This window comes from Chiloscyllium punctatum, chromosome 10, assembly GCF_047496795.1.
Source record: "Chiloscyllium punctatum isolate Juve2018m chromosome 10, sChiPun1.3, whole genome shotgun sequence".
Taxonomy (NCBI): domain Eukaryota; kingdom Metazoa; phylum Chordata; class Chondrichthyes; order Orectolobiformes; family Hemiscylliidae; genus Chiloscyllium; species Chiloscyllium punctatum.
The window spans coordinates 2,916,580-3,055,822 of record NC_092748.1 but is presented as its reverse complement, the minus strand read 5'-3'; positions in this window follow the sequence as shown (position 1 = coordinate 3,055,822).

Genomic DNA, 139,243 nt, shown 5'->3' with positions numbered 1-139,243 from the left:
CAGTGGGGCTGAAACAGGGGGCGAGAAACAGAGGGCGAGAAACAGAGGGGCTGAAACAGAGGGGCTGAAACAGAGGGCTAGAAACAGAGGGGCTGAAACAGAGGGGCTGAAACAGAGGGGCTGGAACAGAGGGGCTGAAACAGAGGGGCTGAAACAGAGGGCGAGAAACAGAGGGCGAGAAACAGAGGGGCTGAAACAGAGGGCGAGAAACAGAGGGGCTGAAACAGAGGGGCTGAAACAGTGGGCGAGAAACAGATTGGCTGAAACAGAGGGGCTGAAACAGAGGGTGAGAAACAGAGGGGCTGAAACAGTGGGCGAGAAACAGAGGGGCTGAAACAGTGGGGCTGAAACAGAGGGCGAGAAACAGAGGGGCTGAAACAGAGGGGCTGAAACAGAGGGGCTGAAACAGAAGGCGAGAAACCGAGGGGCTGAAACAGAGGGCGAGAAACCGAGGGGCTGAACAGAGGGGCTGAAACAGAGTGGCTGAAACAGAGGGGCTGAAACAGAGGGCTAGAAACCGAGGGGCTGAAACAGAGGGGCTGAAACAGAGGGGCTGAAACAGAGGGCGAGAAACAGAGGGGCTGAAACAGAGGGGCTGAAACAGAGGGGCTGAAACAGAGGGGCTGAAACAGCGGGCGTGAAACAGAGGGGCTGAAACAGACGGCTAGAAACCGAGGATCTGAAACAGAGGGGCTGAAACAGAGGGGCTGAAACAGAGGGCGAGAAACAGAGGGGCTGAAACGGAGGGGCTGAAACAGAGGGGCTGAAACAGAGGGGCTGAAACAGCGGGCGAGAAACAGAGGGGCTGAAACAGAGGGCGAGAAACAGAGGGGCTGAAACAGAGGGGCTGAAACAAAGGGGCTGAAACAGAGGGGCTGAAACAGAGGGCGAGAAACCGAGGGCCTGAAACAGTGGGGCTGAAACAGGGGGCGAGAAACAGAGGGCGAGAAACAGAGGGGCTGAAACAGAGGTGCTGAAACAGAGGGGCTGAAACAGAGGGGCTGAAACAGAGGGGCTGAAACAGAGGGGCTGAAACAGAGGGCGAGAAACCGAGGGGCTGAAACAGAGGGTGAGAAATAGAGGGGCTGAAACAGAGGGGCTGAAACAGAGGGGCTAAAACAGAGGGCGAGAAACCGAGGGGTTGAAACAGAGGGCGAGAAACAGAGGGGCTGAAACAGAGGGGCTGAAACAGAGGGGCTGAAACAGAGGGCGAGAAACAGAGGGGCTGAAACAGAGGGCGAGAAACAGAGGGGCTGAAACAGAGGGGCTGAAACAGGGGGCGAGAAACAGGGGCGCTGAAACAGAGGGGCTGAAACAGGGGGCGAGAAACAGGGGGCGAGAAACAGGGGGGGCTGAAACAGAGGGGCTGAAACAGAGGGGCTGAAACAGAGGTGCTGAAACAGAGGGGCTGAAACAGAGGGCGAGAAACAGAGGTGCTGAAACAGAGGGCGAGAAACAGAGGAGCTGAAACAGAGGGGCTGAAACAGAGGGGCTGAAACAGAAGGCGAGAAACCGAGGTGCTGAAACAGTGGGGCTGAAACAGGGGGCTGAAACAGAGGGCGAGAAACAGAGGGGCCGAAACAGAAGGCGAGAAACCGAGGTGCTGAAACAGTGGGGCTGAAACAGGGGGCTGAAACAGAGGGTGACAAACAGAGGGGCTGAAACAGAGGGCGAGAAACAGAGGGGCTGAAACAGAGGGCGAGAAACAGAGGGGTTGAAACAGAGGGGCTGAAACAGAGGGCGAGAAACAGAGGGGCTGAAACAGAGGGGATGAAACAGAGGGCGAGAAACCGAGGGGCTGAACAGAGGGGCTGAAACAGAGGGGCTGAAACAGAGGGGCTGAAACAGAGGGCGAGAAACAGAGGTGCTGAAACAGAGGGCGAGAAACAGAGGAGCTGAAACAGAGGGGCTGAAACAGAGGGGCTGAAACAGAGGGGCTGAAACTGAAGGCGAGAAACCGAGGTGCTGAAACAGTGGGGCTGAAACAGGGGGCTGAAACAGAGGGCGAGAAACAGAGGGGCCGAAACAGATTGGCTGAAACAGAGGGGCTGAAACAGAGGGGCTGGAACAGAGGGGCTGAAACAGAGGGGCTGAAACAGAGGGGCTGAAACAGAGGGCGAGAAACAGAGGGCGAGAAACAGAGGGGCTGAAACAGAGGGCGAGAAACAGAGGGGCTGAAACAGAGGGGCTGAAACAGAAGGGCTGAAACAGAGGGGCTGAAACAGAATGCGAGAAACAGAGTGGCTGAAACAGAGGGCGAGAAACCGAAGGGCTGAAACAGAGGGGCTGAAACAGAGGGGCTGAAACTGAGGGGCTGAAACAGAGGGCGAGAAACAGAGGGGCTGAAACAGAGGGGCTGAAACACAGGGGCTGAAACAGAGGGGCTGAAACAGGGGGCGAGAAACAGAGGGGCTGAAACAGAGGGGCTGAAACAGAGGGGCTGAAACAGAGGGCGAGAAACAGAAGGGCTGAAACAGTGGGGCTGAAACAGAGGGCAAGAAACCGAGGGCGAGAAACAGAGGGGCTGAAACAGTGGGGCTGAAACAGAAGGGCTGAAACAGAGGGCGAGAAACAGAGGGGCTGAAACAGAGGGCGAGAAACCGAGGGGCTGAAACAGAGTGACTGAAACAGAGGGGCTGAAACAGAGGGGCTGAAACAGAGGGGCTGAAACAGCGGGCGAGAAACAGAGGGGCTGAAACAGAGGGCGAGAAACAGAGGGGCTGAAACAGAGGGGCTGAAACAAAGGGGCTGAAACAGAGGGGCTGAAACAGAGGGCGAGAAACCGAGGGCCTGAAACAGTGGGGCTGAAACAGGGGGCGAGAAACAGAGGGCGAGAAACAGAGGGGCTGAAACAGAGGTGCTGAAACAGAGGGGCTGAAACAGAGGGGCTGAAACAGAGGGGCTGAAACAGAGGGGCTGAAACAGAGGGCGAGAAACCGAGGGGCTGAAACAGAGGGTGAGAAATAGAGGGGCTGAAACAGAGGGGCTGAAACAGAGGGGCTGAAACAGAGGGGTTAAAACAGAGGGCGAGAAACCGAGGGGTTGAAACAGAGGGCGAGAAACAGAGGGGCTGAAACAGAGGGGCTGAAACAGAGGGCGAGAAACAGAGGGGCTGAAACAGATGGCGAGAAACAGAGGGGCTGAAACAGAGGGGCTGAAACAGGGGGCGAGAAACAGGGGGGCTGAAACAGAGGGGCTGAAACAGGGGGCGAGAAACAGGGGGCGAGAAACAGGGGGGGCTGAAACAGAGGGGCTGAAACAGAGGGGCTGAAACAGAGGTGCTGAAACAGAGGGGCTGAAACAGAGGGCGAGAAACAGAGGTGCTGAAACAGAGGGCGAGAAACAGAGGAGCTGAAACAGAGGGGCTGAAACAGAGGGGCTGAAACAGAAGGTGAGAAACCGAGGTGCTGAAACAGTGGGGCTGAAACAGGGGGCTGAAACAGAGGGCGAGAAACAGAGGGGCCGAAACAGAAGGCGAGAAACCGAGGTGCTGAAACAGTGGGGCTGAAACAGGGGGCTGAAACAGAGGGTGACAAACAGAGGGGCTGAAACAGAGGGCGAGAAACAGAGGGGCTGAAACAGAGGGCGAGAAACAGAGGGGTTGAAACAGAGGGGCTGAAACAGAGGGCGAGAAACAGAGGGGCTGAAACAGAGGGGATGAAACAGAGGGCGAGAAACCGAGGGGCTGAAACAGAGGGGCTGAAACAGAGGGGCTGAAACAGAGGGGCTGAAACAGAGGGCGAGAAACAGAGGTGCTGAAACAGAGGGCGAGAAACAGAGGAGCTGAAACAGAGGGGCTGAAACAGAGGGGCTGAAACAGAGGGGCTGAAACTGAAGGCGAGAAACCGAGGTGCTGAAACAGTGGGGCTGAAACAGGGGGCTGAAACAGAGGGCGAGAAACAGAGGGGCCGAAACAGATTGGCTGAAACAGAGGGGCTGAAACAGGGGGCGAGAAACAGAGGGGCTGAAACAGAGGGGCTGAAACAGAGGGGCTGAAACAGAGGGCGAGAAACAGAAGGGCTGAAACAGTGGGGCTGAAACAGAGGGCAAGAAACCGAGGGCGAGAAACAGAGGGGCTGAAACAGTGGGGCTGAAACAGAAGGGCTGAAACAGAGGGCGAGAAACAGAGGGGCTGAAACAGAGGGCGAGAAACCGAGGGGCTGAAACAGAGTGACTGAAACAGAGGGGCTGAAACAGAGGGGCTGAAACAGAGGGGCTGAAACAGCGGGCGAGAAACAGAGGGGCTGAAACAGAGGGCGAGAAACAGAGGGGCTGAAACAGAGGGGCTGAAACAAAGGGGCTGAAACAGAGGGGCTGAAACAGAGGGCGAGAAACCGAGGGCCTGAAACAGTGGGGCTGAAACAGGGGGCGAGAAACAGAGGGCGAGAAACAGAGGGGCTGAAACAGAGGTGCTGAAACAGAGGGGCTGAAACAGAGGGGCTGAAACAGAGGGGCTGAAACAGAGGGGCTGAAACAGAGGGCGAGAAACCGAGGGGCTGAAACAGAGGGTGAGAAATAGAGGGGCTGAAACAGAGGGGCTGAAACAGAGGGGCTGAAACAGAGGGGCTAAAACAGAGGGCGAGAAACCGAGGGGTTGAAACAGAGGGCGAGAAACAGAGGGGCTGAAACAGAGGGGCTGAAACAGAGGGCGAGAAACAGAGGGGCTGAAACAGATGGCGAGAAACAGAGGGGCTGAAACAGAGGGGCTGAAACAGGGGGCGAGAAACAGGGGGGCTGAAACAGAGGGGCTGAAACAGGGGGCGAGAAACAGGGGGCGAGAAACAGGGGGGGCTGAAACAGAGGGGCTGAAACAGAGGGGCTGAAACAGAGGTGCTGAAACAGAGGGGCTGAAACAGAGGGCGAGAAACAGAGGTGCTGAAACAGAGGGCGAGAAACAGAGGAGCTGAAACAGAGGGGCTGAAACAGAGGGGCTGAAACAGAAGGTGAGAAACCGAGGTGCTGAAACAGTGGGGCTGAAACAGGGGGCTGAAACAGAGGGCGAGAAACAGAGGGGCCGAAACAGAAGGCGAGAAACCGAGGTGCTGAAACAGTGGGGCTGAAACAGGGGGCTGAAACAGAGGGTGACAAACAGAGGGGCTGAAACAGAGGGCGAGAAACAGAGGGGCTGAAACAGAGGGCGAGAAACAGAGGGGTTGAAACAGAGGGGCTGAAACAGAGGGCGAGAAACAGAGGGGCTGAAACAGAGGGGATGAAACAGAGGGCGAGAAACCGAGGGGCTGAAACAGAGGGGCTGAAACAGAGGGGCTGAAACAGAGGGGCTGAAACAGAGGGCGAGAAACAGAGGTGCTGAAACAGAGGGCGAGAAACAGAGGAGCTGAAACAGAGGGGCTGAAACAGAGGGGCTGAAACAGAGGGGCTGAAACTGAAGGCGAGAAACCGAGGTGCTGAAACAGTGGGGCTGAAACAGGGGGCTGAAACAGAGGGCGAGAAACAGAGGGGCCGAAACAGATTGGCTGAAACAGAGGGGCTGAAACAGAGGGCTAGAAACAGAGGGGCTGAAACAGAGGGGCTGAAACAGAGGGGCTGGAACAGAGGGGCTGAAACAGAGGGGCTGAAACAGAGGGGCTGAAACAGAGGGCGAGAAACAGAGGGCGAGAAACAGAGGGGCTGAAACAGAGGGCGAGAAACAGAGGGGCTGAAACAGAGGGGCTGAAACAGAAGGGCTGAAACAGAGGGGCTGAAACAGAATGCGAGAAACAGAGGGGCTGAAACAGAGGGCGAGAAACCGAAGGGCTGAAACAGAGGGGCTGAAACAGAGGGGCTGAAACAGAGGGGCTGAAACAGAGGGCGAGAAACAGAGGGGCTGAAACAGAGGGGCTGAAACACAGGGGCTGAAACAGAGGGGCTGAAACAGGGGGCGAGAAACAGAGGGGCTGAAACAGAGGGGCTGAAACAGAGGGGCTGAAACAGAGGGCGAGAAACAGAAGGGCTGAAACAGTGGGACTGAAACAGAGGGCAAGAAACCGAGGGCGAGAAACAGAGGGGCTGAAACAGTGGGGCTGAAACAGAAGGGCTGAAACAGAGGGCGAGAAACAGAGGGGCTGAAACAGAGGGCGAGAAACCGAGGGGCTGAAACAGAGTGACTGAAACAGAGGGGCTGAAACAGAGGGGCTGAAACAGAGGGCGAGAAACAGAGAGCGAGAAACAGAGGGGCTGAAATAGGGGGCGAGAAACAGGGGCTGAAACAGAGGGCGAGAAACAGAGGGGCTGAAACAGAGGGCGAGAAACAGAGGGGCTGAAAGAGAGGGGGTGAAACAGAGGGCGAGAAACAGAAGGGCTGAAACAGAGGGGCTGAAACAGAGGGGCTGAAACAGAGGGGCTGAAACAGGGGGCGAGAAACAGAGGGGCTGAAACAGAGGGGCTGAAACAGAGGGGCTGAAACAGAGGGCGAGAAACCGAGGGGCTGAAACAGAGGGTGAGAAACAGAGGGGCTGAAACAGAGGGGCTGAAACAGAGGGGCTGAAACAGAGGGGCTGAAACAGAGGGGCTAAAACAGAGGGCGAGAAACCGAGGGGTTGAAACAGAGGGCGAGAAACAGAAGGGCTGAAACAGAGGGGCTGAAACAGGGGGCGAGAAACCGAGGGGCTGAATCAGAGGGGCTGAACCAGGGGGCGAGAAACAGAGGGGCTGAAACAGAGGGGCTGAAACAGAGGGGCTGAAACAGAGGGTGAGAAACCGAGGTGCTGAAACAGAGGGTGAGAAACAGAGGGTTGAAACAGAGGGGCTGAAACAGAGGGGCTGAAACAGAGGGGCTAAAACAGAGGGCGAGAAACCGAGGGGTTGAAACAGAGGTCGAGAAACAGAGGGGCTGAAACAGAGGGGCTGAAACAGGGGGCGAGAAACAGAGGGGCTGAATCAGAGGGGCTGAAACAGAGGGCGAGAAACAGAGGGGCTGAAACAGAGGGCGAGAGACAGAGGGGCTGAAACAGAGGGGCTGAAACACAGGCGCTGAAACAGAGGGCGAGAAACAGAGGGGCTGAAACAGAGGGGCTGAAACAGAGGGGCTGAAACAGAGGGCGAGAAACAGAGGGCGAGAAAAAGAGGGGCTGAAACAGAGGGGCTGAAACAGAGGGCGAGAAACAGAGGGGCTGAAACAGTGGGGCTGAAACAGAGGGGGAGAAACCGAGGTGCTGAAACAGTGGGGCTGAAACAGGGGGCTGAAACAGAGGGCGAGAAACAGAGGGGCCGAAACAGATTGGCTGAAACAGAGGGGCTGAAACAGGGGGCGAGAAACAGAGGGGCTGAAACAGAGGGGCTGAAACAGAGGGGCTGAAACAGAGGGCGAGAAACAGAAGGGCTGAAACAGTGGGGCTGAAACAGAGGGCAAGAAACCGAGGGCGAGAAACAGAGGGGCTGAAACAGTGGGGCTGAAACAGAAGGGCTGAAACAGAGGGCGAGAAACAGAGGGGCTGAAACAGAGGGCGAGAAACCGAGGGGCTGAAACAGAGTGACTGAAACAGAGGGGCTGAAACAGAGGGGCTGAAACAGAGGGGCTGAAACAGCGGGCGAGAAACAGAGGGGCTGAAACAGAGGGCGAGAAACAGAGGGGCTGAAACAGAGGGGCTGAAACAAAGGGGCTGAAACAGAGGGGCTGAAACAGAGGGCGAGAAACCGAGGGCCTGAAACAGTGGGGCTGAAACAGGGGGCGAGAAACAGAGGGCGAGAAACAGAGGGGCTGAAACAGAGGTGCTGAAACAGAGGGGCTGAAACAGAGGGGCTGAAACAGAGGGGCTGAAACAGAGGGGCTGAAACAGAGGGCGAGAAACCGAGGGGCTGAAACAGAGGGTGAGAAATAGAGGGGCTGAAACAGAGGGGCTGAAACAGAGGGGCTGAAACAGAGGGGCTAAAACAGAGGGCGAGAAACCGAGGGGTTGAAACAGAGGGCGAGAAACAGAGGGGCTGAAACAGAGGGGCTGAAACAGAGGGCGAGAAACAGAGGGGCTGAAACAGATGGCGAGAAACAGAGGGGCTGAAACAGAGGGGCTGAAACAGGGGGCGAGAAACAGGGGGGCTGAAACAGAGGGGCTGAAACAGGGGGCGAGAAACAGGGGGCGAGAAACAGGGGGGGCTGAAACAGAGGGGCTGAAACAGAGGGGCTGAAACAGAGGTGCTGAAACAGAGGGGCTGAAACAGAGGGCGAGAAACAGAGGTGCTGAAACAGAGGGCGAGAAACAGAGGAGCTGAAACAGAGGGGCTGAAACAGAGGGGCTGAAACAGAAGGTGAGAAACCGAGGTGCTGAAACAGTGGGGCTGAAACAGGGGGCTGAAACAGAGGGCGAGAAACAGAGGGGCCGAAACAGAAGGCGAGAAACCGAGGTGCTGAAACAGTGGGGCTGAAACAGGGGGCTGAAACAGAGGGTGACAAACAGAGGGGCTGAAACAGAGGGCGAGAAACAGAGGGGCTGAAACAGAGGGCGAGAAACAGAGGGGTTGAAACAGAGGGGCTGAAACAGAGGGCGAGAAACAGAGGGGCTGAAACAGAGGGGATGAAACAGAGGGCGAGAAACCGAGGGGCTGAAACAGAGGGGCTGAAACAGAGGGGCTGAAACAGAGGGGCTGAAACAGAGGGCGAGAAACAGAGGTGCTGAAACAGAGGGCGAGAAACAGAGGAGCTGAAACAGAGGGGCTGAAACAGAGGGGCTGAAACAGAGGGGCTGAAACTGAAGGCGAGAAACCGAGGTGCTGAAACAGTGGGGCTGAAACAGGGGGCTGAAACAGAGGGCGAGAAACAGAGGGGCCGAAACAGATTGGCTGAAACAGAGGGGCTGAAACAGAGGGCTAGAAACAGAGGGGCTGAAACAGAGGGGCTGAAACAGAGGGGCTGGAACAGAGGGGCTGAAACAGAGGGGCTGAAACAGAGGGGCTGAAACAGAGGGCGAGAAACAGAGGGCGAGAAACAGAGGGGCTGAAACAGAGGGCGAGAAACAGAGGGGCTGAAACAGAGGGGCTGAAACAGAAGGGCTGAAACAGAGGGGCTGAAACAGAATGCGAGAAACAGAGGGGCTGAAACAGAGGGCGAGAAACCGAAGGGCTGAAACAGAGGGGCTGAAACAGAGGGGCTGAAACAGAGGGGCTGAAACAGAGGGCGAGAAACAGAGGGGCTGAAACAGAGGGGCTGAAACACAGGGGCTGAAACAGAGGGGCTGAAACAGGGGGCGAGAAACAGAGGGGCTGAAACAGAGGGGCTGAAACAGAGGGGCTGAAACAGAGGGCGAGAAACAGAAGGGCTGAAACAGTGGGACTGAAACAGAGGGCAAGAAACCGAGGGCGAGAAACAGAGGGGCTGAAACAGTGGGGCTGAAACAGAAGGGCTGAAACAGAGGGCGAGAAACAGAGGGGCTGAAACAGAGGGCGAGAAACCGAGGGGCTGAAACAGAGTGACTGAAACAGAGGGGCTGAAACAGAGGGGCTGAAACAGAGGGCGAGAAACAGAGAGCGAGAAACAGAGGGGCTGAAATAGGGGGCGAGAAACAGGGGCTGAAACAGAGGGCGAGAAACAGAGGGGCTGAAACAGAGGGCGAGAAACAGAGGGGCTGAAAGAGAGGGGGTGAAACAGAGGGCGAGAAACAGAAGGGCTGAAACAGAGGGGCTGAAACAGAGGGGCTGAAACAGAGGGGCTGAAACAGGGGGCGAGAAACAGAGGGGCTGAAACAGAGGGGCTGAAACAGAGGGGCTGAAACAGAGGGCGAGAAACCGAGGGGCTGAAACAGAGGGTGAGAAACAGAGGGGCTGAAACAGAGGGGCTGAAACAGAGGGGCTGAAACAGAGGGGCTGAAACAGAGGGGCTAAAACAGAGGGCGAGAAACCGAGGGGTTGAAACAGAGGGCGAGAAACAGAAGGGCTGAAACAGAGGGGCTGAAACAGGGGGCGAGAAACCGAGGGGCTGAATCAGAGGGGCTGAACCAGGGGGCGAGAAACAGAGGGGCTGAAACAGAGGGGCTGAAACAGAGGGGCTGAAACAGAGGGTGAGAAACCGAGGTGCTGAAACAGAGGGTGAGAAACAGAGGGTTGAAACAGAGGGGCTGAAACAGAGGGGCTGAAACAGAGGGGCTAAAACAGAGGGCGAGAAACCGAGGGGTTGAAACAGAGGTCGAGAAACAGAGGGGCTGAAACAGAGGGGCTGAAACAGGGGGCGAGAAACAGAGGGGCTGAATCAGAGGGGCTGAAACAGAGGGCGAGAAACAGAGGGGCTGAAACAGAGGGCGAGAGACAGAGGGGCTGAAACAGAGGGGCTGAAACACAGGCGCTGAAACAGAGGGCGAGAAACAGAGGGGCTGAAACAGAGGGGCTGAAACAGAGGGGCTGAAACAGAGGGCGAGAAACAGAGGGCGAGAAAAAGAGGGGCTGAAACAGAGGGGCTGAAACAGAGGGCGAGAAACAGAGGGGCTGAAACAGTGGGGCTGAAACAGAGGGGGAGAAAAAGAGGGGCTGAAACAGAGGGGCTGAAACAGAGGGGCTGAAACAGAGGGCGAGAAACAGAGGGGCTGAAACAGAGGGGCTGAAACAGAGGGCGAGAAACAGAGGGGCTGAAACAGAGGGGCTGAAACAGAGGGCTAGAAACAGAGGGGCTGAAACAGAGGGGCTGAAACAGAGGGCGAGAAACAGAGGGGCTGAAACAGAGGGCGAGAAACAGAGGGGCTGAAACAGAGGGGCTGAAACAGAGGGGATGAAACAGAGGGTGAGAAACAGAGGGGCTGAAACAGAGGGTGAGAAACAGAGGGGCTGAAACAGAGGGCGAGAAACAGAGGGGCTGAAACAGAGGGGCTGAAACAGAGGGCGTGAAACCGAGGGGCTGAAACAGAGGGCAAGAAACCGAGGGGCTGAACAGAGGGGCTGAAACAGAGGGGCTGAAACAGAGGGGCTGAAACAGAGGGCGAGAAACAGAGGGGCTGAAACAGAGGGCGAGAAACAGAGGGGCTGAAACAGAGGGGCTGAAACAAAGGGGCTGAAACAGAGGGGCTGAAACAGAGGGCGAGAAACCGAGGGCCTGAAACAGTGGGGCTGAAACAGGGGGCGAGAAACAGAGGGCGAGAAACAGAGGGGCTGAAACAGAGGGGCTGAAACAGAGGTGCTGAAACAGAGGGGCTGAAACAGAGGGGCTGAAACAGAGGGCGAGAAACCGTGGGGCTGAAACAGAGGGTGAGAAATAGAGGGGCTGAAACAGAGGGGCTGAAACAGAGGGGCTGAAACAGAGGGGCTAAAACAGAGGGCGAGAAACCGAGGGGTTGAAACAGAGGGCGAGAAACAGAGGGGCTGAAACAGAGGGGCTGAAACAGGGGTCGAGAAACAGAGGGGCTGAATCAGAGGGGCTGAAACAGGGGGCGAGAAACAGAGGGGCTGAAACAGAGGGGCTGAAACAGAGGGGCTGAAACAGAGGGCGAGAAACCGAGGGGCTGAAACAGAGGGTGAGAAACAGAGGGGCTGAAACAGAGGGGCTGAAACAGAGGGGCTAAAACAGAGGGCGAGAAACCGAGGGGTTGAAACAGAGGGCGAGAAACAGAGGGGCTGAAACAGAGGGGCTGAAACAGAGGGCGAGAAACAGAGGGGCTGAAACAGAGGGGCTGAAACAGAGGGGATGAAACAGAGGGCGAGAGACAGAGGGGCTGAATCAGAGGGGCTGAAACAGAGGGGCTGAAACAGAGGGGCTGAAACAGAGGGGCTGAAACAGAGGGGCTGAAACAGAGGGCGAGAAACCGAGGGGCTGAAACAGAGGGCGAGAAACAGAGGAGCTGAAACAGAGGGGCTGAAACAGAGGGCGAGAAAAAGAGGGGCTGAAACAGAGGGGCTGAAACAGAGGGCGAGAAACAGAGGGGCTGAAACAGTGGGGCTGAAACAGAGGGGGAGAAAAAGAGGGGCTGAAACTGAGGGGCTGAAACAGAGGGGCTGAAACAGAGGGCGAGAAACACAGGGGCTGAAACAGAGGGGCTGAAACAGAGGGCGAGAAACAGAGGGGCTGAAACAGAGGGGCTGAAACAGAGGGCGAGAAACAGAGGGGCTGAAACAGAGGGGCTGAGACAGAGGGCGAGAATCCGAGGGGCTGAAACAGAGGGCGAGAAACAGAGGGGCTGAAACAGAGGGGCTGAAACAGAGGGGATGAAACAGAGGGTGAGAAACAGAGGGGCTGAAACAGAGGGCGAGAAACAGAGGGGCTGAAACAGAGGGCGAGAAACAGAGGGGCTGAAACAGAGCGGCTGAAACAGAGGGCGAGAAACCGAGGGGCTGAAACAGAGGGCAAGAAACCGAGGGGCTGAACAGAGGGGCTGAAACAGAGGGGCTGAAACAGAGGGGCTGAAACAGAGGGCGAGAAACAGAGGGGCTGAAACAGAGGGCGAGAAACAGAGGTGCTGAAACAGAGGGGCTGAAACAAAGGGTCTGAAACAGAGGGGCTGAAACAGAGGGCGAGAAACCGAGGGCCTGAAACAGTGGGGCTGAAACAGGGGGCGAGAAACAGAGGGCGAGAAACAGAGGGGCTGAAACAGAGGGGCTGAAACAGAGGGCTAGAAACAGAGGGGCTGAAACAGAGGGGCTGAAACAGAGGGGCTGAAACAGAGGGCGAGAAACAGAGGGCGAGAAACAGAGGGGCTAAAACAGAGGGCGAGAAACAGAGGGGCTGAAACAGAGGGGCTGAAACAGTGGGCGAGAAACAGATTGGCTGAAACAGAGGGGCTGAAACAGAGGGTGAGAAACTGAGGGGCTGAAACAGAGGGCGAGAAACAGTGGGGCTGAAACAGTGGGGCTGAAACAGGGGGCGAGAAACAGAGGGGCTGAATCAGAGGGGCTGGAACAGGGGGCGAGAAACAGAGGGGCTGAAACAGAGGGGCTGAAACAGAGGGGCTGAAACAGAGGGCGAGAAACCGAGGTGCTGAAACAGAGGGTGAGAAACAGAGGGGCTGAAACAGAGGGGCTGAAACAGAGGGGCTGAAACAGAGGGGCTAAAACAGAGGGCGAGAAACCGAGGGGTTGAAACAGAGGGCGAGAAACAGAGGGGCTGAAACAGAGGGGCTGAAACAGGGGGCGAGAAACAGAGGGGCTGAATCAGAGGGGCTGAAACAGAGGGCGAGAAACAGAGGGGCTGAAACAGAGGGGCTGAAACAGAGGGGCTGAAACAGAGGGCGAGAAACCGAGGTGCTGAAACAGAGGGTGAGAAACAGAGGGGCTGAAACAGAGGGGCTGAAACAGCGGGGCTGAAACAGAGGGGCTGAAACAGAGGGCGAGAAACCGAGGGGCTGAAACAGAGGGCGAGAAACAGAGGGGCTGAAACAGAGGGGCTGAAACAGAGGGCGAGAAACAGAGGGGCTGAAACAGTGGGGCTGAAACAGAGGGGGAGAAAAAGAGGGGCTGAAACAGAGGGGCTGAAACAGAGGGGCTGAAACAGAGGGCGAGAAACACAGGGGCTGAAACAGAGGGGCTGAAACAGAGGGGCTGAAACAGAGGGGCTGAAACAGAGGGCGAGAAACACAGGGGCTGAAACAGAGGGGCTGAAACAGAGGGCGAGAAACAGAGGGGCTGAAACAGAGGGGCTGAAACAGAGGGCGAGAAACAGAGGGGCTGAAACAGAGGGGCTGAAACAGAGGGCGAGAATCCGAGGGGCTGAAACAGAGGGCGAGAAACAGAGGGGCTGAAACAGAGGGGCTGAAACAGAGGGGATGAAACAGAGGGTGAGAAACAGAGGGGCTGAAACAGAGGGCGAGAAACAGAGGGGCTGAAACAGAGGGCGAGAAACCGAGGGGCTGAAACAGAGGGCAAGAAACCGAGGGGCTGAACAGAGGGGCTGAAACAGAGGGGCTGAAACAGAGGGGCTGAAACAGAGGGCGAGAAACAGAGGGGCTGAAACAGAGGGCGAGAAACAGAGGTGCTGAAACAGAGGGGCTGAAACAAAGGGGCTGAAACAGAGGGGCTGAAACAGAGGGCGAGAAACCGAGGGCCTGAAACAGTGGGGCTGAAACAGGGGGCGAGAAACAGAGGGCGAGAAACAGAGGGGCTGAAACAGAGGGGCTGAAACAGAGGGCTAGAAACAGAGGGGCTGAAACAGAGGGGCTGAAACAGAGGGGCTGAAACAGAGGGCGAGAAACAGAGGGCGAGAAACAGAGGGGCTGAAACAGAGGGCGAGAAACAGAGGGGCTGAAACAGAGGGGCTGAAACAGTGGGCGAGAAACAGATTGGCTGAAACAGAGGGTCTGAAACAGAGGGTGAGAAACAGAGGGGCTGAAACAGAGGGCGAGAAACAGTGGGGCTGAAACAGTGGGGCTGAAACAGGGGGCGAGAAACAGAGGGGCTGAATCAGAGGGGCTGGAACAGGGGGCGAGAAACAGAGGGGCTGAAACAGAGGGGCTGAAACAGAGGGGCTGAAACAGAGGGCGAGAAACCGAGGTGCTGAAACAGAGGGTGAGAAACAGAGGGGCTGAAACAGAGGGGCTGAAACAGAGGGGCTGAAACAGAGGGGTTAAAACAGAGGGCGAGAAACCGAGGGGTTGAAACAGAGGGCGAGAAACAGAGGGGCTGAAACAGAGGGGCTGAAACAGGGGGCGAGAAACAGAGGGGCGGAATCAGAGGGGCTGAAACAGAGGGCGAGAAACAGAGGGGCTGAAACAGAGGGGCTGAAACAGAGGGGCTGAAACAGAGGGCGAGAAACCGAGGTGCTGAAACAGAGGGTGAGAAACAGAGGGGCTGAAACAGAGGGGCTGAAACAGCGGGGCTGAAACAGAGGGGCTGAAACAGAGGGCGAGAAACCGAGGGGCTGAAACAGAGGGCGAGAAACAGAGGGGCTGAAACAGAGGGGCTGAAACAGAGGGCGAGAAAAAGAGGGGCTGAAACAGAGGGGCTGAAACAGAGGGTGAGAAACAGAGGGGCTGAAACAGTGGGGCTGAAACAGAGGGGGAGAAAAAGAGGGGCTGAAACAGAGGGGCTGAAACAGAGGGGCTGAAACAGAGGGTGAGAAACACAGGGGCTGAAACAGAGGGGCTGAAACACAGGGCGAGAAACAGAGGGGCTGAAACAGAGGGACTGAAACAGAGGGCGAGAAACAGAGGGGCTGAAACAGAGGGGCTGAAACAGAGGGCGAGAATCCGAGGGGCTGAAACAGAGGGCGAGAAACAGAGGGGCTGAAACAGAGGGGCTGAAACAGAGGGGATGAAACAGAGGGCGAGAGACAGAGGGGCTGAATCAGAGGGGCTGAAACAGAGGGGCTGAAACAGAGGGGCTGAAACAGAGGGGCTGAAACAGAGGGGCTGAAACAGAGGGCGAGAAACCGAGGGGCTGAAACAGAGGGCGAGAAACAGAGGGGCTGAAACAGAGGGGCTGAAACAGAGGGCGAGAAAAAGAGGGGCTGAAACAGAGGGGCTGAAACAGAGGGCGAGAAACAGAGGGGCTGAAACAGTGGGGCTGAAACAGAGGGGGAGAAAAAGAGGGGCTGAAACTGAGGGGCTGAAACAGAGGGGCTGAAACAGAGGGCGAGAAACACAGGGGCTGAAACAGAGGGGCTGAAACAGAGGGCGAGAAACAGAGGGGCTGAAACAGAGGGGCTGAAACAGAGGGCGAGAAACAGAGGGGCTGAAACAGAGGGGCTGAAACAGAGGGCGAGAATCCGATGGGCTGAAACAGAGGGCGAGAAACAGAGGGGCTGAAACAGAGGGGCTGAAACAGAGGGGATGAAACAGAGGGTGAGAAACAGAGGGGCTGAAACAGAGGGCGAGAAACAGAGGGGCTGAAACAGAGGGCGAGAAACAGAGGGGCTGAAACAGAGCGGCTGAAACAGAGGGCGAGAAACCGAGGGGCTGAAACAGAGGGCAAGAAACCGAGGGGCTGAACAGAGGGGCTGAAACAGAGGGGCTGAAACAGAGGGGCTGAAACAGAGGGCGAGAAACAGAGGGGCTGAAACAGAGGGCGAGAAACAGAGGTGCTGAAACAGAGGGGCTGAAACAAAGGGGCTGAAACAGAGGGGCTGAAACAGAGGGCGAGAAACCGAGGGCCTGAAACAGTGGGGCTGAAACAGGGGGCGAGAAACAGAGGGCGAGAAACAGAGGGGCTGAAACAGAGGGGCTGAAACAGAGGGCTAGAAACAGAGGGCGAGAAACAGAGGGGCTGAAACAGAGGGCGAGAAACAGAGGGGCTGAAACAGAGGGGCTGAAACAGTGGGCGAGAAACAGATTGGCTGAAACAGAGGGGCTGAAACAGAGGGTGAGAAACTGAGGGGCTGAAACAGAGGGCGAGAAACAGTGGGGCTGAAACAGTGGGGCTGAAACAGGGGGCGAGAAACAGAGGGGCTGAATCAGAGGGGCTGGAACAGGGGGCGAGAAACAGAGGGGCTGAAACAGAGGGGCTGAAACAGAGGGGCTGAAACAGAGGGCGAGAAACCGAGGTGCTGAAACAGAGGGTGAGAAACAGAGGGGCTGAAACAGAGGGGCTGAAACAGAGGGGCTGAAACAGAGGGGCTAAAACAGAGGGCGAGAAACCGAGGGGTTGAAACAGAGGGCGAGAAACAGAGGGGCTGAAACAGAGGGGCTGAAACAGGGGGCGAGAAACAGAGGGGCTGAATCAGAGGGGCTGAAACAGAGGGCGAGAAACAGAGGGGCTGAAACAGAGGGGCTGAAACAGAGGGGCTGAAACAGAGGGCGAGAAACCGAGGTGCTGAAACAGAGGGTGAGAAACAGAGGGGCTGAAACAGAGGGGCTGAAACAGCGGGGCTGAAACAGAGGGGCTGAAACAGAGGGCGAGAAACCGAGGGGCTGAAACAGAGGGCGAGAAACAGAGGGGCTGAAACAGAGGGGCTGAAACAGAGGGCGAGAAACAGAGGGGCTGAAACAGTGGGGCTGAAACAGAGGGGGAGAAAAAGAGGGGCTGAAACAGAGGGGCTGAAACAGAGGGGCTGAAACAGAGGGCGAGAAACACAGGGGCTGAAACAGAGGGGCTGAAACACAGGGCGAGAAACAGAGGGGCTGAAACAGAGGGACTGAAACAGAGGGCGAGAAACAGAGGGGCTGAAACAGAGGGGCTGAAACAGAGGGCGAGAATCCGAGGGGCTGAAACAGAGGGCGAGAAACAGAGGGGCTGAAACAGAGGGGCTGAAACAGAGGGGATGAAACAGAGGGTGAGAAACAGAGGGGCTGAAACAGAGGGCGAGAAACAGAGGGGCTGAAACAGAGGGCGAGAAACAGAGGGGCTGAAACAGAGGGGCTGAAACAGAGGGCGAGAAACCGAGGGGCTGAAACAGAGGGGCTGAAACAGAGGGGCTGAAACAGAGGGGCTGAAACAGAGGGGCTGAAACAGAGGGCGAGAAACAGAGGGGCTGAAACAGAGGGGCTGAAACAGAGGGCGAGAAACAGAGGGGCTGAAACAGAGGGGCTGAAACCGAGGGCTAGAAACAGAGGGGCTGAAACAGAGGGGCTGAAACAGAGGGCGAGAAACAGAGGGGCTGAAACAGAGGGGCTGAAACAGTGGGCGAGAAACAGATTGGCTGAAACAGAGGGGCTGAAACAGAGGGTGAGAAACAGAGGGGCTGAAACAGAGGGCGAGAAGCAGTGGGGCTGAAACAGTGGGGCTGAACCAGGGGGCGAGAAACAGAGGGGCTGAATCAGAGGGGCTGGAACAGGGGGCGAGAAACAGAGGGGCTGAAACAGAGGGGCTGAAACAGAGGGGCTGAAACAGAGGGCGAGAAACCGAGGTGCTGAAACAGAGGGTGTGAAACAGAGGGGCTGAAACAGAGGGGCTGAAACAGAGGGGCTGAAACAGAGGGGCTAAAACAGAGGGCGAGAAACCGAGGGGTTGAAACAGAGGGCGAGAAACAGAGGGGCTGAAACAGAGGGGCTGAAACAGGGGGCGAGAAACAGAGGGGCTGAATCAGAGGGGCTGAAACAGAGGGCGAGAAACAGAGGGGCTGAAACAGAGGGGCTGAAACAGAGGGGCTGAAACAGAGGGCGAGAAACCGAGGTGCTGAAACAGAGGGTGAGAAACAGAGGGGCTGAAACAGAGGGGCTGAAACAGCGGGGCTGAAACAGAGGCGCTGAAACAGAGGGCGAGAAACCGAGGGGCTGAAACAGAGGGCGAGAAACAGAGGGGCTGAAACAGAGGGGCTGAAACAGAGGGCGAGAAAAAGAGGGGCTGAAACAGAGGGGCTGAAACAGAGGGCGAGAAACAGAGGGGCTGAAACAGTGGGGCTGAAACAGAGGGGGAGAAAAAGAGGGGCTGAAACAGAGGGGCTGAAACAGAGGGGCTGAAACAGAGGGCGAGAAACACAGGGGCTGAAACAGAGGGGCTGAAACACAGGGCGAGAAACAGAGCGGCTGAAACAGAGGGACTGAAACAGAGGGCGAGAAACAGAGGGGCTGAAACAGAGGGGCTGAAACAGAGGGCGAGAATCCGAGGGGCTGAAACAGAGGGCGAGAAACAGAGGGGCTGAAACAGAGGGGCTGAAACAGAGGGGATGAAACAGAGGGTGAGAAACAGAGGGGCTGAAACAGAGGGCGAGAAACAGAGGGGCTGAAACAGAGGGCGAGAAACAGAGGGGTTGAAACAGAGGGGCTGAAACAGAGGGCGAGAAACAGAGGGGCTGAAACAGAGGGGATGAAACAGAGGGCGAGAAACCGAGGGGCTGAACAGAGGGGCTGAAACAGAGGGGCTGAAACAGAGGGGCTGAAACAGAGGGCGAGAAACAGAGGTGCTGAAACAGAGGGCGAGAAACAGAGGAGCTGAAACAGAGGGGCTGAAACAGAGGGGCTGAAACAGAGGGGCTGAAACTGAAGGCGAGAAACCGAGGTGCTGAAACAGTGGGGCTGAAACAGGGGGCTGAAACAGAGGGCGAGAAACAGAGGGGCCGAAACAGATTGGCTGAAACAGAGGGGCTGAAACAGAGGGCTAGAAACAGAGGGGCTGAAACAGAGGGGCTGAAACAGAGGGGCTGGAACAGAGGGGCTGAAACAGAGGGGCTGAAACAGAGGGGCTGAAACAGAGGGCGAGAAACAGAGGGCGAGAAACAGAGGGGCTGAAACAGAGGGTGAGAAACAGAGGGGCTGAAACAGAGGGGCTGAAACAGAAGGGCTGAAACAGAGGGGCTGAAACAGAATGCGAGAAACAGAGGGGCTGAAACAGAGGGCAAGAAACCGAAGGGCTGAAACAGAGGGGCTGAAACAGAGGGGCTGAAACAGAGGGGCTGAAACAGAGGGCGAGAAACAGAGGGGCTGAAACAGAGGGGCTGAAACACAGGGGCTTAAACAGAGGGGCTGAAACAGGGGGCGAGAAACAGAGGGGCTGAAACAGAGGGGCTGAAACAGAGGGGCTGAAACAGAGGGCGAGAAACAGAAGGGCTGAAACAGTGGGGCTGAAACAGAGGGCAAGAAACCGAGGGCGAGAAACAGAGGGGCTGAAACAGTGGGGCTGAAACAGAAGGGCTGAAACAGAGGGCGAGAAACAGAGGGGCTGAAACAGAGGGCGAGAAACCGAGGGGCTGAAACAGAGTGACTGAAACAGAGGGGCTGAAACAGAGGGGCTGAAACAGAGGGCGAGAAACAGAGAGCGAGAAACAGAGGGGCTGAAATAGGGGGCGAGAAACAGAGGGGCTGAAACAGAGGGCGAGAAACAGAGGGGCTGAAACAGAGGGCGAGAAACAGAGGGGCTGAAAGAGAGGGGGTGAAACAGAGGGCGAGAAACAGAAGGGCTGAAACAGAGGGGCTGAAACAGAGGGGCTGAAACAGAGGGGCTGAAACAGGGGGCGAGAAACAGAGGGGCTGAAACAGAGGGGCTGAAACAGAGGGGCTGAAACAGAGGGCGAGAAACCGAGGGGCTGAAACAGAGGGTGAGAAACAGAGGGGCTGAAACAGAGGGGCTGAAACAGAGCGGCTGAAAGAGAGGGGCTGAAACAGAGGGGCTAAAACAGAGGGCGAGAAACCGAGGGGTTGAAACAGAGGGCGAGAAACAGAAGGGCTGAAACAGAGGGGCTGAAACAGGGGGCGAGAAACCGAGGGGCTGAATCAGAGGGGCTGAAACAGGGGGCGAGAAACAGAGGGGCTGAAACAGAGGGGCTGAAACAGAGGGGCTGAAACAGAGGGTGAGAAACCGAGGTGCTGAAACAGAGGGTGAGAAACAGAGGGTTGAAACAGAGGGGCTGAAACAGAGGGGCTGAAACAGAGGGGCTAAAACAGAGGGCGAGAAACCGAGGGGTTGAAACAGAGGTCGAGAAACAGAGGGGCTGAAACAGAGGGGCTGAAACAGGGGGCGAGAAACAGAGGGGCTGAATCAGAGGGGCTGAAACAGAGGGCGAGAAACAGAGGGGCTGAAACAGAGGGCGAGAGACAGAGGGGCTGAAACAGAGGGGCTGAAACAGAGGGGCTGAAACACAGGCGCTGAAACAGAGGGCGAGAAACAGAGGGGTTGAAACAGAGGGGCTGAAACAGAGGGGCTGAAACAGAGGGCGAGAAACAGAGGGCGAGAAAAAGAGGGGCTGAAACAGAGGGGCTGAAACAGAGGGCGAGAAACAGAGGGGCTGAAACAGTGGGGCTGAAACAGAGGGGGAGAAAAAGAGGGGCTGAAACAGAGGGGCTGAAACAGAGGGGCTGAAACAGAGGGCGAGAAACAGAGGGGCTGAAACAGAGGGGCTGAAACAGAGGGCGAGAAACAGAGGGGCTGAAACAGAGGGGCTGAAACAGAGGGCTAGAAACAGAGGGGCTGAAACAGAGGGGCTGAAACAGAGGGCGAGAAACAGAGGGGCTGAAACAGAGGGCGAGAAACAGAGGGGCTGAAACAGAGGGGCTGAAACAGAGGGGATGAAAAAGAGGGTGAGAAACAGAGGGGCTGAAACAGAGGGTGAGAAACAGAGGGGCTGAAACAGAGGGCGAGAAACAGAGGGGCTGAAACAGAGGGGCTGAAACAGAGGGCGTGAAACCGAGGGGCTGAAACAGAGGGCAAGAAACCGAGGGGCTGAACAGAGGGGCTGAAACAGAGGGGCTGAAACAGAGGGGCTGAAACAGAGGGCGAGAAACAGAGGGGCTGAAACAGAGGGCGAGAAACAGAGGGGCTGAAACAGAGGGGCTGAAACAAAGGGGCTGAAACAGAGGGGCTGAAACAGAGGGCGAGAAACCGAGGGCCTGAAACAGTGGGGCTGAAACAGGGGGCGAGAAACAGAGGGCGAGAAACAGAGGGGCTGAAACAGAGGGGCTGAAACAGAGGGGCTGACACAGAGGGGCTGAAACAGAGGGGCTGAAACAGAGGGCGAGAAACCGAGGGGCTGAAACAGAGGGTGAGAAATAGAGGGGCTGAAACAGAGGGGCTGAAACAGAGGGGCTGAAACAGAGGGGCTAAAACAGAGGGCGAGAAACCGAGGGGTTGAAACAGAGGGCGAGAAACAGAGGGGCTGAAACAGAGGGGCTGAAACAGGGGTCGAGAAACAGAGGGGCTGAATCAGAGGGGCTGAAACAGGGGGCGAGAAACAGAGGGGCTGAAACAGAGGGGCTGAAACAGAGGGGCTGAAACAGAGGGCGAGAAACCGAGGGGCTGAAACAGAGGGTGAGAAACAGAGGGGCTGAAACAGAGGGGCTGAAACAGAGGGGCTAAAACAGAGGGCGAGAAACCGAGGGGTTGAAACAGAGGGCGAGAAACAGAGGGGCTGAAACAGAGGGGCTGAAACAGGGGGCGAGAAACAGAGGGGCTGAATCAGAGGGGCTGAAACAGAGGGCGAGAAACAGAGGGGCTGAAACAGAGGGCGAGAGACAGAGGGGCTGAAACAGAGGGGCTGAAACAGAGGGGCTGAAACAGAGGGGCTGAAACAGAGGGCGAGAAACCGAGGGGCTGAAACAGAGGGCGAGAAACAGAGGGGCTGAAACAGAGGGGCTGAAACAGAGGGCGAGAAAAAGAGGGGCTGAAACAGAGGGGCTGAAACAGAGGGCGAGAAACAGAGGGGCTGAAACAGTGGGGCTGAAACAGAGGGGGAGAAAAAGAGGGGCTGAAACTGAGGGGCTGAAACAGAGGGGCTGAAACAGAGGGCGAGAAACACAGGGGCTGAAACAGAGGGGCTGAAACAGAGGGGCTGAAACAGAGGGGCTGAAACAGAGGGGTTGAAACAGAGGGCGAGAAACAGAGGGGCTGAAACAGAGGGGCTGAAACAGAGGGCGAGAATCCGAGGGGCTGAAACAGAGGGCGAGAAACAGAGGGGCTGAAACAGAGGGGCTGAAACAGAGGGGATGAAACAGAGGGTGAGAAACAGAGGGGCTGAAACCAGAGGGCGAGAAACAGAGGGGCTGAAACAGAGGGCGAGAAACAGAGGGGCTGAAACAGAGCGGCTGAAACAGAGGGCGAGAAACCGAGGGGCTGAAACAGAGGGCAAGAAACCGAGGGGCTGAACAGAGGGGCTGAAACAGAGGGGCTGAAACAGAGGGGCTGAAACAGAGGGCGAGAAACAGAGGGGCTGAAACAGAGGGCGAGAAACAGAGGTGCTGAAACAGAGGGGCTGAAACAAAGGGGCTGAAACAGAGGGGCTGAAACAGAGGGCGAGAAAACCGAGGGCCTGAAACAGTGGGGCTGAAACAGGGGGCGAGAAACAGAGGGCGAGAAACAGAGGGGCTGAAACAGAGGGGCTGAAACAGAGGGCTAGAAACAGAGGGGCTGAAACAGAGGGGCTGAAACAGAGGGGCTGAAACAGAGGGCGAGAAACAGAGGGCGAGAAACAGAGGGGCTGAAACAGAGGGCGAGAAACAGAGGGGCTGAAACAGAGGGGCTGAAACAGTGGGCGAGAAACAGATTGGCTGAAACAGAGGGTCTGAAACAGAGGGTGAGAAACAGAGGGGCTGAAACAGAGGGCGAGAAACAGTGGGGCTGAAACAGTGGGGCTGAAACAGGGGGCGAGAAACAGAGGGGCTGAATCAGAGGGGCTGGAACAGGGGGCGAGAAACAGAGGGGCTGAAACAGAGGGGCTGAAACAGAGGGGCTGAAACAGAGGGCGAGAAACCGAGGTGCTGAAACAGAGGGTGAGAAACAGAGGGGCTGAAACAGAGGGGCTGAAACAGAGGGGCTGAAACAGAGGGGCTAAAACAGAGGGCGAGAAAACCGAGGGGTTGAAACAGAGGGCGAGAAACAGAGGGGCTGAAACAGAGGGGCTGAAACAGGGGGCGAGAAACAGAGGGGCGGAATCAGAGGGGCTGAAACAGAGGGCGAGAAACAGAGGGGCTGAAACAGAGGGGCTGAAACAGAGGGGCTGAAACAGAGGGCGAGAAACCGAGGTGCTGAAACAGAGGGTGAGAAACAGAGGGGCTGAAACAGAGGGGCTGAAACAGCGGGGCTGAAACAGAGGGGGCTGAAACAGAGGGCGAGAAACCGAGGGGCTGAAACAGAGGGCGAGAAACAGAGGGGGCTGAAACAGAGGGGGCTGAAACAGAGGGCGAGAAAAAGAGGGGCTGAAACAGAGGGGCTGAAACAGAGGGCGAGAAACAGAGGGGCTGAAACAGTGGGGCTGAAACAGAGGGGGAGAAAAAGAGGGGCTGAAACAGAGGGGCTGAAACAGAGGGGCTGAAACAGAGGGCGAGAAACACAGGGGCTGAAACAGAGGGGCTGAAACACAGGGCGAGAAACAGAGGGGCTGAAACAGAGGGACTGAAACAGAGGGCGAGAAACAGAGGGGCTGAAACAGAGGGGCTGAAACAGAGGGCGAGAATCCGAGGGGCTGAAACAGAGGGCGAGAAACAGAGGGGCTGAAACAGAGGGGATGAAACAGAGGGTGAGAAACAGAGGGGCTGAAACAGAGGGCGAGAAACAGAGGGGCTGAAACAGAGGGCGAGAAACAGAGGGGCTGAAACAGAGGGGCTGAAACAGAGGGCGAGAAACCGAGGGGCTGAAACAGAGGGGCTGAAACAGAGGGGCTGAAACAGAGGGGCTGAAACAGAGGGCGAGAAACAGAGGGGCTGAAACAGAGGGCGAGAAACAGAGGGGCTGAAACAGAGGGGCTGAAACAAAGGGGCTGAAACAGAGGGGCTGAAACAGAGGGCGAGAAACCGAGGGCCTGAAACAGTGGGGCTGAAACAGGGGGGGTAGAAACAGAGGGCGAGAAACAGAGGGGCTGAAACAGAGGGGCTGAAACAGAGGGCTAGAAACAGAGGGGCTGAAACAGAGGGGCTGAAACAGAGGGGCTGGAACAGAGGGGCTGAAACAGAGGGGCTGAAACAGAGGGCGAGAAACAGAGGGCGAGAAACAGAGGGGCTGAAACAGAGGGCGAGAAACAGAGGGGCTGAAACAGAGGGGCTGAAACAGTGGGCGAGAAACAGATTGGCTGAAAACAGAGGGGCTGAAACAGAGGGTGAGAAACAGAGGGGCTGAAACAGTGGGCGAGAAACAGAGGGGCTGAAACAGTGGGGCTGAAAACAGAGGGCGAGAAACAGAGGGGCTGAAACAGAGGGGCTGAAACAGAGGGGCTGAAACAGAAGGCGAGAAACCGAGGGGCTGAAACAGAGGGCGAGAAACCGAGGGGCTGAACAGAGGGGCTGAAACAGAGTGGCTGAAACAGAGGGGCTGAAACAGAGGGCTAGAAACCGAGGGGCTGAAACAGAGGGGCTGAAACAGAGGGGCTGAAACAGAGGGCGAGAAACAGAGGGGCTGAAACAGATTGGCTGAAACAGAGGGGCTGAAACAGAGGGGCTGAAACAGCGGGCGTGAAACAGAGGGGCTGAAACAGAGGGCTAGAAACCGAGGGGCTGAAACAGAGGGGCTGAAACAGAGGGGCTGAAACAGAGGGCGAGAAACAGAGGGGCTGAAACAGAGGGGCTGAAACAGAGGGGCTGAAACAGAGGGGCTGAAACAGCGGGCGAGAAAACAGAGGGGCTGAAACAGAGGGCGAGAAACAGAGGGGCTGAAACAGTGGGGCTGAAACAAAGGGGCTGAAACAGAGGGGCTGAAACAGAGGGCGAGAAACCGAGGGCCTGAAACAGTGGGGCTGAAACAGGGGGCGAGAAACAGAGGGCGAGAAACAGAGGGGCTGAAACAGAGGTGCTGAAACAGAGGGGCTGAAACAGAGGGGCTGAAACAGAGGGGCTGAAACAGAGGGGCTGAAACAGAGGGCGAGAAACCGAGGGGCTGAAACAGAGGGTGAGAAATAGAGGGGCTGAAACAGAGGGGCTGAAACAGAGGGGCTGAAACAGAGGGGCTAAAACAGAGGGCGAGAAACCGAGGGGTTGAAACAGAGGGCGAGAAACAGAGGGGCTGAAACAGAGGGGCTGAAACAGGGGGCGAGAAACAGAGGGGCTGAATCAGAGCGGCTGAAACAGGGGGCGAGAAACAGAGGGGCTGAAACAGAGGGGCTGAAACAGAGGGGCTGAAACAGAGGGCGAGAAACCGAGGGGCTGAAACAGAGGGTGAGAAACAGAGGGGCTGAAACAGAGGGGCTGAAACAGAGGGGCTAAAACAGAGGGCGAGAAACCGAGGGGTTGAAACAGAGGGCGAGAAACAGAGGGGCTGAAACAGAGGGGCTGAAACAGGGGGCGAGAAACAGAGGGGCTGAATCAGAGGGGCTGAAACAGAGGGCGAGAAACAGAGGGGCTGAAACAGAGGGCGAGAGACAGAGGGGCTGAAACAGAGGGGCTGAAACAGAGGGGCTGAAACAGAGGGGCTGAAACAGAGGGCGAGAAACCGAGGGGCTGAAACAGAGGGCGAGAAACAGAGGGGCTGAAACAGAGGGGCTGAAACAGAGGGCGAGAAAAAGAGGGGCTGAAACAGAGGGGCTGAAACAGAGGGCGAGAAACAGAGGGGCTGAAACAGTGGGGCTGAAACAGAGGGGGAGAAAAAGAGGGGCTGAAACTGAGGGGCTGAAACAGAGGGGCTGAAACAGAGGGCGAGAAACACAAGGGCTGAAACAGAGGGGCTGAAACAGAGGGCGAGAAACAGAGGGGCTGAAACAGAGGGGCTGAAACAGAGGGCGAGAATCCGATGGGCTGAAACAGAGGGCGAGAAACAGAGGGGCTGAAACAGAGGGGCTGAAACAGAGGGGATGAAACAGAGGGTGAGAAACAGAGGGGCTGAAACAGAGGGCGAGAAACAGAGGGGCTGAAACAGAGGGCGAGAAACAGAGGGGCTGAAAAAGAGCGGCTGAAACAGAGGGCGAGAAACCGAGGGGCTGAAACAGAGGGCAAGAAACCGAGGGGCTGAACAGAGGGGCTGAAACAGAGGGGCTGAAACAGAGGGGCTGAAACAGAGGGCGAGAAACAGTGGGGCTGAAACAGAGGGCGAGAAACAGAGGTGCTGAAACAGAGGGGCTGAAACAAAGGGGCTGAAACAGAGGGGCTGAAACAGAGGGCGAGAAACCGAGGGCCTGAAACAGTGGGGCTGAAACAGGGGGCAGAAACAGAGGGCGAGAAACAGAGGGGCTGAAACAGAGGGGCTGAAACAGAGGGCTAGAAACAGAGGGGCTGAAACAGAGGGGCTGAAACAGAGGGGCTGAAACAGAGGGCGAGAAACAGAGGGCGAGAAACAGAGGGGCTGAAACAGAGGGCGAGAAACAGAGGGGCTGAAACAGAGGGGCTGAAACAGTGGGCGAGAAACAGATTGGCTGAAACAGCGGGGCTGAAACAGAGGGTGAGAAACAGAGGGGCTGAAACAGAGGGCGAGAAACAGTGGGGCTGAAACAGTGGGGCTGAAACAGGGGGCGAGAAACAGAGGGGCTGAATCAGAGGGGCTGGAACAGGGGGCGAGAAACAGAGGGGCTGAAACAGAGGGGCTGAAACAGAGGGGCTGAAACAGAGGGCGAGAAACTGAGGTGCTGAAACAGAGGGTGAGAAACAGAGGGGCTGAAACAGAGGGCGAGAAACCGAGGGGTTGAAACAGAGGGCGAGAAACAGAGGGGCTGAAACAGAGGGGCTGAAACAGGGGGCGAGAAATAGAGGGGCTGAATCAGAGGGGCTGAAACAGAGGGCGAGAAACAGAGGGGCTGAAACAGCGGGGCTGAAACAGAGGCGCTGAAACAGAGGGCGAGAAACCGAGGGGCTGAAACAGAGGGCGAGAAACAGAGGGGCTGAAACAGAGGGGCTGAAACAGAGGGCGAGAAAAAGAGGGGCTGAAACAGAGGGGCTGAAACAGAGGGCGACAAACAGAGGGGCTGAAACAGTGGGGCTGAAACAGAGGGGGAGAAAAAGAGGGGCTGAAACAGAGGGGCTGAAACAGAGGGGCTGAAACAGAGGGCGAGAAACACAGGGGCTGAAACAGAGGGGCTGAAACAGAGGGCGAGAAACAGAGGGGCTGAAAGAGAGGGACTGAAACAGAGGGCGAGAAACAGAGGGGCTGAAACAGAGGGGCTGAAACAGAGGGCGAGAATCCGAGGGGCTGAAACAGAGGGCGAGAAACAGAGGGGCTGAAACAGAGGGGATGAAACAGAGGGTGAGAAACAGAGGGGCTGAAACAGAGGGCGAGAAACAGAGGGGCTGAAACAGAGGGCGAGAAACAGAGGGGCTGAAACAGAGGGGCTGAAACAGAGGGCGAGAAACCGAGGGGCTGAAACAGAGGGCAAGAAACCGAGGGGCTGAACAGAAGGGCTGAAACAGAGGGCGAGAAACAGAGGGGCTGAAACAGAGGGCGAGAAACAGAGGGGCTGAAACAGAGGGCGAGAAACAGAGGGGCTGAAACAGAGGGGCTGAAACAAAGGGGCTGAAACAGAGGGGCTGAAACAGAGGGCGAGAAACCGAGGGCCTGAAACAGTGGGGCTGAAACAGGGGGCGAGAAACAGAGGGCGAGAAACAGAGGGGCTGAAACAGAGGGGCTGAAACAGAGGGTTAGAAACAGAGGGGCTGAAACAGAGGGGCTGAAACAGAGGGGCTGGTACAGAGGGGCTGAAACAGAGGGGCTGAAACAGAGGGCGAGAAACAGAGGGCGAGAAACAGAGGGGCTGAAACAGAGGGCGAGAAACAGAGGGGCTGAAACAGAGGGGCTGAAACAGTGGGCGAGAAACAGATTGGCTGAAACAGAGGGGCTGAAACAGAGGGTGAGAAACAGAGGGGCTGAAACAGTGGGCGAGAAACAGAGGGGCTGAAACAGTGGGGCTGAAACAGAGGGCGAGAAACAGAGGGGCTGAAACAGAGGGGCTGAAACAGAGGGGCTGAAACAGAAGGCGAGAAACCGAGGGGCTGAAACAGAGGGCGAGAAACCGAGGGGCTGAACAGAGGGGCTGAAACAGAGTGGCTGAAACAGAGGGGCTGAAACAGAGGGCTAGAAACCGAGGGGCTGAAACAGAGGGGCTGAAACAGAGGGGCTGAAACAGAGGGCGAGAAACAGAGGGGCTGAAACAGAGGGGCTGAACAGAGGGGCTGAAACAGAGGGGCTGAAACAGCGGGCCGAGAAACAGAGGGGCTGAAACAGAGGGCGAGAAACAGAGGGGCTGAAACAGAGGGGCTGAAACAGGGGGGCGATAAACAGAGGGGGCTGAAACAGAGGGGCTGAAACAGGGGGCGAGAAACAGAGGGGCTGAAACAGAGGGGCTGAAACAGGGGGCGAGAAACAGGGGGCGAGAAACAGGGGGGCTGAAACAGAGGGGCTGAAACAGAGGGCGAGAAACAGAGGGGCTGAAACAGAGGACGAGAAACAGAGGGGCTGAAACAGAGGGGCTGAAACAGAGGGGCTGAAACAGAGGGCGAGAAACCGAGTGGCTGAAACAGAGGGCGAGAAACAGAGGGGCTGAAACAGAGGGCGAGAAACAGAGGGGCTGAAACAGAGGGGCTGAAACAGAGTCGAGAAACCGAGGGGCTGAAACAGAGGGGCGGAAACAGGGGGCGTGAAACAGAGGGGCTGAAACAGAGGGGCTGAAACAGAGGGGCTGAAACAGAGGGCTAGAAACAGAGGGGCTGAAACAGAGGGGCTGAAACAGAGGGGCTGAAACAGAGGGGCTGAAACAGCGGGCGAGAAACAGAGGTCGAGAAACAGAAGGGCTGAAACACAGGGCGAGAAACAGAGGGGCTGAAACAGAGGGGCTGAAACAGGGGGCGACAAAAAGAGTGGCTGAAACAGAGGGGCTGAAACAGGGGGCGAGAAACAGAGGGGCTGAAACAGTGGGGCTGAAACAGGGGGCGAGAAAAAGAGGGGCTGAAACAGAGGGGCTGAAACAGAGGGGCTGAAACAGAGGGGCTGAAAGATAGGGCGAGAAAAAGAGGGGCTGAAACAGAGGGGCTGAAACAGAAGGGCTGAAACAGAGGGCGAGAAACAGAGGGGCTGAAGCAGAGGGACTGAAACAGAGGGCGACAAACCGAGGGGCTGAAACAGAGAAAGAGAAACAGAGGGGCTGAAACAGAGGGGCTGAAACAGAGGGGCTGAAACAGAGGGGCTGAAACAGAGGGTGAGAAACAGAGGGGCTGAAACAGAGGGTGACAAACAGAGGGGCTGAAACAGAGGGCGAGAAACAGAGGGGCTGAAACAGAGGGCGAGAAACAGAGGGGTTGAAACAGAGGGGCTGAAACAGAGGGCGAGAAACAGAGGGGCTGAAACAGAGGGGCTGAAACAGAGGGCGAGAAACCGAGGGGCTGAACAGAGGGGCTGAAACAGAGGGGCTGAAACAGAGGGGCTGAAACAGAGGGCGAGAAACAGAGGGGCTGAAACAGAGGGCGAGAAAAAGAGGGGCTGAAACAGAGGGGATGAAACAGAGGGCGAGAAACAGAGGGGCTGAAACAGTGGGGCTGAAACAGAGGGCGAGAAAAAGAGGGGCTGAAACAGAGGGGCTGAAACAGAGGGGCTGAAACAGAGGGGCTGAAAGAGAGGGCGAGAAAAAGAGGGGCTGAAACAGAGGGGCTGGAACAGAGGGGCTGAAACAGAGGGCGAGAAACAGACGGGTTGAAGCAGAGTGGCTGAAACAGAGGGCGACAAACCGAGGGGCTGAAACAGAGGAAGAGAAACAGAGGGGCTGAAACAGAGGGGCTGAAACAGAGGGGCTGAAACAGAGGGTGACAAACAGAGGGGCTGAAACAGAGGGCGAGAAACAGAGGGGCTGAAACAGAGGGCGAGAAACAGAGGGGTTGAAACAGAGGGGCTGAAACAGAGGGCGAGAAACAGAGGGGCTGAAACAGAGGGGATGAAACAGAGGGCGAGAAACCGAGGGGCTGAACAGAGGGGCTGAAACAGAGGGGCTGAAACAGAGGGGCTGAAACAGAGGGCGAGAAACAGAGGGGCTGAAACAGAGGGCGAGAAACAGAGGAGCTGAAACAGAGGGTCTGAAACAGAGGGGCTGAAACAGAGGGGCTGAAACAGAAGGCGAGAAACAGAGGTGCTGAAACAGTGGGGCTGAAACAGGGGGCTGAAACAGAGGGCGAGAAACAGAGGGGCCGAAACAGATTGGCTGAAACAGAGGGGCTGAAACAGAGGGCTAGAAACAGTGGGGCTGAAACAGAGGGGCTGAAACAGAGGGGCTGGAACAGAGGGGCTGAAACAGAGGGGCTGAAACAAAGGGGATGAAACAGAGGGCGAGAAACAGAGGGCGAGAAACAGAGGGGCTGAAACAGAGGGCGAGAAACAGAGGGGCTGAAACAGAGGGGCTGAAACAGAAGGGCTGAAACAGAGGGGCTGAAACAGAGGGCGAGAAACAGAGGGGCTGAAACAGAGGGCGAGAAACCGAAGGGCTGAAACAGAGGGGCTGAAACAGAGGGGCTGAAACAGAGGGGCTGAAACAGAGGGCGAGAAACAGAGGGGCTGAAACAGAGGGGCTGAAACACAGGGGCTGAAACAGAGGGGCTGAAACAGGGGGCGAGAAACAGAGGGGCTGAAACAGAGGGGCTGAAACAGAGGGGCTGAAACAGAGGGCGAGAAACAGAAGAGCTGAAACAGTGGGGCTGAAACAGAGGGCAAGAAACCGAGGGCGAGAAACAGAGAGGCTGAAACAGAGGGGCTGAAACAGAAGGGCTGAAACAGAGGGCGAGAAACAGAGGGGCTGAAACAGAGGGCGAGAAACCGAGGGGCTGAAACAGAGTGACTGAAACAGAGGGGCTGAAACAGAGGGGCTGAAATAGGTGGCGAGAAACAGAGGGGCTGAAACAGAGGGCGAGAAACAGAGGGGCTGAAACAGAGGGCGAGAAAAAGAGGGGCTGAAACAGAGGGGCTGAAACAGAGGGCGACAAACAGAGGGGCTGAAACAGTGGGGCTGAAACAGAGGGGGAGAAAAAGAGGGGCTGAAACAGAGGGGCTGAAACAGAGGGGCTGAAACAGAGGGCGAGAAACACAGGGGCTGAAACAGAGGGGCTGAAACAGAGGGCGAGAAACAGAGGGGCTGAAACAGAGGGACTGAAACAGAGGGCGAGAAACAGAGGGGCTGAAACAGAGGGGCTGAAACAGAGGGCGAGAATCCGAGGGGCTGAAACAGAGGGCGAGAAACAGAGGGGCTGAAACAGAGGGGCTGAAACAGAGGGGATGAAACAGAGGGTGAGAAACAGAGGGGCTGAAACAGAGGGCGAGAAACAGAGGGGCTGAAACAGAGGGGCTGAAACAGAGGGCGAGAAACCGAGGGGCTGAAACAGAGGGCAAGAAACCGAGGGGCTGAACAGAGGGGCTGAAACAGAGGGGCTGAAACAGAGGGGCTGAAACAGAGGGCGAGAAACAGAGGGGCTGAAACAGAGGGCGAGAAACAGAGGGGCTGAAACAGAGGGGCTGAAACAAAGGGGCTGAAACAGAGGGGCTGAAACAGAGGGCGAGAAACCGAGGGCCTGAAACAGTGGGGCTGAAACAGGGGGCGAGAAACAGAGGGCGAGAAACAGAGGGGCTGAAACAGAGGGGCTGAAACAGAGGGCTAGAAACAGAGGGGCTGAAACAGAGGGGCTGAAACAGAGGGGCTGGAACAGAGGGGCTGAAACAGAGGGGCTGAAACAGAGGGCGAGAAACAGAGGGCGAGAAACAGAGGGGCTGAAACAGAGGGCGAGAAACAGAGGGGCTGAAACAGAGGGGCTGAAACAGTGGGCGAGAAACAGATTGGCTGAAACAGAGGGGCTGAAACAGAGGGTGAGAAACAGAGGGGCTGAAACAGTGGGCGAGAAACAGAGGGGCTGAAACAGTGGGGCTGAAACAGAGGGCGAGAAACAGAGGGGCTGAAACAGAGGGGCTGAAACAGAGGGGCTGAAACAGAAGGCGAGAAACCGAGGGGCTGAAACAGAGGGCGAGAAACCGAGGGGCTGAACAGAGGGGCTGAAACAGAGTGGCTGAAATAGAGGGGCTGAAACAGAGGGCTAGAAACCGAGGGGCTGAAACAGAGGGGCTGAAACAGAGGGCGAGAAACAGAGGGGCTGAAACAGAGGGGCTGAAACAGAGGGGCTGGAACAGAGGGGCTGAAACAGCGGGCGAGAAACAGAGGGGCTGAAACAGAGGGCGAGAAACAGAGGGGCTGAAACAGAGGGGCTGAAACAGGGGGCGATAAACAGAGGGGCTGAAACAGAGGGGCTGAAACAGGGGGCGAGAAACAGAGGGGCTGAAACAGAGGGGCTGAAACAGGGGGCGAGAAACAGGGGGCGAGAAACAGGGGGGCTGAAACAGAGGGGCTGAAACAGAGGGGCTGAAACAGAGGGGCTGAAACAGAGGGCGAGAAACAGAGGGGCTGAAACAGAGGACGAGAAACAGAGGGGCTGAAACAGAGGGGCTGAAACAGAGGGGCTGAAACAGAGGGCGAGAAACCGAGTGGCTGAAACAGAGGGCGAGAAACAGAGGGGCTGAAACAGAGGGCGAGAAACAGAGGGGCTGAAACAGAGGGGCTGAAACAGAGGGCGAGAAACCGAGGGGCTGAAACAGAGGGGCGGAAACAGGGGGCGTGAAACAGAGGGGCTGAAACAGAGGGGCTGAAACAGAGGGGCCGAAACAGAGGGCTAGAAACAGAGGGGCTTAAACAGAGGGGCTGAAACAGAGGGGCTGAAACAGAGGGGCTGAAACAGCGGGCGAGAAACAGAGGGCGAGAAACAGAGGGGCTGAAACAGAGGGCGAGAAACAGAGGGGCTGAAACAGAGGGGCTGAAACAGGGGGCGAGAAAAAGAGTGGCTGAAACAGAGGGGCTGAAACAGGGGGCGAGAAACAGAGGGGCTGAAACAGTGGGGCTGAAACAGGGGGCGAGAAAAAGAGGGGCTGAAACAGAGGGGCTGAAACAGAGGGGCTGAAACAGAGGGGCTGAAAGAGAGGGCGAGAAAAAGAGGGGCTGAAACAGAGGGGCTGAAACAGAAGGGCTGAAACAGAGGGCGAGAAACAGAGGGGCTGAAGCAGAGGGGCTGAAACAGAGGGCGACAAACCGAGGGGCTGAAACAGAGGAAGAGAAACAGAGGCGCTGAAACAGAGGGGCTGAAACAGAGGGGCTGAAACAGAGGGGCCGAAACAGAGGGTGAGAAACAGAGGGGCTGAAACAGAGGGTGACAAACAGAGGGGCTGAAACAGAGGGCGAGAAACAGAGGGGCTGAAACAGAGGGCGAGAAACAGAGGGGTTGAAACAGAGGGGCTGAAACAGAGGGGCTGAAAGAGAGGGACTGAAACAGAGGGCGAGAAACAGAGGGGCTGAAACAGAGGGGCTGAAACAGAGGGCGAGAATCCGAGGGGCTGAAACAGAGGGCGAGAAACAGAGGGGCTGAAACAGAGGGGATGAAACAGAGGGTGAGAAACAGAGGGGCTGAAACAGAGGGCGAGAAACAGAGGGGCTGAAACAGAGGGCGAGAAACAGAGGGGCTGAAACAGAGGGGCTGAAACAGAGGGCGAGAAACCGAGGGGCTGAAACAGAGGGCAAGAAACCGAGGGGCTGAACAGAAGGGCTGAAACAGAGGGCGAGAAACAGAGGGGCTGAAACAGAGGGCGAGAAACAGAGGGGCTGAAACAGAGGGCGAGAAACAGAGGGGCTGAAACAGAGGGGCTGAAACAAAGGGGCTGAAACAGAGGGGCTGAAACAGAGGGCGAGAAACCGAGGGCCTGAAACAGTGGGGCTGAAACAGGGGGCGAGAAACAGAGGGCGAGAAACAGAGGGGCTGAAACAGAGGGGCTGAAACAGAGGGTTAGAAACAGAGGGGCTGAAACAGAGGGGCTGAAACAGAGGGGCTGGTACAGAGGGGCTGAAACAGAGGGGCTGAAACAGAGGGCGAGAAACAGAGGGCGAGAAACAGAGGGGCTGAAACAGAGGGCGAGAAACAGAGGGGCTGAAACAGAGGGGCTGAAACAGTGGGCGAGAAACAGATTGGCTGAAACAGAGGGGCTGAAACAGAGGGTGAGAAACAGAGGGGCTGAAACAGTGGGCGAGAAACAGAGGGGCTGAAACAGTGGGGCTGAAACAGAGGGCGAGAAACAGAGGGGCTGAAACAGAGGGGCTGAAACAGAGGGGCTGAAACAGAAGGCGAGAAACCGAGGGGCTGAAACAGAGGGCGAGAAACCGAGGGGCTGAACAGAGGGGCTGAAACAGAGTGGCTGAAACAGAGGGGCTGAAACAGAGGGCTAGAAACCGAGGGGCTGAAACAGAGGGGCTGAAACAGAGGGGCTGAAACAGAGGGCGAGAAACAGAGGGGCTGAAACAGAGGGGCTGAAACAGAGGGGCTGAAACAGAGGGGCTGAAACAGCGGGCGAGAAACAGAGGGGCTGAAACAGAGGGCGAGAAACAGAGGGGCTGAAACAGAGGGGCTGAAACAGGGGGCGATAAACAGAGGGGCTGAAACAGAGGGGCTGAAACAGGGGGCGAGAAACAGAGGGGCTGAAACAGAGGGGCTGAAACAGGGGGCGAGAAACAGGGGGCGAGAAACAGGGGGGCTGAAACAGAGGGGCTGAAACAGAGGGCGAGAAACAGAGGGGCTGAAACAGAGGACGAGAAACAGAGGGGCTGAAACAGAGGGGCTGAAACAGAGGGGCTGAAACAGAGGGCGAGAAACCGAGTGGCTGAAACAGAGGGCGAGAAACAGAGGGGCTGAAACAGAGGGCGAGAAACAGAGGGGCTGAAACAGAGGGGCTGAAACAGAGTCGAGAAACCGAGGGGCTGAAACAGAGGGGCGGAAACAGGGGGCGTGAAACAGAGGGGCTGAAACAGAGGGGCTGAAACAGAGGGGCTGAAACAGAGGGCTAGAAACAGAGGGGCTGAAACAGAGGGGCTGAAACAGAGGGGCTGAAACAGAGGGGCTGAAACAGCGGGCGAGAAACAGAGGTCGAGAAACAGAAGGGCTGAAACACAGGGCGAGAAACAGAGGGGCTGAAACAGAGGGGCTGAAACAGGGGGCGACAAAAAGAGTGGCTGAAACAGAGGGGCTGAAACAGGGGGCGAGAAACAGAGGGGCTGAAACAGTGGGGCTGAAACAGGGGGCGAGAAAAAGAGGGGCTGAAACAGAGGGGCTGAAACAGAGGGGCTGAAACAGAGGGGCTGAAAGATAGGGCGAGAAAAAGAGGGGCTGAAACAGAGGGGCTGAAACAGAAGGGCTGAAACAGAGGGCGAGAAACAGAGGGGCTGAAGCAGAGGGACTGAAACAGAGGGCGACAAACCGAGGGGCTGAAACAGAGAAAGAGAAACAGAGGGGCTGAAACAGAGGGGCTGAAACAGAGGGGCTGAAACAGAGGGGCTGAAACAGAGGGTGAGAAACAGAGGGGCTGAAACAGAGGGTGACAAACAGAGGGGCTGAAACAGAGGGCGAGAAACAGAGGGGCTGAAACAGAGGGCGAGAAACAGAGGGGTTGAAACAGAGGGGCTGAAACAGAGGGCGAGAAACAGAGGGGCTGAAACAGAGGGGCTGAAACAGAGGGCGAGAAACCGAGGGGCTGAACAGAGGGGCTGAAACAGAGGGGCTGAAACAGAGGGGCTGAAACAGAGGGCGAGAAACAGAGGGGCTGAAACAGAGGGCGAGAAAAAGAGGGGCTGAAACAGAGGGGATGAAACAGAGGGCGAGAAACAGAGGGGCTGAAACAGTGGGGCTGAAACAGAGGGCGAGAAAAAGAGGGGCTGAAACAGAGGGGCTGAAACAGAGGGGCTGAAACAGAGGGGCTGAAAGAGAGGGCGAGAAAAAGAGGGGCTGAAACAGAGGGGCTGGAACAGAGGGGCTGAAACAGAGGGCGAGAAACAGACGGGTTGAAGCAGAGTGGCTGAAACAGAGGGCGACAAACCGAGGGGCTGAAACAGAGGAAGAGAAACAGAGGGGCTGAAACAGAGGGGCTGAAACAGAGGGGCTGAAACAGAGGGTGACAAACAGAGGGGCTGAAACAGAGGGCGAGAAACAGAGGGGCTGAAACAGAGGGCGAGAAACAGAGGGGTTGAAACAGAGGGGCTGAAACAGAGGGCGAGAAACAGAGGGGCTGAAACAGAGGGGATGAAACAGAGGGCGAGAAACCGAGGGGCTGAACAGAGGGGCTGAAACAGAGGGGCTGAAACAGAGGGGCTGAAACAGAGGGCGAGAAACAGAGGGGCTGAAACAGAGGGCGAGAAACAGAGGAGCTGAAACAGAGGGTCTGAAACAGAGGGGCTGAAACAGAGGGGCTGAAACAGAAGGCGAGAAACAGAGGTGCTGAAACAGTGGGGCTGAAACAGGGGGCTGAAACAGAGGGCGAGAAACAGAGGGGCCGAAACAGATTGGCTGAAACAGAGGGGCTGAAACAGAGGGCTAGAAACAGTGGGGCTGAAACAGAGGGGCTGAAACAGAGGGGCTGGAACAGAGGGGCTGAAACAGAGGGGCTGAAACAAAGGGGATGAAACAGAGGGCGAGAAACAGAGGGCGAGAAACAGAGGGGCTGAAACAGAGGGCGAGAAACAGAGGGGCTGAAACAGAGGGGCTGAAACAGAAGGGCTGAAACAGAGGGGCTGAAACAGAGGGCGAGAAACAGAGGGGCTGAAACAGAGGGCGAGAAACCGAAGGGCTGAAACAGAGGGGCTGAAACAGAGGGGCTGAAACAGAGGGGCTGAAACAGAGGGCGAGAAACAGAGGGGCTGAAACAGAGGGGCTGAAACACAGGGGCTGAAACAGAGGGGCTGAAACAGGGGGCGAGAAACAGAGGGGCTGAAACAGAGGGGCTGAAACAGAGGGGCTGAAACAGAGGGCGAGAAACAGAAGAGCTGAAACAGTGGGGCTGAAACAGAGGGCAAGAAACCGAGGGCGAGAAACAGAGAGGCTGAAACAGAGGGGCTGAAACAGAAGGGCTGAAACAGAGGGCGAGAAACAGAGGGGCTGAAACAGAGGGCGAGAAACCGAGGGGCTGAAACAGAGTGACTGAAACAGAGGGGCTGAAACAGAGGGGCTGAAATAGGTGGCGAGAAACAGAGGGGCTGAAACAGAGGGCGAGAAACAGAGGGGCTGAAACAGAGGGCGAGAAAAAGAGGGGCTGAAACAGAGGGGCTGAAACAGAGGGCGACAAACAGAGGGGCTGAAACAGTGGGGCTGAAACAGAGGGGGAGAAAAAGAGGGGCTGAAACAGAGGGGCTGAAACAGAGGGGCTGAAACAGAGGGCGAGAAACACAGGGGCTGAAACAGAGGGGCTGAAACAGAGGGCGAGAAACAGAGGGGCTGAAACAGAGGGACTGAAACAGAGGGCGAGAAACAGAGGGGCTGAAACAGAGGGGCTGAAACAGAGGGCGAGAATCCGAGGGGCTGAAACAGAGGGCGAGAAACAGAGGGGCTGAAACAGAGGGGCTGAAACAGAGGGGATGAAACAGAGGGTGAGAAACAGAGGGGCTGAAACAGAGGGCGAGAAACAGAGGGGCTGAAACAGAGGGGCTGAAACAGAGGGCGAGAAACCGAGGGGCTGAAACAGAGGGCAAGAAACCGAGGGGCTGAACAGAGGGGCTGAAACAGAGGGGCTGAAACAGAGGGGCTGAAACAGAGGGCGAGAAACAGAGGGGCTGAAACAGAGGGCGAGAAACAGAGGGGCTGAAACAGAGGGGCTGAAACAAAGGGGCTGAAACAGAGGGGCTGAAACAGAGGGCGAGAAACCGAGGGCCTGAAACAGTGGGGCTGAAACAGGGGGCGAGAAACAGAGGGCGAGAAACAGAGGGGCTGAAACAGAGGGGCTGAAACAGAGGGCTAGAAACAGAGGGGCTGAAACAGAGGGGCTGAAACAGAGGGGCTGGAACAGAGGGGCTGAAACAGAGGGGCTGAAACAGAGGGCGAGAAACAGAGGGCGAGAAACAGAGGGGCTGAAACAGAGGGCGAGAAACAGAGGGGCTGAAACAGAGGGGCTGAAACAGTGGGCGAGAAACAGATTGGCTGAAACAGAGGGGCTGAAACAGAGGGTGAGAAACAGAGGGGCTGAAACAGTGGGCGAGAAACAGAGGGGCTGAAACAGTGGGGCTGAAACAGAGGGCGAGAAACAGAGGGGCTGAAACAGAGGGGCTGAAACAGAGGGGCTGAAACAGAAGGCGAGAAACCGAGGGGCTGAAACAGAGGGCGAGAAACCGAGGGGCTGAACAGAGGGGCTGAAACAGAGTGGCTGAAATAGAGGGGCTGAAACAGAGGGCTAGAAACCGAGGGGCTGAAACAGAGGGGCTGAAACAGAGGGCGAGAAACAGAGGGGCTGAAACAGAGGGGCTGAAACAGAGGGGCTGGAACAGAGGGGCTGAAACAGCGGGCGAGAAACAGAGGGGCTGAAACAGAGGGCGAGAAACAGAGGGGCTGAAACAGAGGGGCTGAAACAGGGGGCGATAAACAGAGGGGCTGAAACAGAGGGGCTGAAACAGGGGGCGAGAAACAGAGGGGCTGAAACAGAGGGGCTGAAACAGGGGGCGAGAAACAGGGGGCGAGAAACAGGGGGGCTGAAACAGAGGGGCTGAAACAGAGGGGCTGAAACAGAGGGGCTGAAACAGAGGGCGAGAAACAGAGGGGCTGAAACAGAGGACGAGAAACAGAGGGGCTGAAACAGAGGGGCTGAAACAGAGGGGCTGAAACAGAGGGCGAGAAACCGAGTGGCTGAAACAGAGGGCGAGAAACAGAGGGGCTGAAACAGAGGGCGAGAAACAGAGGGGCTGAAACAGAGGGGCTGAAACAGAGGGCGAGAAACCGAGGGGCTGAAACAGAGGGGCGGAAACAGGGGGCGTGAAACAGAGGGGCTGAAACAGAGGGGCTGAAACAGAGGGGCCGAAACAGAGGGCTAGAAACAGAGGGGCTTAAACAGAGGGGCTGAAACAGAGGGGCTGAAACAGAGGGGCTGAAACAGCGGGCGAGAAACAGAGGGCGAGAAACAGAGGGGCTGAAACAGAGGGCGAGAAACAGAGGGGCTGAAACAGAGGGGCTGAAACAGGGGGCGAGAAAAAGAGTGGCTGAAACAGAGGGGCTGAAACAGGGGGCGAGAAACAGAGGGGCTGAAACAGTGGGGCTGAAACAGGGGGCGAGAAAAAGAGGGGCTGAAACAGAGGGGCTGAAACAGAGGGGCTGAAACAGAGGGGCTGAAAGAGAGGGCGAGAAAAAGAGGGGCTGAAACAGAGGGGCTGAAACAGAAGGGCTGAAACAGAGGGCGAGAAACAGAGGGGCTGAAGCAGAGGGGCTGAAACAGAGGGCGACAAACCGAGGGGCTGAAACAGAGGAAGAGAAACAGAGGCGCTGAAACAGAGGGGCTGAAACAGAGGGGCTGAAACAGAGGGGCCGAAACAGAGGGTGAGAAACAGAGGGGCTGAAACAGAGGGTGACAAACAGAGGGGCTGAAACAGAGGGCGAGAAACAGAGGGGCTGAAACAGAGGGCGAGAAACAGAGGGGTTGAAACAGAGGGGCTGAAACAGAGGGCGAGAAACAGAGGGGCTGAAACAGAGGGGCTGAAAAAGAGGGCTAGAAACCGAGGGGCTGAACAGAGGGGCTGAAACAGAGGGGCTGAAACAGAGGGGCTGAAACAGAGGGCGAGAAACAGAGGGGCTGAAACAGAGGGCGAGAAACAGAGGGGCTGAAACAGAGGGGCTGAAACAGAGGGCGAGAAAACGAGGGGCTGAAACAGAGGGGATGAAACAGAGGGGCTGAAACAGAGGGGCTGAAAGAGAGGGCGAGAAAAAGAGGGGCTGAAACAGAGGGGCTGGAACAGAGGGGCTGAAACAGAGGGCGAGAAACAGACGTGCTGAAGCAGAGGGGCTGAAACAGAGGGCGACAAACCGAGGGGCTGAAACAGAGGAAGAGAAACAGAGGGGCTGAAACAGAGGGGCTGAAACAGAGGGGCTGAAACAGAGGGTGACAAACAGAGGGGCTGAAACAGAGGGCGAGAAACAGAGGGGCTGAAACAGAGGGCGAGAAACGGAGGGGTTGAAACAGAGGGGCTGAAACAGAGGGCGAGAAACAGAGGGGCTGAAACAGAGGGGATGAAACAGAGGGCGAGAAACCGAGGGGCTGAACAGAGGGGCTGAAACAGAGGGGCTGAAACAGAGGGGCTGAAACAGAGGGCGAGAAACAGAGGGGCTGAAACAGAGGGGCTGAAACAGAGGGGCTGAAACAGAGGGGCTGAAACAGAAGGCGAGAAACCGAGGTGCTGAAACAGTGGGGCTGAAACAGGGGGCTGAAACAGAGGGCGAGAAACAGAGGGGCTGAAACAGAGGGGCTGAAACAGAGGGGCTGAAACAGAAGGCGAGAAACCGAGGGGCTGAAACAGGGGGCTGAAACAGAGGGCGAGAAACAGAGGGGCTGAAACAGAGTGGCTGAAACAGAGGGGCTGAAACAGAGGGCTAGAAACCGAGGGGCTGAAACAGAGGGGCTGAAACAGAGGGGCTGAAACAGAGGGCAAGAAACAGAGGGGCTGAAACAGAGGGGCTGAAACAGAGGGGCTGAAACAGAGGGGCTGAAACAGCGGGCGTGAAACAGAGGGGCTGAAACAGAGGGCTAGAAACCGAGGGGCTGAAACAGAGGGGCTGAAACAGAGGGGCTGAAACAGAGGGCGAGAAACAGAGGGGCTGAAACAGAGGGGCTGAAACAGAGGGCGAGAAACAGAGGGGCTGAAACAGAGGGCGAGAAACAGAGGGGCTGAAACAGAGGGGCTGAAACAGAAGGGCTGAAACAGAGGGGCTGAAACAGAGGGCGAGAAACAGAGGGGCTGAAACAGAGGGCGAGAAACCGAAGGGCTGAAACAGAGGGGCTGAAACAGAGGGGCTGAAACAGAGGGGCTGAAACAGAGGGCGAGAAACAGAGGGGCTGAAACAGAGGGGCTGAAACACAGGGGCTGAAACAGAGGGGCTGAAATAGGGGGCGAGAAACAGAGGGGCTGAAACAGAGGGGCTGAAACAGAGGGGCTGAAACAGAGGGCGAGAAACAGAAGGGCTGAAACAGTGGGGCTGAAACAGAGGGCGAGAAACCGAGGGGCTGAAACAGAGTGACTGAAACAGAGGGGCTGAAACAGAGGGGCTGAAACAGAGGGCGAGAAACCGAGGGCGAGAAACAGAGGGTGAGAAATAGAGGGGCGAGAAACAGAGGGGCTGAAACAGAGGGGCTGAAACAGAGGGGCTGAAACAGAGGGCGAGAAACAGAGGGGCTGAAAGAGAGGGGGTGAAACAGAGGGCGAGAAACAGAAGGGCTGAAACAGAGGGGCTGAAACAGAGGGGCTGAAACAGAGGGGCTGAAACAGGGGGCGAGAAACAGAGGGGCTGAAACAGAGGGGCTGAAACAGAGGGGCTGAAACAGAGGGCGAGAAACCGAGGGGCTGAAACAGAGGGTGAGAAACAGAGGGGCTGAAACAGAGGGGCTGAAACAGAGGGTCTGAAACAGAGGGGCTGAAAGAGAGGGGCTAAAACAGAGGGCGAGAAACCGAGGGGTTGAAACAGAGGGCGAGAAACAGAAGGGCTGAAACAGAGGGGCTGAAACAGGGGGCGAGAAACCGAGGGGCTGAATCAGAGGGGCTGAAACAGGGGGCGAGAAACAGAGGGGCTGAAACAGAGGGGATGAAACAGAGGGTGAGAAACAGAGGGGCTGAAACAGAGGGCGAGAAACAGAGGGGCTGAAACAGAGGGCGAGAAACAGAGGGGCTGAAACAGAGCGGCTGAAACAGAGGGCGAGAAACCGAGGGGCTGAAACAGAGGGCAAGAAACCGAGGGGCTGAACAGAGGGGCTGAAACAGAGGGGCTGAAACAGAGGGGCTGAAACAGAGGGCGAGAAACAGAGGGGCTGAAACAGAGGGCGAGAAACAGAGGTGCTGAAACAGAGGGGCTGAAACAAAGGGGCTGAAACAGAGGGGCTGAAACAGAGGGCGAGAAACCGAGGGCCTGAAACAGTGGGGCTGAAACAGGGGGCGAGAAACAGAGGGCGAGAAACAGAGGGGCTGAAACAGAGGGGCTGAAACAGAGGGCTAGAAACAGAGGGGCTGAAACAGAGGGGCTGAAACAGAGGGGCTGAAACAGAGGGGCTGAAACAGAGGGGCTGAAACAGAGGGGCTGAAACAGAGGGCGAGAAACAGAGGGGCTGAAACAGAGGGGCTGAAACAGTGGGCGAGAAACAGATTGGCTGAAACAGAGGGGCTGAAACAGAGGGTGAGAAACTGAGGGGCTGAAACAGAGGGCGAGAAACAGTGGGGCTGAAACAGTGGGGCTGAAACAGGGGGCGAGAAACAGAGGGGCTGAATCAGAGGGGCTGGAACAGGGGGCGAGAAACAGAGGGGCTGAAACAGAGGGGCTGAAACAGAGGGGCTGAAACAGAGGGCGAGAAACCGAGGTGCTGAAACAGAGGGTGAGAAACAGAGGGGCTGAAACAGAGGGGCTGAAACAGAGGGGCTGAAACAGAGGGGCTAAAACAGAGGGCGAGAAACCGAGGGGTTGAAACAGAGGGCGAGAAACAGAGGGGCTGAAACAGAGGGGCTGAAACAGGGGGCGAGAAACAGAGGGGCTGAATCAGAGGGGCTGAAACAGAGGGCGAGAAACAGAGGGGCTGAAACAGAGGGGCTGAAACAGAGGGGCTGAAACAGAGGGCGAGAAACCGAGGTGCTGAAACAGAGGGTGAGAAACAGAGGGGCTGAAACAGAGGGGCTGAAACAGCGGGGCTGAAACAGAGGGGCTGAAACAGAGGGCGAGAAACCGAGGGGCTGAAACAGAGGGCGAGAAACAGAGGGGCTGAAACAGAGGGGCTGAAACAGAGGGCGAGAAACAGAGGGGCTGAAACAGTGGGGCTGAAACAGAGGGGGAGAAAAAGAGGGGCTGAAACAGAGGGGCTGAAACAGAGGGGCTGAAACAGAGGGCGAGAAACACAGGGGCTGAAACAGAGGGGCTGAAACAGAGGGGCTGAAACAGAGGGGCTGAAACAGAGGGCGAGAAACACAGGGGCTGAAACAGAGGGGCTGAAACAGAGGGCGAGAAACAGAGGGGCTGAAACAGAGGGGCTGAAACAGAGGGCGAGAAGCAGAGGGGCTGAAACAGAGGGGCTGAAACAGAGGGCGAGAATCCGAGGGGCTGAAACAGAGGGCGAGAAACAGAGGGGCTGAAACAGAGGGGCTGAAACAGAGGGGATGAAACAGAGGGTGAGAAACAGAGGGGCTGAAACAGAGGGCGAGAAACAGAGGGGCTGAAACAGAGGGCGAGAAACAGAGGGGCTGAAACAGAGCGGCTGAAACAGAGGGCGAGTAACCGAGGGGCTGAAACAGAGGGCAAGAAACCGAGGGGCTGAACAGAGGGGCTGAAACAGAGGGGCTGAAACAGAGGGGCTGAAACAGAGGGCGAGAAACAGAGGGGCTGAAACAGAGGGCGAGAAACAGAGGTGCTGAAACAGAGGGGCTGAAACAAAGGGGCTGAAACAGAGGGGCTGAAACAGAGGGCGAGAAACCGAGGGCCTGAAACAGTGGGGCTGAAACAGGGGGCGAGAAACAGAGGGCGAGAAACAGAGGGGCTGAAACAGAGGGGCTGAAACAGAGGGCTAGAAACAGAGGGGCTGAAACAGAGGGGCTGAAACAGAGGGGCTGAAACAGAGGGCGAGAAACAGAGGGCGAGAAACAGAGGGGCTGAAACAGAGGGCGAGAAACAGAGGGGCTGAAACAGAGGGGCTGAAACAGTGGGCGAGAAACAGATTGGCTGAAACAGAGGGTCTGAAACAGAGGGTGAGAAACAGAGGGGCTGAAACAGAGGGCGAGAAACAGTGGGGCTGAAACAGTGGGGCTGAAACAGGGGGCGAGAAACAGAGGGGCTGAATCAGAGGGGCTGGAACAGGGGGCGAGAAACAGAGGGGCTGAAACAGAGGGGCTGAAACAGAGGGGCTGAAACAGAGGGCGAGAAACCGAGGTGCTGAAACAGAGGGTGAGAAACAGAGGGGCTGAAACAGAGGGGCTGAAACAGAGGGGCTAAAACAGAGGGCGAGAAACCGAGGGGTTGAAACAGAGGGCGAGAAACAGAGGGGCTGAAACAGAGGGGCTGAAACAGGGGGCGAGAAACAGAGGGGCGGAATCAGAGGGGCTGAAACAGAGGGCGAGAAACAGAGGGGCTGAAACAGAGGGGCTGAAACAGAGGGGCTGAAACAGAGGGCGAGAAACCGAGGTGCTGAAACAGAGGGTGAGAAACAGAGGGGCTGAAACAGAGGGGCTGAAACAGCGGGGCTGAAACAGAGGGGCTGAAACAGAGGGCGAGAAACCGAGGGGCTGAAACAGAGGGCGAGAAACAGAGGGGCTGAAACAGAGGGGCTGAAACAGAGGGCGAGAAAAAGAGGGGCTGAAACAGAGGGGCTGAAACAGAGGGCGAGAAACAGAGGGGCTGAAACAGTGGGGCTGAAACAGAGGGGGAGAAAAAGAGGGGCTGAAACAGAGGGGCTGAAACAGAGGGGCTGAAACAGAGGGCGAGAAACACAGGGGCTGAAACAGAGGGGCTGAAACACAGGGCGAGAAACAGAGGGGCTGAAACAGAGGGACTGAAACAGAGGGCGAGAAACAGAGGGGCTGAAACAGAGGGGCTGAAACAGAGGGCGAGAATCCGAGGGGCTGAAACAGAGGGCGAGAAACAGAGGGGCTGAAACAGAGGGGCTGAAACAGAGGGGATGAAACAGAGGGCGAGAGACAGAGGGGCTGAATCAGAGGGGCTGAAACAGAGGGGCTGAAACAGAGGGGCTGAAACAGAGGGGCTGAAACAGAGGGGCTGAAACAGAGGGCGAGAAACCGAGGGGCTGAAACAGAGGGCGAGAAACAGAGGGGCTGAAACAGAGGGGCTGAAACAGAGGGCGAGAAAAAGAGGGGCTGAAACAGAGGGGCTGAAACAGAGGGCGAGAAACAGAGGGGCTGAAACAGTGGGGCTGAAACAGAGGGGGAGAAAAAGAGGGGCTGAAACTGAGGGGCTGAAACAGAGGGGCTGAAACAGAGGGCGAGAAACACAGGGGCTGAAACAGAGGGGCTGAAACAGAGGGCGAGAAACAGAGGGGCTGAAACAGAGGGGCTGAAACAGAGGGCGAGAAACAGAGGGGCTGAAACAGAGGGGCTGAAACAGAGGGCGAGAATCCGAGGGGCTGAAACAGAGGGCGAGAAACAGAGGGGCTGAAACAGAGGGGCTGAAACAGAGGGGATGAAACAGAGGGTGAGAAACAGAGGGGCTGAAACAGAGGGCGAGAAACAGAGGGGCTGAAACAGAGGGCGAGAAACAGAGGGGCTGAAACAGAGCGGCTGAAACAGAGGGCGAGAAACCGAGGGGCTGAAACAGAGGGCAAGAAACCGAGGGGCTGAACAGAGGGGCTGAAACAGAGGGGCTGAAACAGAGGGGCTGAAACAGAGGGCGAGAAACAGAGGGGCTGAAACAGAGGGCGAGAAACAGAGGTGCTGAAACAGAGGGGCTGAAACAAAGGGGCTGAAACAGAGGGGCTGAAACAGAGGGCGAGAAACCGAGGGCCTGAAACAGTGGGGCTGAAACAGGGGGCGAGAAACAGAGGGCGAGAAACAGAGGGGCTGAAACAGAGGGGCTGAAACAGAGGGCTAGAAACAGAGGGGCTGAAACAGAGGGGCTGAAACAGAGGGGCTGAAACAGAGGGCGAGAAACAGAGGGCGAGAAACAGAGGGGCTGAAACAGAGGGCGAGAAACAGAGGGGCTGAAACAGAGGGGCTGAAACAGTGGGCGAGAAACAGATTGGCTGAAACAGAGGGGCTGAAACAGAGGGTGAGAAACTGAGGGGCTGAAACAGAGGGCGAGAAACAGTGGGGCTGAAACAGTGGGGCTGAAACAGGGGGCGAGAAACAGAGGGGCTGAATCAGAGGGGCTGGAACAGGGGGCGAGAAACAGAGGGGCTGAAACAGAGGGGCTGAAACAGAGGGGCTGAAACAGAGGGCGAGAAACCGAGGTGCTGAAACAGAGGGTGAGAAACAGAGGGGCTGAAACAGAGGGGCTGAAACAGAGGGGCTGAAACAGAGGGGCTAAAACAGAGGGCGAGAAACCGAGGGGTTGAAACAGAGGGCGAGAAACAGAGGGGCTGAAACAGAGGGGCTGAAACAGGGGGCGAGAAACAGAGGGGCTGAATCAGAGGGGCTGAAACAGAGGGCGAGAAACAGAGGGGCTGAAACAGAGGGGCTGAAACAGAGGGGCTGAAACAGAGGGCGAGAAACCGAGGTGCTGAAACAGAGGGTGAGAAACAGAGGGGCTGAAACAGAGGGGCTGAAACAGCGGGGCTGAAACAGAGGGGCTGAAACAGAGGGCGAGAAACCGAGGGGCTGAAACAGAGGGCGAGAAACAGAGGGGCTGAAACAGAGGGGCTGAAACAGAGGGCGAGAAACAGAGGGGCTGAAACAGTGGGGCTGAAACAGAGGGGGAGAAAAAGAGGGGCTGAAACAGAGGGGCTGAAACAGAGGGGCTGAAACAGAGGGCGAGAAACACAGGGGCTGAAACAGAGGGGCTGAAACACAGGGCGAGAAACAGAGGGGCTGAAACAGAGGGACTGAAACAGAGGGCGAGAAACAGAGGGGCTGAAACAGAGGGGCTGAAACAGAGGGCGAGAATCCGAGGGGCTGAAACAGAGGGCGAGAAACAGAGGGGCTGAAACAGAGGGGCTGAAACAGAGGGGATGAAACAGAGGGTGAGAAACAGAGGGGCTGAAACAGAGGGCGAGAAACAGAGGGGCTGAAACAGAGGGCGAGAAACAGAGGGGCTGAAACAGAGGGGCTGAAACAGAGGGCGAGAAACCGAGGGGCTGAAACAGAGGGGCTGAAACAGAGGGGCTGAAACAGAGGGGCTGAAACAGAGGGGCTGAAACAGAGGGCGAGAAACAGAGGGGCTGAAACAGAGGGGCTGAAACAGAGGGCGAGAAACAGAGGGGCTGAAACAGAGGGGCTGAAACAGAGGGCTAGAAACAGAGGGGCTGAAACAGAGGGGCTGAAACAGAGGGCGAGAAACAGAGGGGCTGAAACAGAGGGGCTGAAACAGTGGGCGAGAAACAGATTGGCTGAAACAGAGGGGCTGAAACAGAGGGTGAGAAACAGAGGGGCTGAAACAGAGGGCGAGAAACAGTGGGGCTGAAACAGTGGGGCTGAACCAGGGGGCGAGAAACAGAGGGGCTGAATCAGAGGGGCTGGAACAGGGGGCGAGAAACAGAGGGGCTGAAACAGAGGGGCTGAAACAGAGGGTCTGAAACAGAGGGCGAGAAACCGAGGTGCTGAAACAGAGGGTGTGAAACAGAGGGGCTGAAACAGAGGGGCTGAAACAGAGGGGCTGAAACAGAGGGGCTAAAACAGAGGGCGAGAAACCGAGGGGTTGAAACAGAGGGCGAGAAACAGAGGGGCTGAAACAGAGGGGCTGAAACAGGGGGCGAGAAACAGAGGGGCTGAATCAGAGGGGCTGAAACAGAGGGCGAGAAACAGAGGGGCTGAAACAGAGGGGCTGAAACAGAGGGGCTGAAACAGAGGGCGAGAAACCGAGGTGCTGAAACAGAGGGTGAGAAACAGAGGGGCTGAAACAGAGGGGCTGAAACAGCGGGGCTGAAACAGAGGCGCTGAAACAGAGGGCGAGAAACCGAGGGGCTGAAACAGAGGGCGAGAAACAGAGGGGCTGAAACAGAGGGGCTGAAACAGAGGGCGAGAAAAAGAGGGGCTGAAACAGAGGGGCTGAAACAGAGGGCGAGAAACAGAGGGGCTGAAACAGTGGGGCTGAAACAGAGGGGGAGAAAAAGAGGGGCTGAAACAGAGGGGCTGAAACAGAGGGGCTGAAACAGAGGGCGAGAAACACAGGGGCTGAAACAGAGGGGCTGAAACACAGGGCGAGAAACAGAGCGGCTGAAACAGAGGGACTGAAACAGAGGGCGAGAAACAGAGGGGCTGAAACAGAGGGGCTGAAACAGAGGGCGAGAATCCGAGGGGCTGAAACAGAGGGCGAGAAACAGAGGGGCTGAAACAGAGGGGCTGAAACAGAGGGGATGAAACAGAGGGTGAGAAACAGAGGGGCTGAAACAGAGGGCGAGAAACAGAGGGGCTGAAACAGAGGGGCTGAAACAGAGGGGTTGAAACAGAGGGGCTGAAACAGAGGGCGAGAAACAGAGGGGCTGAAACAGAGGGGATGAAACAGAGGGCGAGAAACCGAGGGGCTGAACAGAGGGGCTGAAACAGAGGGGCTGAAACAGAGGGGCTGAAACAGAGGGCGAGAAACAGAGGTGCTGAAACAGAGGGCGAGAAACAGAGGAGCTGAAACAGAGGGGCTGAAACAGAGGGGCTGAAACAGAGGGGCTGAAACTGAAGGCGAGAAACCGAGGTGCTGAAACAGTGGGGCTGAAACAGGGGGCTGAAACAGAGGGCGAGAAACAGAGGGGCCGAAACAGAGGGGCTGAAACAGAGGGGCTGAAACAGAGGGCTAGAAACAGAGGGGCTGAAACAGAGGGGCTGAAACAGAGGGGCTGGAACAGAGGGGCTGAAACAGAGGGGCTGAAACAGAGGGGCTGAAACAGAGGGCGAGAAACAGAGGGCGAGAAACAGAGGGGCTGAAACAGAGGGTGAGAAACAGAGGGGCTGAAACAGAGGGGCTGAAACAGAAGGGCTGAAACAGAGGGGCTGAAACAGAATGCGAGAAACAGAGGGGCTGAAACAGAGGGCGAGAAACCGAAGGGCTGAAACAGAGGGGCTGAAACAGAGGGGCTGAAACAGAGGGGCTGAAACAGAGGGCGAGAAACAGAGGGGCTGAAACACAGGGGCTGAAACAGAGGGGCTGAAACAGAGGGGCTGAAACAGGGGGCGAGAAACAGAGGGGCTGAAACAGAGGGGCTGAAACAGAGGGGCTGAAACAGAGGGCGAGAAACAGAAGGGCTGAAACAGTGGGGCTGAAACAGAGGGCAAGAAACCGAGGGCGAGAAACAGAGGGGCTGAAACAGTGGGGCTGAAACAGAAGGGCTGAAACAGAGGGCGAGAAACAGAGGGGCTGAAACAGAGGGCGAGAAACCGAGGGGCTGAAACAGAGTGACTGAAACAGAGGGGCTGAAACAGAGGGGCTGAAACAGAGGGCGAGAAACAGAGAGCGAGAAACAGAGGGGCTGAAATAGGGGGCGAGAAACAGAGGGGCTGAAACAGAGGGCGAGAAACAGAGGGGCTGAAACAGAGGGCGAGAAACAGAGGGGCTGAAAGAGAGGGGGTGAAACAGAGGGCGAGAAACAGAAGGGCTGAAACAGAGGGGCTGAAACAGAGGGGCTGAAACAGAGGGGCTGAAACAGGGGGCGAGAAACAGAGGGGCTGAAACAGAGGGGCTGAAACAGAGGGGCTGAAACAGAGGGCGAGAAACCGAGGGGCTGAAACAGAGGGTGAGAAACAGAGGGGCTGAAACAGAGGGGCTGAAACAGAGGGGCTGAAAGAGAGGGGCTGAAACAGAGGGGCTAAAACAGAGGGCGAGAAACCGAGGGGTTGAAACAGAGGGCGAGAAACAGAAGGGCTGAAACAGAGGGGCTGAAACAGGGGGCGAGAAACCGAGGGGCTGAATCAGAGGGGCTGAAACAGGGGGCGAGAAACAGAGGGGCTGAAACAGAGGGGCTGAAACAGAGGGGCTGAAACAGATGGTGAGAAACTGAGGTGCTGAAACAGAGGGTGAGAAACAGAGGGTTGAAACAGAGGGGCTGAAACAGAGGGGCTGAAACAGAGGGGCTAAAACAGAGGGCGAGAAACCGAGGGGTTGAAACAGAGGTCGAGAAACAGAGGGGCTGAAACAGAGGGGCTGAAACAGGGGGCGAGAAACAGAGGGGCTGAATCAGAGGGGCTGAAACAGAGGGCGAGAAACAGAGGGGCTGAAACAGAGGGCGAGAGACAGAGGGGCTGAAACAGAGGGGCTGAAACAGAGGGGCTGAAACACAGGCGCTGAAACAGAGGGCGAGAAACAGAGGGGCTGAAACAGAGGGGCTGAAACAGAGGGGCTGAAACAGAGGGCGAGAAACAGAGGGCGAGAAAAAGAGGGGCTGAAACAGAGGGGCTGAAACAGAGGGCGAGAAACAGAGGGGCTGAAACAGTGGGGCTGAAACAGAGGGGGAGAAAAAGAGGGGCTGAAACAGAGGGGCTGAAACAGAGGGGCTGAAACAGAGGGCGAGAAACAGAGGGGCTGAAACAGAGGGGCTGAAACAGAGGGCGAGAAACAGAGGGGCTGAAACAGAGGGGCTGAAACAGAGGGCTAGAAACAGAGGGGCTGAAACAGAGGGGCTGAAACAGAGGGCGAGAAACAGAGGGGCTGAAACAGAGGGCGAGAAACAGAGGGGCTGAAACAGAGGGGCTGAAACAGAGGGGATGAAACAGAGGGTGAGAAACAGAGGGGCTGAAACAGAGGGTGAGAAACAGAGGGGCTGAAACAGAGGGCGAGAAACAGAGGGGCTGAAACAGAGGGGCTGAAACAGAGGGCGTGAAACCGAGGGGCTGAAACAGAGGGCAAGAAACCGAGGGGCTGAACAGAGGGGCTGAAACAGAGGGGCTGAAACAGAGGGGCTGAAACAGAGGGCGAGAAACAGAGGGGCTGAAACAGAGGGCGAGAAACAGAGGGGCTGAAACAGAGGGGCTGAAACAAAGGGGCTGAAACAGAGGGGCTGAAACAGAGGGCGAGAAACCGAGGGCCTGAAACAGTGGGGCTGAAACAGGGGGCGAGAAACAGAGGGCGAGAAACAGAGGGGCTGAAACAGAGGGGCTGAAACAGAGGGGCTGAAACAGAGGGGCTGAAACAGAGGGGCTGAAACAGAGGGCGAGAAACCGAGGGGCTGAAACAGAGGGTGAGAAATAGAGGGGCTGAAACAGAGGGGCTGAAACAGAGGGGCTGAAACAGAGGGGCTAAAACAGAGGGCGAGAAACCGAGGGGTTGAAACAGAGGGCGAGAAACAGAGGGGCTGAAACAGAGGGGCTGAAACAGGGGTCGAGAAACAGAGGGGCTGAATCAGAGGGGCTGAAACAGGGGGCGAGAAACAGAGGGGCTGAAACAGAGGGGCTGAAACAGAGGGGCTGAAACAGAGGGCGAGAAACCGAGGGGCTGAAACAGAGGGTGAGAAACAGAGGGGCTGAAACAGAGGGGCTGAAACAGAGGGGCTAAAACAGAGGGCGAGAAACCGAGGGGTTGAAACAGAGGGCGAGAAACAGAGGGGCTGAAACAGAGGGGCTGAAACAGGGGGCGAGAAACAGAGGGGCTGAATCAGAGGGGCTGAAACAGAGGGCGAGAAACAGAGGGGCTGAAACAGAGGGCGAGAGACAGAGGGGCTGAAACAGAGGGGCTGAAACAGAGGGGCTGAAACAGAGGGGCTGAAACAGAGGGGCTGAAACAGAGGGCGAGAAACCGAGGGGCTGAAACAGAGGGCGAGAAACAGAGGGGCTGAAACAGAGGGGCTGAAACAGAGGGCGAGAAAAAGAGGGGTGAAACAGAGGGGCTGAAACAGAGGGCGAGAAACAGAGGGGCTGAAACAGTGGGGCTGAAACAGAGGGGGAGAAAAAGAGGGGCTGAAACTGAGGGGCTGAAACAGAGGGGCTGAAACAGAGGGCGAGAAACACAGGGGCTGAAACAGAGGGGCTGAAACAGAGGGCGAGAAACAGAGGGGCTGAAACAGAGGGGCTGAAACAGAGGGCGAGAAACAGAGGGGCTGAAACAGAGGGGCTGAAACAGAGGGCGAGAATCCGAGGGGCTGAAACAGAGGGCGAGAAACAGAGGGGCTGAAACAGAGGGGCTGAAACAGAGGGGATGAAACAGAGGGTGAGAAACAGAGGGGCTGAAACAGAGGGCGAGAAACAGAGGGGCTGAAACAGAGGGCGAGAAACAGAGGGGCTGAAACAGAGCGGCTGAAACAGAGGGCGAGAAACCGAGGGGCTGAAACAGAGGGCAAGAAACCGAGGGGCTGAACAGAGGGGCTGAAACAGAGGGGCTGAAACAGAGGGGCTGAAACAGAGGGCGAGAAACAGAGGGGCTGAAACAGAGGGCGAGAAACAGAGGTGCTGAAACAGAGGGGCTGAAACAAAGGGGCTGAAACAGAGGGGCTGAAACAGAGGGCGAGAAACCGAGGGCCTGAAACAGTGGGGCTGAAACAGGGGGCGAGAAACAGAGGGCGAGAAACAGAGGGGCTGAAACAGAGGGGCTGAAACAGAGGGCTAGAAACAGAGGGGCTGAAACAGAGGGGCTGAAACAGAGGGGCTGAAACAGAGGGCGAGAAACAGAGGGCGAGAAACAGAGGGGCTGAAACAGAGGGCGAGAAACAGAGGGGCTGAAACAGAGGGGCTGAAACAGTGGGCGAGAAACAGATTGGCTGAAACAGAGGGTCTGAAACAGAGGGTGAGAAACAGAGGGGCTGAAACAGAGGGCGAGAAACAGTGGGTCTGAAACAGTGGGGCTCAAACAGGGGGCGAGAAACAGAGGGGCTGAATCAGAGGGGCTGGAACAGGGGGCGAGAAACAGAGGGGCTGAAACAGAGGGGCTGAAACAGAGGGGCTGAAACAGAGGGCGAGAAACCGAGGTGCTGAAACAGAGGGTGAGAAACAGAGGGGCTGAAACAGAGGGGCTGAAACAGAGGGGCTGAAACAGATGGGCTAAAACAGAGGGCGAGAAACCGAGGGGTTGAAACAGAGGGCGAGAAACAGAGGGGCTGAAACAGAGGGGCTGAAACAGGGGGCGAGAAACAGAGGGGCGGAATCAGTGGGGCTGAAACAGAGGGCGAGAAACAGAGGGGCTGAAACAGAGGGGCTGAAACAGAGGGGCTGAAACAGAGGGCGAGAAACCGAGGTGCTGAAACAGAGGGTGAGAAACAGAGGGGCTGAAACAGAGGGGCTGAAACAGCGGGGCTGAAACAGAGGGGCTGAAACAGAGGGCGAGAAACCGAGGGGCAAAAAAAGAGGGCGAGAAACAGAGGGGCTGAAACAGAGGGGCTGAAACAGAGGGCGAGAAAAAGAGGGGCTGAAACAGAGGGGCTGAAACAGTGGGCGAGAAACAGAGGGGCTGAAACAGTGGGGCTGAAACAGAGGGGGAGAAAAAGAGGGGCTGAAACAGAGGGGCTGAAACAGAGGGGCTGAAACAGAGGGCGAGAAACACAGGGGCTGAAACAGAGGGGCTGAAACACAGGGCGAGAAACAGAGGGGCTGAAACAGAGGGACTGAAACAGAGGGCGAGAAACAGAGGGGCTGAAACAGAGGGGCTGAAACAGAGGGCGAGAATCCGAGGGGCTGAAACAGAGGGCGAGAAACAGAGGGGCTGAAACAGAGGGGCTGAAACAGAGGGGATGAAACAGAGGGTGAGAAACAGAGGGGCTGAAACAGAGGGCGAGAAACAGAGGGGCTGAAACAGAGGGCGAGAAACAGAGGGGCTGAAACAGAGGGGCTGAAACAGAGGGCGAGAAACCGAGGGGCTGAAACAGAGGGGCTGAAACAGAGGGGCTGAAACAGAGGGGCTGAAACAGAGGGCGAGAAACAGAGGGGCTGAAACAGAGGGCGAGAAACAGAGGGGCTGAAACAGAGGGGCTGAAACAAAGGGGCTGAAACAGAGGGGCTGAAACAGAGGGCGAGAAACCGAGGGCCTGAAACAGTGGGGCTGAAACAGGGGGCGAGAAACAGAGGGCGAGAAACAGAGGGGCTGAAACAGAGGGGCTGAAACAGAGGGCTAGAAACAGAGGGGCTGAAACAGAGGGGCTGAAACAGAGGGGCTGGAACAGAGGGGCTGAAACAGAGGGGCTGAAACAGAGGGCGAGAAACAGAGGGCGAGAAACAGAGGGGCTGAAACAGAGGGCGAGAAACAGAGGGGCTGAAACAGAGGGGCTGAAACAGTGGTCGAGAAACAGATTGGCTGAAACAGAGGGGCTGAAACAGAGGGTGAGAAACAGAGGGGCTGAAACAGTGGGCGAGAAACAGAGGGGCTGAAACAGTGGGGCTGAAACAGAGGGCGAGAAACAGAGGGGCTGAAACAGAGGGGCTGAAACAGAGGGGCTGAAACAGAAGGCGAGAAACCGAGGGGCTGAAACAGAGGGCGAGAAACCGAGGGGCTGAACAGAGGGGCTGAAACAGAGTGGCTGAAACAGAGGGGCTGAAACAGAGGGCTAGAAACCGAGGGGCTGAAACAGAGGGGCTGAAACAGAGGGGCTGAAACAGAGGGCGAGAAACAGAGGGGCTGAAACAGAGGGGCTGAAACAGAGGGGCTGAAACAGAGGGGCTGAAACAGCGGGCGTGAAACAGAGGGGCTGAAACAGAGGGCTAGAAACCGAGGGGCTGAAACAGAGGGGCTGAAACAGAGGGGCTGAAACAGAGGGCGAGAAACAGAGGGGCTGAAACGGAGGGGCTGAAACAGAGGGGCTGAAACAGAGGGGCTGAAACAGCGGGCGAGAAACAGAGGGGCTGAAACAGAGGGCGAGAAACAGAGGGGCTGAAACAGAGGGGCTGAAACAAAGGGGCTGAAACAGAGGGGCTGAAACAGAGGGCGAGAAACCGAGGGCCTGAAACAGTGGGGCTGAAACAGGGGGCGAGAAACAGAGGGCGAGAAACAGAGGGGCTGAAACAGAGGTGCTGAAACAGAGGGGCTGAAACAGAGGGGCTGAAACAGAGGGGCTGAAACAGAGGGGCTGAAACAGAGGGCGAGAAACCGAGGGGCTGAAACAGAGGGTGAGAAATAGAGGGGCTGAAACAGAGGGGCTGAAACAGAGGGGCTGAAACAGAGGGGCTAAAACAGAGGGCGAGAAACCGAGGGGTTGAAACAGAGGGCGAGAAACAGAGGGGCTGAAACAGAGGGGCTGAAACAGGGGGCGAGAAACAGAGGGGCTGAATCAGAGGGGCTGAAACAGGGGGCGAGAAACAGAGGGGCTGAAACAGAGGGGCTGAAACAGAGGGGCTGAAACAGAGGGCGAGAAACCGAGGGGCTGAAACAGAGGGTGAGAAACAGAGGGGCTGAAACAGAGGGGCTGAAACAGAGGGGCTAAAACAGAGGGCGAGAAACCGAGGGGTTGAAACAGAGGGCGAGAAACAGAGGGGCTGAAACAGAGGGGCTGAAACAGGGGGCGAGAAACAGAGGGGCTGAATCAGAGGGGCTGAAACAGAGGGCGAGAAACAGAGGGGCTGAAACAGAGGGCGAGAGACAGAGGGGCTGAAACAGAGGGGCTGAAACAGAGGGGCTGAAACAGAGGGGCTGAAACAGAGGGCGAGAAACCGAGGGGCTGAAACAGAGGGCGAGAAACAGAGGGGCTGAAACAGAGGGGCTGAAACAGAGGGCGAGAAAAAGAGGGGCTGAAACAGAGGGGCTGAAACAGAGGGCGAGAAACAGAGGGGCTGAAACAGTGGGGCTGAAACAGAGGGGGAGAAAAAGAGGGGCTGAAACTGAGGGGCTGAAACAGAGGGGCTGAAACAGAGGGCGAGAAACACAAGGGCTGAAACAGAGGGGCTGAAACAGAGGGCGAGAAACAGAGGGGCTGAAACAGAGGGGCTGAAACAGAGGGCGAGAATCCGATGGGCTGAAACAGAGGGCGAGAAACAGAGGGGCTGAAACAGAGGGGCTGAAACAGAGGGGATGAAACAGAGGGTGAGAAACAGAGGGGCTGAAACAGAGGGCGAGAAACAGAGGGGCTGAAACAGAGGGCGAGAAACAGAGGGGCTGAAAAAGAGCGGCTGAAACAGAGGGCGAGAAACCGAGGGGCTGAAACAGAGGGCAAGAAACCGAGGGGCTGAACAGAGGGGCTGAAACAGAGGGGCTGAAACAGAGGGGCTGAAACAGAGGGCGAGAAACAGTGGGGCTGAAACAGAGGGCGAGAAACAGAGGTGCTGAAACAGAGGGGCTGAAACAAAGGGGCTGAAACAGAGGGGCTGAAACAGAGGGCGAGAAACCGAGGGCCTGAAACAGTGGGGCTGAAACAGGGGGCAGAAACAGAGGGCGAGAAACAGAGGGGCTGAAACAGAGGGGCTGAAACAGAGGGCTAGAAACAGAGGGGCTGAAACAGAGGGGCTGAAACAGAGGGGCTGAAACAGAGGGCGAGAAACAGAGGGCGAGAAACAGAGGGGCTGAAACAGAGGGCGAGAAACAGAGGGGCTGAAACAGAGGGGCTGAAACAGTGGGCGAGAAACAGATTGGCTGAAACAGCGGGGCTGAAACAGAGGGTGAGAAACAGAGGGGCTGAAACAGAGGGCGAGAAACAGTGGGGCTGAAACAGTGGGGCTGAAACAGGGGGCGAGAAACAGAGGGGCTGAATCAGAGGAGCTGGAACAGGGGGCGAGAAACAGAGGGGCTGAAACAGAGGGGCTGAAACAGAGGGGCTGAAACAGAGGGCGAGAAACTGAGGTGCTGAAACAGAGGGTGAGAAACAGAGGGGCTGAAACAGAGGGCGAGAAACCGAGGGGTTGAAACAGAGGGCGAGAAACAGAGGGGCTGAAACAGAGGGGCTGAAACAGGGGGCGAGAAATAGAGGGGCTGAATCAGAGGGGCTGAAACAGAGGGCGAGAAACAGAGGGGCTGAAACAGCGGGGCTGAAACAGAGGCGCTGAAACAGAGGGCGAGAAACCGAGGGGCTGAAACAGAGGGCGAGAAACAGAGGGGCTGAAACAGAGGGGCTGAAACAGAGGGCGAGAAAAAGAGGGGCTGAAACAGAGGGGCTGAAACAGAGGGCGACAAACAGAGGGGCTGAAACAGTGGGGCTGAAACAGAGGGGGAGAAAAAGAGGGGCTGAAACAGAGGGGCTGAAACAGAGGGGCTGAAACAGAGGGCGAGAAACACAGGGGCTGAAACAGAGGGGCTGAAACAGAGGGCGAGAAACAGAGTGGCTGAAAGAGAGGGACTGAAACAGAGGGCGAGAAACAGAGGGGCTGAAACAGAGGGGCTGAAACAGAGGGCGAGAATCCGAGGGGCTGAAACAGAGGGCGAGAAACAGAGGGGCTGAAACAGAGGGGCTGAAACAGAGGGGATGAAACAGAGGGTGAGAAACAGAGGGGCTGAAACAGAGGGCGAGAAACAGAGGGGCTGAAACAGAGGGCGAGAAACAGAGGGGCTGAAACAGAGGGGCTGAAACAGAGGGCGAGAAACCGAGGGGCTGAAACAGAGGGCAAGAAACCGAGGGGCTGAACAGAAGGGCTGAAACAGAGGGGCTGAAACAGAGGGGCTGAAACAGAGGGCGAGAAACAGAGGGGCTGAAACAGAGGGCGAGAAACAGAGGGGCTGAAACAGAGGGGCTGAAACAAAGGGGCTGAAACAGAGGGGCTGAAACAGAGGGCGAGAAACCGAGGGCCTGAAACAGTGGGGCTGAAACAGGGGGCGAGAAACAGAGGGCGAGAAACAGAGGGGCTGAAACAGAGGGGCTGAAACAGAGGGTTAGAAACAGAGGGGCTGAAACAGAGGGGCTGAAACAGAGGGGCTGGTACAGAGGGGCTGAAACAGAGGGGCTGAAACAGAGGGCGAGAAACAGAGGGCGAGAAACAGAGGGGCTGAAACAGAGGGCGAGAAACAGAGGGGCTGAAACAGAGGGGCTGAAACAGTGGGCGAGAAACAGATTGGCTGAAACAGAGGGGCTGAAACAGAGGGTGAGAAACAGAGGGGCTGAAACAGTGGGCGAGAAACAGAGGGGCTGAAACAGTGGGGCTGAAACAGAGGGCGAGAAACAGAGGGGCTGAAACAGAGGGGCTGAAACAGAGGGGCTGAAACAGAAGGCGAGAAACCGAGGGGCTGAAACAGAGGGCGAGAAACCGAGGGGCTGAACAGAGGGGCTGAAACAGATTGGCTGAAACAGAGGGGCTGAAACAGAGGGCTAGAAACCGAGGGGCTGAAACAGAGGGGCTGAAACAAAGGGGCTGAAACAGAGGGCGAGAAACAGAGGGGCTGAAACAGAGGGGCTGAAACAGAGGGGCTGAAACAGAGGGGCTGAAACAGCGGGCGAGAAACAGAGGGGCTGAAACAGAGGGCGAGAAACAGAGGGGCTGAAACAGAGGGGCTGAAACAGGGGGCGATAAACAGAGGGGCTGAAACAGAGGGGCTGAAACAGGGGGCGAGAAACAGAGGGGCTGAAACAGAGGGGCTGAAACAGGGGGCGAGAAACAGGGGGCGTGAAACAGGGGGGCTGAAACAGAGGGGCTGAAACAGAGGGCGAGAAACAGAGGGGCTGAAACAGAGGACGAGAAACAGAGGGGCTGAAACAGAGGGGCTGAAACAGAGGGGCTGAAACAGAGGGCGAGAAACCGAGTGGCTGAAACAGAGGGCGAGAAACAGAGGGGCTGAAACAGAGGGCGAGAAACAGAGGGGCTGAAACAGAGGGGCTGAAACAGAGTCGAGAAACCGAGGGGCTGAAACAGAGGGGCGGAAACAGGGGGCGTGAAACAGAGGGGCTGAAACAGAGGGGCTGAAACAGAGGGGCTGAAACAGAGGGGATGAAACAGAGGGGCTGAAACAGAGGGGCTGAAACAGAGGGGCTGAAACAGAGGGGCTGAAACAGCGGGCGAGAAACAGAGGTCGAGAAACAGAAGGGCTGAAACAGAGGGCGAGAAACAGAGGGGCTGAAACAGAGGGGCTGAAACAGGGGGCGAGAAAAAGAGTGGCTGAAACAGAGGGGCTGAAACAGGGGGCGAGAAACAGAGGGGCTGAAACAGTGGGGCTGAAACAGGGGGCGAGAAAAAGAGGGGCTGAAACAGAGGGGCTGAAACAGAGGGGCTGAAACAGAGGGGCTGAAACAGGGGGCGAGAAAAAGAGGGGCTGAAACAGAGGGGCTGAAACAGAAGGGCTGAAACAGAGGGCGAGAAACAGAGGGGCTGAAGCAGAGGGGCTGAAACAGAGGGCGACAAACCGAGGGGCTGAAACAGAGGAAGAGAAACAGAGGGGCTGAAACAGAGGGGCTGAAACAGAGGGGCTGAAACAGAGAGGCTGAAACAGAGGGTGAGAAACAGAGGGGCTGAAACAGAGGGTGACAAACAGAGGGGCTGAAACAGAGGGCGAGAAACAGAGGGGCTGAAACAGAGGGCGAGAAACAGAGGGGTTGAAACAGAGGGGCTGAAACAGAGGGCGAGAAACAGAGGGGCTGAAACAGAGGGGCTGAAACAGAGGGCGAGAAACCGAGGGGCTGAACAGAGGGGCTGAAACAGAGGGGCTGAAACAGAGGGGCTGAAACAGAGGGCGAGAAACAGAGGGGCTGAAACAGAGGGCGAGAAACAGAGGGGCTGAAACAGAGGGGCTGAAACAGAGGGCGAGAAAAAGAGGGGCTGAAACAGAGGGGATGAAACAGAGGGCGAGAAACAGAGGGGCTGAAACAGTGGGGCTGAAACAGAGGGCGAGAAAAAGAGGGGCTGAAACAGAGGGGCTGAAACAGAGGGGCTGAAACAGAGGGGCTGAAAGAGAGGGCGAGAAAAAGAGGGGCTGAAACAGAGGGGCTGGAACAGAGGGGCTGAAACAGAGGGCGAGAAACAGACGGGCTGAAGCAGAGTGGCTGAAACAGAGGGCGACAAACCGAGGGGCTGAAACAGAGGAAGAGAAACAGAGGGGCTGAAACAGAGGGGCTGAAACAGAGGGGCTGAAACAGAGGGTGACAAACAGAGGGGCTGAAACAGAGGGCGAGAAACAGAGGGGCTGAAACAGAGGGCGAGAAACAGAGGGGTTGAAACAGAGGGGCTGAAACAGAGGGCGAGAAACAGAGGGGCTGAAACAGAGGGGATGAAACAGAGGGCGAGAAACCGAGGGGCTGAACAGAGGGGCTGAAACAGAGGGGCTGAAACAGAGGAGCTGAAACAGAGGGTCTGAAACAGAGGGGCTGAAACAGAGGGGCTGAAACAGAAGGCGAGAAACAGAGGTGCTGAAACAGTGGGGCTGAAACAGGGGGCTGAAACAGAGGGCGAGAAACAGAGGGGCCGAAACACATTGGCTGAAACAGAGGGGCTGAAACAGAGGGCTAGAAACAGAGGGGCTGAAACAGAGGGGCTGAAACAGAGGGGCTGGAACAGAGGGGCTGAAACAGAGGGGCTGAAACAAAGGGGATGAAACAGAGGGCGAGAAACAGAGGGCGAGAAACAGAGGGGCTGAAACAGAGGGCGAGAAACAGAGGGGCTGAAACAGAGGGGCTGAAACAGAAGGGCTGAAACAGAGGGGCTGAAACAGAGGGCGAGAAACAGAGGGGCTGAAACAGAGGGCGAGAAACCGAAGGGCTGAAACAGAGGGGCTGAAACAGAGGGGCTGAAACAGAGGGGCTGAAACAGAGGGCGAGAAACAGAGGGGCTGAAACAGAGGGGCTGAAACACAGGGGCTGAAACAGAGGGGCTGAAACAGGGGGCGAGAAACAGAGGGGCTGAAACAGAGGGGCTGAAACAGAGGGGCTGAAACAGAGGGCGAGAAACAGAAGAGCTGAAACAGTGGGGCTGAAACAGAGGGCAAGAAACCGAGGGCGAGAAACAGAGAGGCTGAAACAGAGGGGCTGAAACAGAAGGGCTGAAACAGAGGGCGAGAAACAGAGGGGCTGAAACAGAGGGCGAGAAACCGAGGGGCTGAAACAGAGTGACTGAAACAGAGGGGCTGAAACAGAGGGGCTGAAATAGGTGGCGAGAAACAGAGGGGCTGAAACAGAGGGCGAGAAACAGAGGGGCTGAAACAGAGGGCGAGAAAAAGAGGGGCTGAAACAGAGGGGCTGAAACAGAGGGCGACAAACAGAGGGGCTGAAACAGTGGGGCTGAAACAGAGGGGGAGAAAAAGAGGGGCTGAAACAGAGGGGCTGAAACAGAGGGGCTGAAACAGAGGGCGAGAAACACAGGGGCTGAAACAGAGGGGCTGAAACAGAGGGCGAGAAACAGAGGGGCTGAAACAGAGGGACTGAAACAGAGGGCGAGAAACAGAGGGGCTGAAACAGAGGGGCTGAAACAGAGGGCGAGAATCCGAGGGGCTGAAACAGAGGGCGAGAAACAGAGGGGCTGAATCAGAGGGGCTGAAACAGAGGGGATGAAACAGAGGGTGAGAAACAGAGGGGCTGAAACAGAGGGCGAGAAACAGAGGGGCTGAAACAGAGGGGCTGAAACAGAGGGCGAGAAACCGAGGGGCTGAAACAGAGGGCAAGAAACCGAGGGGCTGAACAGAGGGGCTGAAACAGAGGGGCTGAAACAGAGGGGCTGAAACAGAGGGCGAGAAACAGAGGGGCTGAAACAGAGGGCGAGAAACAGAGGGGCTGAAACAGAGGGGCTGAAACAAAGGGGCTGAAACAGAGGGGCTGAAACAGAGGGCGAGAAACCGAGGGCCTGAAACAGTGGGGCTGAAACAGGGGGCGAGAAACAGAGGGCGAGAAACAGAGGGGCTGAAACAGAGGGGCTGAAACAGAGGGCTAGAAACAGAGGGGCTGAAACAGAGGGGCTGAAACAGAGGGGCTGGAACAGAGGGGCTGAAACAGAGGGCGAGAAACAGAGGGCGAGAAACAGAGGGGCTGAAACAGAGGGCGAGAAACAGAGGGGCTGAAACAGAGGGGCTGAAACAGTGGGCGAGAAACAGATTGGCTGAAACAGAGGGGCTGAAACAGAGGGTGAGAAACAGAGGGGCTGAAACAGTGGGCGAGAAACAGAGGGGCTGAAACAGTGGGGCTGAAACAGAGGGCGAGAAACAGAGGGGCTGAAACAGAGGGGCTGAAACAGAGGGGCTGAAACAGAAGGCGAGAAACCGAGGGGCTGAAACAGAGGGCGAGAAACCGAGGGGCTGAACAGAGGGGCTGAAACAGAGTGGCTGAAATAGAGGGGCTGAAACAGAGGGCTAGAAACCGAGGGGCTGAAACAGAGGGGCTGAAACAGAGGGGCTGAAACAGAGGGCGAGAAACAGAGGGGCTGAAACAGAGGGGCTGAAACAGAGGGGCTGGAACAGAGGGGCTGAAACAGCGGGCGAGAAACAGAGGGGCTGAAACAGAGGGCGAGAAACAGAGGGGCTGAAACAGAGGGGCTGAAACAGGGGGCGATAAACAGAGGGGCTGAAACAGAGGGGCTGAAACAGGGGGCGAGAAACAGAGGGGCTGAAACAGAGGGGCTGAAACAGGGGGCGAGAAACAGGGGGCGAGAAACAGGGGGGCTGAAACAGAGGGGCTGAAACAGAGGGGCTGAAACAGAGGGGCTGAAACAGAGGGCGAGAAACAGAGGGGCTGAAACAGAGGACGAGAAACAGAGGGGCTGAAACAGAGGGGCTGAAACAGAGGGGCTGAAACAGAGGGCGAGAAACCGAGTGGCTGAAACAGAGGGCGAGAAACAGAGGGGCTGAAACAGAGGGCGAGAAACAGAGGGGCTGAAACAGAGGGGCTGAAACAGAGGGCGAGAAACAGAAGAGCTGAAACAGTGGGGCTGAAACAGAGGGCAAGAAACCGAGGGCGAGAAACAGAGAGGCTGAAACAGAGGGGCTGAAACAGAAGGGCTGAAACAGAGGGCGAGAAACAGAGGGGCTGAAACAGAGGGCGAGAAACCGAGGGGCTGAAACAGAGTGACTGAAACAGAGGGGCTGAAACAGAGGGGCTGAAATAGGTGGCGAGAAACAGAGGGGCTGAAACAGAGGGCGAGAAACAGAGGGGCTGAAACAGAGGGCGAGAAAAAGAGGGGCTGAAACAGAGGGGCTGAAACAGAGGGCGACAAACAGAGGGGCTGAAACAGTGGGGCTGAAACAGAGGGGGAGAAAAAGAGGGGCTGAAACAGAGGGGCTGAAACAGAGGGGCTGAAACAGAGGGCGAGAAACACAGGGGCTGAAACAGAGGGGCTGAAACAGAGGGCGAGAATCCGAGGGGCTGAAACAGAGGGCGAGAAACAGAGGGGCTGAAACAGAGGGGCTGAAACAGAGGGGATGAAACAGAGGGTGAGAAACAGAGGGGCTGAAACAGAGGGCGAGAAACAGAGGGGCTGAAACAGAGGGGCTGAAACAGAGGGCGAGAAACCGAGGGGCTGAAACAGAGGGCAAGAAACCGAGGGGCTGAACAGAGGGGCTGAAACAGAGGGGCTGAAACAGAGGGGCTGAAACAGAGGGCGAGAAACAGAGGGGCTGAAACAGAGGGCGAGAAACAGAGGGGCTGAAACAGAGGGGCTGAAACAAAGGGGCTGAAACAGAGGGGCTGAAACAGAGGGCGAGAAACCGAGGGCCTGAAACAGTGGGGCTGAAACAGGGGGCGAGAAACAGAGGGCGAGAAACAGAGGGGCTGAAACAGAGGGGCTGAAACAGAGGGCTAGAAACAGAGGGGCTGAAACAGAGGGGCTGAAACAGAGGGGCTGGAACAGAGGGGCTGAAACAGAGGGGCTGAAACAGAGGGCGAGAAACAGAGGGCGAGAAACAGAGGGGCTGAAACAGAGGGCGAGAAACAGAGGGGCTGAAACAGAGGGGCTGAAACAGTGGGCGAGAAACAGATTGGCTGAAACAGAGGGGCTGAAACAGAGGGTGAGAAACAGAGGGGCTGAAACAGTGGGCGAGAAACAGAGGGGCTGAAACAGTGGGGCTGAAACAGAGGGCGAGAAACAGAGGGGCTGAAACAGAGGGGCTGAAACAGAGGGGCTGAAACAGAAGGCGAGAAACCGAGGGGCTGAAACAGAGGGCGAGAAACCGAGGGGCTGAACAGAGGGGCTGAAACAGAGTGGCTGAAATAGAGGGGCTGAAACAGAGGGCTAGAAACCGAGGGGCTGAAACAGAGGGGCTGAAACAGAGGGGCTGAAACAGAGGGCGAGAAACAGAGGGGCTGAAACAGAGGGGCTGAAACAGAGGGGCTGGAACAGAGGGGCTGAAACAGCGGGCGAGAAACAGAGGGGCTGAAACAGAGGGCGAGAAACAGAGGGGCTGAAACAGAGGGGCTGAAACAGGGGGCGATAAACAGAGGGGCTGAAATAGAGGGGCTGAAACAGAGGGCGAGAAACAGAGGGGCTGAAACAGAGGGCGAGAAACAGAGGGGCTGAAACAGAGGGGCTGAAACAGAGGGCGAGAAACCGAGGGGCTGAAACAGAGGGGCGGAAACAGGGGGCGTGAAACAGAGGGGCTGAAACAGAGGGGCTGAAACAGAGGGGCTGAAACAGAGGGCTAGAAACAGAGGGGCTTAAACAGAGGGGCTGAAACAGAGGGGCTGAAACAGAGGGGCTGAAACAGCGGGCGAGAAACAGAGGGCGAGAAACAGAGGGGCTGAAACAGAGGGCGAGAAACAGAGGGGCTGAAACAGAGGGGCTGAAACAGGGGGCGAGAAAAAGAGTGGCTGAAACAGAGGGGCTGAAACAGGGGGCGAGAAACAGAGGGGCTGAAACAGTGGGGCTGAAACAGGGGGCGAGAAAAAGAGGGGCTGAAACAGAGGGGCTGAAACAGAGGGGCTGAAACAGAGGGGCTGAAAGAGAGGGCGAGAAAAAGAGGGGCTGAAACAGAGGGGCTGAAACAGAAGGGCTGAAACAGAGGGCGAGAAACAGAGGGGCTGAAGCAGAGGGGCTGAAACAGAGGGCGACAAACCGAGGGGCTGAAACAGAGGAAGAGAAACAGAGGCGCTGAAACAGAGGGGCTGAAACAGAGGGGCTGAAACAGAGGGGCCGAAACAGAGGGTGAGAAACAGAGGGGCTGAAACAGAGGGTGACAAACAGAGGGGCTGAAACAGAGGGCGAGAAACAGAGGGGCTGAAACAGAGGGCGAGAAACAGAGGGGTTGAAACAGAGGGGCTGAAACAGAGGGCGAGAAACAGAGGGGCTGAAACAGAGGGGCTGAAAAAGAGGGCTAGAAACCGAGGGGCTGAACAGAGGGGCTGAAACAGAGGGGCTGAAACAGAGGGGCTGAAACAGAGGGCGAGAAACAGAGGGGCTGAAACAGAGGGCGAGAAACAGAGGGGCTGAAACAGAGGGGCTGAAACAGAGGGCGAGAAAACGAGGGGCTGAAACAGAGGGAATGAAACAGAGGGGCTGAAACAGAGGGGCTGAAAGAGAGGGCGAGAAAAAGAGGGGCTGAAACAGAGGGGCTGGAACAGAGGGGCTGAAACAGAGGGCGAGAAACAGACGGGCTGAAGCAGAGGGGCTGAAACAGAGGGCGACAAACCGAGGGGCTGAAACAGAGGAAGAGAAACAGAGGGGCTGAAACAGAGGGGCTGAAACAGAGGGTGACAAACAGAGGGGCTGAAACAGAGGGCGAGAAACAGAGGGGCTGAAACAGAGGGCGAGAAACGGAGGGGTTGAAACAGAGGGGCTGAAACAGAGGGCGAGAAACAGAGGGGCTGAAACAGAGGGGATGAAACAGAGGGCGAGAAACCGAGGGGCTGAACAGAGGGGCTGAAACAGAGGGGCTGAAACAGAGGGGCTGAAACAGAGGGCGAGAAACAGAGGGGCTGAAACAGAGGGCGAGAAACAGAGGAGCTGAAACAGAGGGGCTGAAACAGAGGGGCTGAAACAGAGGGGCTGAAACAGAAGGCGAGAAACCGAGGTGCTGAAACAGTGGGGCTGAAACAGGGGGCTGAAACAGAGGGCGAGAAACAGAGGGGCTGAAACAGAGGGGCTGAAACAGAGGGGCTGAAACAGAAGGCGAGAAACCGAGGGGCTGAAACAGGGGGCTGAAACAGAGGGCGAGAAACAGAGGGGCTGAAACAGAGTGGCTGAAACAGAGGGGCTGAAACAGAGGGCTAGAAACCGAGGGGCTGAAACAGAGGGGCTGAAACAGAGGGGCTGAAACAGAGGGCAAGAAACAGAGGGGCTGAAACAGAGGGGCTGAAACAGAGGGGCTGAAACAGAGGGGCAGAAACAGCGGGCGTGAAACAGAGGGGCTGAAACAGAGGGCTAGAAACCGAGGGGCTGAAACAGAGGGGCTGAAACAGAGGGGCTGAAACAGAGGGCGAGAAACAGAGGGGCTGAAACAGAGGGGCTGAAACAGAGGGCGAGAAACAGAGGGGCTGAAACAGAGGGCGAGAAACAGAGGGGCTGAAACAGAGGGGCTGAAACAGAAGGGCTGAAACAGAGGGGCTGAAACAGAGGGCGAGAAACAGAGGGGCTGAAACAGAGGGCGAGAAACCGAAGGGCTGAAACAGAGGGGCTGAAACAGAGGGGCTGAAACAGAGGGGCTGAAACAGAGGGCGAGAAACAGAGGGGCTGAAACTGAGGGGCTGAAGCACAGGGGCTGAAACAGAGGGGCTGAAATAGGGGGCGAGAAACAGAGGGGCTGAAACAGAGGGGCTGAAACAGAGGGGCTGAAACAGAGGGCGAGAAACAGAAGGGCTGAAACAGTGGGGCTGAAACAGAGGGCGAGAAACCGAGGGGCTGAAACAGAGTGACTGAAACAGAGGGGCTGAAACAGAGGGGCTGAAACAGAGGGCGAGAAACCGAGGGCGAGAAACAGAGGGTGAGAAATAGAGGGGCGAGAAACAGAGGGGCTGAAACAGAGGGGCTGAAACAGAGGGGCTGAAACAGAGGGCGAGAAACAGAGGGGCTGAAAGAGAGGGGGTGAAACAGAGGGCGAGAAACAGAAGGGCTGAAACAGAGGGGCTGAAACAGAGGGGCTGAAACAGAGGGGCTGAAACAGGGGGCGAGAAACAGAGGGGCTGAAACAGAGGGGCTGAAACAGAGGGGCTGAAACAGAGGGCGAGAAACCGAGGGGCTGAAACAGAGGGTGAGAAACAGAGGGGCTGAAACAGAGGGGCTGAAACAGAGGGTCTGAAACAGAGGGGCTGAAACAGAGGGGCTAAAACAGAGGGCGAGAAACCGAGGGGTTGAAACAGAGGGCGAGAAACAGAAGGGCTGAAACAGAGGGGCTGAAACAGGGGGCGAGAAACCGAGGGGCTGAATCAGAGGGGCTGAAACAGGGGGCGAGAAACAGAGGGGCTGAAACAGAGGGGCTGAAACAGAGGGGCTGAAACAGAGGGCGAGAAACCGAGGTGCTGAAACAGAGGGTGAGAAACAGAGGGTTGAAACAGAGGGGCTGAAACAGAGGGGCTGAAACAGAGGGGCTAAAACAGAGGGCGAGAAACCGAGGGGTTGAAACAGAGGTCGAGAAACAGAGGGGCTGAAACAGAGGGGCTGAAACAGGGGGCGAGAAACAGAGGGGCTGAATCAGAGGGGCTGAAACAGAGGGCGAGAAACAGAGGGGCTGAAACAGAGGGCGAGAGACAGAGGGGCTGAAACAGAGGGGCTGAAACAGAGGGGCTGAAACAGAGGCGCTGAAACAGAGGGCGAGAAACAGAGGGGCTGAAACAGAGGGGCTGAAACAGAGGGGCTGAAACAGAGGGCGAGAAACAGAGGGGCTGAAACAGAGGGCGAGAAACAGAGGGGCTGAAACAGAGGGGCTGAAACAGTGGGCGAGAAACAGATTGGCTGAAACAGAGGGGCTGAAACAGAGGGTGAGAAACAGAGGGGCTGAAACAGTGGGCGAGAAACAGAGGGGCTGAAACAGTGGGGCTGAAACAGAGGGCGAGAAACAGAGGGGCTGAAACAGAGGGGCTGAAACAGAGGGGCTGAAACAGAAGGCGAGAAACTTTGGGGCTGAAACAGAGGGCGAGAAACCGAGGGGCTGAACAGAGGGGCTGAAACAGAGTGGCTGAAACAGAGGGGCTGAAACAGAGGGCTAGAAACCGAGGGGCTGAAACAGAGGGGCTGAAACAGAGGGGCTGAAACAGAGGGCAAGAAACAGAGGGGCTGAAACAGAGGGGCTGAAACAGAGGGGCTGAAACAGATGGGCTGAAACAGCGGGCGTGAAACAGAGGGGCTGAAACAGAGGGCTAGAAACCGAGGGGCTGAAACAGAGGGGCTGAAACAGAGGGGCTGAAACAGAGGGCGAGAAACAGAGGGGCTGAAACAGAGGGGCTGAAACAGAGGGCGAGAAACAGAGGGGCTGAAACAGAGGGCGAGAAACAGAGGGGCTGAAACAGAGGGGCTGAAACAGAAGGGCTGAAACAGAGGGGCTGAAACAGAGGGCGAGAAACAGAGGGGCTGAAACAGAGGGCGAGAAACCGAAGGGCTGAAACAGAGGGGCTGAAACAGAGGGGCTGAAACAGAGGGGCTGAAACAGAGGGCGAGAAACAGAGGGGCTGAAACAGAGGGGCTGAAACACAGGGGCTGAAACAGAGGGGCTGAAATAGGGGGCGAGAAACAGAGGGGCTGAAACAGAGGGGCTGAAACAGAGGGGCTGAAACAGAGGGCGAGAAACAGAAGGGCTGAAACAGTGGGGCTGAAACAGAGGGTGAGAAACCGAGGGGCTGAATCAGAGTGACTGAAACAGAGGGGCTGAAACAGAGGGGCTGAAACAGAGGGCGAGAAACAGAGGGCGAGAAACAGAGGGGCTGAAATAGGGGGCGAGAAACAGAGGGGCTGAAACAGAGGGCGAGAAACAGAGGGGCTGAAACAGAGGGCGAGAAACAGAGGGGCTGAAAGAGAGGGGGTGAAACAGAGGGCGAGAAACAGAAGGGCTGAAACAGAGGGGCTGAAACAGAGGGGCTGAAACAGAGGGGCTGAAACAGGGGGCGAGAAACAGAGGGGCTGAAACAGAGGGGCTGAAACAGAGGGGCTGAAACAGTGGGCGAGAAACCGAGGGGCTGAAACAGAGGGTGAGAAACAGAGGGGCTGAAACAGAGGGGCTGAAACAGAGGGGCTGAAACAGAGGGGCTGAAACAGAGGGGCTAAAACAGAGGGCGAGAAACCGAGGGGTTGAAACAGAGGGCGAGAAACAGAAGGGCTGAAACAGAGGGGCTGAAACAGGGGGCGAGAAACCGAGGGGATGAATCAGAGGGGCTGAAACAGGGGGCGAGAAACAGAGGGGCTGAAACAGAGGGGCTGAAACAGAGGGGCTGAAACAGAGGGCGAGAAACCGAGGTGCTGAAACAGAGGGTGAGAAACAGAGGGTTGAAACAGAGGGGCTGAAACAGAGGGGCTGAAACAGAGGGGCTAAAACAGAGGGCGAGAAACCGAGGGGTTGAAACAGAGGTCGAGAAACAGAGGGGCTGAAACAGAGGGGCTGAAACAGGGGGCGAGAAACAGAGGGGCTGAATCAGAGGGGCTGAAACAGAGGGCGAGAAACAGAGGGGCTGAAACAGAGGGCGAGAGACAGAGGGGCTGAAACAGAGGGGCTGAAACAGAGGGGCTGAAACAGAGGCGCTGAAACAGAGGGCGAGAAACAGAGGGGCTGAAACAGAGGGGCTGAAACAGAGGGGCTGAAACAGAGGGCGAGAAACAGAGGGCGAGAAAAAGAGGGGCTGAAACAGAGGGGCTGAAACAGAGGGCGAGAAACAGAGGGGCTGAAACAGTGGGGCTGAAACAGAGGGGGAGAAAAAGAGGGGCTGAAACAGAGGGGCTGAAACAGGGGGCGAGAAACAGAGGGCGAGAAACAGAGGGGCTGAAACAGAGGGGCTGAAACAGAGGGCCTGAAACTGAGGGCTAGAAACAGAGGGGCTGAAACAGAGGGGATGAAACAGCGGGGCTGAAACAGAGGGCGAGAAACAGAGGGGCTGAAACAGAGGGGCTGAAACAGAGGGGCTGAAACAGAGGGGCTGAAACAGAGGGCGAGAAACAGAGGGCGAGAAACAGAGGGGCTGAAACAGAGTGCGAGAAACAGAGGGGCTGAAACAGAGGGCGAGAAACGGAGGGGCTGAAACAGAGGGCGAGAAACCGAGGGGCTGAAACAGAGGGGCTGAAACAGAGGTGCTGAAACAGAGGGGCTGAAACAGAAGGCGAGAAACAGAGGGCGAGAAACAGACGGCGAGAAACAGAGGGGCTGAAGCAGAGGGGCTGAAACAGAAGGGCTGAAACAGAGGGGCTGAAACAGAGGGCGAGAAACAGAGGGGCTGAAACAGAGGGGCTGAAACAGGGGGCGAGAAACAGAGGGCGAGAAACAGAGGGGCTGAAACAGAGGGGCTGAAACAGAGGGCCTGAAACTGAGGGCTAGAAACAGAGGGGCTGAAACAGAGGGGATGAAACAGCGGGGCTGAAACAGAGGGCGAGAAACAGAGGGGCTGAAACAGAGGGGCTGAAACAGAGGGGCTGAAACAGAGGGGCTGAAACAGAGGGCGAGAAACAGAGGGCGAGAAACAGAGGGGCTGAAACAGAGGGCGAGAAACAGAGGGGCTGAAACAGAGGGTCTGAAACAGTGGGCGAGAAACAGAGGGGCTGAAACAGAGGGGCTGAAACATGGGGCGAGAAACAGAGGGGCTGAAAGAGAGGGGCTGAAACAGGGGGCGAGAAACAGGGGGCGAGAAACAGAGGGGCGGAAACAGAGGGCGAGAAACAGAGGGGCTGAAACAGTGGGGCTGAAACAGAGGGCGAGAAGAAGAGGGGCTGAAACAGAGGGGCTGAAACAGAGGGGCTGAAAGAGAGGGCGAGAAAAAGAGGGGCTGAAACAGAGGGGCTGAAACAGAGGGGCTGAAACAGAGGGCGAGAAACAGAGGGGCTGAAACAGAGGGGCTGAAACAGAGGGCGAGAATCCGAGGGCGAGAAACAGAGGGGCTGAAACAGAGGGGCTGAAACAGAGGGTGAGAAACAGAGGGGCTGAAACAGAGGGCGAGAAACAGAGGGGCTGAAACAGAGGGCGAGAAACAGAGGGGCTGAAACAGAGGGGCTGAAACAGGGGGCGAGAAACAGAGGGCGAGAAACAGAGGGGCTGAAACAGAGGGGCTGAAACAGAGGGCCTGAAACTGAGGGCTAGAAACAGAGGGGCTGAAACAGAGGGGCTGAAACAGCGGGGCTGAAACAGAGGGCGAGAAACAGAGGGGCTGAAACAGAGGGGCTGAAACAGAGGGGCTGAAACAGAGGGGCTGAAACAGAGGGCGAGAAACAGAGGGCGAGAAACAGAGGGGCTGAAACAGAGGGCGAGAAACAGAGGGGCTGAAACAGAGGGGCTGAAACATGGGGCGAGAAACAGAGGGGCTGAAAGAGAGGGGCTGAAACAGGGGGCGAGAAACAGAGGGGCTGAAACAGAGGGGCTGAAACAGAGGGGCTGAAAGAGAGGGCGAGAAAAAGAGGGGCTGAAACAGAGGGGCTGAAACAGAGGGCGAGAAACAGAGGGGCTGAAACAGAGGGGCTGAAAGAGAGGGCGAGAAACAGAGGGGCTGAAACAGAGGGGCTGAAACAGCGGGGCTGAAACAGAGGGCGAGAAACAGAGGGGCTGAAACAGAGGGGCTGAGACAGAGGGGCTGAAACAGATGGCCTGAAACAGAGGTCGAGAAACAGAGGGCGAGAAACAGAGGGGCTGAAACAGAGGGCGAGAAACAGAGGGGCTGAAACAGAGGGGCTGAAACAGGGGGCGAGAAACAGGGGGCGAGAAACAGAGGGGTTGAAACAGAGGGCGAGAAACAGAGGGGCTGAAACAGTGGGGCTGAAACAGAGGGCGAGAAAAAGAGGGGCTGAAACAGAGGGGCTGAAACAGAGGGGCTGAAAGAGAGGGCGAGAAAAAGAGGGGCTGAAACAGAGGGGCTGAAACAGAGGGGCTGAAACAGAGGGCGAGAAACAGAGGGGCTGAAACAGAGGGGCTGAAACAGAGGGCGAGAATCCGAGGGCGAGAAACAGAGGGGCTGAAACAGAGGGGCTGAAACAGAGGGGCTGAAACAGAGGGTGAGAAACAGAGGGGCTGAAACAGAGGGCGAGAAACAGAGGGGCTGAAACAGAGGGCGAGAAACAGAGGGGCTGAAACAGAGGGGCTGAAACAGGGGGCGAGAAACAGAGGGCGAGAAACAGAGGGGCTGAAACAGAGGGGCTGAAACAGAGGGCCTGAAACTGAGGGCTAGAAACAGAGGGGCTGAAACAGAGGGGCTGAAACAACGGGGCTGAAACAGAGGGCGAGAAACAGAGGGGCTGAAACAGAGGGGCTGAAACAGAGGGACTGAAACAGAGGGGCTGAAACAGAGGGCGAGAAACAGAGGGCGAGAAACAGAGGGTCTGAAACAGAGGGCGAGAAACAGAGGGGCTGAAACAGAGGGGCTGAAACATGGGGCGAGAAACAGAGGGGCTGAAAGAGAGGGGCTGAAACAGGGGGCGAGAAACAGGGGGCGAGAAACAGAGGGGCGGAAACAGAGGGCGAGAAACAGAGGGGCTGAAACAGTGGGGCTGAAACAGAGGGCGAGAAAAAGAGGGGCTGAAACAGAGGGGCTGAAACAGAGGGGCTGAAAGAGAGGGCGAGAAAAAGAGGGGCTGAAACAGAGGGGCTGAAACAGAGGGGCTGAAACAGAGGGGCTGAAACAGAGGGCGAGAAACAGAGGGCGAGAAACAGAGGGGCTGAAACAGAGGGCGAGAAACAGAGGGGCTGAAACAAAGGGGCTGAAACAGGGGGCGAGAAACAGGGGGGCTGAAACAGAGGGGCTGAAACATGGGGCGAGAAACAGAGGGGCTGAAACAGAGGGGCTGAAACAGGGGGCGAGAAACAGGGGGCGAGAAACAGAGGGGCTGAAACAGAGGGCGAGAAACAGAGGGGCTGAAACAGTGGGGCTGAAACAGAGGGCGAGAAAAAGAGGGGCTGAAACAGAGGGGCTGAAACAGAGGGGCTGAAACAGAGGGGCTGAAACAGGGGGCGAGAAACAGGGGGCGAGAAACAGAGGGGCTGAAACAGAGGGCGAGAAACAGAGGGGCTGAAACAGTGGGGCTGAAACAGAGGGCGAGAAAAAGAGGGGCTGAAACAGAGGGGCTGAAACAGAGGGGCTGAAACAGAGGGGCTGAAACAGAGGGGCTGAAACAGAGGGCGAGAAACCGAGGGGCTGAACAGAGGGGCTGAAACAGAGGGGCTGAAACAGAGGGGCTGAAACAGAGGGGCTGAAATAGAGGGGCTGAAACAGAGGGTGAGAAACAGAGGGCGAGAAACAGAGGGGCTGAAACAGAGGGCGAGAAACAGAGGGGCTGAAACAGAGGGGCTGAAACAGGGGGCGAGAAACAGAGGGGCTGAAACAGAGGGCGAGAAACAGGGGGGCTGAAACAGAGGGGCTGAAAAAGAGGGGCTGAAACAGAGGGGCTGAAACAGGGGGCGAGAAAAAGAGGGGCTGAAACAGAGGGGTTGAAACAGGGGCGAGAAACAGAGGGGCTGAATCAGAGGGGCTGAAACAGAGGGGCTGAAACAGAGGGCGAGAAACCGAGGGGCTGAAACAGAGGGTGAGAAACAGAGGGGCTGAAACAGAGGGGCTGAAACAGAGGGGCTGAAACAGAGGGGCTAAAACAGAGGGCGAGAAACCGAGGGGTTGAAACAGAGGGCGAGAAACAGAGGGGCTGAAACAGAGGGGCTGAAACAGAGGGCGAGAAACAGAGGGGCTGAATCAGAGGGGCTGAAACAGGGAGCGAGAAACAGAGGTGCTGAAACAGAGGGCGAGAGACAGAGGGGCTGAAACAGAGGGGCTGAAAGAGAGGGGCTGAAACAGAGGCGCTGAAACAGTGGGCGAGAAACCGAGGGGCTGAAACAGAGGGCGAGAAACAGAGGGGCTGAAACAGAGGGGCTGAAACAGAGGGGCTGCAACAGAGGGCGAGAAAAAGAGGGGCTGAAACAGAGGGGCTGAAACAGAGGGCGAGAAAAATAGGGGCTGAAACATAGGGGCTGAAACAGAGGGGCTGAAACAGAGGGGCTGAAAGAGAGGGCGAGAAAAAGAGGGGCTGAAACAGAGGGGCTGAAACAGAAGGGCTGAAACAGAGGGCGAGAAACAGAGGGGCTGAAACAGAGGGGCTGAAACAGAGGGCGAGAATCCGAGGGGCTGAAACAGAGGGCGAGAAACAGAGGGGCTGAAACTGAGGGGCTGAAACAGAGGGTGAGAAACAGAGGGGCTGAAACAGAGGGCGAGAAACAGAGGGGCTGAAAACGAGTGCGAGAAACATAGGGGCTGAAAGAGAGGGGCTGAAACAGAGGGCGAGAAACAGAGGGGCTGAAACAGAAGGCGAGAAACAGAGGGCGAGAAACAGCGGGCTGAAACAGAGTGGCTGAAACAGAAGGGCTGAAACAGAGGGGCTGAAACAGAGGGCGAGAAACAGAGGGGCTGAAACAGAGGGCGAGAAACCGAGGGTCTGAAACAGAGTGGCTGAAACAGAGGGGCTGAAACAGAGGGGCTGAAACTGAGGGCGAGAAACAGAGGGCCAGAAACAGAAGGGCTGAAACAGAGGGCGAGAAACATAGTGGCTGAAACAGAGGGGCTGAAACAGTGGGCGAGAAACAGAGGGGCTGAAACAGAGGGCGAGAAACAGAGGGGCTGAAACAGAGGGGCTGAAACAGAGGGGCTGAAACAGGGGGCGAGAAACAGAGGGGCTGAAACAGAGGGGCTGAAACAGAGGGGCTGAAACAGGGGGCGAGAAACAGAGGGCGAGAAACAGAGGGGCTGAAACAGAGGGGCTGAAACAACGGGGCTGAAACAGAGGGCGAGAAACAGAGGGGCTGAAACAGAGGGGCTGAAACAGAGGGACTGAAACAGAGGGGCTGAAACAGAGGGCGAGAAACAGAGGGCGAGAAACAGAGGGTCTGAAACAGAGGGCGAGAAACAGAGGGGCTGAAACAGAGGGGCTGAAACATGGGGCGAGAAACAGAGGGGCTGAAAGAGAGGGGCTGAAACAGGGGGCGAGAAACAGGGGGCGAGAAACAGAGGGGCGGAAACAGAGGGCGAGAAACAGAGGGGCTGAAACAGTGGGGCTGAAACAGAGGGCGAGAAAAAGAGGGGCTGAAACAGAGGGGCTGAAACAGAGGGGCTGAAAGAGAGGGCGAGAAAAAGAGGGGCTGAAACAGAGGGGCTGAAACAGAGGGGCTGAAACAGAGGGGCTGAAACAGAGGGCGAGAAACAGAGGGCGAGAAACAGAGGGGCTGAAACAGAGGGCGAGAAACAGAGGGGCTGAAACAAAGGGGCTGAAACAGGGGGCGAGAAACTGGGGGGCTGAAACAGAGGGGCTGAAACATGGGGCGAGAAACAGAGGGGCTGAAACAGAGGGGCTGAAACAGGGGGCGAGAAACAGGGGGCGAGAAACAGAGGGGCTGAAACAGAGGGCGAGAAACAGAGGGGCTGAAACAGTGGGGCTGAAACAGAGGGCGAGAAAAAGAGGGGCTGAAACAGAGGGGCTGAAACAGAGGGGCTGAAACAGAGGGGCTGAAACAGGGGGCGAGAAACAGGGGGCGAGAAACAGAGGGGCTGAAACAGAGGGCGAGAAACAGAGGGGCTGAAACAGTGGGGCTGAAACAGAGGGCGAGAAAAAGAGGGGCTGAAACAGAGGGGCTGAAACAGAGGGGCTGAAACAGAGGGGCTGAAACAGAGGGGCTGAAACAGAGGGCGAGAAACCGAGGGGCTGAACAGAGGGGCTGAAACAGAGGGGCTGAAACAGAGGGGCTGAAACAGAGGGGCTGAAATAGAGGGGCTGAAACAGAGGGTGAGAAACAGAGGGCGAGAAACAGAGGGGCTGAAACAGAGGGCGAGAAACAGAGGGGCTGAAACAGAGGGGCTGAAACAGGGGGCGAGAAACAGAGCGGCTGAAACAGAGGGCGAGAAACAGGGGGGCTGAAACAGAGGGGCTGAAAAAGAGGGGCTGAAACAGAGGGGCTGAAACAGGGGGCGAGAAAAAGAGGGGCTGAAACAGAGGGGTTGAAACAGGGGCGAGAAACAGAGGGGCTGAATCAGAGGGGCTGAAACAGAGGGGCTGAAACAGAGGGCGAGAAACCGAGGGGCTGAAACAGAGGGTGAGAAACAGAGGGGCTGAAACAGAGGGGCTGAAACAGAGGGGCTGAAACAGAGGGGCTAAAACAGAGGGCGAGAAACCGAGGGGTTGAAACAGAGGGCGAGAAACAGAGGGGCTGAAACAGAGGGGCTGAAACAGAGGGCGAGAAACAGAGGGGCTGAATCAGAGGGGCTGAAACAGGGAGCGAGAAACAGAGGTGCTGAAACAGAGGGCGAGAGACAGAGGGGCTGAAACAGAGGGGCTGAAAGAGAGGGGCTGAAACAGAGGCGCTGAAACAGTGGGCGAGAAACCGAGGGGCTGAAACAGAGGGCGAGAAACAGAGGGGCTGAAACAGAGGGGCTGAAACAGAGGGGCTGCAACAGAGGGCGAGAAAAAGAGGGGCTGAAACAGAGGGGCTGAAACAGAGGGCGAGAAAAATAGGGGCTGAAACATAGGGGCTGAAACAGAGGGGCTGAAACAGAGGGGCTGAAAGAGAGGGCGAGAAAAAGAGGGGCTGAAACAGAGGGGCTGAAACAGAAGGGCTGAAACAGAGGGCGAGAAACAGAGGGGCTGAAACAGAGGGGCTGAAACAGAGGGCGAGAATCCGAGGGGCTGAAACAGAGGGCGAGAAACAGAGGGGCTGAAACTGAGGGGCTGAAACAGAGGGTGAGAAACAGAGGGGCTGAAACAGAGGGCGAGAAACAGAGGGGCTGAAAACGAGTGCGAGAAACATAGGGGCTGAAAGAGAGGGGCTGAAACAGAGGGCGAGAAACAGAGGGGCTGAAACAGAAGGCGAGAAACAGAGGGCGAGAAACAGCGGGCTGAAACAGAGTGGCTGAAACAGAAGGGCTGAAACAGAGGGGCTGAAACAGAGGGCGAGAAACAGAGGGGCTGAAACAGAGGGCGAGAAACCGAGGGTCTGAAACAGAGTGGCTGAAACAGAGGGGCTGAAACAGAGGGGCTGAAACTGAGGGCGAGAAACAGAGGGCCAGAAACAGAAGGGCTGAAACAGAGGGCGAGAAACATAGTGGCTGAAACAGAGGGGCTGAAACAGTGGGCGAGAAACAGAGGGGCTGAAACAGAGGGCGAGAAACAGAGGGGCTGAAACAGAGGGGCTGAAACAGAGGGGCTGAAACAGGGGGCGAGAAACAGAGGGGCTGAAACAGAGGGGCTGAAACAGAGGGGCTGAAACAGGGGGCGAGAAACAGAGGGCGAGAAACAGAGGGGCTGAAACAGAGGGGCTGAAACAGAGGGCGAGAAACAGAAGGGCTGAAACAGTGGGGCTGAAACAGAGGGTGTGAAACCGAGGGGTGAAACAGAGGGGCTGAAACAGAGGGGCTGAAACAGAGGGCGAGAAACAGATGGGCTGAAACAGTGGGGCTGAAACAGAGGGCGAGAAAAAGAGGGGCTGAAACAGAGAGGCTGAAACAGAGGGGCTGAAAGAGAGGGCGAGAAAAAGAGGGGCTGAAACAGAGGGGCTGAAACAGAGGGGCTGAAACAGAGGGCGAGAAACAGAGGGGCTGAAACAGAGGTGCTGAAACAGAGGGGTTGAAACAGAGGGTGAGAAACAGAGGGGCTGAAACAGAGGGCGAGAAACAGAGGGGCTGAAACAGAGGGCGAGAAACAGAGGGGCTGAAACAGAGGGGCTGAAACAGAGGGCGAGAAACCGAGGGGCTGAAACAGAGGGCGAGAAACCGAGGGGCTGAACAGAGGGGCTGAAACAGAGGGGCTGAAACAGAGGGGCTGAAACAGAGGGCGAGAAACAGAGGGGCTGAAACAGAGGGTGAGAAACAGAGGGGCTGAAACAGAGGGGCTGAAACAAAGGGGCTGAAACAGAGGGGCTGAAACAGAGTGCGAGAAACAGAGGGGCTGAAACAGTGGGGCTGAAACACGGGGCGAGAAACAGAGGGCGAGAAACAGAGGGGCTGAAACAGAGGGGCTGAAACAGAGGGCGAGAAACAGAGGGGCTGAAACAGTGGGGCTGAAACAGAGGGCGAGAAAAAGAGGGGCTGAAACAGAGGGGCTGAAACAGAGGGGCTGAAACAGAGGGCGAGAAACAGAGGGGCTGAAACAGTGGGGCTGAAACAGAGGGGCTGAAACAGAGGGCGAGAAACAGAGGGCGAGAAAAAGAGGGGCTGAAACAGAGGGCGAGAAACAGAGGGGCTGAAACAGAGGGGCTGAAACAGGGGGCGAGAAACAGAGGGGCTGAAACAGAGGGCGAGAAACAGAGGTGCTGAAACAGAGGGGCTGAAACAGAGGGGCTGAAACAGAGGCGCTAAAACAGAGGGCGAGAAACCAAGGAGTTGAAACAGAGGGCGAGAAACAGAGGGGCTGAAACAGAGGGGCTGAAACAGAGGGGCTGAAACAGAGGGCGAGAAACAGAGGGGCTGAAACAGAGGGCGAGAAACAGAGGGGCTGAAACAGAGGGGCTGAAACAGAGGGGCTGAAACAGAGGGCGAGAAACAGAGGTGCTGAAACAGAGGGGCTCAAACAGAGGGGCTGAAACAGAGGGCGAGAAACAGAGGGGCTGAATAAGAGGGCGAGAAACAGAGGGGCTGAATCAGAGGATGTGAAACAGAGGGGCTGAAACAGAGGGCGAGAAACCGAGGGGCTGAAACAGAGGGGCTGAAACAGAGGAGCTGAAACAGAGGGGCTGAAACACAGGGCGAGAAACCGATGGGCTGAAACAGAGGGGCTGAAACAGAGGGGCTGAAACAGAGGGCGAGAAACAGAAGGGCTGAAACAGTGGGGCTGAAACAGAGGGCGAGAAACCGAGGGGCTGAAACAGAGTGACTGAAACAGAGGGGCTGAAACAGAGGTGCTGAAACAGAGGGCGAGAAACCGAGGGCGAGAAACAGAGGGTGAGAAATAGAGGGGCGAGAAACAGAGGGGCTGAAACAGAGGGGCTGAAACAGAGGGGCTGAAACAGAGGGCGAGAAACAGAGGGGCTGAAAGAGAGGGGGTGAAACAGAGGGCGAGAAACAGAAGGGCTGAAACAGAGGGGCTGAAACAGAGGGGCTGAAACAGACGGGCTGAAACAGGGGGCGAGAAACAGAGGGGCTGAAACAGAGGGGCTGAAACAGAGGGGCTGAAACAGAGGGCGAGAAACCGAGGGGCTGAAACAGAGGGTGAGAAACAGAGGGGCTGAAACAGAGGGGCTGAAACAGAGGGGCTGAAACAGAGGGGCTGAAACAGAGGGGCTAAAACAGAGGGCGAGAAACCGAGGGGTTGAAACAGAGGGCGAGAAACAGAAGGGCTGAAACAGAGGGGCTGAAACAGGGGGCGAGAAACCGAGGGGCTGAATCAGAGGGGCTGAAACAGGGGGCGAGAAACAGAGGGGCTGAAACAGAGGGGCTGAAACAGAGGGGCTGAAACAGAGGGCGAGAAACCGAGGTGCTGAAACAGAGGGTGAGAAACAGAGGGTTGAAACAGAGGGGCTGAAACAGAGGGGCTGAAACAGAAGGGCTAAAACAGAGGGCGAGAAACCGAGGGGTTGAAACAGAGGTCGAGAAACAGAGGGGCTGAAACAGAGGGGCTGAAACAGGGGGCGAGAAACAGAGGGGCTGAATCAGAGGGGCTGAAACAGAGGGCGAGAAACAGAGGGGCTGAAACAGAGGGCGAGAGACAGAGGGGCTGAAACAGAGGGGCTGAAACAGAGGGGCTGAAACAGAGGCGCTGAAACAGAGGGCGAGAAACAGAGGGGCTGAAACAGAGGGGCTGAAACAGAGGGGCTGAAACAGAGGGCGAGAAACAGAGGGCGAGAAAAAGAGGGGCTGAAACAGAGGGGCTGAAACAGAGGGCGAGAAACAGAGGGGCTGAAACAGTGGGGCTGAAACAGAGGGGGAGAAAAAGAGGGGCTGAAACAGAGGGGCTGAAACAGAGGGCGAGAAACAGAGGGGCTGAAACAGAGGGGCTGAAACAGAGGGCGAGAAACAGAGGGGCTGAAACAGAGGGGCTGAAACAGAGGGCTAGAAACAGAGGGGCTGAAACAGAGGGGCTGAAACAGAGGGCGAGAAACAGAGAGGCTGAAACAGAGGGCGAGAAACAGAGGGGCTGAAACAGAGGGGCTGAAACAGAGGGGATGAAACAGAGGGTGAGAAACAGAGGGGCTGAAACAGAGGGTGAGAAACAGAGGGGCTGAAACAGAGGGCGAGAAACAGAGGGGCTGAAACAGAGGGGCTGAAACAGAGGGCGTGAAACCGAGGGGCTGAAACAGAGGGCAAGAAACCGAGGGGCTGAACAGAGGGGTTGAAACAGAGGGGCTGAAACAGAGGGGCTGAAACAGAGGGCGAGAAACAGAGGGGCTGAAACAGAGGGCGAGAAACAGAGGGGCTGAAACAGAGGGGCTGAAACAAAGGGGCTGAAACAGAGGGGCTGAAACAGAGGGCGAGAAACCGAGGGCCTGAAACAGTGGGGCTGAAACAGGGGGCGAGAAACAGAGGGCGAGAAACAGAGGGGCTGAAACAGAGGGGCTGAAACAGAGGGGCTGAAACAGAGGGGCTGAAACAGAGGGGCTGAAACAGAGGGGCTGAAACAGAGGGCGAGAAACCGAGGGGCTGAAACAGAGGGTGAGAAATAGAGGGGCTGAAACAGAGGGGCTGAAACAGAGGGGCTGAAACAGAGGGGCTGAAACAGAGGGCGAGAAACCGAGGGGTTGAAACAGAGGGCGAGAAACAGAGGGGCTGAAACAGAGGGGCTGAAACAGGGGGCGAGAAACAGAGGGGCTGAATCAGAGGGGCTGAAACAGGGGGCGAGAAACAGAGGGGCTGAAACAGAGGGGCTGAAACAGAGGGGCTGAAACAGAGGGCGAGAAACCGAGGGGCTGAAACAGAGGGTGAGAAACAGAGGGGCTGAAACAGAGGGGCTGAAACAGAGGGGCTAAAACAGAGGGCGAGAAACCGAGGGGTTGAAACAGAGGGCGAGAAACAGAGGGGCTGAAACAGAGGGGCTGAAACAGGGGCCGAGAAACAGAGGGGCTGAATCAGAGGGGCTGAAACAGAGGGCGAGAAACAGAGGGGCTGAAACAGAGGGCGAGAGACAGAGGGGCTGAAATAGAGGGGCTGAAACAGAGGGGCTGAAACAGAGGGGCTGAAACAGAGGGCGAGAAACCGAGGGGCTGAAACAGAGGGCGAGAAACAGAGGGGCTGAAACAGAGGGGCTGAAACAGAGGGCGAGAAAAAGAGGGGCTGAAACAGAGGGGCTGAAACAGAGGGCGAGAAACAGAGGGGCTGAAACAGTGGGGCTGAAACAGAGGGGGAGAAAAAGAGGGGCTGAAACTGAGGGGCTGAAACAGAGGGGCTGAAACAGAGGGCGAGAAACACAGGGGCTGAAACAGAGGGGCTGAAACAGAGGGCGAGAAACAGAGGGGCTGAAACAGAGGGGCTGAAACAGAGGGCGAGAAACAGAGGGGCTGAAACAGAGGGGCTGAAACAGAGGGCGAGAATCCGAGGGGCTGAAACAGAGGGCGAGAAACAGAGGGGCTGAAACAGAGGGGCTGAAACAGAGGGGATGAAACAGAGGGTGAGAAACAGAGGGGCTGAAACAGAGGGTGAGAAACCGAGGGGCTGAAACAGAGGGCGAGAAACAGAGGGGCTGAAACAGAGCGGCTGAAACAGAGGGCGAGAAACCGAGGGGCTGAAACAGAGGGCAAGAAACCGAGGGGCTGAACAGAGGGGCTGAAACAGAGGGGCTGAAACAGAGGGGCTGAAACAGAGGGCGAGAAACAGAGGGGCTGAAACAGAGGGCGAGAAACAGAGGTGCTGAAACAGAGGGGCTGAAACAAAGGGGCTGAAACAGAGGGGCTGAAACAGAGGGCGAGAAACCGAGGGCCTGAAACAGTGGGGCTGAAACAGGGGGCGAGAAACAGAGGGCGAGAAACAGAGGGGCTGAAACAGAGGGGCTGAAACAGAGGGCTATAAACAGAGGGGCTGAAACAGAGGGGCTGAAACAGAGGGGCTGAAACAGAGGGCGAGAAACAGAGGGGCAGAAACAGAGGGGCTGAAACAGTGGGCGAGGCACAGATTGGCTGAAACAGAGGGGATGAAACAGAGGGTGAGAAACAGAGGGGCTGAAACAGAGGGCGAGAAACAGTGGGGCTGAAACAGTGGGGCTGAAACAGGGGGCGAGAAACAGAGGGGCTGAATCAGAGGGGCTGGAACAGGGGGCGAGAAACAGAGGGGCTGAAACAGAGGGGCTGAAACAGAGGGGCTGAAACAGAGGGCGAGAAACCGAGGTGCTGAAACAGAGGGTGAGAAACAGAGGGGTTGAAACAGAGGGGCTGAAACAGAGGGGCTGAAACAGAGGGGCTAAAACAGAGGGCGAGAAACCGAGGGGTTGAAACAGAGGGCGAGAAACAGAGGGGCTGAAACAGAGGGGCTGAAACAGGGGGCGAGAAACAGAGGGGCTGAATCAGAGGGGCTGAAACAGAGGGCGAGAAACAGAGGGGCTGAAACAGAGGGGCTGAAACAGAGGGGCTGAAACAGAGGGCGAGAAACCGAGGTGCTGAAACAGAGGGTGAGAAACAGAGGGGCTGAAACAGAGGGGCTGAAACAGCGGGGCTGAAACAGAGGCGCTGAAACAGAGGGCGAGAAACCGAGGGGCTGAAACAGAGGGCGAGAAACAGAGGGGCTGAAACAGAGGGCGAGAAACAGAGGGGCTGAAACAGTGGGGCTGAAACAGAGGGGGAGAAAAAGAGGGGCTGAAACAGAGGGGCTGAAACAGAGGGGCTGAAACAGAGGGCGAGAAACACAGGGGCTGAAACAGAGGGGCTGAAACACAGGGCGAGAAACAGAGGGGCTGAAACAGAGGGACTGAAACAGAGGGCGAGAAACAGAGGGGCTGAAACAGAGGGGCTGAAACAGAGGGCGAGAATCCGAGGGGCTGAAACAGAGGGCGAGAAACAGAGGGGCTGAAACAGAGGGGCTGAAACAGAGGGGATGAAACAGAGGGTGAGAAACAGAGGGGCTGAAACAGAGGGCGAGAAACAGAGGGGCTGAAACAGAGGGCGAGAAACAGAGGGGCTGAAACAGAGGGGCTGAAACAGAGGGCGAGAAACCGAGGGGCTGAAACAGAGGGGCTGAAACAGAGGGGCTGAAACAGAGGGGCTGAAACAGAGGGCGAGAAACAGAGGGGCTGAAACAGAGGGCGAGAAACAGAGGGGCTGAAACAGAGGGGCTGAAACAAAGGGGCTGAAACAGAGGGGCTGAAACAGAGGGCGAGAAACCGAGGGGCTGAAACAGAGGGGCTGAAACAGAGGGGCTGAAACAGAGGGGCTGAAACAGAGGGCGAGAAACAGAGGGGCTGAAACAGAGGGGCTGAAACAGGGGGCGAGAAACAGAGGGCGAGAAACAGAGGGGCTGAAACAGAGGGGCTGAAACAGGGGGCGAGAAACAGAGGGCGAGAAACAGAGGGGCTGAAACAGAGGGGCTGAAACAGAGGGCTAGAAACAGAGGGGCTGAAACAGAGGGGCTGATACAGAGGGGCTGGAACAGAGGGGCTGAAACAGAGGGGCTGAAACAGAGGGCGAGAAAAAGAGGGCGAGAAACAGAGGGGCTGAAACAGAGGGCGAGAAACAGAGGGGCTGAAACAGAGGGGCTGAAACAGTGGGCGAGAAACAGATTGGCTGAAACAGAGGGGCTGAAACAGAGGGTGAGAAACAGAGGGGCTGAAACAGTGGGCGAGAAACAGAGGGGCTGAAACAGTGGGGCTGAAACAGAGGGCGAGAAACAGAGGGGCTGAAACAGAGGGGCTGAAACAGAGGGGCTGAAACAGAAGGCGAGAAACCGAGGGGCTGAAACAGAGGGCGAGAAACCGAGGGGCTGAACAGAGGGGCTGAAACAGAGTGGCTGAAACAGAGGGGCTGAAACAGAGGGCTAGAAACCGAGGGGCTGAAACAGAGGGGCTGAAACAGAGGGGCTGAAACAGAGGGCAAGAAACAGAGGGGCTGAAACAGAGGGGCTGAAACAGAGGGGCTGAAACAGAGGGGCTGAAACAGCGGGCGTGAAACAGAGGGGCTGAAACAGAGGGCTAGAAACCGAGGGGCTGAAACAGAGGGGCTGAAACAGAGGGGCTGAAACAGAGGGCGAGAAACAGAGGGGCTGAAACAGAGGGGCTGAAACAGAGGGGCTGAAACAGAGGGGCTGAAACAGCGTGCGAGAAACAGAGGGGCTGAAACAGAGGGCGAGAAACAGAGGGGCTGAAACAGAGGGGCTGAAACAAAGGGGCTGAAACAGAGGGGCTGAAACAGAGGGCGAGAAACCGAGGGCCTGAAACAGTGGGGCTGAAACAGGGGGCGAGAAACAGAGGGCGAGAAACAGAGGGGCTGAAACAGAGGGGCTGAAACAGAGGGGCTGAAACAGAGGGGCTGAAACAGAGGGGCCGAAACAGAGGGCGAGAAACCGAGGGGCTGAAACAGACGGTGAGAAATAGAGGGGCTGAAACAGAGGGGCTGAAACAGAGGGGCTGAAACAGAGGGGCTAAAACAGAGGGCGAGAAACCGAGGGGTTGAAACAGAGGGCGAGAGCAGAGGGGCTGAAACAGAGGGGCTGAAACAGAGGGGCTAAAACAGAGGGCGAGAAACCGAGGGGCTGAAACAGAGGGTGAGAAACAGAGGGGCTGAAACAGAGGGGCTGAAACAGAGGGGCTAAAACAGAGGGCGAGAAACCGAGGGGTTGAAACAGAGGGCGAGAAACAGAGGGGCTGAAACAGAGGGGCTGAAACAGGGGGCGAGAAACAGAGGGGCTGAATCAGAGGGGCTGAAACAGAGGGCGAGAAACCGAGGGGCTGAAACAGAGGGCGAGAAACAGAGGGGCTGAAACAGAGGGGCTGAAACAGAGGGCGAGAAAAAGAGGGGCTGAAACAGAGGGGCTGAAACAGAGGGCGAGAAACAGAGGGGCTGAAACAGTGGGGCTGAAACAGAGGGGGAGAAAAAGAGGGGCTGAAACTGAGGGGCTGAAACAGAGGGGCTGAAACAGAGGGCGAGAAACACAGGGGCTGAAACAGAGGGGCTGAAACAGAGGGCGAGAAACAGAGGGGCTGAAACAGAGGGGCTGAAACAGAGGGCGAGAAACAGAGGGGCTGAAACAGAGGGGCTGAAACAGAGGGCGAGAATCCGATGGGCTGAAACAGAGGGCGAGAAACAGAGGGGCTGAAACAGAGGGGCTGAAACAGAGGGGATGAAACAGAGGGTGAGAAACAGAGGGGCTGAAACAGAGGGCGAGAAACAGAGGGGCTGATACAGAGGGCGAGAAACAGAGGGGCTGAAACAGAGGGGCTGAAACAGAGGGCGAGAAACCGAGGGGCTGAAACAGAGGGCAAGAAACCGAGGGGCTGAACAGAGGGGCTGAAACAGAGGGCGAGAAACAGAGGGGCTGAAACAGAGGGCGAGAAACAGAGGGGCTGAAACAGAGGGCGAGAAACAGAGGTGCTGAAACAGAGGGGCTGAAACAAAGGGGCTGAAACAGAGGGGCTGAAACAGAGGGCGAGAAACCGAGGGCCTGAAACAGTGGGGCTGAAACAGGGGGCGAGAAACAGAGGGCGAGAAACAGATGGGCTGAAACAGAGGGGCTGAAACAGAGGGCTAGAAACAGAGGGGCTGAAACAGAGGGGCTGAAACAGAGGGGCCGAAACAGAGGGCGAGAAACAGAGGGCGAGAAACAGAGGGGCTGAAACAGAGGGCGAGAAACAGAAGGGCTGAAACAGAGGGGCTGAAACAGTGGGCGAGAAACAGATTGGCTGAAACAGAGGGGCTGAAACAGAGGGTGAGAAACAGAGGGGCTGAAACAGACGGCGAGAAACAGTGGGGCTGAAACAGTGGGGCTGAAACAGGGGGCGAGAAACAGAGGGGCTGATCAGAGGGGCTGGAACAGGGGGCGAGAAACAGAGGGGCTGAAACAGAGGGGCTGAAACAGAGGGGCTGAAACAGAGGGCGAGAAACCGAGGTGCTGAAACAGAGGGTGAGAAACAGAGTGGCTGAAACAGAGGGGCTGAAACAGAGGGGCTGAAACAGAGGGCGAGAAACCGAGGGGTTGAAACAGAGGGCGAGAAACAGAGGGGCTGAAACAGAGGGGCTGAAACAGGGGGCGAGAAACAGAGGGGCTGAATCAGAGGGGCTGAAACAGAGGGCGAGAAACAGAGGGGCTGAAACAGAGGGCGAGCGACAGAGGGGCTGAAACAGAGGGGCTGAAACAGCGGGGCTGAAACAGAGGCGCTGAAACAGAGGGCGAGAAACCGAGGGGCTGAAACAGAGGGCGAGAAACAGAGGGGCTGAAACAGAGGGGCTGAAACAGAGGGCGAGAAAAAGAGGGGCTGAAACAGAGGGGCTGAAACAGAGGGCGACAAACAGAGGGGCTGAAACAGTGGGGCTGAAACAGAGGGGGAGAAAAAGAGAGGCTGAAACAGAGGGGCTGAAACAGAGGGGCTGAAACAGAGGGCGAGAAACACAGGGGCTGAAACAGAGTGGCTGAAACAGAGGGCGAGAAACAGAGGGGCTGAAACAGAGGGACTGAAACAGAGGGCGAGAAACAGAGGGGCTGAAACAGAGGGGCTGAAACAGAGGGCGAGAATCCGAGGGGCTGAATCAGAGGGCGAGAAACAGAGGGGCTGAAACAGAGGGGCTGAAACAGAGGGGATGAAACAGAGGGTGAGAAACAGAGGGGCTGAAACAGAGGGCGAGAAACAGAGGGGCTGAAACAGAGGGCGAGAAACAGAGGGGCTGAAACAGAGGGGCTGAAACAGAGGGCGAGAAACCGAGGGGCTGAAACAGAGGGCAAGAAACCGAGGGGCTGAACAGAGGGGCTGAAACAGAGGGTCTGAAACAGAGGGGCTGAAACAGAGGGCGAGAAACAGAGGGGCTGAAACAGAGGGCGAGAAACAGAGGGGCTGAAACAGAGGGGCTGAAACAAAGGGGCTGAAACAGAGGGGCTGAAACAGAGGGCGAGAAAACGAGGGCCTGAAACAGTGGGGCTGAAACAGGGGGCGAGAAACAGAGGGCGAGAAACAGAGGGGCTGAAACAGAGGGGCTGAAACAGAGGGCTAGAAACAGAGGGGCTGAAACAGAGGGGCTGAAACAGAGGGGTTGGAACAGAGGGGCTGAAACAGAGGGGCTGAAACAGAGGGCGAGAAACAGAGGGCGAGAAACAGAGGGGCTGAAACAGAGGGCGAGAAACAGAGGGGCTGAAACAGAGGGGCTGAAACAGTGGGCGAGAAACAGATTGGCTGAAACAGAGGGGCTGAAACAGAGGGTGAGAAACAGAGGGGCTGAAACAGTGGGCGAGAAACAGAGGGGCTGAAACAGTGGGGCTGAAACAGAGGGCGAGAAACAGAGGGGCTGAAACAGAGGGGCTGAAACAGAGGGGCTGAAACGGAAGGCGAGAAACCGAGGGGCTGAAACAGAGGGCGAGAAACCGAGGGGCTGAACAGAGGGGCTGAAACAGAGTGGCTGAAACAGAGGGGCTGAAACAGAGGGCTAGAAACCGAGGGGCTGAAACAGAGGGGCTGAAACAGAGGGGCTGAAACAGAGGGCGAGAAACAGAGGGGCTGAAACAGAGGGGCTGAAACAGAGGGGCTGAAACAGAGGGGCTGAAACAGCGGGCGAGAAACAGAGGGGCTGAAACAGAGGGCGAGAAACAGAGGGGCTGAAACAGAGGGGCTGAAACAGGGGGCGATAAACAGAGGGGCTGAAACAGAGGGGCTGAAACAGGGGGCGAGAAACAGAGGGGCTGAAACAGAGGGGCTGAAACAAGGGGCGAGAAACAGGGGGCGAGAAACAGGGGGGCTGAAACAGAGGGGCTGAAACAGCGGGGCTGAAACACAGGGGCTGAAACAGAGGACGAGAAACAGAGGGGCTGAAACAGAGGGGCTGAAACAGTGGGCGAGAAACAAAGGGGCTGAAACAGAGGGGCTGAAACAGGGGGCGAGAAACAGGGGGCGAGAAACAGGGGGGCTGAAACAGAGGGGCTGAAACAGAGGGGCTGAAACAGAGGGGCTGAAACAGAGGGCGAGAAACAGAGGGGCTGAAACAGAGGACGAGAAACAGAGGGGCTGAAACAGAGGGGTTGAAACAGAGGGGCTGAAACAGAGGGCGAGAAACCGAGGGGCTGAAACAGAGGGCGAGAAACAGAGGGGCTGAAACAGAGGGCGAGAAACAGAGGGGCTGAAACAGAGGGGCTGAAACAGAGGGCGATAAACCGAGGGGCTGAAACAGAGGGGCGGAAACAGGGGGCGAGAAACAGAGTGCGAGAAACAGAGGGGCTGAAACAGAGGGGCTGAAACAGAGGGGCTGAAACAGAGGGCTAGAAAGAGAGGGGCTGAAACAGAGGGGCTGAAACAGAGGGGCTGAAACAGAGGGCGAGAAACAGAGGGGCTGAAACAGAGGGGCTGAAACAGAGGGGCTGAAACAGAGGGGCTGAAACAGCGGGCGAGAAACAGAGGGCGAGAAACAGAGGGGCTGAAACAGAGGGCGAGAAACAGAGGGGCTGAAACAGAGGGGCTGAAACAGGGGGCGAGAAACAGAGTGGCTGAAACAGAGGGGCCGAAACAGGGGCGAGAAACAGAGGGGCTGAAACAGAGGGGCTGAAACAGGGGGCGAGAAACAGGGGGCGAGAAACAGGGGGGCTGAAACAGAGGGGCTGAAACAGAGGGGCTGAAATAGAGGGGCTGAAACAGAGGGCGAGAAACAAAGGGGCTGAAACAGAGGGCGAGAAACAGAGGGGCTGAAACAGAGGGGCTGAAACAGAGGGGCTGAAACAGAGGGCGAGAAACCGAGGGGCTGAAACAGAGGGCGAGAAACAGTGGGTTTGAAACAGAGGGCGAGAAACCGAGGGGCTGAAACAGAGGGGCTGAAACAGAGGTGCTGAAACAGAGGGGCTGAAACAGAAGGCGAGAAACAGAGGGGCTGAAACAGAGGGGCTGAAACAGAAGGGCTGAAACAGAGGGGCTGAAACAGAGGGCGAGAAACAGAGGGGCTGAAACAGAGGGCGAGAAACCGAGGAACTGAAACAGAGTGGCTGAAACAGAGGGGCTGAAACAGAGGGCGAGAAACAGAGGGGCTGAAACAGAGGGGCTGAAGCAGAGGGCGAGAAACAGAGGGGCTGAAACAGAGGGCGAGAAACAGAGGGGCTGAAACAGAGGGGCTGAAACAGAGGGCGAGAAACACAGGGGCTGAAACAGGGGGCGAGAAACAGAGGGGCTGAAACAGAGGGGCTGAAACAGAGTGGCTGAAACAGAGGGGCTGAAACAGAGGGTGAGAAACAGAAGGGCTGAAACAATGGGGCTGAAACAGAGGGGCTGAAACAGGGGGCGAGAAACAGAGGGCGAGAAACAGAGGGGCTGAAACAGAGGGGCTGAAACAGAGGGCGAGAAACAAAAGGGCTGAAACAGTGGGGCTGAAACAGAGGGTGAGAAACCGAGGAGTGAAACAGAGGGGCTGAAACAGATGGGCTGAAACAGAGGGGCTGAAACAGAGGGGCTGAAACAGAGGGGCTGAAAGAGCGGGCGAGAAACAGAGGGGCTGAAACAGAGGGCGAGAAACAGAGGGGCTGAAACAGAGGGGCTGAAACAGGGGGCGATAAACAGAGGGGCTGAAACAGAGGGGCTGAAACAGGGGGCGAGAAACAGAGGGGCTGAAACAGAGGGGCTGAAACAGGGGGCGAGAAACAGGGGGCGAGAAACAGGGGGGCTGAAACAGAGGGGCTGAAACAGAGGGCGAGAAACAGAGGGGCTGAAACAGAGGACGAGAAACAGAGGGGCTGAAACAGAGGGGCTGAAACAGAGGGGCTGAAACAGAGGGCGAGAAACCGAGTGGCTGAAACAGAGGGCGAGAAACAGAGGGGCTGAAACAGAGGGCGAGAAACAGAGGGGCTGAAACAGAGGGGCTGAAACAGAGGGCGAGAAACCGAGGGGCTGAAACAGAGGGGCGGAAACAGGGGGCGTGAAACAGAGGGGCTGAAACAGAGGGGCTGAAACAGAGGGGCTGAAACAGAGGGCTAGAAACAGAGGGGCTGAAACAGAGGGGCTGAAACAGAGGGGCTGAAACAGAGGGGCTGAAACAGCGGGCGAGAAACAGAGGGCGAGAAACAGAGGGGCTGAAACAGAGGGCGAGAAACAGAGGGGCTGAAACAGAGGGGCTGAAACAGGGGGCGAGAAAAAGAGTGGCTGAAACAGAGGGGCTGAAACAGGGGGCGAGAAACAGAGGTGCTGAAACAGTGGGGCTGAAACAGGGGGCGAGAAAAAGAGGGGCTGAAACAGAGGGGCTGAAACAGAGGGGCTGAAAGATAGGGCGAGAAAAAGAGGGGCTGAAACAGAGGGGCTGAAACAGAAGGGCTGAAACAGAGGGCGAGAAACAGAGGGGCTGAAGCAGAGGGGCTGAAACAGAGGGCGACAAACCGAGGGGCTGAAACAGAGGAAGAGAAACAGAGGGGCTGAAACAGAGGGGCTGAAACAGAGGGGCTGAAACAGAGGGGCTGAAACAGAGGGTGAGAAACAGAGGGGCTGAAACAGAGGGTGACAAACAGAGGGGCTGAAACAGAGGGCGAGAAACAGAGGGGCTGAAACAGAGGGCGAGAAACAGAGGGGTTGAAACAGAGGGGCTGAAACAGAGGGCGAGAAACAGAGGGGCTGAAACAGAGGGGCTGAAACAGAGGGCGAGAAACCGAGGGGCTGAACAGAGGGGCTGAAACAGAGGGGCTGAAACAGAGGGGCTGAAACAGAGGGCGAGAAACAGAGGGGCTGAAACAGAGGGCGAGAAACAGAGGGGCTGAAACAGAGGGGCTGAAACAGAGGGCGAGAAAAAGAGGGGCCGAAACAGAGGGGATGAAACAGAGGGCGAGAAACAGAGGGGCTGAAACAGTGGGGCTGAAACAGAGGGCGAGAAAAAGAGGGGCTGAAACAGAGGGGCTGAAACAGAGGGGCTGAAACAGAGGGGCTGAAAGAGAGGGCGAGAAAAAGAGGGGCTGAAACAGAGGGGCTGGAACAGAGGGGCTGAAACAGAGGGCGAGAAACAGACGGGCTGAAGCAGAGTGGCTGAAACAGAGGGCGACAAACCGAGGGGCTGAAACAGAGGAAGAGAAACAGAGGGGCTGAAACAGAGGGGCTGAAACAGAGGGGCTGAAACAGAGGGTGACAAACAGAGGGGCTGAAACAGAGGGCGAGAAACAGAGGGGCTGAAACAGAGGGCGAGAAACAGAGGGGTTGAAACAGAGGGGCTGAAACAGAGGGCGAGAAACAGAGGGGCTGAAACAGAGGGGATGAAACAGAGGGCGAGAAACCGAGGGGCTGAACAGAGGGGCTGAAACAGAGGGGCTGAAACAGAGGGGCTGAAACAGAGGGCGAGAAACAGAGGTGCTGAAACAGAGGGCGAGAAACAGAGGAGCTGAAACAGAGGGGCTGAAACAGAGGGGCTGAAACAGAGGGGCTGAAACAGAAGGCGAGAAACCGAGGTGCTGAAACAGTGGGGCTGAAACAGGGGGCTGAAACAGAGGGCGAGAAACAGAGGGGCCGAAACAGATTGGCTGAAACAGAGGGGCTGAAACAGAGGGCTAGAAACAGAGGGGCTGAAACAGAGGGGCTGAAACAGAGGGGCTGGAACAGAGGGGCTGAAACAGAGGGGCTGAAACAGAGGGGATGAAACAGAGGGCGAGAAACAGAGGGCGAGAAACAGAGGGGCTGAAACAGAGGGCGAGAAACAGAGGGGCTGAAACAGAGGGGCTGAAACAGAAGGGCTGAAACAGAGGGGCTGAAACAGAGGGCGAGAAACAGAGGGGCTGAAACAGAGGGCGAGAAACCGAAGGGCTGAAACAGAGGGGCTGAAACAGAGGGGCTGAAACAGAGGGGCTGAAACAGAGGGCGAGAAACAGAGGGGCTGAAACAGAGGGGCTGAAACACAGGGGCTGAAACAGAGGGGCTGAAACAGGGGGCGAGAAACAGAGGGGCTGAAACAGAGGGGCTGAAACAGAGGGGCTGAAACAGAGGGCGAGAAACAGAAGGGCTGAAACAGTGGGGCTGAAACAGAGGGCAAGAAACCGAGGGCGAGAAACAGAGGGGCTGAAACAGAGGGGCTGAAACAGAAGGGCTGAAACAGAGGGCGAGAAACAGAGGGGCTGAAACAGAGGGCGAGAAACCGAGGGGCTGAAACAGAGTGACTGAAACAGAGGGGCTGAAACAGAGGGGCTGAAATAGGTGGCGAGAAACAGAGGGGCTGAAACAGAGGGCGAGAAACAGAGGGGCTGAAACAGAGGGCGAGAAAAAGAGGGGCTGAAAAAGAGGGGCTGAAACAGAGGGCGACAAACAGAGGGGCTGAAACAGTGGGGCTGAAACAGAGGGGGAGAAAAAGAGGGGCTGAAACAGAGGGGCTGAAACAGAGGGGCTGAAACAGAGGGCGAGAAACACAGGGGCTGAAACAGAGGGGCTGAAACAGAGGGCGAGAAACAGAGGGGCTGAAACAGAGGGACTGAAACAGAGGGCGAGAAACAGAGGGGCTGAAACAGAGGGGCTGAAACAGAGGGCGAGAATCCGAGGGGCTGAAACAGAGGGCGAGAAACAGAGGGGCTGAAACAGAGGGGCTGAAACAGAGGGGATGAAACAGAGGGTGAGAAACAGAGGGGCTGAAACTGAGGGCGAGAAACAGAGGGGCTGAAACAGAGGGGCTGAAACAGAGGGCGAGAAACCGAGGGGCTGAAACAGAGGGCAAGAAACCGAGGGGCTGAACAGAGGGGCTGAAACAGAGGGGCTGAAACAGAGGGGCTGAAACAGAGGGCGAGAAACAGAGGGGCTGAAACAGAGGGCGAGAAACAGAGGGGCTGAAACAGAGGGGCTGAAACAAAGGGGCTGAAACAGAGGGGCTGAAACAGAGGGCGAGAAACCGAGGGCCTGAAACAGTGGGGCTGAAACAGGGGGCGAGAAACAGAGGGCGAGAAACAGAGGGGCTGAAACAGAGGGGCTGAAACAGAGGGCTAGAAACAGAGGGGCTGAAACAGAGGGCTAGAAACAGAGGGGCTGGAACAGAAGGGCTGAAACAGAGGGGCTGAAACAGAGGGCGAGAAACAGAGGGCGAGAAACAGAGGGGCTGAAACAGAGGGCGAGAAACAGAGGGGCTGAAACAGAGGGGCTGAAACAGTGGTCGAGAAACAGATTGGCTGAAACAGAGGGGCTGAAACAGAGGGTGAGAAACAGAGGGGCTGAAACAGTGGGCGAGAAACAGAGGGGCTGAAACAGTGGGGCTGAAACAGAGGGCGAGAAACAGAGGGGCTGAAACAGAGGGGCTGAAACAGAGGGGCTGAAACAGAAGGCGAGAAACCGAGGGGCTGAAACAGAGGGCGAGAAACCGAGGGGCTGAACAGAGGGGCTGAAACAGAGTGGCTGAAACAGAGGGGCTGAAACAGAGGGCTAGAAACCGAGGGGCTGAAACAGAGGGGCTGAAACAGAGGGGCTGAAACAGAGGGCGAGAAACAGAGGGGCTGAAACAGAGGGGCTGAAACAGAGGGGCTGGAACAGAGGGGCTGAAACAGCGGGCGAGAAACAGAGGGGCTGAAACAGAGGGCGAGAAACAGAGGGGCTGAAACAGAGGGGCTGAAACAGGGGGCGATAAACAGAGGGGCTGAAACAGAGGGGCTGAAACAGGGGGCGAGAAACAGAGGGGCTGAAACAGAGGGGCTGAAACAGGGGGCGAGAAACAGGGGGCGAGAAACAGGGGGGCTGAAACAGAGGGGCTGAAACAGAGGGGCTGAAACAGAGGGGCTGAAACAGAGGGCGAGAAACAGAGGGGCTGAAACAGAGGACGAGAAACAGAGGGGCTGAAACAGAGGGGCTGAAACAGAGGGGCTGAAACAGAGGGCGAGAAACCGAGTGGCTGAAACAGAGGGCGAGAAACAGAGGGGCTGAAACAGAGGGCGAGAAACAGAGGGGCTGAAACAGAGGGGCTGAAACAGAGGGCGAGAAACCGAGGGGCTGAAACAGAGGGGCGGAAACAGGGGGCGTGAAACAGAGGGGCTGAAACAGAGGGGCTGAAACAGAGGGGCTGAAACAGAGGGCTAGAAACAGAGGGGCTGAAACAGAGGGGCTGAAACAGAGGGGCTGAAACAGAGGGGCTGAAACAGCGGGCGAGAAACAGAGGGCGAGAAACAGAGGGGCTGAAACAGAGGGCGAGAAACAGAGGGGCTGAAACAGAGGGGCTGAAACAGGGGGCGAGAAAAAGAGTGGCTGAAACAGAGGGGCTGAAACAGGGGGCGAGAAACAGAGGGGCTGAAACAGTGGGGCTGAAACAGGGGGCGAGAAAAAGAGGGGCTGAAACAGAGGGGCTGAAACAGAGGGGCTGAAACAGAGGGGCTGAAAGAGAGGGCGAGAAAAAGAGGGGCTGAAACAGAGGGGCTGAAACAGAAGGGCTGAAACAGAGGGCGAGAAACAGAGGGGCTGAAGCAGAGGGGCTGAAACAGAGGGCGACAAACCGAGGGGCTGAAACAGAGGAAGAGAAACAGAGGCGCTGAAACAGAGGGGCTGAAACAGAGGGGCTGAAACAGAGGGGCCGAAACAGAGGGTGAGAAACAGAGGGGCTGAAACAGAGGGTGACAAACAGAGGGGCTGAAACAGAGGGCGAGAAACAGAGGGGCTGAAACAGAGGGCGAGAAACAGAGGGGTTGAAACAGAGGGGCTGAAACAGAGGGCGAGAAACAGAGGGGCTGAAACAGAGGGGCTGAAAAACAGGGCTAGAAACCGAGGGGCTGAACAGAGGGGCTGAAACAGAGGGGCTGAAACAGAGGGGCTGAAACAGAGGGCGAGAAACAGAGGGGCTGAAACAGAGGGCGAGAAACAGAGGGGCTGAAACAGAGGGGCTGAAACAGAGGGCGAGAAAACGAGGGGCTGAAACAGAGGGGATGAAACAGAGGGGCTGAAACAGAGGGGCTGAAAGAGAGGGCGAGAAAAAGAGGGGCTGAAACAGAGGGGCTGGAACAGAGGGGCTGAAACAGAGGGCGAGAAACAGACGGGCTGAAGCAGAGGGGCTGAAACAGAGGGCGACAAACCGAGGGGCTGAAACAGAGGAAGAGAAACAGAGGGGCTGAAACAGAGGGGCTGAAACAGAGGGGCTGAAACAGAGGGTGACAAACAGAGGGGCTGAAACAGAGGGCGAGAAACAGAGGGGCTGAAACAGAGGGCGAGAAACAGAGGGGTTGAAACAGAGGGGCTGAAACAGAGGGCGAGAAACAGAGGGGCTGAAACAGAGGGGATGAAACAGAGGGCGAGAAACCGAGGGGCTGAACAGAGGGGCTGAAACAGAGGGGCTGAAACAGAGGGGCTGAAACAGAGGGCGAGAAACAGAGGGGCTGAAACAGAGGGCGAGAAACAGAGGAGCTGAAACAGAGGGGCTGAAACAGAGGGGCTGAAACAGAGGGGCTGAAACAGAAGGCGAGAAACCGAGGTGCTGAAACAGTGGGGCTGAAACAGGGGGCTGAAACAGAGGGCGAGAAACAGAGGGGCTGAAACAGAGGGGCTGAAACAGAGGGGCTGAAACAGAAGGCGAGAAACCGAGGGGCTGAAACAGAGGGCGAGAAACCGAGGGGCTGAACAGAGGGGCTGAAACAGAGTGGCTGAAACAGAGGGGCTGAAACAGAGGGCTAGAAACCGAGGGGCTGAAACAGAGGGGCTGAAACAGAGGGGCTGAAACAGAGGGCAAGAAACAGAGGGGCTGAAACAGAGGGGCTGAAACAGAGGGGCTGAAACAGAGGGCGAGAAACAGAGGGGCTGAAACAGAGGGGCTGAAACAGAGGGCGAGAAACAGAGGGGCTGAAACAGAGGGCGAGAAACAGAGGGGCTGAAACAGAGGGGCTGAAACAGAAGGGCTGAAACAGAGGGGCTGAAACAGAGGGCGAGAAACAGAGGGGCTGAAACAGAGGGCGAGAAACCGAAGGGCTGAAACAGAGGGGCTGAAACAGAGGGGCTGAAACAGAGGGGCTGAAACAGAGGGCGAGAAACAGAGGGGCTGAAACAGAGGGGCTGAAACACAGGGGCTGAAACAGAGGGGCTGAAATAGGGGGCGAGAAACAGAGGGGCTGAAACAGAGGGGCTGAAACAGAGGGGCTGAAACAGAGGGCGAGAAACAGAAGGGCTGAAACAGTGGGGCTGAAACAGAGGGCGAGAAACCGAGGGGCTGAAACAGAGTGACTGAAACAGAGGGGCTGAAACAGAGGGGCTGAAACAGAGGGCGAGAAACAGAGGGCGAGAAACAGAGGGGCTGAAATAGTGGGCGAGAAACAGAGGGGCTGAAACAGAGGGCGAGAGACAGAGGGGCTGAAACAGAGGGCGAGAAACAGAGGGGCTGAAAGAGAGGGGGTGAAACAGAGGGCGAGAAACAGAAGGGCTGAAACAGAGGGGCTGAAACAGAGGGGCTGAAACAGAGGGGCTGAAACAGGGGGCGAGAAACAGAGGGGCTGAAACAGAGGGGCTGAAACAGAGGGGCTGAAACAGAGGGCGAGAAACCGAGGGGCTGAAACAGAGGGTGAGAAACAGAGGGGCTGAAACAGAGGGGCTGAAACAGAGGGGCTGAAACAGAGGGGCTGAAACAGAGGGGCTAAAACAGAGGGCGAGAAACCGAGGGGTTGAAACAGAGGGCGAGAAACAGAAGGGCTGAAACAGAGGGGCTGAAACAGGGGGCGAGAAACCGAGGGGCTGAATCAGAGGGGCTGAAACAGGGGGCGAGAAACAGAGGGGCTGAAACAGAGGGGCTGAAACAGAGGGGCTGAAACAGAGGGCGAGAAACCGAGGTGCTGAAACAGAGGGTGAGAAACAGAGGGTTGAAACAGAGGGGCTGAAACAGAGGGGCTGAAACAGAGGGGCTAAAACAGAGGGCGAGAAACCGAGGGGTTGAAACAGAGGTCGAGAAACAGAGGGGCTGAAACAGAGGGGCTGAAACAGGGGGCGAGAAACAGAGGGGCTGAATCAGAGGGGCTGAAACAGAGGGCGAGAAACAGAGGGGCTGAAACAGAGGGCGAGAGACAGAGGGGCTGAAACAGAGGGGCTGAAACAGAGGGGCTGAAACAGAGGCGCTGAAACAGAGGGCGAGAAACAGAGGGGCTGAAACAGAGGGGCTGAAACAGAGGGGCTGAAACAGAGGGCGAGAAACAGAGGGGCTGAAACAGAGGGCGAGAAACAGAGGGGCTGAAACAGAGGGGCTGAAACAGTGGGCGAGAAACAGATTGGCTGAAACAGAGGGGCTGAAACAGAGGGTGAGAAACAGAGGGGCTGAAACAGTGGGCGAGAAACAGAGGGGCTGAAACAGTGGGGCTGAAACAGAGGGCGAGAAACAGAGGGGCTGAAACAGAGGGGCTGAAACAGAGGGGCTGAAACAGAAGGCGAGAAACCGAGGGGCTGAAACAGAGGGCGAGAGACAGAGGGGCTGAAACAGAGGGGCTGAAACAGAGTGGCTGAAACAGAGGGGCTGAAACAGAGGGCTAGAAACCGAGGGGCTGAAACAGAGGGGCTGAAACAGAGGGGCTGAAACAGAGGGCAAGAAACAGAGGGGCTGAAACAGAGGGGCTGAAACAGAGGGGCTGAAACAGAGGGGCTGAAACAGCGGGCGTGAAACAGAGGGGCTGAAACAGAGGGCTAGAAACCGAGGGGCTGAAACAGAGGGGCTGAAACAGAGGGGCTGAAACAGAGGGCGAGAAACAGAGGGGCTGAAACAGAGGGGCTGAAACAGAGTGCGAGAAACAGAGGGGCTGAAACAGAGGGCGAGAAACAGAGGGGCTGAAACAGAGGGGCTGAAACAGAAGGGCTGAAACAGAGGGGCTGAAACAGAGGGCGAGAAACAGAGGGGCTGAAACAGAGGGCGAGAAACCGAAGGGCTGAAACAGAGGGGCTGAAACAGAGGGGCTGAAACAGAGGGGCTGAAACAGAGGGCGAGAAACAGAGGGGCTGAAACAGAGGGGCTGAAACACAGGGGCTGAAACAGAGGGGCTGAAATAGGGGGCGAGAAACAGAGGGGCTGAAACAGAGGGGCTGAAACAGAGGGGCTGAAACAGAGGGCGAGAAACAGAAGGGCTGAAACAGTGGGGCTGAAACAGAGGGCGAGAAACCGAGGGGCTGAAACAGAGTGACTGAAACAGAGGGGCTGAAACAGAGGGGCTGAAACAGAGGGCGAGAAACAGAGGGCGAGAAACAGAGGGGCTGAAATAGGGGGCGAGAAACAGAGGGGCTGAAACAGAGGGCGAGAAACAGAGGGGCTGAAACAGAGGGCGAGAAACAGAGGGGCTGAAAGAGAGGGGGTGAAACAGAGGGCGAGAAACAGAAGGGCTGAAACAGAGGGGCTGAAACAGAGGGGCTGAAACAGAGGGGCTGAAACAGGGGGCGAGAAACAGAGGGGCTCAAACAGAGGGGCTGAAACAGAGGGGCTGAAACAGAGGGCGAGAAACCGAGGGGCTGAAACAGAGGGTGAGAAACAGAGGGGCTGAAACAGAGGGGCTGAAACAGAGGGGCTGAAACAGAGGGGCTAAAACAGAGGGCGAGAAACCGAGGGGTTGAAACAGAGGGCGAGAAACAGAAGGGCTGAAACAGAGGGGCTGAAACAGGGGGCGAGAAACCGAGGGGCTGAATCAGAGGGGCTGAAACAGGGGGTGAGAAACAGAGGGGCTGAAACAGAGGGGCTGAAACAGAGGGGCTGAAACAGAGGGCGAGAAACCGAGGTGCTGAAACAGAGGGTGAGAAACAGAGGGTTGAAACAGAGGGGCTGAAACAGAGGGGCTGAAACAGAGGGGCTAAAACAGAGGGCGAGAAACCGAGGGGTTGAAACAGAGGTCGAGAAACAGAGGGGCTGAAACAGAGGGGCTGAAACAGGGGGCGAGAAACAGAGGGGCTGAATCAGAGGGGCTGAAACAGAGGGCGAGAAACAGAGGGGCTGAAACAGAGGGCGAGAGACAGAGGGGCTGAAACAGAGGGGCTGAAACAGAGGGGCTGAAACAGAGGCGCTGAAACAGAGGGCGAGAAACAGAGGGGCTGAAACAGAGGGGCTGAAACAGAGGGGCTGAAACAGAGGGCGAGAAACAGAGGGCGAGAAAAAGAGGGGCTGAAACAGAGGGGCTGAAACAGAGGGCGAGAAACAGAGGGGCTGAAACAGTGGGGCTGAAACAGAGGGGGAGAAAAAGAGGGGCTGAAACAGAGGGGCTGAAACAGAGGGCGAGAAACAGAGGGGCTGAAACAGAGGGGCTGAAACAGAGGGCGAGAAACAGAGGGGCTGAAACAGAGGGGCTGAAACAGAGGGCTAGAAACAGAGGGGCTGAAACAGAGGGGCTGAAACAGAGGGCGAGAAACAGAGAGGCTGAAACAGAGGGCGAGAAACAGAGGGGCTGAAACAGAGGGGCTGAAACAGAGGGGATGAAACAGAGGGTGAGAAACAGAGGGGCTGAAACAGAGGGTGAGAAACAGAGGGGCTGAAACACAGGGCGAGAAACAGAGGGGCTGAAACAGAGGGGCTGAAACAGAGGGCGTGAAACCGAGGGGCTGAACAGAGGGCAAGAAACCGAGGGGCTGAACAGAGGGGTTGAAACAGAGGGGCTGAAACAGAGGGGCTGAAACAGAGGGCGAGAAACAGAGGGGCTGAAACAAAGGGGCTGAAACAAAGGGGCTGAAACAGAGGGGCTGAAACAGAGGGCGAGAAACCGAGGGCCTGAAACAGTGGGGCTGAAACAGGGGGCGAGAAACAGAGGGCGAGAAACAGAGGGGCTGAAACAGAGGGGCTGAAACAGAGGGGCTTGAAACAGAGGGGCTGAAACAGAGGGCGAGAAACCGAGGGGCTGAAACAGAGGGTGAGAAATAGAGGGGCTGAAACAGAGGGGCTGAAACAGAGGGGCTGAAACAGAGGGGCTGAAACAGAGGGCGAGAAACCGAGGGGTTGAAACAGAGGGCGAGAAACAGAGGGGGAAGGGGGCTGAGACAGGGGGGGGAGGGGGGGGGGAGGGCAGAACAGGGGGCTAGAAACAGGAGGGGCTGAATCAGAGGGGCTGAAACAGGGGGCGAGAAACAGAGGGGCTGAAACAGAGGGGCTGACACAGAGGGGCTGAAACAGAGGGCGAGAAACCGAGGGGCTGAAACAGAGGGTGAGAAACAGAGGGGCTGAAACAGAGGGGCTGAAACAGAGGGGCTAAAACAGAGGGCGAGAAACCGAGGGGTTGAAACAGAGGGCGAGAAACAGAGGGGCTGAAACAGAGGGGCTGAAACAGGGGCCGAGAAACAGAGGGGCTGAATCAGAGGGGCTGAAACAGAGGGCGAGAAACAGAGGGGCTGAAACAGAGGGCGAGAGACAGAGGGGCTGAAATAGAGGGGCTGAAACAGAGGGGCTGAAACAGAGGGGCTGAAACAGAGGGCGAGAAACCGAGGGGCTGAAACAGAGGGCGAGAAACAGAGGGGCTGAAAGAGAGGGGCTGAAACAGAGGGCGAGAAAAAGAGGGGCTGAAACAGAGGGGCTGAAACAGAGGGCGAGAAACAGAGGGGCTGAAACAGTGGGGCTGAAACAGAGGGGGGAGAAAAAGAGGGGCTGAAACTGAGGGGCTGAAACAGAGGGGCTGAAACAGAGGGCGAGAAACACAGGGGCTGAAACAGAGGGGCTGAAACAGAGGGCGAGAAACAGAGGGGCTGAAACAGAGGGGCTGAAACAGAGGGCGAGAAACAGAGGGGCTGAAACAGAGGGGCTGAAACAGAGGGCGAGAATCCGAGGAGCTGAAACAGAGGGCGAGAAACAGAGGGGCTGAAACAGAGGGGCTGAAACAGAGGGGATGAAACAGAGGGTGAGAAACAGAGGGGCTGAAACAGAGGGCGAGAAACCGAGGGGCTGAAACAGAGGGCGAGAAACAGAGGGGCTGAAACAGAGCGGCTGAAACAGAGGGCGAGAAACCGAGGGGCTGAAACAGAGGGCAAGAAACCGAGGGGCTGAACAGAGGGGCTGAAACAGAGGGGCTGAAACAGAGGGGCTGAAACAGAGGGCGAGAAACAGAGGGGCTGAAACAGAGGGCGAGAAACAGAGGTGCTGAAACAGAGGGGCTGAAACAAAGGGGCTGAAACAGAGGGGCTGAAACAGAGGGCGAGAAACCGAGGGCCTGAAACAGTGGGGCTGAAACAGGGGGCGAGAAACAGAGGGCGAGAAACAGAGGGGCTGAAACAGAGGGGCTGAAACAGAGGGCTAGAAACAGAGGGGCTGAAACAGAGGGGCTGAAACAGAGGGGCTGAAACAGAGGGCGAGAAACAGAGGGCGAGAAACAGAGGGGCTGAAACAGAGGGCGAGAAACAGAGGGGCAGAAACAGAGGGGCTGAAACAGTGGGCGAGAAACAGATTGGCTGAAACAGAGGGGCTGAAACAGAGGGTGAGAAACAGAGGGGCTGAAACAGAGGGCGAGAAACAGTGGGGCTGAAACAGTGGGGCTGAAACAGGGGGCGAGAAACAGAGGGGCTGAATCAGAGGGGCTGGAACAGGGGGCGAGAAACAGAGGGGCTGAAACAGAGGGGCTGAAACAGAGGGGCTGAAACAGAGGGCGAGAAACCGAGGTGCTGAAACAGAGGGTGAGAAACAGAGGGGCTGAAACAGAGGGGCTGAAACAGAGGGGCTGAAACAGAGGGGCTAAAACAGAGGGCGAGAAACCGAGGGGTTGAAACAGAGGGCGAGAAACAGAGGGGCTGAAACAGAGGGGCTGAAACAGGGGGCGAGAAACAGAGGGGCTGAATCAGAGGGGCTGAAACAGAGGGCGAGAAACATAGGGGCTGAAACAGAGGGGCTGAAACAGAGGGGCTGAAACAGAGGGCGAGAAACCGAGGTGCTGAAACAGAGGGTGAGAAACAGAGGGGCTGAAACAGAGGGGCTGAAACAGCGGGGCCGAAACAGAGGCGCTGAAACAGAGGGCGAGAAACCGAGGGGCTGAAACAGAGGGCGAGAAACAGAGGGGCTGAAACAGAGGGCGAGAAACAGAGGGGCTGAAACAGTGGGGCTGAAACAGAGGGGGAGAAAAAGAGGGGCTGAAACAGAGGGGCTGAAACAGAGGGGCTGAAACAGAGGGCGAGAAACACAGGGGCTGAAACAGAGGGGCTGAAACACAGGGCGAGAAACAGAGGGGCGGAAACAGAGGGACTGAAACAGAGGGCGAGAAACAGAGGGGCTGAAACAGAGGGGCTGAAACAGAGGGCGAGAATCCGAGGGGCTGAAACAGAGGGCGAGAAACAGAGGGGCTGAAACAGAGGGGCTGAAACAGAGGGGATGAAACAGAGGGTGAGAAACAGAGGGGCTGAAACAGAGGGCGAGAAACAGAGGGGCTGAAACAGAGGGCGAGAAACAGAGGGGCTGAAACAGAGGGGCTGAAACAGAGGGCGAGAAACCGAGGGGCTGAAACAGAGGGGCTGAAACAGAGGGGCTGAAACAGAGGGGCTGAAACAGAGGGCGAGAAACAGAGGGGCTGAAACAGAGGGCGAGAAACAGAGGGGCTGAAACAGAGGGGCTGAAACAAAGGGGCTGAAACAGAGGGGCTGAAACAGAGGGCGAGAAACCGAGGGCCTGAAACAGTGGGGCTGAAACAGGGGGCGAGAAACAGAGGGCGAGAAACAGAGGGGCTGAAACAGAGGGGCTGAAACAGAGGGCTAGAAACAGAGGGGCTGAAACAGAGGGGCTGAAACAGAGGGGCTGGAACAGAGGGGCTGAAACAGAGGGGCTGAAACAGAGGGCGAGAAACAGAGGGCGAGAAACAGAGGGGCTGAAACAGAGGGCGAGAAACAGAGGGGCTGAAACAGAGGGGCTGAAACAGTGGGCGAGAAACAGATTGGCTGAAACAGAGGGGCTGAAACAGAGGGTGAGAAACAGAGGGGCTGAAACAGTGTGCGAGAAACAGAGGGGCTGAAACAGTGGGGCTGAAACAGAGGGCGAGAAACAGAGGGGCTGAAACAGAGGGGCTGAAACAGAGGGGCTGAAACAGAAGGCCAGAAACCGAGGGTCTGAAACAGAGGGCGAGAAACCGAGGGGCTGAACAGAGGGGCTGAAACAGAGTGGCTGAAACAGAGGGGCTGAAACAGAGGGCTAGAAACCGAGGGGCTGAAACAGAGGGGCTGAAACAGAGGGGCTGAAACAGAGGGCAAGAAACAGAGGGGCTGAAACAGAGGGGCTGAAACAGAGGGGCTGAAACAGAGGGGCTGAAACAGCGGGCGTGAAACAGAGGGGCTGAAACAGAGGGCTAGAAACCGAGGGGCTGAAACAGAGGGGCTGAAACAGAGGGGCTGAAACAGAGGGCGAGAAACAGAGGGGCTGAAACAGAGGGGCTGAAACAGAGGGGCTGAAACAGAGGGGCTGAAACAGCGGGCGAGAAACAGAGGGGCTGAAACAGAGGGCGAGAAACAGAGGGGCTGAAACAGAGGGGCTGAAACAAAGGGGCTGAAACAGAGGGGCTGAAACAGAGGGCAAGAAACCGAGGGCCTGAAACAGTGGGGCTGAAACAGGGGGCGAGAAACAGAGGGCGAGAAACAGAGGGGCTGAAACAGAGGGGCTGAAACAGAGGGGCTGAAACAGAGGGGCTGAAACAGAGGGGCTGAAACAGAGGGCGAGAAACCGAGGGGCTGAAACAGAGGGTGAGAAATAGAGGGGCTGAAACAGAGGGGCTGAAACAGAGGGGCTGAAACAGAGGGGCTAAAACAGAGGGCGAGAAACCGAGGGGTTGAAACAGAGGGCGAGAGCAGAGGGGCTGAAACAGAGGGGCTGAAACAGAGGGGCTAAAACAGAGGGCGAGAAACCGAGGGGCTGAAACAGAGGGTGAGAAACAGAGGGGCTGAAACAGAGGGGCTGAAACAGAGGGGCTAAAACAGAGGGCGAGAAACCGAGGGGTTGAAACAGAGGGCGAGAAACAGAGGGGCTGAAACAGAGGGGCTGAAACAGGGGGCGAGAAACAGAGGGGCTGAATCAGAGGGGCTGAAACAGAGGGCGAGAAACAGAGGGGCTGAAACAGAGGGCGAGAGACAGAGGGGCTGAAACAGAGGGGCTGAAACAGAGGGGCTGAAACAGAGGGGCTGAAACAGAGGGCGAGAAACCGAGGGGCTGAAACAGAGGGCGAGAAACAGAGGGGCTGAAACAGAGGGCGAGAAAAAGAGGGGCTGAAACAGAGGGGCTGAAACAGAGGGCGAGAAACAGAGGGGCTGAAACAGTGGGGCTGAAACAGAGGGGGAGAAAAAGAGGGGCTGAAACTGAGGGGCTGAAACAGAGGGGCTGAAACAGAGGGCGAGAAACACAGGGGCTGAAACAGAGGGGCTGAAACAGAGGGCGAGAAACAGAGGGGCTGAAACAGAGGGGCTGAAACAGAGGGCGAGAAACAGAGGGGCTGAAACAGAGGGGCTGAAACAGAGGGCGAGAATCCGATGGGCTGAAACAGAGGGCGAGAAACAGAGGGGCTGAAACAGAGGGGCTGAAACAGAGGGGATGAAACAGAGGGTGAGAAACAGAGGGGCTGAAACAGAGGGCGAGAAACAGAGGGGCTGATACAGAGGGCGAGAAACAGAGGGGCTGAAACAGAGGGGCTGAAACAGAGGGCGAGAAACCGAGGGGCTGAAACAGAGGGCAAGAAACCGAGGGGCTGAACAGAGGGGCTGAAACAGAGGGCGAGAAACAGAGGGGCTGAAACAGAGGGCGAGAAACAGAGGGGCTGAAACAGAGGGCGAGAAACAGAGGTGCTGAAACAGAGGGGCTGAAATAAAGGGGCTGAAACAGAGGGGCTGAAACAGAGGGCGAGAAACCGAGGGCCTGAAACAGTGGGGCTGAAACAGGGGGCGAGAAACAGAGGGCGAGAAACAGATGGGCTGAAACAGAGGGGCTGAAACAGAGGGCTAGAAACAGAGGGGCTGAAACAGAGGGGCTGAAACAGAGGGGCCGAAACAGAGGGCGAGAAACAGAGGGCGAGAAACAGAGGGGCTGAAACAGAGGGCGAGAAACAGAAGGGCTGAAACAGAGGGGCTGAAACAGTGGGCGAGAAACAGATTGGCTGAAACAGAGGGGCTGAAACAGAGGGTGAGAAACAGAGGGGCTGAAACAGACGGCGAGAAACAGTGGGGCTGAAACAGTGGGGCTGAAACAGGGGGCGAGAAACAGAGGGGCTGAATCAGAGGGGCTGGAACAGGGGGCGAGAAACAGAGGGGCTGAAACAGAGGGGCTGAAACAGAGGGCGAGAATCCGATGGGCTGAAACAGAGGGCGAGAAACAGAGGGGCTGAAACAGAGGGGCTGAAACAGAGGGGATGAAACAGAGGGTGAGAAACAGAGGGGCTGAAACAGAGGGCGAGAAACAGAGGGGCTGATACAGAGGGCGAGAAACAGAGGGGCTGAAACAGAGGGGCTGAAACAGAGGGCGAGAAACCGAGGGGCTGAAACAGAGGGCAAGAAACCGAGGGGCTGAACAGAGGGGCTGAAACAGAGGGCGAGAAACAGAGGGGCTGAAACAGAGGGCGAGAAACAGAGGGGCTGAAACAGAGGGCGAGAAACAGAGGTGCTGAAACAGAGGGGCTGAAATAAAGGGGCTGAAACAGAGGGGCTGAAACAGAGGGCGAGAAACCGAGGGCCTGAAACAGTGGGGCTGAAACAGGGGGCGAGAAACAGAGGGCGAGAAACAGATGGGCTGAAACAGAGGGGCTGAAACAGAGGGCTAGAAACAGAGGGGCTGAAACAGAGGGGCTGAAACAGAGGGGCCGAAACAGAGGGCGAGAAACAGAGGGCGAGAAACAGAGGGGCTGAAACAGAGGGCGAGAAACAGAAGGGCTGAAACAGAGGGGCTGAAACAGTGGGCGAGAAACAGATTGGCTGAAACAGAGGGGCTGAAACAGAGGGTGAGAAACAGAGGGGCTGAAACAGACGGCGAGAAACAGTGGGGCTGAAACAGTGGGGCTGAAACAGGGGGCGAGAAACAGAGGGGCTGAATCAGAGGGGCTGGAACAGGGGGCGAGAAACAGAGGGGCTGAAACAGAGGGGCTGAAACAGAGGGGCTGAAACAGAGGGCGAGAAACCGAGGTGCTGAAACAGAGGGTGAGAAACAGAGTGGCTGAAACAGAGGGGCTGAAACAGAGGGGCTGAAACAGAGGGCGAGAAACCGAGGGGTTGAAACAGAGGGCGAGAAACAGAGGGGCTGAAACAGAGGGGCTGAAACAGGGGGCGAGAAACAGAGGGGCTGAATCAGAGGGGCTGAAACAGAGGGCGAGAAACAGAGGGGCTGAAACAGAGGGCGAGCGACAGAGGGGCTGAAACAGAGGGGCTGAAACAGCGGGGCTGAAACAGAGGCGCTGAAACAGAGGGCGAGAAACCGAGGGGCTGAAACAGAGGGCGAGAAACAGAGGGGCTGAAACAGAGGGGCTGAAACAGAGGGCGAGAAAAAGAGGGGCTGAAACAGCGGGGCTGAAACAGAGGGCGACAAACAGAGGGGCTGAAACAGTGGGGCTGAAACAGAGGGGGAGAAAAAGAGAGGCTGAAACAGAGGGGCTGAAACAGAGGGGCTGAAACAGAGGGCGAGAAACACAGGGGCTGAAACAGAGGGGCTGAAACAGAGGGCGAGAAACAGAGGGGCTGAAACAGAGGGACTGAAACAGAGGGCGAGAAACAGAGGGGCTGAAACAGAGGGGCTGAAACAGAGGGCGAGAATCCGAGGGGCTGAAACAGAGGGCGAGAAACAGAGGGGCTGAAACAGAGGGGCTGAAACAGAGGGGATGAAACAGAGGGTGAGAAACAGAGGGGCTGAAACAGAGGGCGAGAAACAGAGGGGCTGAAACAGAGGGCGAGAAACAGAGGGGCTGAAACAGAGGGGCTGAAACAGAGGGCGAGAAACCGAGGGGCTGAAACAGAGGGCAAGAAACCGAGGGGCTGAACAGAGGGGCTGAAACAGAGGGGCTGAAACAGAGGGGCTGAAACAGAGGGCGAGAAACAGAGGGGCTGAAACAGAGGGCGAGAAACAGAGGGGCTGAAACAGAGGGGCTGAAACAAAGGGGCTGAAACAGAGGGGCTGAAACAGAGGGCGAGAAAACGAGGGCCTGAAACAGTGGGGCTGAAACAGGGGGCGAGAAACAGAGGGCGAGAAACAGAGGGGCTGAAACAGAGGGGCTGAAACAGAGGGCTAGAAACAGAGGGGCTGAAACAGAGGGGCTGAAACAGAGGGGCTGGAACAGAGGGGCTGAAACAGAGGGGCTGAAACAGAGGGCGAGAAACAGAGGGCGAGAAACAGAGGGGCTGAAACAGAGGGCGAGAAACAGAGGGGCTGAAACAGAGGGGCTGAAACAGTGGGCGAGAAACAGATTGGCTGAAACAGAGGGGCTGAAACAGAGGGTGAGAAACAGAGGGGCTGAAACAGTGGGCGAGAAACAGAGGGGCTGAAACAGTGGGGCTGAAACAGAGGGGCTGAAACAGAGGGGCTGAAACAGAGGGGCTGAAACGGAAGGCGAGAAACCGAGGGGCTGAAACAGAGGGCGAGAAACCGAGGGGCTGAACAGAGGGGCTGAAACAGAGTGGCTGAAACAGAGGGGCTGAAACAAAGGGCTAGAAACCGAGGGGCTGAAACAGAGGGGCTGAAACAGAGGGGCTGAAACAGAGGGCGAGAAACAGAGGGGCTGAAACAGAGGGGCTGAAACAGAGGGGCTGAAACAGAGGGGCTGAAACAGCGGGCGAGAAACAGAGGGGCTGAAACAGAGGGCGAGAAACAGAGGGGCTGAAACAGAGGGGCTGAAACAGGGGGCGATAAACAGAGGGGCTGAAACAGAGGGGCTGAAACAGGGGGCGAGAAACAGAGGGGCTGAAACAGAGGGGCTGAAACAGGGGTCGAGAAACAGGGGGCGAGAAACAGGGGGGCTGAAACAGAGGGGCTGAAACAGCGGGGCTGAAACAGAGGGGCTGAAACAGAGGGCGAGAAACAGAGGGGCTGAAACAGAGGACGAGAAACAGAGGGGCTGAAACAGAGGGGCTGAAACAGAGGGGCTGAAACAGAGGGCGAGAAACCGAGTGGCTGAAACAGAGGGCGAGAAACAGAGGGGCTGAAACAGAGGGCGAGAAACAGAGGGGCTGAAACAGAGGGGCTGAAACAGAGTGCGAGAAACCGAGGGGCTGAAACAGAGGGGCGGAAACAGGGGGCGTGAAACAGAGGGGCTGAAACAGAGGGGCTGAAACAGAGGGGCTGAAACAGAGGGCTAGAAACAGAGGGGCTGAAACAGAGGGGCTGAAACAGAGGGGCTGAAACAGAGGGGCTGAAACAGCGGGCGAGAAACAGAGGGCGAGAAACAGAGGGGCAGAAACAGAGGGCGAGAAACAGAGGGGCTGAAACAGAGGGGCTGAAACAGGGGGCGAGAAAAAAGAGTGGCTGAAACAGAGGGGCTGAAACAGGGGGCGAGAAACAGAGGGGCTGAAACAGTGGGGCTGAAACAGGGGGCGAGAAACAGGGGGCGAGAAACAGGGGGGCTGAAACAGAGGGGCTGAAACAGAGGGGCTGAAACAGAGAGTCTGAAACAGAGGGCGAGAAACAGAGGGGCTGAAACAGAGGGCGGGAAACAGAGGGGCTGAAACAGAGGGGCTGAAACAGAGGGGCTGAAACAGAAGGGCTGAAACAGAGGGGCTGAAACAGAGGGCGAGAAACAGAGGGGCTGAAACAGAGGGCGAGAAACCGAGGGGCTGAAACAGAGTGGCTGAAACAGAGGGGCGGAAACAGAGGGGCTGAAACTGAGGGCGAGAAACAGAGGGCGAGAAACAGAGGGGCTGAAACAGAGGGCGAGAAACAGAGGGGCTGAAACAGAGGGGCTGAAACAGTGGGCGAGAATCAGAGGGGCTGAAACAGAGGCCGAGAAACAGAGGGGCTGAAACAGTGGGGCTGAAACAGAGGGGCTGAAACAGAGGGGCTGAAACAGGGGGCGAGAAACAGAGGGGCTGAAACAGAGGGGCAGAAACTGAGTGGCTGAAACAGAGGTGCTGAAACAGAGGGTGAGAAACAGAAGGGCTGAAACAATGGGGCTGAAACAGAGGGGCTGAAACAGGGGGCGAGAAACAGAGGGCGAGAAACAGAGGGGCTGAAACAGAGGGGCTGAAACAGAGGGGCTGAAACAGTGGGCGAGAAACAGAGGGGCTGAAACAGAGGGGCTGAAACAGGGGGCGAGAAACAGGGGGCGAGAAACAGGGGGGCTGAAACAGAGGGGCTGAAACAGAGGGGCTGAAACAGAGGGGCTGAAACAGAGGGCGAGAAACAGAGGGGCTGAAACAGAGGACGAGAAACAGAGGGGCTGAAACAGAGGGGTTGAAACAGAGGGGCTGAAACAGAGGGCGAGAAACCGAGGGGCTGAAACAGAGGGCGAGAAACAGAGGGGCTGAAACAGAGGGCGAGAAACAGAGGGGCTGAAACAGAGGGGCTGAAACAGAGGGCGATAAACCGAGGGGCTGAAACAGAGGGGCGGAAACAGGGGGCGAGAAACAGAGTGCGAGAAACAGAGGGGCTGAAACAGAGGGGCTGAAACTGAGGGACTGAAACAGAGGGCTAGAAACAGAGGGGCTGAAACAGAGGGGCTGAAACAGAGGGGCTGAAACAGAGGGCGAGAAACAGAGGGGCTGAAACAGAGGGGCTGAAACAGAGGGGCTGAAACAGAGGGGCTGAAACAGCGGGCGAGAAACAGAGGGCGAGAAACAGAGGGGCTGAAACAGAGGGCGAGAAACAGAGGGGCTGAAACAGAGGGGCTGAAACAGGGGGCGAGAAACAGAGTGGCTGAAACAGAGGGGCTGAAACAGGGGCGAGAAACAGAGGGGCTGAAACAGAGGGGCTGAAACAGGGGGCGAGAAACAGGGGGCGAGAAACAGGGGGGCTGAAACAGAGGGGCTGAAACAGAGGGGCTGAAACGGAGGGGCTGAAACAGAGGGCGAGAAACAGACGGGCTGAAACAGAGGGCGAGAAACAGAGGGGCTGAAACAGAGGGCGAGAAACAGAGGGGCTGAAACAGAGGGGCTGAAACAGAAGGGCTGAAACAGAGGGGCTGAAACAGAGGGCGAGAAACAGAGGGGCTGAAACAGAGGGCGAGAAACCGAGGAACTGAAACAGAGTGGCTGAAACAGAGGGGCTGAAACAGAGGGCGAGAAACAGAGGGGCTGGAACAGAGGGGCTGAAGCAGAGGGCGAGAAACAGAGGGGCTGAAACAGAGGGCGAGAAACAGAGGGGCTGAAACAGAGGGGCTGAAACAGAGGGGCTGAAACAGAGGGGCTGAAACAGGGGGCGAGAAACAGAGGGGCTGAAACAGCGGGGCTGAAACAGAGTGGCTGAAACAGAGGGGCTGAAACAGAGGGTGAGAAACAGAAGGGCTGAAACAATGGGGCTGAAACAGAGGGGCTGAAACAGGGGGCGAGAAACAGAGGGCGAGAAACAGAGGGGCTGAAACAGAGGGGCTGAAACAGAGGGCGAGAAACAAAAGGGCTGAAACAGTGGGGCTGAAACAGAGGGTGAGAAACCGAGGAGTGAAACAGAGGGGCTGAAACAGATGGGCTGAAACAGAGGGCGAGAAACCGAGGGGCTCAAAAGGAGGGTGAGATACAGAGGGGCTGAAACAGAGGGGCTGAAACAGAGGGGCTGAAACAGAGGGCGAGAAACAGAGGGGCTGAAACAGAGGGGCTGAAACAGAGGGGCTGAAACAGAGGGGCTGAAACAGAGGGCGAGAAACAGTGGGGCTGAAACAGAGGGGCTGAAACAGAGGGGCTGAAACAGAGGGGCTGAAACAGCGGGCGAGAAACAGAGGGCGAGAAACAGAGGGGCTGAAACAGAGGGCGAGAAACAGAGGGGCTGAAACAGAGGGGCTGAAACAGGGGGCGAGAAACAGAGTGGCTGAAACAGAGGGGCTGAAACAGGGGGCGAGAAACAGAGGGGCTGAAACAGAGGGGCTGAAACAGGGGGCGAGAAACAGGGGGCGAGAAACAGGGGGGCTGAAACAGAGGGCGAGAAACAGAGGGGCTGAAACAGAGGGGCTGAAACAGTGGGCGAGAAACAGAGGGGCTGAAACAGAGGGCGAGAAACAGAGGGGCTGAAACAGTGGGGCTGAAACAGAGGGGCTGAAACAGAGGGGCTGAAACGGGGGCGAGAAACAGAGGGGCTGAAACAGAGGGGCTGAAACAGAGTGGCTGAAACAGAGGGGCTGAAACAGAGGGTGAGAAACAGAAGGGCTGAAACAATGGGGCTGAAACAAAGGGGCTGAAACAGGGGGCGAGAAACAGAGGGCGAGAAACAGAGGGGCTGAAACAGAGGGGCTGAAACAGAGGGGCTGAAACAGGGGTGAGAAACAGAGGGGCTGAAATAGAGGGGCTGAAACAGGGGGCGAGAAACAGGGGGCGAGAAACAGGGGGGCTGAAACAGAGGGGCTGAAACAGAGGGGCTGAAACAGAGGGGCTGAAACAGAGGGCGAGAAACAGAGGGGCTGAAACAGAGGACGAGAAACAGAGGGGTTGAAACAGAGGGGCTGAAACAGAGGGGCTGAAACAGAGGGCGAGAAACCGAGGGGCTGAAACAGAGGGCGAGAAACCGAGGGGCTGAAACAGAGGGCGAGAAACAGAGGGGCTGAAACAGAGGGCGAGAAACAGAGGGGCTGAAACAGAGGGGCTGAAACAGAGGGCGATAAACCGAGGGGCTGAAACAGAGGGGCGGAAACAGGGGGCGAGAAACAGAGTGCGAGAAACAGAGGGGCTGAAACAGAGGGGCTGAAACAGAGGGACTGAAACAGAGGGCTAGAAACAGAGGGGCTGAAACAGAGGGGCTGAAACAGAGGGGCTGAAACAGAGGGCGAGAAACAGAGGGGCTGAAACAGAGGGGCTGAAACAGAGGGGCTGAAACAGAGGGGCTGAAACAGCGGGCGAGAAACAGAGGGCGAGAAACAGAGGGGCTGAAACAGAGGGCGAGAAACAGAGGGGCTGAAACAGAGGGGCTGAAACAGGGGGCGAGAAACAGAGTGGCTGAAACAGAGGGGCTGAAACAGGGGCGAGAAACAGAGGGGCTGAAACAGAGGGGCTGAAACAGGGGGCGAGAAACAGGGGGCGAGAAACAGGGGGGCTGAAACAGAGGGGCTGAAACAGAGGGGCTGAAATGGAGGGGCTGAAACAGAGGGCGAGAAACAGAGGGGCTGAAACAGAGGGCGAGAAACAGAGGGGCTGAAACAGAGGGGCTGAAACAGAGGGGCTGAAACAGAGGGCGAGAAACCGAGGGGCTGAAACAGAGGGCGAGAAACAGTGGGGCTGAAACAGAGGGCGAGAAACCGAGGGGCTGAAACAGAGGGGCTGAAACAGAGGTGCTGAAACAGAGGGGCTGAAACAGAAGGCGAGAAACAGAGGGGCTGAAACAGAGGGGCTGAAACAGAAGGGCTGAAACAGAGGGGCTGAAACAGAGGGCGAGAAACAGAGGGGCTGAAACAGAGGGCGAGAAACCGAGGAACTGAAACAGAGTGGCTGAAACAGAGGGGCTGAAACAGAGGGCGAGAAACAGAGGGGCTGAAACAGAGGGGCTGAAGCAGAGGGCGAGAAACAGAGGGGCTGAAACAGAGGGCGAGAAACAGAGGGGCTGAAACAGAGGGGCTGAAACAGAGTGGCTGAAACAGAGGGGCTGAAACAGGGGGCGAGAAACAGAGGGGCTGAAACAGCGGGGCTGAAACAGAGTGGCTGAAACAGAGGGGCTGAAACAGAGGGTGAGAAACAGAAGGGCTGAAACAATGGGGCTGAAACAGAGGGGCTGAAACAGGGGGCGAGAAACAGAGGGCGAGAAACAGAGGGGCTGAAACAGAGGGGCTGAAACAGAGGGCGAGAAACAAAAGGGCTGAAACAGTGGGGCTGAAACAGAGGGTGAGAAACCGAGGAGTGAAACAGAGGGGCTGAAACAGATGGGCTGAAACAGAGGGCGAGAAACCGAGGGGCTCAAAAGGAGGGTGAGATACAGAGGGGCTGAAACAGAGGGGCTGAAACAGAGGGGCTGAAACAGAGGGCGAGAAACAGAGGGGCTGAAACAGAGGGGCTGAAACAGAGGGGCTGAAACAGAGGGGCTGAAACAGAGGGCGAGAAACAGTGGGGCTGAAACAGAGGGGCTGAAACAGAGAGGCTGAAACAGAGGGGCTGAAACAGCGGGCGAGAAACAGAGGGGCTGAAACAGAGGGCGAGAAACAGAGGGGCTGAAACAGAGGGCGAGAAACAGAGGTGCTGAAACAGAGGGGCTGAAACAAAGGGGCTGAAACAGAGGGGCTGAAACAGAGGGCGAGAAACCGAGGGCCTGAAACAGTGGGGCTGAAACAGGGGGCGAGAAACAGAGGGCGAGAAACAGATGGGCTGAAACAGAGGGGCTGAAACAGAGGGCTAGAAACAGAGGGGCTGAAACAGAGGGGCTGAAACAGAGGGGCCGAAACAGAGGGCGAGAAACAGAGGGCGAGAAACAGAGGGGCTGAAACAGAGGGCGAGAAACAGAAGGGCTGAAACAGAGGGGCTGAAACAGTGGGCGAGAAACAGATTGGCTGAAACAGAGGGGCTGAAACAGAGGGTGAGAAACAGAGGGGCTGAAACAGACGGCGAGAAACAGTGGGGCTGAAACAGTGGGGCTGAAACAGGGGGCGAGAAACAGAGGAGCTGAATCAGAGGGGCTGGAACAGGGGGCGAGAAACAGAGGGGCTGAAACAGAGGGGCTGAAACAGAGGGGCTGAAACAGAGGGCGAGAAACCGAGGTGCTGAAACAGAGGGTGAGAAACAGAGTGGCTGAAACAGAGGGGCTGAAACAGAGGGGCTGAAACAGAGGGCGAGAAACCGAGGGGTTGAAACAGAGGGCGAGAAACAGAGGGGCTGAAACAGAGGGGCTGAAACAGGGGGCGAGAAACAGAGGGGCTGAATCAGAGGGGCTGAAACAGAGGGCGAGAAACAGAGGGGCTGAAACAGAGGGCGAGCGACAGAGGGGCTGAAACAGAGGGGCTGAAACAGCGGGGCTGAAACAGAGGCGCTGAAACAGAGGGCGAGAAACCGAGGGGCTGAAACAGAGGGCGAGAAACAGAGGGGCTGAAACAGAGGGGCTGAAACAGAGGGCGAGAAAAAGAGGGGCTGAAACAGCGGGGCTGAAACAGAGGGCGACAAACAGAGGGGCTGAAACAGTGGGGCTGAAACAGAGGGGGAGAAAAAGAGAGGCTGAAACAGAGGGGCTGAAACAGAGGGGCTGAAACAGAGGGCGAGAAACACAGGGGCTGAAACAGAGGGGCTGAAACAGAGGGCGAGAAACAGAGGGGCTGAAACAGAGGGACTGAAACAGAGGGCGAGAAACAGAGGGGCTGAAACAGAGGGGCTGAAACAGAGGGCGAGAATCCGAGGGGCTGAAACAGAGGGCGAGAAACAGAGGGGCTGAAACAGAGGGGCTGAAACAGAGGGGATGAAACAGAGGGTGAGAAACAGAGGGGCTGAAACAGAGGGCGAGAAACTGAGGGGCTGAAACAGAGGGCGAGAAACAGAGGGGCTGAAACAGAGGGGCTGAAACAGAGGGCGAGAAACCGAGGGGCTGAAACAGAGGGCAAGAAACCGAGGGGCTGAACAGAGGGGCTGAAACAGAGGGGCTGAAACAGAGGGGCTGAAACAGAGGGCGAGAAACAGAGGGGCTGAAACAGAGGGCGAGAAACAGAGGGGCTGAAACAGAGGGGCTGAAACAAAGGGGCTGAAACAGAGGGGCTGAAACAGAGGGCGAGAAAACGAGGGCCTGAAACAGTGGGGCTGAAACAGGGGGCGAGAAACAGAGGGCGAGAAACAGAGGGGCTGAAACAGAGGGGCTGAAACAGAGGGCTAGAAACAGAGGGGCTGAAACAGAGGGGCTGAAACAGAGGGGCTGGAACAGAGGGGCTGAAACAGAGGGGCTGAAACAGAGGGCGAGAAACAGAGGGCGAGAAACAGAGGCGCTGAAACAGAGGGCGAGAAACAGAGGGGCTGAAACAGAGGGGCTGAAACAGTGGGCGAGAAACAGATTGGCTGAAACAGAGGGGCTGAAACAGAGGGTGAGAAACAGAGGGGCTGAAACAGTGGGCGAGAAACAGAGGGGCTGAAACAGTGGGGCTGAAACAGAGGGGCTGAAACAGAGGGGCTGAAACAGAGGGGCTGAAACGGAAGGCGAGAAACCGAGGGGCTGAAACAGAGGGCGAGAAACCGAGGGGCTGAACAGAGGGGCTGAAACAGAGTGGCTGAAACAGAGGGGCTGAAACAAAGGGCTAGAAACCGAGGGGCTGAAACAGAGGGGCTGAAACAGAGGGGCTGAAACAGAGGGCGAGAAACAGAGGGGCTGAAACAGAGGGGCTGAAACAGAGGGGCTGAAACAGCGGGCGAGAAACAGAGGGGCTGAAACAGAGGGCGAGAAACAGAGGGGCTGAAACAGAGGGGCTGAAACAGGGGGCGATAAACAGAGGGGCTGAAACAGAGGGGCTGAAACAGGGGGCGAGAAACAGAGGGGCTGAAACAGAGGGGCTGAAACAGGGGGCGAGAAACAGGGGGCGAGAAACAGGGGGGCTGAAACAGAGGGGCTGAAACAGCGGGGCTGAAACAGAGGGGCTGAAACAGAGGGCGAGAAACAGAGGGGCTGAAACAGAGGACGAGAAACAGAGGGGCTGAAACAGAGGGGCTGAAACAGAGGGGCTGAAACAGAGGGCGAGAAACCGAGTGGCTGAAACAGAGGGCGTGAAACAGAGGGGCTGAAACAGAGGGCGAGAAACAGAGGGGCTGAAACAGAGGGGCTGAAACAGAGTGCGAGAAACCGAGGGGCTGAAACAGAGGGGCGGAAACAGGGGGCGTGAAACAGAGGGGCTGAAACAGAGGGGCTGAAACAGAGGGGCTGAAACAGAGGGCTAGAAACAGAGGGGCTGAAACAGAGGGGCTGAAACAGAGGGGCTGAAACAGAGGGGCTGAAACAGCGGGCGAGAAACAGAGGGCGAGAAACAGAGGGGCTGAAACAGAGGGCGAGAAACAGAGGGGCTGAAACAGAGGGGCTGAAACAGGGGGCGAGAAAAAGAGTGGCTGAAACAGAGGGGCTGAAACAGGGGATGAGAAACAGAGGGGCTGAAACAGTGGGGCTGAAACAGGGGGCGAGAAACAGGGGGCGAGAAACAGGGGGGCTGAAACAGAGGGGCTGAAACAGAGGGGCTGAAACAGAGAGTCTGAAACAGAGGGCGAGAAACAGAGGGGCTGAAACAGAGGGCGGGAAACAGAGGGGCTGAAACAGAGGGGCTGAAACAGAGGGGCTGAAACAGAAGGGCTGAAACAGAGGGGCTGAAACAGGGGGCGAGAAACAGAGGGGCTGAAACAGAGGGCGAGAAACCGAGGGGCTGAAACAGAGTGGCTGAAACAGAGGGGCGGAAACAGAGGGGCTGAAACTGAGGGCGAGAAACAGAGGGCGAGAAACAGAGGGGCTGAAACAGAGGGCGAGAAACAGAGGGGCTGAAACAGAGGGGCTGAAACAGTGGGCGAGAATCAGAGGGGCTGAAACAGAGGCCGAGAAACAGAGGGGCTGAAACAGTGGGGCTGAAACAGAGGGGCTGAAACAGAGGGGCTGAAACAGGGGGCGAGAAACAGAGGGGCTGAAACAGAGGGGCAGAAACTGAGTGGCTGAAACAGAGGTGCTGAAACAGAGGGTGAGAAACAGAAGGGCTGAAACAATGGGGCTGAAACAGAGGGGCTGAAACAGGGGGCGAGAAACAGAGGGCGAGAAACAGAGGGGCTGAAACAGAGGGGCTGAAACAGAGGGGCTGAAACAGTGGGCGAGAAACAGAGGGGCTGAAACAGAGGGGCTGAAACAGGGGGCGAGAAACAGGGGGCGAGAAACAGGGGGGCTGAAACAGAGGGGCTGAAACAGAGGGGCTGAAACAGAGGGGCTGAAACAGAGGGCGAGAAACAGAGGGGCTGAAACAGAGGACGAGAAACAGAGGGGCTGAAACAGAGGGGTTGAAACAGAGGGGCTGAAACAGAGGGCGAGAAACCGAGGGGCTGAAACAGAGGGCGAGAAACAGAGGGGCTGAAACAGAGGGCGAGAAACAGAGGGGCTGAAACAGAGGGGCTGAAACAGAGGGCGATAAACCGAGGGGCTGAAACAGAGGGGCGGAAACAGGGGGCGAGAAACAGAGTGCGAGAAACAGAGGGGCTGAAACAGAGGGGCTGAAACAGAGGGACTGAAACAGAGGGCTAGAAACAGAGGGGCTGAAACAGAGGGGCTGAAACAGAGGGGCTGAAACAGAGGGCGAGAAACAGAGGGGCTGAAACAGAGGGGCTGAAACAGAGGGGCTGAAACAGAGGGGCTGAAACAGCGGGCGAGAAACAGAGGGCGAGAAACAGAGGGGCTGAAACAGAGGGCGAGATACAGAGGGGCTGAAACAGAGGGGCTGAAACAGGGGGCGAGAAACAGAGTGGCTGAAACAGAGGGGCTGAAACAGGGGCGAGAAACAGAGGGGCTGAAACAGAGGGGCTGAAACAGGGGGCGAGAAACAGGGGGCGAGAAACAGGGGGGCTGAAACAGAGGGGCTGAAACAGAGGGGCTGAAATGGAGGGGCTGAAACAGAGGGCGAGAAACAGAGGGGCTGAAACAGAGGGCGAGAAACAGAGGGGCTGAAACAGAGGGGCTGAAACAGAGGGGCTGAAACAGAGGGCGAGAAACCGAGGGGCTGAAACAGAGGGTTGAGAAACAGTGGGGCTGAAACAGAGGGCGAGAAACAGAGGGGCTGAAACAGAGGGGCTGAAACAGAAGGGCTGAAACAGAGGGGCTGAAACAGAGGGCGAGAAACAGAGGGGCTGAAACAGAGGGCGAGAAACCGAGGAACTGAAACAGAGTGGCTGAAACAGAGGGGCTGAAACAGAGGGCGAGAAACAGAGGGGCTGAAACAGAGGGGCTGAAGCAGAGGGCGAGAAACAGAGGGGCTGAAACAGAGGGCGAGAAACAGAGGGGCTGAAACAGAGGGGCTGAAACAGAGGGGCTGAAACAGGGGGCGAGAAACAGAGGGGCTGAAACAGCGGGGCTGAAACAGAGTGGCTGAAACAGAGGGGCTGAAACAGAGGGTGAGAAACAGAAGGGCTGAAACAATGGGGCTGAAACAGAGGGGCTGAAACAGGGGGCGAGAAACAGAGGGCGAGAAACAGAGGGGCTGAAACAGAGGGGCTGAAACAGAGGGCGAGAAACAAAAGGGCTGAAACAGTGGGGCTGAAACAGAGGGTGAGAAACCGAGGAGTGAAACAGAGGGGCTGAAACAGATGGGCTGAAACAGAGGGCGAGAAACCGAGGGGCTCAAAAGGAGGGTGAGATACAGAGGGGCTGAAACAGAGGGGCTGAAACAGAGGGGCTGAAACAGAGGGCGAGAAACAGAGGGGCTGAAACAGAGGGGCTGAAACAGAGGGGCTGAAACAGAGGGGCTGAAACAGAGGGCGAGAAACAGTGGGGCTGAAACAGAGGGGCTGAAACAGAGGGGCTGAAACAGAGGGGCTGAAACAGCGGGCGAGAAACAGAGGGCGAGAAACAGAGGGGCTGAAACAGAGGGCGAGAAACAGAGGGGCTGAAACAGAGGGGCTGAAACAGGGGGCGAGAAACAGAGTGGCTGAAACAGAGGGGCTGAAACAGGGGGCGAGAAACAGAGGGGCTGAAACAGAGGGGCTGAAACAGGGGGCGAGAAACAGGGGGCGAGAAACAGGGGGGCTGAAACAGAGGGCGAGAAACAGAGGGGCTGAAACAGAGGGGCTGAAACAGTGGGCGAGAAACAGAGGGGCTGAAACAGAGGGCGAGAAACAGAGGGGCTGAAACAGTGGGGCTGAAACAGAGGGGCTGAAACAGAGGGGCTGAAACGGGGGCGAGAAACAGAGGGGCTGAAACAGAGGGGCTGAAACAGAGTGGCTGAAACAGAGGGGCTGAAACAGAGGGTGAGAAACAGAAGGGCTGAAACAATGGGGCTGAAACAAAGGGGCTGAAACAGGGGGCGAGAAACAGAGGGCGAGAAACAGAGGGGCTGAAACAGAGGGGCTGAAACAGAGGGGCTGAAACAGGGGTGAGAAACAGAGGGGCTGAAATAGAGGGTGAGAAACCGAGGAGTGAAACAGAGGGGCTGAAACAGATGGGCTGAAACAGAGGGCGAGAAACCGAGGGGCTCAAAAGGAGGGTGAGATACAGAGGGGCTGAAACAGAGGGGCTGAAACAGAGGGGCTGAAACAGAGGGCGAGAAACAGAGGGGCTGAAACAGAGGTGCTGAAACAGAGGGGCTGAAACAGAGGGGCTGAAACAGAGGGCGAGAAACAGTGGGGCTGAAACAGAGGGGCTGAAACAGAGGGGCTGAAACAGCGGGCGAGAAACAGAGGGCGAGAAACAGAGGGGCTGAAACAGAGGGCGAGAAACAGAGGGGCTGAAACAGAGGGGCTGAAACAGGGGGCGAGAAACAGAGTGGCTGAAACAGAGGGGCTGAAACAGGGGGCGAGAAACAGAGGGGCTGAAACAGAGGGGCTGAAACAGGGGGCGAGAAACAGGGGGCGAGAAACAGGGGGGCTGAAACAGAGGGCGAGAAACAGAGGGGCTGAAACAGAGGGGCTGAAACAGTGGGCGAGAAACAGAGGGGCTGAAACAGAGGGCGAGAAACAGAGGGGCTGAAACAGTGGGGCTGAAACAGAGGGGCTGAAACAGAGGGGCTGAAACGGGGGCGAGAAACAGAGGGGCTGAAACAGAGGGGCTGAAACAGAGTGGCTGAAACAGAGGGGCTGAAACAGAGGGTGAGAAACAGAAGGGCTGAAACAATGGGGCTGAAACAAAGGGGCTGAAACAGGGGGCGAGAAACAGAGGGCGAGAAACAGAGGGGCTGAAACAGAGGGGCTGAAACAGAGGGGCTGAAACAGGGGTGAGAAACAGAGGGGCTGAAACAGAGGGGCTGAAACAGGGGGAGAGAAACAGGGGGCGAGAAACAGGGGGGCTGAAACAGAGGGGCTGAAACAGAGGGGCTGAAACAGAGGGGCTGAAACAGAGGGCGAGAAACAGAGGGGCTGAAACAGAGGACGAGAAACAGAGGGGTTGAAACAGAGGGGCTGAAACAGAGGGGCTGAAACAGAGGGCGAGAAACCGAGGGGCTGAAACAGAGGGCGAGAAACAGAGGGGCTGAAACAGAGGGCGAGAAACAGAGGGGCTGAAACAGAGGGGCTGAAACAGAGGGCGATAAACCGAGGGGCTGAAACAGAGCGGCGGAAACAGGGGGCGAGAAACAGAGGGCGAGAAACAGAGGGGCTGAAACAGAGGGGCTGAAACAGAGGGGCTGAAACAGAGGGCTAGAAACAGAGGGGCTGAAACAGAGGGGCTGAAACAGAGGGGCTGAAACAGAGGGCGAGAAACAGAGGGGCTGAAACAGAGGGGCTGAAACAGAGGGGCTGAAACAGCGGGCGAGAAACAGAGGGCGAGAAACAGAGGGGCTGAAACAGAGGGCGAGAAACAGAGGGGCTGAAACAGAGGGGCTGAAACAGGGGGCGAGAAACAGAGTGGCTGAAACAGAGGGGCTGAAACAGGGGGCGCGAAACAGAGGGGCTGAAACAGGGGGCGAGAAACAGGGGGCAAGAAACAGGGGGGCTGAAACAGAGGGGCTGAAACAGAGGGGCTGAAATAGAGGGGCTGAAACAGAGGGCGATAAACAGAGGGGCTGAAACAGAGGGCCAGAAACAGAGGGGCTGAAACAGAGGGGCTGAAACAGAGGGGCTGAAACAGAGGGCGAGAAACCGAGGGGCTGAAACAGAGGGCGAGAAACAGAGGGGCTGAAACAGAGGGCAAGAAACCGAGGGGCTGAAACAGAGGGGCTGAAACAGAGGTGCTGAAACAGAGGGGCTGAAACAGAAGGCGAGAAACAGAGGGCGAGAAACAGAGGGCGAGAAACAGAGGGGCTGAAACAGAGGGGCTGAAACAGAAGGGCTGAAACAGAGGGCGAGAAACAGAAGGCGAGAAACAGAGTGCGAGAAACAGAGGGCGAGAAACAGAGGGGCTGAAACAGAGGGCGAGAAACCGAGGAACTGAAACAGAGTGGCTGAAACAGAGGGGCTGAAACAGAGGGCGAGAAACAGAGGGGCTGAAACAGAGGGGCTGAAACAGTGGGCGAGAAACAGAGGGGCCGAAACAGAGGGCGAGAAACAGAGGGGCTGAAACAGAGGGGCTGAAACAGGGGGCGAGAAACAGAGGGGCTGAAACAGAGGGGCTGAAACAGAGTGGCTGAAACAGAGGGGCTGAAACAGAGGGTGAGAAACAGAAGGGCTGAAACAATGGGGCTGAAACAGAGAGTGAGAAACAGAGGGCGAGAAACAGAGGGGCTGAAACAGAGGGGCTGAAACAGGGGGCGAGAAACAGAGGGCGAGAAACAGAGGGGCTGAAACAGAGGGGCTGAAACAGAGGGCGAGAAACAAAAGGGCTGAAACAGTGGGGCTGAAACAGAGGGTGAGAAACCGAGGAGTGAAACAGAGGGGCAGAAACAGATGGGCTCAAACAGAGGGCGAGAAACCGAGGGGCTCAAAAGGAGGGTGAGATACAGAGGGGCTGAAACAGAGGGGCTGAAACAGAGGGGCTGAAACAGAGGGCGAGAAACAGAGGGGCTGAAACAGAGGGGCTGAAACAGAGGGGCTGAAACAGAGGGCGAGAACCAGAGGGGCTGAAACAGAGGGGCTGAAACAGAGGGGCTGAAACAGCGGGCGAGAAACAGAGGGCGAGAAACAGAGGGGCTGAAACAGAGGGCGAGAAACAGAGGGGCTGAAACAGAGGGGCTGAAACAGGGGGCGAGAAACAGAGTGGCTGAAACAGAGGGGCTGAAACAGGGGGCGAGAAACAGAGGGGCTGAAACAGAGGGGCTGAAACAGGGGGCGAGAAACAGGGGGCGAGAAACAGGGGGGCTGTAACAGAGGGGCTGAAACACAGGGGCTGAAATAGAGGGGCTGAAACAGAGGGCGAGAAACAGAGGGGCTGAAACAGAGGGCGAGAAACAGAGGGGCTGAAACAGAGGGGCTGAAACAGAGGGGCTGAAACAGGGGGCGAGAAACAGAGGGCGAGAAACAGAGGGGCTGAAACAGAGGGGCTGAAACAGAGGGCGAGAAACAAAAGGGCTGAAACAGTGGGGCTGAAACAGAGGGTGAGAAACCGAGGAGTGAAACAGAGGGGCTGAAACAGATGGGCTGAAACAGAGGGCGAGAAACCGAGGGGCTCAAAAGGAGGGTGAGATACAGAGGGGCTGAAACAGAGGGGCTGAAACAGAGGGGCTGAAACAGAGGGCGAGAAACAGAGGGGCTGAAACAGAGGGGCTGAAACAGAGGGGCTGAAACAGAGGGGCTGAAACAGAGGGCGAGAAACAGTGGGGCTGAAACAGAGGAGCTGAAACAGAGGGGCTGAAACAGAGGGGCTGAAAGAGCGGGCGAGAAACAGAGGGCGAGAAACAGAGGGGCTGAAACAGAGGGCGAGAAACAGAGGGGCTGAAACAGAGGGGCTGAAACAGGGGGCGAGAAACAGAGTGGCTGAAACAGAGGGGCTGAAACAGGGGGCGAGAAACAGAGGGGCTGAAACAGAGGGGCTGAAACAGGGGGCGAGAAACAGGGGGCGAGAAACAGGGGGGCTGAAACAGAGGGCGAGAAACAGAGGGGCTGAAACAGAGGGGCTGAAACAGTGGGCGAGAAACAGAGAGGCTGAAACAGAGGGCGAGAAACAGAGGGGCTGAAACAGTGGGGCTGAAACAGAGGGGCTGAAACAGAGGGGCTGAAACGGGGGCGAGAAACAGAGGGGCTGAAACAGAGGGGCTGAAACAGAGTGGCTGAAACAGAGGGGCTGAAACAGAGGGTGAGAAACAGAAGGGCTGAAACAATGGGGCTGAAACAAAGGGGCTGAAACAGGGGGCGAGAAACAGAGGGCGAGAAACAGAGGGGCTGAAACAGAGGGGCTGAAACAGAGGGGCTGAAACAGGGGTGAGAAACAGAGGGGCTGAAACAGAGGGGCTGAAACAGGGGGCGAGAAACAGGGGGCGAGAAACAGGGGGGCTGAAACAGAGGGGCTGAAACAGAGGGGCTGAAACAGAGGGCGAGAAACAGAGGGGCTGAAACAGAGGACGAGAAACAGAGGGGTTGAAACAGAGGGGCTGAAACAGAGGGGCTGAAACAGAGGGCGAGAAACCGAGGGGCTGAAACAGAGGGCGAGAAACAGAGGGGCTGAAACAGAGGGCGAGAAACAGAGTGGCTGAAACAGAGGGGCTGAAACAGAGGGCGATAAACCGAGGGGCTGAAACAGAGCGGCGGAAACAGGGGGCGAGAAACAGAGGGCGAGAAACAGAGGGGCTGAAACAGAGGGGCTGAAACAGAGGGGCTGAAACAGAGGGCTAGAAACAGAGGGGCTGAAACAGAGGGTCTGAAACAGAGGGGCTGAAACAGAGGGCGAGAAACAGAGGGGCTGAAACAGAGGGGCTGAAACAGAGGGGCTGAAACAGAGGGGATGAATCAGCGGGCGAGAAACAGAGGGCGAGAAACAGAGGGGCTGAAACAGAGGGCGAGAAACAGAGGGGCTGAAACAGAGGGGCTGAAACAGGGGGCGAGAAACAGAGTGGCTGAAACAGAGGGGCTGAAACAGGGGGCGCGAAACAGAGGGGCTGAAACAGAGGGGCTGAAACAGGGGGCGAGAAACAGGGGGCAAGAAACAGGGGGGCTGAAACAGAGGGGCTGAAACAGAGGGGCTGAAATAGAGGGGCTGAAACAGAGGGCGATAAACAGTGGGGCTGAAACAGAGGGCCAGAAACAGAGGGGCTGAAACAGAGGGGCTGAAACAGAGGGGCTGAAACAGAGGGCGAGAAACCGAGGGGCTGAAACAGAGGGCGAGAAACAGAGGGGCTGAAACAGAGGGCAAGAAACCGAGGGGCTGAAACAGAGGGGCTGAAACAGAGGTGCTGAAACAGAGGGTCTGAAACAGAAGGCGAGAAACAGAGGGCGAGAAACAGAGGGCGAGAAACAGAGGGGCTGAAACAGAGGGGCTGAAACAGAAGGGCTGAAACAGAGGGCGAGAAACAGAAGGCGAGAAACAGAGGGCGAGAAACAGAGGGCGAGAAACAGAGGGGCTGAAACAGAGGGCGAGAAACCGCGGAACTGAAACAGAGTGGCTGAAACAGAGGGGCTGAAACAGAGGGCGAGAAACAGAGGGGCTGAAACAGAGGGGCTGAAACAGTGGGCGAGAAACAGAGGGGCCGAAACAGAGGGCGAGAAACAGAGGGGCTGAAACAGAGGGGCTGAAACAGAGGGGCTGAAACAGAGGGGCTGAAACAGGGGGCGAGAAACAGAGGGGCTGAAACAGAGGGGCTGAAACAGAGTGGCTGAAACAGAGGGGCTGAAACAGAGGGTGAGAAACAGAAGGGCTGAAACAATGGGGCTGAAACAGGGGGCGAGAAACAGAGGGCGAGAAACAGAGGGGCTGAAACAGAGGGGCTGAAACAGAGGGCGAGAAACAAAAGGGCTGAAACAGTGGGGCTGAAACAGAGGGTGAGAAACCGAGGAGTGAAACAGAGGGGCTGAAACAGATGGGCTGAAACAGAGGGCGAGAAACCGAGGGGCTCAAAAGGAGGGTGAGATACAGAGGGGCTGAAACAGAGGGGCTGAAACAGAGGGGCTGAAACAGAGGGCGAGAAACAGAGGGGCTGAAACAGAGGGGCTGAAACAGAGGGGCTGAAACAGAGGGGCTGAAACAGAGGGCGAGAAACAGTGGGGCTGAAACAGAGGAGCTGAAACAGAGGGGCTGAAACAGAGGGGCTGAAAGAGCGGGCGAGAAACAGAGGGCGAGAAACAGAGGGGCTGAAACAGAGGGCGAGAAACAGAGGGGCTGAAACAGAGGGGCTGAAACAGGGGGCGAGAAACAGAGTGGCTGAAACAGAGGGGCTGAAACAGGGGGCGAGAAACAGAGTGGCTGAAACAGAGGGGCTGAAACAGGGGGCGAGAAACAGGGGGCGAGAAACAGGGGGGCTGAAACAGAGGGCGAGAAACAGAGGGGCTGAAACAGAGGGGCTGAAACAGTGGGCGAGAAACAGAGGGGCTGAAACAGAGGGCGAGAAACAGAGGGGCTGGAACAGTGGGGCTGAAACAGAGGGGCTGAAACAGAGGGGCTGAAACGGGGGCGAGAAACAGAGGGGCTGAAACAGAGGGGCTGAAACAGAGTGGCTGAAACAGAGGGGCTGAAACAGAGGGTGAGAAACAGAAGGGCTGAAACAATGGGGCTGAAACAAAGGGGCTGAAACAGGGGGCGAGAAACAGAGGGGCTGAAACAGAGGGGCTGAAACAGAGGGGCTGAAACAGGGGTGAGAAACAGAGGGGCTGAAACAGAGGGGCTGAAACAGGGGGCGAGAAACAGGGGGCGAGAAACAGGGGGGCTGAAACAGAGGGGCTGAAACAGAGGGGCTGAAACAGAGGGGCTGAAACAGAGGGCGAGAAACAGAGGGGCTGAAACAGAGGACGAGAAACAGAGGGGTTGAAACAGAGGGGCTGAAACAGAGGGGCTGAAACAGAGGGCGAGAAACCGAGGGGCTGAAACAGAGGGCGAGAAACAGAGGGGCTGAAACAGAGGGCGAGAAACAGAGGGGCTGAAACAGAGGGGCTGAAACAGAGGGCGATAAACCGAGGGGCTGAAACAGAGCGGCGGAAACAGGGGGCGAGAAACAGAGGGCGAGAAACAGAGGGGCTGAAACAGAGGGGCTGAAACAGAGGGGCTGAAACAGAGGGCTAGAAACAGAGGGGCTGAAACAGAGGGTCTGAAACAGAGGGGCTGAAACAGAGGGCGAGAAACAGAGGGGCTGAAACAGAGGGGCTGAAACAGAGGGGCTGAAACAGAGGGGCTGAAACAGCGGGCGAGAAACAGAGGGCGAGAAACAGAGGGGCTGAAACAGAGGGCGAGAAACAGAGGGGCTGAAACAGAGGGGCTGAAACAGGGGGCGAGAAACAGAGTGGCTGAAACAGAGGGGCTGAAACAGGGGGCGCGAAACAGAGGGGCTGAAACAGAGGGGCTGAAACAGGGGGCGAGAAACAGGGGGCAAGAAACAGGGGGGCTGAAACAGAGGGGCTGAAACAGAGGGGCTGAAATAGAGGGGCTGAAACAGAGGGCGATAAACAGTGGGGCTGAAACAGAGGGCCAGAAACAGAGGGGCTGAAACAGAGGGGCTGAAACAGAGGGGCTGAAACAGAGGGCGAGAAACCGAGGGGCTGAAACAGAGGGCGAGAAACAGAGGGGCTGAAACAGAGGGCAAGAAACCGAGGGGCTGAAACAGAGGGGCTGAAACAGAGGTGCTGAAACAGAGGGTCTGAAACAGAAGGCGAGAAACAGAGGGCGAGAAACAGAGGGCGAGAAACAGAGGGGCTGAAACAGAGGGGCTGAAACAGAAGGGCTGAAACAGAGGGCGAGAAACAGAAGGCGAGAAACAGAGGGCGAGAAACAGAGGGCGAGAAACAGAGGGGCTGAAACAGAGGGCGAGAAACCGCGGAACTGAAACAGAGTGGCTGAAACAGAGGGGCTGAAACAGAGGGCGAGAAACAGAGGGGCTGAAACAGAGGGGCTGAAACAGTGGGCGAGAAACAGAGGGGCCGAAACAGAGGGCGAGAAACAGAGGGGCTGAAACAGAGGGGCTGAAACAGAGGGGCTGAAACAGAGGGGCTGAAACAGGGGGCGAGAAACAGAGGGGCTGAAACAGAGGGGCTGAAACAGAGTGGCTGAAACAGAGGGGCTGAAACAGAGGGTGAGAAACAGAAGGGCTGAAACAATGGGGCTGAAACAGAGGGTGAGAAACAGATGGCGAGAAACAGAGGGGCTGAAACAGAGGGGCTGAAACAGGGGGCGAGAAACAGAGGGCGAGAAACAGAGGGGCTGAAACAGAGGGGCTGAAACAGAGGGCGAGAAACAAAAGGGCTGAAACAGTGGGGCTGAAACAGAGGGTGAGAAACCGAGGAGTGAAACAGAGGGGCTGAAACAGAGGGGCTGAAACAGAGGGCGAGAAACAGTGGGGCTGAAACAGAGGAGCTGAAACAGAGGGACTGAAACAGAGGGGCTGAAAGAGCGGGCGAGAAACAGAGGGCGAGAAACAGAGGGGCTGAAACAGAGGGCGAGAAACAGAGGGGCTGAAACAGAGGGGCTGAAACAGGGGGCGAGAAACAGAGTGGCTGAAACAGAGGGGCTGAAACAGGGGGCGAGAAACAGAGGGGCTGAAACAGAGGGGCTGAAACAGGGGGCGAGAAACAGGGGGCGAGAAACAGGGGGGCTGAAACAGAGGGCGAGAAACAGAGGGGCTGAAACAGAGGGGCTGAAACAGTGGGCGAGAAACAGAGGGGCTGAAACAAAGGGCGAGAAACAGAGGGGCTGAAACAGTGGGGCTGAAACAGAGGGGCTGAAACAGAGGGGCTGAAACGGGGGCGAGAAACAGAGGGGCTGAAACAGAGGGGCTGAAACAGAGTGGCTGAAACAGAGGGGCTGAAACAGAGGGTGAGAAACAGAAGGGCTGAAACAATGGGGCTGAAACAGAGGGTGAGAAACAGAGGGCGAGAAACAGAGGGGCTGAAACAGAGGGGCTGAAACAGGGGGCGAGAAACAGAGGGCGAGAAACAGAGGGGCTGAAACAGAGGGGCTGAAACAGAGGGCGAGAAACAAAAGGGCTGAAACAGTGGGGCTGAAACAGAGGGTGAGAAACCGAGGAGTGAAACAGAGGGGCTGAAACAGATGGGCTGAAACAGAGGGCGAGAAACCGAGGGGCTCAAAAGGAGGGTGAGATACAGAGGGGCTGAAACAGAGGGGCTGAAACAGAGGGCGAGAAACAGAGGGGCTGAAACAGAGGGGCTGAAACAGAGGGGCTGAAACAGAGGGGCTGAAACAGAGGGCGAGAAACAGAGGGGCTGAAACAGAGGGGCTGAAACAGAGGGGCTTAAACAGCGGGCGAGAAACAGAGGGCGAGAAACTGAGGGGCTGAAACAGAGGGCGAGAAACAGAGGGGCTGAAACAGAGGGGCTGAAACAGGGGGCGAGAAACAGAGTGGCTGAAACAGAGGGGCTGAAACAGGGGGCGAGAAACAGAGGGGCTGAAACAGAGGGGCTGAAACAGGGGGCGAGAAACAGGGGGCGAGAAACAGGGGGGCTGAAACAGAGGTGCTGAAACAGAGGGGCTGAAATAGAGGGGCTGAAACAGAGGGCGAGAAACAGAGGGGCTGAAACAGAGGGCGAGAAACAGAGGGGCTGAAACAGAGGGGCTGAAACAGAGGGGCTGAAATAGAGGGCGAGAAACCGAGGGGCTGAAACAGAGGGCGAGAAACAGAGGGGCTGAAACAGAGGGCGAGAAACCGAGGGGCTGAAACAGAGGGGCTGAAACAGAGGTGCTGAAACAGAGGGGCTGAAACAGAAGGCGAGAAACAGAGGGCGAGAAACAGAGGGCGAGAAACAGAGGGGCTGAAACAGAGGGGCTGAAACAGAAGGGCTGAAACAGAGGGGCTGAAACAGAGGGCGAGAAACAGAGGGGCTGAAACAGAGGGCGAGAAACCGAGGGGCTGAAACAGAGTGGCTGAAACAGAGGGGCTGAAACAGAGGGGCTCAAACTGAGGGCGAGAAACAGAGGGCGAGAAACAGAGGGGCTGAAACAGAGGGGCTGAAACAGAGGGGCTGAAACAGAGGGGCTGAAACAGTGGGCGAGAAACAGAGGGGCTGAAACAGAGGGCGAGAAACAGAGGGGCTGAAACAGAGGGGCTGAAACAGAGGGGCTGAAACATAGGGGCTGAAACAGGGGGCGAGAAACAGAGGGGCTGAAACAGAGGGGCTGAAACAGAGTGGCTGAAACAGAGGGGCTGAAACAGAGGGTGAGAAACAGAAGGGCTGAAACAATGGGGCTGAAACAGAGGGGCTGAAACAGGGGGCGAGAAACAGAGGGCGAGAAACAGAGGGGCTGAAACAGAGGGGCTGAAACAGAGGGCGAGAAACAGAAGGGCTGAAACAGTGGGGCTGAAACAGAGGGTGAGAAACCGAGGGGTGAAACAGAGGGGCTGAAACAGAGGTGTTGAAACAGAGGGCGAGAAACCGAGGGGCTCAAAAGGAGGGTGAGATACAGAGGGGCTGAAACAGAGGGGCTGAAACAGAGGGGCTGAAACAGAGGGGCTAAAACAGAGGCTGAGAAACCGAGGGGTTGAAACAGAGGGCGAGAAACAGAGGGGCTGAAACAGAGGGGCTGAAACAGAGGGGCTGAAACAGAGGGCGAGAAACAGAGGGGCTGAAACAGAGGGCGAGAAACAGAGGGGCTGAAACAGAGGGGCTGAAACAGAGGGGCTGAAACAGAGTGCGAGAAACCGAGGGGCTGAAACAGAGGGCGAGAAACAGAGGAGCTGAAACAGAGGGGCTCAAACAGAGGGGCTGAAACAGAGGGCGAGAAACAGAGGGGCTGAATAAGAGGGCGAGAAACAGAGGGGCTGAAACAGAGGAGCAGAAACAGAGGGGCTGAAACAGAGGGCGAGAAACCGAGGGGCTGAAACAGAGGGTCTGAAACAGAGGGGCTGAAACAGAGGGCGAGAAGCAGAGGGGCTGAAACAGTGGGTGAGAAAAAGAGGGGCTGAAACAGAGGAGCTGAAACAGAGGGTCTGAAACAGAGGGCAAGAAACAGAGGGGCGGAAACAGAGGGCGAGAAACCGAGGGGCTGAAACAGAGGGCGAGAAACAGAGGGGCTGAAACAGAGGGGCTGAAACAGAGGGCAAGAAACAGAGGGGCTGAAACAGAGGGCGAGAAACAGGGGGGCTGAAACAGAGGGGCTGAAACAGAGGGCGAGAAACAGAGGGGCTGAAACAGAGGGCGAGAAACAGAGGGGCTGAAACATAGGGGCTGAAACAGGGGGCGAGAAACAGAGGGGCTGAAACAGAGGGGCTGAAACAGAGTGGCTGAAACAGAGGGGCTGAAACAGAGGGTGAGAAACAGAAGGGCTGAAACAATGGGGCTGAAACAGAGGGGCTGAAACAGGGGGCGAGAAACAGAGGGCGAGAAACAGAGGGGCTGAAACAGAGGGGCTGAAACAGAGGGCGAGAAACAGAAGGGCTGAAACAGTGGGGCTGAAACAGAGGGTGAGAAACCGAGGGGTGAAACAGAGGGGCTGAAACAGAGGTGTTGAAACAGAGGGCGAGAAACCGAGGGGCTCAAAAGGAGGGTGAGATACAGAGGGGCTGAAACAGAGGGGCTGAAACAGAGGGGCTGAAACAGAGGGGCTAAAACAGAGGCTGAGAAACCGAGGGGTTGAAACAGAGGGCGAGAAACAGAGGGGCTGAAACAGAGGGGCTGAAACAGAGGGGCTGAAACAGAGGGCGAGAAACAGAGGGGCTGAAACAGAGGGCGAGAAACAGAGGGGCTGAAACAGAGGGCCTGAAACAGAGGGGCTGAAACAGAGTGCGAGAAACCGAGGGGCTGAAACAGAGGGCGAGAAACAGAGGAGCTGAAACAGAGGGGCTCAAACAGAGGGGCTGAAACAGAGGGCGAGAAACAGAGGGGCTGAATAAGAGGGCGAGAAACAGAGGGGCTGAAACAGAGGAGCTGAAACAGAGGGGCTGAAACAGAGGGCGAGAAACCAAGGGGCTGAAACAGAGGGTCTGAAACAGAGGGGCTGAAACAGAGGGCGAGAAGCAGAGCGGCTGAAACAGTGGGTGAGAAAAAGAGGGGCTGAAACAGAGGAGCTGAAACAGAGGGTCTGAAACAGAGGGCGAGAAACAGAGGGGCGGAAACAGAGGGCGAGAAACCGAGGGGCTGAAACAGAGGGCGAGAAACAGAGGGGCTGAAACAGAGGGGCTGAAACAGAGGGCAAGAAACAGAGGGGCTGAAACAGAGGGCGAGAAACAGGGGGGCTGAAACAGAGGGGCTGAAACAGAGGGCGAGAAACAGAGGGGCTGAAACAGAGGGCGAGAAACAGAGGGGCTGAAACAGAGGGGCTGAAACAGAGGGCGATAAACCGAGGGGCTGAAACAGAGGGGCGGAAACAGGGGGCGAGAAACAGAGGGCGAGAAACAGAGGGGCTGAAACAGAGGGGCTGAAACAGAGAAGCTGAAACAGAGGGCTAGAAACAGAGGGGCTGAAACAGAGGGGCTGAAACAGAGGGGCTGAAACAGAGGGCGAGAAACAGAGGGGCTGAAACAGAGGGGCTGAAACAGAGGGGCTGAAACAGAGGGGCTGAAACAGCGGGCGAGAAACAGAGGGCGAGAAACAGAGGGGCTGAAACAGAGGGCGAGAAACAGAGGGGCTGAAACAGAGGGGCTGAAACAGGGGGCGAGAAACAGAGTGGCTGAAACAGGGGGCGAGAAACAGCGGGGCTGAAACAGAGGGGCTGAAACAGGGGGCGAGAAACAGGGGGCGAGAAACAGGGGGGCTGAAACAGAGGGGCTGAAACAGAGGGGCTGAAATAGAGGGGCTGAAACAGAGGGCGAGAAACAGAGGGGCTGAAACAGAGGGCGAGAAACAGAGGGGCTGAAACAGCGGGGCTGAAACAGAGGGGCTGAAACAGAGGGCGAGAAACCGAGGGGCTGAAACAGAGGGCGAGAAACAGAGGGGCTGAAACAGAGGGCGAGAAACCGAGGGGCTGAAACAGAGGGGCTGAAACTGAGGTGCTGAAACTGAGGGGCTGAAACAGAAGGCGAGAAACAGAGGGCGAGAAACAGAGGGCGAGAAACAGAGGGGCTGAAACAGAGGGGCTGAAACAGAAGGGCTGAAACAGAGGGGCTGAAACAGAGGGCGAGAAACAGAGGGGCTGAAACAGAGGGCGAGAAACCGAGGAACTGAAACAGAGTGGCTGAAACAGAGGGGCTGAAACAGAGGGCGAGAAACAGAGGGGCTGAAACAGAGGGGCTGAAACAGAGGGCGATAAACCGAGGGGCTGAAACAGAGGGGCGGAAACAGGTGGCGAGAAACAGAGGGCGAGAAACAGAGGGGCTGAAACAGAGGGGCTGAAACGGAGGGGCTGAAACAGAGGGCTAGAAACAGAGGGGCTGAAACAGAGGGGCTGAAACAGAGGGGCTGAAACAGAGGGCGAGAAACAGAGGGGCTGAAACAGAGGGGCTGAAACAGAGGGGCTGAAACAGAGGGGCTGAAACAGCGGGCGAGAAACAGAGGGCGAGAAACAGAGGGGCTGAAACAGAGGGCGGAAACAGAGGGGCTGAAACAGAGGGGCTGAAACAGGGGGCGAGAAACAGAGTGGCTGAAACAGAGGGGCTGAAACAGGGGGCGAGAAACAGAGGGGCTGAAACAGAGGGGCTGAAACAGGGGGCGAGAAACAGGGGGCGAGAAACAGGGGGGCTGAAACAGAGGGGCTGAAACAGAGGGGCTGAAATAGAGGGGCTGAAACAGAGGGCGAGAAACAGAGGGGCTGAAACAGAGGGCGAGAAACAGAGGGGCTGAAACAGAGGGGCTGAAACAGAGGGCGAGAAACCGAGGGGTTGAAACAGAGGGCGAGAAACAGAGGGGCTGAAACAGAGGGCGAGAAACCGAGGGGCTGAAACAGAGGGGCTGAAACAGAGGTGCTGAAACAGAGGGGCAGAAACAGAAGGCGAGAAACAGAGGGCGAGAAACAGAGGGCGAGAAACAGAGGGGCTGAAACAGAGGGGCTGAAACAGAAGGGCTGAAACAGAGGGGCTGAAACAGAGGGCGAGAAACAGAGGGGCTGAAACAGAGGGCGAGAAACCGAGGAACTGAAACAGAGTGGCTGAAACAGAGGGGCTGAAACAGAGGGCGAGAAACAGAGGGGCTGAAACAGAGGGGCTGAATCAGTGGGCGAGAAACAGAGGGGCTGAAACAGAGGGCGAGAAACAGAGGGGCTGAAACAGAGGGGCTGAAACAGAGGGGCTGAAACAGAGGGGCTGAAACAGGGGGCGAGAAACAGAGGGGCTGAAACAGAGGGGCTGAAACAGAGTGGCTGAAACAGAGGGGCTGAAACAGAGGGTGAGAAACAGAAGGGCTGAAACAATGGGGCTGAAACAGAGGGGCTGAAACAGGGGGCGAGAAACAGAGGGCGAGAAACAGAGGGGCTGAAACAGAGGGGCTGAAACAGAGGGCGAGAAACAAAAGGGCTGAAACAGTGGGGCTGAAACAGAGGGTGAGAAACCGAGGAGTGAAACAGAGGGGCTGAAACAGAGGGCGAGAAACAGAGGGGCTGAAACAGAGGGGCTGAAACAGAGGGCAAGAAACAGAGGGGCTGAAACAGAGGGCGAGAAACAGGGGGGCTGAAACAGAGGGACTGAAACAGAGGGCGAGAAACCGAGGGGGTCAAAAGGTGGGTGAGATGCAGAGGGGCTGAAACAGAGGGGCTGAAACAGAGGGGCTGAAACAGAGGGGCTGAAACAGAGGGGCTGAAACAGAGGGCGAGAAACAGAGGGGCTGAAACAGAGGGGCTGAAACAGAGGGGCTGAAACCGAGGGGTGAAACAGAGGGGCTGAAACAGAGGGGCTGAAACAGAGGGCGAGAAACCGAGGGGCTCAAAAGGAGGGTGAGATACAGAGGGGCTGAAACAGAGGGGCTGAAACAGAGGGGCTGAAACAGAGGGGCTAAAACAGAGGCCGAGAAACCGAGGGGTTGAAACAGAGGGCGAGAAACAGAGGGGCTGAAACAGAGGGGCTGAAACAGAGGGGCTGAAACAGAGTGCGAGAAACCGAGGGGCTGAAACAGAGGGCGAGAAACAGAGGAGCTGAAACAGAGGGGCTCAAACAGAGGGGCTGAAACAGAGGGCGAGAAACAGAGGGGCTGAATAAGAGGGCGAGAAACAGAGGGGCTGAAACAGAGGAGCTGAAACAGAGGGGCTGAAACAGAGGGCGAGAAACCGAGGGGCTGAAACAGAGGGTCTGAAACAGAGGGGCTGAAACAGAGGGCGAGAAGCAGAGGGGCTGAAACAGTGGGTGAGAAAAAGAGGGGCTGAAACAGAGGAGCTGAAACAGAGGGTCTGAAACAGAGGGGCGGAAACAGAGGGCGAGAAACCGAGGGGCTGAAACAGAGGGCGAGAAACAGAGGGGCTGAAACAGAGGGGCTGAAACAGAGGGCAAGAAACAGAGGGGCTGAAACAGAGGGCGAGAAACAGGGGGGCTGAAACAGAGGGGCTGAAACAGAGGGCGAGAAACAGAGGGGCTGAAACAGAGGGCGAGAAACAGAGGGGCTGAAACATAGGGGCTGAAACAGGGGGCGAGAAACAGAGGGGCTGAAACAGAGGGGCTGAAACAGAGTGGCTGAAACAGAGGGGCTGAAACAGAGGGTGAGAAACAGAAGGGCTGAAACAATGGGGCTGAAACAGAGGGGCTGAAACAGGGGGCGAGAAACAGAGGGCGAGAAACAGAGGGGCTGAAACAGAGGGGCTGAAACAGAGGGCGAGAAACAGAAGGGCTGAAACAGTGGGGCTGAAACAGAGGGTGAGAAACCGAGGGGTGAAACAGAGGGGCTGAAACAGAGGTGTTGAAACAGAGGGCGAGAAACCGAGGGGCTCAAAAGGAGGGTGAGATACAGAGGGGCTGAAACAGAGGGGCTGAAACAGAGGGGCTGAAACAGAGGGGCTAAAACAGAGGCTGAGAAACCGAGGGGTTGAAACAGAGGGCGAGAAACAGAGGGGCTGAAACAGAGGGGCTGAAACAGAGGGGCTGAAACAGAGGGCGAGAAACAGAGGGGCTGAAACAGAGGGCGAGAAACAGAGGGGCTGAAACAGAGGGGCTGAAACAGAGGGGCTGAAACAGAGTGCGAGAAACCGAGGGGCTGAAACAGAGGGCGAGAAACAGAGGAGCTGAAACAGAGGGGCTTAAACAGAGGGGCTGAAACAGAGGGCGAGAAACAGAGGGGCTGAATAAGAGGGTGAGAAACAGAGGGGCTGAAACAGAGGAGCTGAAACAGAGGGGCTGAAACAGAGGGCGAGAAACCAAGGGGCTGAAACAGAGGGTCTGAAACAGAGGGGCTGAAACAGAGGGCGAGAAGCAGAGGGGCTGAAACAGTGGGTGAGAAAAAGAGGGGCTGAAACAGAGGAGCTGAAACAGAGGGTCTGAAACAGAGGGCGAGAAACAGAGGGGCGGAAACAGAGGGCGAGAAACCGAGGGGCTGAAACAGAGGGCGAGAAACAGAGGGGCTGAAACAGAGGGGCTGAAACAGAGGGCAAGAAACAGAGGGGCTGAAACAGAGGGCGAGAAACAGGGGGGCTGAAACAGAGGGGCTGAAACAGAGGGCGAGAAACAGAGGGGCTGAAACAGAGGGCGAGAAACAGAGGGGCTGAAACAGAGGGGCTGAAACAGAGGGCGATAAACCGAGGGGCTGAAACAGAGGGGCGGAAACAGGGGGCGAGAAACAGAGGGCGAGAAACAGAGGGGCTGAAACAGAGGGGCTGAAACAGAGAAGCTGAAACAGAGGGCTAGAAACAGAGGGGCTGAAACAGAGGGGCTGAAACAGAGGGGCTGAAACAGAGGGCGAGAAACAGAGGGGCTGAAACAGAGGGGCTGAAACAGAGGGGCTGAAACAGAGGGGCTGAAACAGCGGGCGAGAAACAGAGGGCGAGAAACAGAGGGGCTGAAACAGAGGGCGAGAAACAGAGGGGCTGAAACAGAGGGGCTGAAACAGGGGGCGAGAAACAGAGTGGCTGAAACAGGGGGCGAGAAACAGCGGGGCTGAAACAGAGGGGCTGAAACAGGGGGCGAGAAACAGGGGGCGAGAAACAGGGGGGCTGAAACAGAGGGGCTGAAACAGAGGGGCTGAAATAGAGGGGCTGAAACAGAGGGCGAGAAACAGAGGGGCTGAAACAGAGGGCGAGAAACAGAGGGGCTGAAACAGCGGGGCTGAAACAGAGGGGCTGAAACAGAGGGCGAGAAACCGAGGGGCTGAAACAGAGGGCGAGAAACAGAGGGGCTGAAACAGAGGGCGAGAAACCGAGGGGCTGAAACAGAGGGGCTGAAACTGAGGTGCTGAAACTGAGGGGCTGAAACAGAAGGCGAGAAACAGAGGGCGAGAAACAGAGGGCGAGAAACAGAGGGGCTGAAACAGAGGGGCTGAAACAGAAGGGCTGAAACAGAGGGGCTGAAACAGAGGGCGAGAAACAGAGGGGCTGAAACAGAGGGCGAGAAACCGAGGAACTGAAACAGAGTGGCTGAAACAGAGGGGCTGAAACAGAGGGCGAGAAACAGAGGGGCTGAAACAGAGGGGCTGAAACAGAGGGCGATAAACCGAGGGGCTGAAACAGAGGGGCGGAAACAGGTGGCGAGAAACAGAGGGCGAGAAACAGAGGGGCTGAAACAGAGGGGCTGAAACGGAGGGGCTGAAACAGAGGGCTAGAAACAGAGGGGCTGAAACAGAGGGGCTGAAACAGAGGGGCTGAAACAGAGGGCGAGAAACAGAGGGGCTGAAACAGAGGGGCTGAAACAGAGGGGCTGAAACAGAGGGGCTGAAACAGCGGGCGAGAAACAGAGGGCGAGAAACAGAGGGGCTGAAACAGAGGGCGGAAACAGAGGGGCTGAAACAGAGGGGCTGAAACAGGGGGCGAGAAACAGAGTGGCTGAAACAGAGGGGCTGAAACAGGGGGCGAGAAACAGAGGGGCTGAAACAGAGGGGCTGAAACAGGGGGCGAGAAACAGGGGGCGAGAAACAGGGGGGCTGAAACAGAGGGGCTGAAACAGAGGGGCTGAAATAGAGGGGCTGAAACAGAGGGCGAGAAACAGAGGGGCTGAAACAGAGGGCGAGAAACAGAGGGGCTGAAACAGAGGGGCTGAAACAGAGGGCGAGAAGCAGAGGGGCTGAAACAGTGGGTGAGAAAAAGAGGGGCTGAAACAGAGGAGCTGAAACAGAGGGTCTGAAACAGAGGGCGAGAAACAGAGGGGCGGAAACAGAGGGCGAGAAACCGAGGGGCTGAAACAGAGGGCGAGAAACAGAGGGGCTGAAACAGAGGGGCTGAAACAGAGGGCAAGAAACAGAGGGGCTGAAACAGAGGGCGAGAAACAGGGGGGCTGAAACAGAGGGGCTGAAACAGAGGGCGAGAAACAGAGGGGCTGAAACAGAGGGCGAGAAACAGAGGGGCTGAAACAGAGGGGCTGAAACAGAGGGCGATAAACCGAGGGGCTGAAACAGAGGGGCGGAAACAGGGGGCGAGAAACAGAGGGCGAGAAACAGAGGGGCTGAAACAGAGGGGCTGAAACAGAGAAGCTGAAACAGAGGGCTAGAAACAGAGGGGCTGAAACAGAGGGGCTGAAACAGAGGGGCTGAAACAGAGGGCGAGAAACAGAGGGGCTGAAACAGAGGGGCTGAAACAGAGGGGCTGAAACAGAGGGGCTGAAACAGCGGGCGAGAAACAGAGGGCGAGAAACAGAGGGGCTGAAACAGAGGGCGAGAAACAGAGGGGCTGAAACAGAGGGGCTGAAACAGGGGGCGAGAAACAGAGTGGCTGAAACAGGGGGCGAGAAACAGCGGGGCTGAAACAGAGGGGCTGAAACAGGGGGCGAGAAACAGGGGGCGAGAAACAGGGGGGCTGAAACAGAGGGGCTGAAACAGAGGGGCTGAAATAGAGGGGCTGAAACAGAGGGCGAGAAACAGAGGGGCTGAAACAGAGGGCGAGAAACAGAGGGGCTGAAACAGCGGGGCTGAAACAGAGGGGCTGAAACAGAGGGCGAGAAACCGAGGGGCTGAAACAGAGGGCGAGAAACAGAGGGGCTGAAACAGAGGGCGAGAAACCGAGGGGCTGAAACAGAGGGGCTGAAACTGAGGTGCTGAAACTGAGGGGCTGAAACAGAAGGCGAGAAACAGAGGGCGAGAAACAGAGGGCGAGAAACAGAGGGGCTGAAACAGAGGGGCTGAAACAGAAGGGCTGAAACAGAGTGGCTGAAACAGAGGGCGAGAAACAGAGGGGCTGAAACAGAGGGCGAGAAACCGAGGAACTGAAACAGAGTGGCTGAAACAGAGGGGCTGAAACAGAGGGCGAGAAACAGAGGGGCTGAAACAGAGGGGCTGAAACAGAGGGCGATAAACCGAGGGGCTGAAACAGAGGGGCGGAAACAGGTGGCGAGAAACAGAGGGCGAGAAACAGAGGGGCTGAAACAGAGGGGCTGAAACGGAGGGGCTGAAACAGAGGGCTAGAAACAGAGGGGCTGAAACAGAGGGGCTGAAACAGAGGGGCTGAAACAGAGGGCGAGAAACAGAGGGGCTGAAACAGAGGGGCTGAAACAGAGGGGCTGAAACAGAGGGGCTGAAACAGCGGGCGAGAAACAGAGGGCGAGAAACAGAGGGGCTGAAACAGAGGGCGGAAACAGAGGGGCTGAAACAGAGGGGCTGAAACAGGGGGCGAGAAACAGAGTGGCTGAAACAGAGGGGCTGAAACAGGGGGCGAGAAACAGAGGGGCTGAAACAGAGGGGCTGAAACAGGGGGCGAGAAACAGGGGGCGAGAAACAGGGGGGCTGAAACAGAGGGGCTGAAACAGAGGGGCTGAAATAGAGGGGCTGAAACAGAGGGCGAGAAACAGAGGGGCTGAAACAGAGGGCGAGAAACAGAGGGGCTGAAACAGAGGGGCTGAAACAGAGGGCGAGAAACCGAGGGGTTGAAACAGAGGGCGAGAAACAGAGGGGCTGAAACAGAGGGCGAGAAACCGAGGGGCTGAAACAGAGGGGCTGAAACAGAGGTGCTGAAACAGAGGGGCAGAAACAGAAGGCGAGAAACAGAGGGCGAGAAACAGAGGGCGAGAAACAGAGGGGCTGAAACAGAGGGGCTGAAACAGAAGGGCTGAAACAGAGGGGCTGAAACAGAGGGCGAGAAACAGAGGGGCTGAAACAGAGGGCGAGAAACCGAGGAACTGAAACAGAGTGGCTGAAACAGAGGGGCTGAAACAGAGGGCGAGAAACAGAGGGGCTGAAACAGAGGGGCTGAATCAGTGGGCGAGAAACAGAGGGGCTGAAACAGAGGGCGAGAAACAGAGGGGCTGAAACAGAGGGGCTGAAACAGAGGGGCTGAAACAGAGGGGCTGAAACAGGGGGCGAGAAACAGAGGGGCTGAAACAGAGGGGCTGAAACAGAGTGGCTGAAACAGAGGGGCTGAAACAGAGGGTGAGAAACAGAAGGGCTGAAACAATGGGGCTGAAACAGAGGGGCTGAAACAGGGGGCGAGAAACAGAGGGCGAGAAACAGAGGGGCTGAAACAGAGGGGCTGAAACAGAGGGCGAGAAACAAAAGGGCTGAAACAGTGGGGCTGAAACAGAGGGTGAGAAACCGAGGAGTGAAACAGAGGGGCTGAAACAGAGGGCGAGAAACAGAGGGGCTGAAACAGAGGGGCTGAAACAGAGGGCAAGAAACAGAGGGGCTGAAACAGAGGGCGAGAAACAGGGGGGCTGAAACAGAGGGACTGAAACAGAGGGCGAGAAACCGAGGGGGTCAAAAGGAGGGTGAGATACAGAGGGGCTGAAACAGAGGGGCTGAAACAGAGGGGCTGAAACAGAGGGGCTGAAACAGAGGGGCTGAAACAGAGGGCGAGAAACAGAGGGGCTGAAACAGAGGGGCTGAAACAGAGGGGCTGAAACCGAGGGGTGAAACAGAGGGGCTGAAACAGAGGGGCTGAAACAGAGGGCGAGAAACCGAGGGGCTCAAAAGGAGGGTGAGATACAGAGGGGC